The sequence below is a fragment of the Aptenodytes patagonicus genome, chromosome Z (genome assembly GCF_965638725.1).
Source record: "Aptenodytes patagonicus chromosome Z, bAptPat1.pri.cur, whole genome shotgun sequence".
Lineage (NCBI taxonomy): Eukaryota > Metazoa > Chordata > Aves > Sphenisciformes > Spheniscidae > Aptenodytes > Aptenodytes patagonicus.
In genome coordinates, this window is record NC_134982.1 from 26,679,641 (window position 1) to 26,781,183 (window position 101,543).

Sequence of the window (101,543 nt, forward strand, 5' to 3'; positions counted from 1 at the left end):
CCATTACCGTTACGTGTCTTTGTAAGCGATTGGAGGTGGAGGCTTGCTCCCTCCGTGTAATGGCATTGCCCCTAGCTAGCTCTGAAAGGGTAGAGGGGTGTAATAAGGGAGCCAAGCTCTTAATATCTCTGGGTTTAAATTTTTACCCTTTTTCATGGAGTGTTTTCGTCTTTTGATTAAGAGATGGAAAGTGTGTGTGATTTGTATTTAAGCACAACTATCCTGCATTATTTAAAAGCAAGATTCCTCTATTATACCTAAATTGTTTATGTGACTTAGTTTACAAAGATGTTGCCCAAATATAATTATTCCCTGCTGCAACATAGCTTAGGCACAACCGTCTGCCAGTAAGCAATGACAGGCAGCTGGAGGAGTTATAAAAGAGTAACAAGGGAAACCTAAATGAACTAGATACAATTTTTTTTTTTTTTTTGTGAGAACCAAACTGTACTATATTCAAAGTTAAAACCAGACAGTGGTCAAATAAATATCCTTTAATAAAGAAAAAAGGAATCATTTTAAAGCACCAAAACTGTGAGTATGATGTTACATCGCATGTACAAGAAAGTAAGTGCAGTACTTTGTGTACAGGTTTAAACTTCTGAGTCATGATAATAAAAAACTTGAAATACACAGCAATAAACTTGCATTGCAGAAAAGCTGCACTAAAGAAAAAAGAGCAAAAAGCAGACAGTTAAAACTTTTTTAGTTTTTAGGTATTGCTAGAAATTTTGTTTAGTTTTTTACCTTTTTTTAAACATACTTGTTGCTTAATACTTTGTAACATTGAGCGTTTTTAGGCATAGTAAATTTGCAGAGTCGTTTACAATAAAATATACATTTAATATGTCCTTTTGAATATAATGGAGTTAAAAACTTTCTTAAAGCCAAGCACAATGTGCTAGTAGTGTTTGAGTCTACCGATAATATTGCACAAAGCTAGTGAATGGCAAATCGGTTTTCTTTTGATTATTTCTTATTTATTCAACAGGCTTAACAAAGAAGTTAGTTTCATTAAACTGCACTGGCTTCATTCATGCAAGACAACCTGCAGCCATCTGTATTTCTTAAGCTTTCATCTTACGATGATGTATTTGCATATATTTAAGATGAAATTCAAGACATATAGCAACCACAGTAACACACTGGGAGATGTTAAGTGAGTATCCCTAATCCCCAACACCTATTTCCCAATTCAGAAATAAAAAATATGTTTCTAAATCTGAAAATCAAGCCAGTCTACGGCAAACTAATTAACGGATAGGTGACAGTCTCTGGAATAAAACCTCTGCAGCGTTTGGACTTAACTCACCAAAACGGCCATCATCCTTTTTTCTTGTTCCAAATGGACATGCTACTGGTTAATCGCCTTAGATATCAGCTGTAAATAATACTCCACATTAACATTAGAAACTCAGCAGAGTAAAATTCGTTGCGTGGTCATTTTCCATATTAGAGGTACATCAGAGCATTCACATTTGAGAATGGAAAGATGACCTTTTCTGTCAAATTCTGAAGCTCTGGGCCACAGAATATAGAAGACCTGAATCACAATAAAAATACATAAATGTCAGGTTGCAGATTCACCACAGTCAGAGCTGGGAGTTCTGGATTAACAGTCAAACTGAACGGGAAGTGCAAAGAACCGCATATACAACAGCCCCTCCCAAAAATACACTGGCATGCCCACCCACCCTTGACCCTCCTAAAAATTCTGATTTTCAGTATTTATGTATTAGGCAGCAATTAAATATAAATTCTTTTTGTAGGAAAAATTTACATTACAGTATATTTATAGGTTAAAAATAGCCATAGCTGCACTTTCTACAGCATTGATAGCAGTATGTCAATGTGCTTATTACACCAAAGAACAATCTGCAGTCAAGTTTAGGATGACCTACTGTCTGTCAGCTCCAGTAGCACTGAAGTCATGCAACGCGCTCTCCCAGTAAGGTGCTTCTTTTTACTCCTTTTCTTTGCAAGAAGCTTCGCTTGTTCTTAACATTAATTCTGTAGTGCTAAACATAACATCATATTGTCCATGCTTATGGAATCACTACCAGAAATATATCCAGGTAATTTAATTACATAAGCATTACAATGGAAATAAAATCTGATTACACATGTGAGCAAACTTGATTTACAAGTTACAGTCTTGAAATTCAGTGCCACAAACGGAATAAGCATAATATTAACCAATAAACATTTCTGCCTCCTCAACAAGTTGCATCTTCAATAATGCACCTGTCATTACTTTAATATTAAACATTACAGAATATAGTGCTTATACTCAAAATGATTCTTTACAAATAATGTAGTGAAGTATGTTGAGTTCTATCCCTGATGCAGCCACAAAAGAACACAATATGTAATCATACTAATGTATTTTACAGGTGCCTGGTGTAGGATGCAGACTGTCAGATTTAAAAAAAAAAAACCCAAACTTAAAAGTCATGTTTAAGAAAAATAAAAAAGCCTTCATCTACCCTAGACAGGTGACTTAACTAACATATGAAAACAGTAAAGTGAATAAAATAAGACTATTGGTCATTTGTAAAGGATCTGGAACCTCTGTGAATGAGAGCATGAAATTCATGTTGATGCAAATTCCATTTCTGATCAAGACTATTGCTGTTTACCTTACATTTTGGTTATTTTAGTAGAAATTTGAGTATTTTGTTTCTTGTTCCCACTCATGAAAGATTTTCCAGTCCTCACATAAGCATTTGTACAATAAACATTATGCATTCCAACTCTACCTCACTGGATCAGTTACACTATACTAAAACAGTTTTAATCTGAACAAAGAAAAGAAGTTTCTGAAAATGGAAGAAGCCTGAAAGCTGACAAACTGCTTAAGATAAATGACTAGCAACGGAACAACGCAGCCACAACGAGGTCCAGCCAGAAATGAAAAACACCAATAACAGGTAGAAAGGTATTTCTACAGAGGCTCTCCTTCCTTGCATATGTTTAAGTGTTTTTTCTGTAGTGATGCTTGCTAAGATTTCTAAAGGGCCAACACAATTATTAGAGCTTTTCTCAGCTATGGAGGAACCAATCTCGACGCAGGACTGTCATAATTTCCCTAAGTTTCTTGTGAGTATACTTAAACTTTCCACGTTTGCTGCTGTAGCCATGCCACTGCAAAAGTTCACATTACAGAGGATGGGAAGTTTTACGCATTAGCCTGTACACTACATATGCACCATTTTTATATCAAAGTGGAGAATTGTGACATCTAGTGACTCGTGGAGGATTAAAATCCAGCTGGGTTTTTTTTTTAGCAGTATGTGGAAAAAAACCCATTTACTTTCCACATTGAAGTCGGCAGTTTTGAACTGATATAAACTGCTATGCTCAGCATAACAACTACTTTTTGTGTGCGCATAAAATACATGTCCGTATGAGAACTCCATTTCTGTATACTAAGCTATTACAGGAATCTACGATTTCAGCTAAATACAAAACAGATTAAGGGCAGTTATTTTTCTCAATCATGCACACACTTTTCAAGGCAAGGATGACAGATCACATGGCAAACAAATCTGAAAACTGTAGTACAGTACAGCGTGGAGTTATTTAGATAAACCACAACACACCGGTAAACTGTAGACATAAATGTTGTGCAAGTGGACCATTGCACCTATACTTTAAAATTACACTATTTTTCCTTGGCTTGGAATTTAGCTAGTGTCCCCTATGCATACTCTAAGGCTGCAGGCTGGAAAACGGGAAAAAATGGACACAAAAGTTGCTCAATCACCACTATTAATTTAGCACTAAGTGTCAGATGAACTGTATAATCTGAATTACCGTTCTACATCATAGTTCTGCTTTGTGCTACAGCCAAAAATTTATTTGATTACCTTGGTTTTAACGTGTGGTGTGACTGGAAGTACAGACAAACGCAGAGCAAAAATACACCATAGCTTACAGTACAGGCAATGTCAAATGATTGTGATGAACTTTGAAACTGCTGTTATTGCTGCATGAACACAGTATTAGACAGCTTACAGCCACACCATGTAACTCAGGGTTCAGAGAAACGGTTTAAGACAAAAAACATTGTGAGGTTTTAGGTCCTTGGAAAGCCAGTATCAAGTGTTTCACAGAGCTGATCTCGGGACAGAAGAATATAGACCTGACGACTAATACAGCAAAATCGATACAACTCTACAGTAACGCTGCTCACAGGTGCTTTGAAAATGAACGTTCACTAACTATAAATAAGGCAACAAGGTTAAGAAAATGCCTGTTGATAGCAAGGGTAAAGTGACATCCTTTTGGGACGTTTGACAGAGCTTGAATTTCAGGACAGCCACAGCAAAACAACTGAAGGGTCCAACAGCTGAGGTTCCTTTAGTTACATAGCCTATTGCTACGGTAAGTTCTCCTGTTCCTCTTTATATAAGTAAATGGCAAGACGTGAAATCTCCTGTTATAAACGTCAACACAGTACACGTTCCATTACACGACAGCAGCAATGCAGAACTCCACTTAAAAAAAACCAAATCCACACAGGAGTTTGTCTGTCACGAGAGGAACAGTAAATGCAACACAGTACACAAAGGACAAGGACTGTGTATTTCTCAAACACAGTGTATGTCATGCTAGTAAAAATAAAATGCTAGTGAAAATTCAGTTTTCTTAGAATTGTAACAGGCTGACTTTAATATCACATGGGAGTTTCTAGATGGTACAAGGCTACTTGTATCTCTGGACTGACATACCTCTTAGTACTGTGGTATTGTAAGAGTAGCTACCTGCAGCCATCAGTCATGAAGCTTAGGATTACTTCTAAGTATTCACCGCAGAGGAAGTTGTAACTGTCCTTTAAAAAAAATAGTCAGGACCAAAGGGGAACTTTTTTTTTTCAGCCAGTAGGCTTTTGGGTATGAAATGCAAACATTTTTGCAGCCACTAAAGAGAGTAATAAAAACCAGCAAGAGAAGCACGATTTTCACAACTTAGTTATCAGTATGTTTAAGTGCTTTGATCTTTTTTAAAGAAGGCTGCTTGGAGTAATCAAAAGCCATTTTAAACCAAAAGAGAAAAATAATTTTAAGTATGAAATTACAAAATATTGCTTCTTATAACAAATGATAAAAGTATAACTTGGTTCAGCGTAGCTAAATATTATTTTAAAAAAGCCTGAAAACGTCTACTTTAAAAAGGTGTAAGACTACAAATGACCTTCTAAAAAGGCGCTGCAGTATGTCTTGCTGAATGCACCATGTTGGAAAGAAACACATTCTTGAGTATGTACTGAATTAAACTCCTGTTTCTCATTGTGCTGTGGTCACTTGTTACTTTTTATACTGACATACACTTCTTCAAACTAAGAAGAAAAGTCGTAGTTGCACGTTACTGAATTTCAGCTACTGTAGTGCAGCCAGGAATTCTGCTCTTTCTGGAATATCACACTGCTACATAGCAAGCTTCTCTGCAAGGAGCTATTTAATTGGATTTTCAAGCAGAGGATATATTCAGTGCAGCGAAGGGGAGGTTTTATAGCTGGTTTGATGTCTCGGCAGAATCCCAAAGTTACTCTAAAAGCAAGTATTCTCCCAACTCAAAATGCCCCCCTCACTTAACTGGCCACGCATTACTAACACAAATATAAAAAGTGCTTAAGAATCGGGCATTCTTGATTATATAAAATGCACATCTAAACAACTTAGCTTTCTGCCCAAACCATAATTTTTGGAACAAATTAAAGAAAAAAGTGACCCAAAAATTAACATTTCAGGCCATTTTTTCCATATACTGAATCATTTGCCAAAGAAAGACTTATTTCTTTGCCAAAGAAAGCCTCCTGTGGAATTGATGGTCATAAGTGCTGGCTCTGAATTTTCAGAAATGAAGAGGAAAAGTAATCTTCAACTGGGGTTTCTTTTCTTACGTCAGTGGCTGTGAATCACCTGTTTGGGGGGAAAAAAAAAAGGAACATCTGAAAAGCTAAACAGCTGTACAAATACTCTCTGATCAACGTGTTAGGCAATTCCAACATGCAATACTGAGCAGCGTCTTCAAAAGCCTTGGTTCTCTTTGCTCCCAGGGTAATCACACACTAACTCTGGAGCCAGGACACACAGAGTATGACCAGGTCTTTTTTTGCCTTCTGGTATTATTGGCAATGAACACATTAGAGTTTGAAGAGGCCCAAAATACAGTGCATTAGAAGATTATGGAGAGCAAAAGCTCACTTCTTATCCATTATTTTGTCCGTCACTCCCAGGAACCCAGGTTTTGCATTACCTATAGTACTTTTAATGTACTATAGTGATTTATGTGTACCATTACGTACATACACACACAGACAGGCTTGGGATACTTTTGATAACCAGTAATCTTCTGACTTTTCATACAGAAGCTACTGCATCTTTATACTACTTGTTCAGCTGTACTTCCAATACACAGAATGCCTCAACATTTTTGTATGTGGTTTAGAGTGCCCGTAAGGAAGGAACTGCTCTTAAAAAAGTTAGTCATAACTTTATGTAGAAGTTAACTCATAAAGCAGATAATACAAGAGATGACTAGATCTCCTGCAGGAATTAGTTACTGTTAGTTTGTGTTCAGACTTCAATAATTAATGAAACCACTTCAGTGGGCATTGTTAATACTCCTTGCACATATGTGCAAGACATTTTTTGGCACTTGATAAACATACATCATTACATCAGATTCAGGCCTCACTGCTAAGGCAAATAATAGCATTAAATTTAGACTATAAGGATGTACGTGTATTAAGCATAGTTCATACATATGTGCCAATATACTTTTGTATAACTGTTTTCGGCCTAAAATCTCTATGCAACTGTTTTTTGTATGTGCAGAGCTTACAGTTAAAATTCAGTAGGTCCATCTTAAAGCATGGTATTAAATGGATAGCCTTATAGTAGAAAATACTATTCTGCTATTTCTACAACGACTTTCATTAGATTTTACTCTTGTGTAATAAATTCTGGGTAACCAGCCTGTATGTTCAAGCAAGCACACTCATCTATGTGAAAAGTATTTATTCAGCTGAATTTTACAAGGGCTTTGTCTCAATCTCTGTTCTCCCAGATTATTTCACGTGTTTCCATAGCAGGGGCCTGTCTTTCCTTTCTGAGCTGTTAGCTATTTTGTACAACCATTTTTCAACCAAATCTGTACTATCTGTCAAATAGTCTCACCTCATGAAAACAGGATTGTTTTCATAATAAAATACGATATTGGTAAGAGAAAGCAGGTTCCAGATGTGTGAAGAACTCCAAGGAGCACACACTCAGAATTCTGATATTGCATCCTGCTTTAGGTCCAAGTGATTTCATGGGACCTCTGCATTTGACAGGAGTGCATCCTTAAAAGGGGAAGCTACCGTAACTGTAGACTGGTAAAAAGGAGACATGGCATGGCGCTTGCATGCCAGTGCACTACAAGTACTGCACGGCAGTGATTTTCAACCCGCACTGTGAACTGCTTCTATGGGGCTGCAAAAGACAGCAGAGGAAAACGTGTATTTATATTATGTGTACACTGCCATACAAGACTTCTAAGAGGACACACTTCCACTGGAAAATGTTTAGGAGGTCCACCAACTAGATTAAAAAAATTCGAAGTCACTCTTGGATAAATTCCTCCCCTCCCCCCCCTTTTTTTTTTAAATGACCTATAGTATTGAAGAGTATTCTTGCTAAAAAATGCAAACAAGATCCCAAAGAATAAGTTAGATTTACTAAAATCATAAAGTCAAATCACAAAGTTTAAATTTTCTCAGTTATCTAGGAAATGAAGAGAGAATAATTGCACTGAGAAAGCCAATTCAATTCCAAGGCATGTCTTTTCTTACAGCTGTCACTTGATTTCTGAAGGGCTGTTGGTAGTGGGAGTTTTCATTATGCAAGTAGTAGAAAAAAGTTACATCAAAGCAAAATTATTTTCACTTTGAGTTTCAGCAAGAGTTAAGTACACCTCCACTCCTGGATTTTCAACTCCAAAACTAGCAGTACATTTGGTATGGAATAGAAGGAGCATGTCATAATTAAACAGTATTAAATCATTAGTGTGGGTAATGGCTAGTTCATGAGGAAATAAAGGCAACATTTATTTTCCTTTTTCAAAATTTTAAACATTATTATTTGAAAATGGAACAGTTTGAGACATAGTATTTCATAATCACAACAACATTCAGCAGGATGATGTGCTAAGTCACCATCACTTTTTAAACAGTTGTAGCACTTTATCAATAGTAACTCTCCAGCTATGGTAATAACTAACCAGGGTATAAATGCCTGATTGTAAACATCCAAAAAGGTTATCTTTTTCCTACTGCTAGCTGTGTTGCAAGGATTATAAATATCTTCCATACTCTTGAAATAGCCTTTGATTTCTAAACAGATTTTTAAATTCTTTACAGATTGTCATACCTCTCTTTTCTCCAAATTTTAAGTTTAGTGGGAGCTTTCATTGAGATTTATGTTCATTCACATGCCAGTAGCAGAAAAGAACCACCACAGAAGAATAGTGCTGCATGCTGTTTGTGCTACTGATGCGGCCATAGTTTTGAAAACTAATCTCTTGACAATTTCTGGTTTGTTCTGAAATCATTAACTTCATCTGCTGAAGTCTAGTATCTGTACTTTCAGGCACTGTAGCTTAGTATAATGCAAGTTCATGGGATTCATATGAGTAGCAGAAGTATAAATTATATTTGTATATTTACTGTTTATAGTCTGGAAATTCAATTAAGTGAGAGAGTTTACAGATTGAAACCAAGCTATCATAGAGTCAGTCACACAGGGTAACCAATGAGATTTCAATGTGTTCAGCAGTCAAATCGAATTGACCTTCACTTGGAGCTATTCAGTCCGAAGTGATAAACATGCTAAATTTTTACAAGGCCAGAAGTAATTAGAAAATACGTACAAGGTGTGTCCAAGAGTGATTGTGCTGCTTTGTTACTTAAAAGCTTTTTAAAGCTTTTTGGTAAGCTGCAAACAGTCCCTTCAAATTTACTAAATAAAATAGAGCTTTTTATAGGAGCAGTCCTGTCAATATTCAGCAAAAGTATTCAAACAATAAAAGGCTAAGATGTTGCCTAAAAAAAGTTTTCCTTACTATAAACCTTAAATTCTTTGAAAAGTCAGTGATACTAAATTCATATGTGCATGTTTTACCATGTTGGATGTCAGACAGTTTAGTCACATTCATACTAAGTCTCCTAGAATGCACAACCTGAGGCTTAGCTGCTATTGTTATACAAAAGTGTTGAAGAAATATTTTTTTTAAAATGTAGGTTAATTACAGGTTAATTTTCCCAGTCTGTGCAAGGCAAACTCTCCTCTTCATCCTCCGATTCAGGTGATGCTTCCTTAATTCGTCGCAATGCTTCATGGATGCTCCTTGTCAGAGGGTCAGTATCAGGCAGAATTGTAAAGGATTCTCTCAAAACATCTTTCTGCACTTTCTTCAGTTTCACCCCTTTCCTGATCTGTGCCAAGATGTTATTGCTATCATCTTCATCAGGAAAAGGAGGGAGACTTCTCTGCTCAACTTTTCTTAAGTGAAAGCTGCCACGTTTCAAGGAAGCCAGCACTTCATCCATCGGGGAGCTCACTGCAGTAAATCAAAAGACCTTCAGTATTATTTTTACTACATTTTATGAGTCTTCATTTGTATTTCCTACAGACCAAGAAGTAGCCGCATACTATTAATGTGATAGTCCCATACCATAAGTATAATGGTAGCTCCACTATTGTTTTAGCCTCCAAATTTATCTTCCCTATTACCAGGTCAAAACTGGTTTATACAGACAATTATATTTTCTGGAACCACTTAACCTCCTATCAGGCAGGTAGTAAAACTTTTTGAACCAGATGGCTTTCCTGTTTGCAGTCAGGAAAATCAAAACAGCTGCAATAAATCCAACACAATGAAAGCGTTTATTACCTTATCTTTCTTGACTTTGAAACTCAGGTAATGAGTACGTATTTTAAGTATTGGATTGTGTAGTCCATTCTCAGCACTTGCATTTTGTGGCTCATTTTACCTACTGCATGACTATTACTACATGGGAGTGAGGGAAGCAGCAGTATAGTCAACTGCAACAGCATGCATTTTCCTGCTTCTCTGGATTCATGTATTAGCACCAAGTCACAGTGTGCCTATATAAATTCCTTTGTAATTAATGAAAACAGAGAAGTAAGAGTTAAGACTTTATGACAAATCCTTCCTTTGTCACCAATTTGAAACCAGTTCTCTGCAGAAATAAAAGTCAGGCTTTGGCTTTTTGAAGAGCTACAAGTAGGTAAGATCTCTATCCCAGAGAATGCATTATAATAAAGTACAACAGTTTGAAATAGCTTGCATACACTCGTACATACAATGTGCAGCACATATCAATCAATAGATGAATATCCATATCCAGTTCTTTTTTGTATATTGTAGAATACATTTTTAAAACCAGGTTTGCATTTATGAGTGGGCTTTGTCCATCAGACTAATGGCCCAGACAGTTGGAACAGACACGAGGGAAAGAGAAATAAAAGAAGAATACAGGGCTGCACATTTGAAGGAGGAAGGAAGGAAGGATTGTAAAACACTCGTCTGTCATACAGAGACAAATTTCTGAAGCCACTTAGAGACTTGGAACATCTCAGGAAATAGAGAGCAGCAGGTAGAGTGCTGCTGCAGACATTAACAACACTCTTAAGAGGGACGATATAATTTGATTTTATATGTCATTTTATGATGCATATCAAATTGCACACACAATACATGCTTTATGTAAGATTGCAAGATAAAACAGGTGTCAGAGAAATAAACACTAGGACTACAGAAAAAGAAAAATGGAGCACAGCAGCATCAAAACTGATAATGAACTTAAGACACTGTACTTGCGACTTGCAAGACTCGTAAGAGCTTAAGAGTTCTGTAACTATGCAGTTGCTTCAAGGGTTTTCAGTCATCTAAGGACAATTCTAAAGGAAACAGTCTTGTTTCTGTCTGATTATGAAGACAGTTATAATTTTGATTTTATCTGGATGAGGGAAAATGTCAATGGAGGGATATTTTCTGTAGTTGTAATTGCCAGAGCCAGATAGAATTTTTAATAAAATCTTATTAAAGCCATATTACAGCAGTGTGAATCAGGGCCCACTCAAGGTACTTTTTCTCAGTGACTTCCAGTAAAACAGTTCAGCTGAGAGCTTTTGAAAATCCCATCTCTGATTTTCAAATAAAAACTTAGCTCCAATATAGCATGTTTCACTGAAACACCAGGATTATTTGATGTTATAAACCATTATAAACATGGCTGCCATTCTCTCCATTTTATATATGGGATAAAGGATAAACCATTAAAAACAAGTAGCACAGAATCAACAAGAACCAACAGATCTCCCAGCTCAGCCCTGTGCTCTATTCATTCTCAGTTTCCAAAGAAGTTTTTAATCTTTTAATTATTTATTAACATGCTTTGCTGAATAATTACAGATTTCATTTCCAATTGTAGTTAAACGTATATATTCTTACTCAGCTCTCAAGGGTACTTGAGGGTTTGTGGATTTTTGTATGAAAATTTGAAGAAACCTTGAAGATAGCATTCTCAAGGTTTCCTATGTCCCAAGACAAGTATTCATTTTACTAGGTCATAAATTATGGAAAATTCTGTTTGTTATTAAAAAAAACACTGCACCCTCAGGTGAAGCATATAGTATTTGCAGTGCTGCTGTAAACTAGATAGGAAAAGATTCTTTTAGGCAACATTTAGCTCCATTTTCTAGCTAGTCTAATATGGTATATCGTAAAATCAGTTTCACAAGTGTTTTTTGTCTAACTGAACAAGTATACCGCACGCTGTCGTAAAGGTCCTAACATTTGTTTGAGTTGCCGGCATTTGTCAACTGAAAAGGATTTAACAACTTTCCCATTAATAATTATAAATGAATCACAGCATAAACTTTTCTATAGAGCAATTCAAAAGAGGAACTGATGTGCATTACAATTAAATACACAGAAATGAAAATATTACCTCTCCTCCTCTGTAAACCCTCTAGATCACCAGTCTTCTTAAGCTTCTTCTTGGCACTGACTAGCTGACTGCTATCAAACAGATGTGCTGGTGGGACACCAGAAGAGTGCTGGACTCCTTTCTCCTCACTCTGACGTTTAACAAAGCCATCACTTTTCTCTAAGGATTTGGTGGCATCTTCCTTGGAGGGCAAAGGTGGAGGCGGAGGTGGAGGTGGTGGAGGCAAAGGGGGTGGAAGCGGTACTACAGTAACAGTGTCTGGTTGAAGCTCGTTACCGGTGAGTGGAGAAGTACTAACATAAGGCAGTTCAGAGGTAACACCATTGGGAGGTAACGAGATATCTTGAAGTTGTTCTAAGCTTGTGGATTCCTGCACTTGCAAAGGCTGAACTGCATTTTCCAATTCCACCTCTTCGCTTTTCTCTTGGATTTGTATGGTTGCTGGCAAAGATTGAGGCTGATTGACACAGGACACTGAGCTGGCTGCACATTTTCTTCTTGCATGAGCCAGCCGTAGTCTGGTTGATTTAAGTATTACTTGCCCAGGGTACCGCTAAAGTGAATAAGTTATTGACAATTAGGTAAGTACATGCAACGCACTATTCTAGATACTAAGTACCTGTTATTAGGGTTTGCCTTTCTGACAAGTAGAATTCATCTGCTATTTTCATTCCTTTTGCTCTGGATGTAAAAACAAAGCAAATATATCCTCACCTTTATGCAAAAATGATCCGTTTTCTTAATTTTTATTCTTGGTTAAGCCACAATTTACATGTGATTGGTCTAGTCAGGGATATACATGGGTTAGAATTAGGATTTCACTAAGAACCAGACTGTACATTCAAAACTGTTTTTTCTGAAAACTAAAATTCAAAATTCCCTCTTGCTTTCCTTTTCTAAAACTGGTCAATGGCTCCCTCTGCAACAAAGTCCTCTCTGATCTAATACACTGGCCTTAGATGTGAGTCATACTGCTTAAAAAGGTATCTCTTGAAAACATCAAACATTTTGAGACTTTCTGAAGTATTTTTAATTTAGTTCTTAAATTTTCTGCCTCAGTATCTGTCTTTCCATATTAGATTCATCCATAGCCATTTTTATGCAAAAATTTGAACTCCTTCTGAAAGACTGGTCTAATACATTTTACACAACTGTGGCAGGCCTAAAGCAATAGAGATCATAACAATAGAAACATGCTTATACATCAAGTCAGCTCATTAACAGTTGCTGGTTAAAATAAGTAAATTTGCTTTAATTTACAGAAGCTATGCAATTCAAAAACCTTGCAAACAATAAGGATATGAAGAGTGTAGTGCTGAGCTAGACAGCTTTCCAGTAAAGAAACTTCTCATACCTATATTTTTTAATGTATTCAGCAAAACCAGAAAAAGTCTTCACCAATTAATACAGTCTCTGTTTTCTTGCACTTTCACCCCTTTCCTTATTCTCTCCCCTTCATTCCACCTTCTACCCATTTTCTGATATTTACGTTGTAATAGGAAGGGGCAGGTATTGGCAGGTGTTCTAGCATCAGTGGTAATGGGGGTATGCCAGATGGTAATGCTCTTTGTGGGAAATACCATTTAGATTGTACTTCTTTTAGGAACGTTTGCTAAGTGTCTTGTCACAAGGTGTAGATGTAAGAGTGAACAGAAGCTTATTATGGCACTGGGAATGTAATGGCCAAAGGAATTCTTTACCACCAATGCCATATTTTGTTGTAAATTTTCCAAAGAACAGTTAATTATATAATGAAAGAGAATAGCTAATAGCATAGTATAGTCCTGGAATGAGTGAAAATTTCTTTTGCAAAAGAAACTGGTGGAAAAGAACAACTCTTCTTCTGTTACCTGTTTAAATGTGCGAAGTCTGTCCAGTGTTTTCTGTCGTTCCTGACTAACCCAGGAGCTCTTTCTTTCCTCTTCATCTTGTAATTGATCTCGCTTCTGAGAAAATACATGGAAAACATGTAAATATTGCATCCAATGCTACTTTTAGCATCATGAAAAAAACTGAATTAACAGAACTCTTCTACTAATTGTTAGGAATTACCTAACAATCTACTTCTCAAATAAACACATTTCTGAACTTCAAAACTTGGCCTTTGTCTTCCCCTTAAAAAATATTATGCATTTCATGTTTTATAATCTCAAAGAAACGCAAAGCTCAGTAAAGAAAGATTTCAATCTGAAATTGGAACACTTGAAGACTTGTGTTGAAAGATGAGAAATAACTAGAGACGTGACAGAATATTAGACTGAAAAAAGCCCCCTTTAATTAAAAATGGTATAAATTAGCCAGATAGCAAACCAGTATCCATTTCTCTCATTTCATGAACAAAATGACAGTCCAAATTGAAAGGTTGCCTATTTAAAACAATTCATATTAGTATTTTCACAGTGCAAGAAATCACAGAACTCAGTGCCACAAAATTTTGAATCCGATACTGAGCAAATTAAGTGAACATTTTCATTCTAATTTATAACAATAAATGAAAGTTTTGTATTTAATTAACTTAAGCTGTCATTATTTAATCCAGCTTGATTTTCTGTAATCTTACTTCAATAAAGGTTTGAAGCTCTTCCTTGCAGCTAAGACAGTTGTATTTTTTCTTGTTTGGGGATCTTACCTCAGTGAAAACACACATTTAGATCCACCTCCTTTAACTAGTCACCCATTTTCAGAAAACTTCAGCAAAGTTACTGCATCTTTGAAACAAAACACTACTCTTCAGCCAAATTTATTAGAAGTAGATGCTAGTTATCAGGTGGCAAAAGTCTTTGTACAAAAGTTAAGAAGTTATCAGAAGTGACAGAACAGGTGACCATAAAGAAAAAATGCTAAGCAGAAACAGCAGCTTTAATTCTTAAAAGACTCAGAGCATTAAGTATTACTTTTAACAGCCCATCTTTGTCATCACAATTAAAAATTCTGATCACTTCTGTGAACTTTTATTGTCAGTCAACACAAAAGCAGTGTCTGCCTGCCTGCCGTTTTCAGAAATCAGCTAGTGGCCTGGTGTCCTTCATAAAGAGCCCACTCCTGTGATTTGGAAGGAGGTTAAGTATAGATGCATTAGGGAGAGGAAGAAGAGAACATGTCTGAAAAATAGTAAGGACAGGAAACAGGAAAAGGTGAAGAGGAATAGAAGCATGTGATGAAAAGAAAATAACAGACTTCTTTTCCCAGGGGCAAAGAAGTTAAAAGAGATGCATAAAGAAAATATTATAGCATGAAGAAAGGACAGTTCTACCACCACAACTGCATGTTACATACGCAATCAGGTCAAACTTTTCCTGAAGCAGTCTCAAACTCAAGGGTTTTTTTGTTTGTTTTGTTTTGTTTCTAAATAAGAATAGTGAAATCGCAATTCTTATTTGGTTTCAGGTGTGGACACCCTTGAGGTTATCTTTTCAAAATTCTTTATGAAAACCAGTGGCTGAAAACCTATTTTACAGTAATAGTATAAATTTTCAGTCACATTATTAACAGAAAAAAGACCAAAAAAATTAGCATAAGGTTCTTTATATAATGCAAGTGGGCAACTCCATGAAATAAATAACGAAAAAGCCCTGTAGTGTTTGACAGACAAGAAAGTCCTTCAGCTTTGTCGTCTTATTTTTAAGAGTGATAAATGGACTACAATCCACACAGCAAATTCCTTTGCCTTATTGTAAGAACTGAAAAAAGATAATATTTTTCTAAGTTCCTGAAAGAGTATGCCAATATGTACTGTCTTTCACAAGTAGCCTTTGCATAAAATAAATTATGCAGCTGACTTCCTGAACAAATGTATCAATGTTAAAAATGTATAAGGATGAAATAGAATCACTTTCACTAATCTAACTGAAGCCTGAGTTAGAGACTTGGATTTCAATGCATCTTTGTCAGTGATCTTTATTAAATATTGATACTATATCAGCTCCCAAGAACTAGCCCATAATTTGAATATTCTTTAACATAAAGTCTATTGTATTCAGCACAAGAGTCAGACTAGCTACCCTATTCTCTGTGATAAGACTGTGCAGAGAATTGTGGAGCATACAGCTGGAGCTACATCTTTATACAACAAAATTCAAGTGATTTCTTTTGCAGAAAGAAGAAAAATAACAAACAAGCTTACTAAGATTTAAGAATAAATGTGTACGGTTTCCTTACTCATTTCAGCATATCTGACGCTGTACTCATAGACAGGTCTGGAATCATCTATGTGCACGTGATAACAAACTGCATGCAGCCTAACCCTAGCAGTAATCACTTAGACTGTGAACCTAGCATTAAAGAACTGTTTTATTTGCTTGGGTTCAATGTCATCCTAACACAGCTATATACTCCCCTTTACCAGCATAATATGATACAAAAATTCACGGTGCAAAGGTCAGGGATATACACCATCTTTTTAGAACAACTATCTGAATACTCTCCTAATTAAAGTATAATGAGGAATGCAAGTTATTAACTAAAGGCTAAACTCAACAGCAGAAAACTCAAACTTACTAGCTGAACGGTATGGTGCATTTTGTATTCTTCCTCACTCTGGTGACGCTGTTGGATCTTTTCATTATGCTTTGCGATACAGATCTCCTGTAGAGACATAAAATGTTATCTATAAAATATGAATTTCAAATATCTATTTACAGGGTATAATGTCATACTTGCCGAATAGCACTAAGAATTCAAAAAATAAAAATTACAAAGCCTATCTTAGACGAGCTAATTTAACCAAGCTAATTTAATTTATGATAAAACGATAAAATGGAAACAAAACAAAGATAGACAAACTCAAACATATTAGTTTTAACTGTCAAAAGAATATACACAAGTAACAGCTGCTTGAAAAGTCTGTTTTACAATACCAGTACAAAAGTGGCAACAAACACCAATTTGTCAAATACTTCATAAAACCCTTGTGTAACTCCATGTATTTGTATACATGGATAATAACTACCTCTCAAGTATACTACGTATTTCTGTTTATGCAACTAGGCAACTTCCCATTTACAAGTGTCAGTTCATCTTTTGCATGTACAATCTGCAAGCACAAACATTAATAAAGTTGTTACAATTTTATGCATGCACAAGCAGGTTCACTTATTATACCGAGTTCACGCCTGTAACATCTGGTTTAAAAACAGGCATTTATTACATTGCCTGCAGATAAGAACAGGTTAAAAAAAAACAAAAACCAAGAGGCCGTTACAGTAGATGACAAGAAACAGGATGACACTCAAACTTCAGGTAGATAATATAAAAAGAACAGAATTAAGCATCCGTTACAAAGAAAAGGCATGTGCAGGAATTTAGAGTAGCGACAAGACAGGTAAGTTCATAGGACAATACTGAGGGCCAGGAAATCGGACAGTATGGGCAATGAAATTAGGCCCGGTACAAGCACCACACAGAACTAGAACAAAGTCGGATGTGTAGTTAGAAACAGATCTCATGGAGTGTTAGGAAGCAGTTTGGAGCGTGACTGCCACTAGAAGAATACCAAAGCGATGGGCTTCCCAGGTATCAGTCACCTTGACTTACTGGGTGGAGCCAGACAGGAGCTTTGCCACTGAAAGCATTGCTTGGGGCAGCTGATGGAGTAATCAGCCATGACGCAAGATACTACAGTAGTGGCAGAAAGACACAAAAACAAGGAGGAGAAGGGTAAAAAAAGCCCACAATTTTGGACACTTGGAAATGCAGAAAAAGCTACGTTCTCCTACAAGCTATGAATATACTGTGATCACATAAAAAGGTAGCCATTGTTCCTGCAAATACCATGCTGTCTTGAATGTGTCTAAACAGTAAGACCATCACTGTTGCTACCGTATACAGGTGACACTGACAAGAGCATAAGTTTCTGCAGGAATACTGTCCCAGCTTCATCAGAGGTGTATATACATAGCTAAACACTGCTGGGTTTTATGTTTGTTTGTTTGTGGAGTTTTTTTTGCCCTGATGAAAAGAGTTGAATTAATACAGCTGGAAAAGTTAATCCATTTAATTTGTATTTAATTTGCAAAAGTACAAACTACCTCATTTCTACATTTCAAAGACACAGCAATAGCTTCAGAATATTATTAGAGAATCTGAAAGACTTTTTGTACTACTACTAGTAATTTACCTTTATAGTTCATTCTCTATTTATGTGTTAAGTTTGACTAAAGGTCTTCTAAAATAATGAGGGATGTATGTTATGAGATATAAAAAAGTATTATAAAATAATGAGAAAACATGTTAGGTTTGGTTTGGGTTTTTTGACATGTCTCATAGATACTTAGGGGGCACGCTTTCATGAAACATTTTCTCTTTAGCATCAGTATTTAAATCTTTCTGATTAAGAGCAATAATGAAAGATATTTTAAGCATGTAAAGACGATAAACCAGACCAAAACATATTTGGTACTGACTTTGCACTAATAAACAACCTACTTTAATGTAATTAGATCCCTCTATGACTAGGTGGGGATGAAAACATGTTGCAGCACAGGATTAGAAATCTGAATCATCTTAACTAATTACAGAAATGGTCAAAAAAAAAAAAGAAAGGTTGCAGTTTCATAGGGACAAATGCAGGGTTCTACTTGTAGACAAGATTAAGTGACTGCAAACAAAGGAGGAAGAAAAAAAACAGCGAGGTGGCAGCATTAAAGAAAGTGATCTGGATGATTATGGCAGATGACAAACTCTGGCAAAAAAAGAAAATTTCGTAATTGGGTGTATGAGCAGGAATACAGCCTGCTGCACATGTGAAGTAGTCCTTCCTTCTCAGCACTGGGAAAGCAGGAGCATTATGTCCAGTGAAAGCCACACGTCAAGAAAGACGTTGACCAACTGTATGGAGCTGAGAGAGCATCAAGAAGTAATGTTCATTTCTCTTTTAATCACCTGACTGATTTCACAGTATCAAATTGTTCTTCTATTAAAGAGACAAAAAGGGAGAGCTGAGGAACCATTTCAACCCTTGTCACTGGATAAGCTACCATGTTTAAGACTAGTAACATGTAATATATGTAAAAGAGTTCTGCATTAGTATTATATTTAACTAGTTCCAGTGAGCCTTGCTTTCAGATTGAAAAGCAACCCAATTAAAAGGTTAGCTTCTCATTTAGTAAGCTCAGTATGTGCAGAAACCATATTTTACTGTAAGTGTTCTGTGTAGTTACACCCTTATGTTGTTGTTGTTGTTGTAGTAGTAGTAGTAGTAGTAATAATAATAATAATAATAATTATGCATACCAAGTAACCCTATGCCAGCTGTCACTGCATCTACATGACATCTGTTTTGGCATGGGATATGCTTTAAACTGTGGGCTTGCAAAGTAGTAAAGGTGTCCTATTAAATGGACACAACAGCATGTGAGGAAGCTTCCTAGGTCAAAGCACACATTATGAACATACCCCAAACAGCTTCACCAACCAGTTGCTTCTCCCAGTCTGCTCATGATGAGGAATACTCTTCCTGGATGTAAAATAATTCAGTTTCCTCACAACTCTGTTTTTCCAAAGATATTTTTCTAGACGCTTTCTACACCATCTTTTTTACCTTGACTCTTTGCTATAAATCTAGCTCCCTAATAAAACAGCTGCTTGTTCCATATGATAACCTAATTAATACTACTGTGCAGCCAGCAGGGGGTAGACTGGGATAACAACAGCAATACCCTTAATGAAAAATCCATATCTAGCTTTCAAGAAATAAGAAAAATAATGAGACCGCTATTAAAATCTTATTTTTTAATAACTAACTCACTGTCAACAACACAAAGGAACATCAGGAAATGATTGCTTAACAAATGCAAATAGGTTTGTATAAAAAAAAAAGAGAATAAAGAGTTTATACTCATGGTAGTACAGTGAAAGAACATCAACCTCTGTAAAACCATAAATTTAAAAAATGCTGTGTCAGTTATTCAAAATCACAACTGAATGAAGGTTCTAACAAACCTTTAGCAAAAGTTTCTAAATAAAAGTTTGGTATAATTATTTGACAACCTCATTAAAAAATAAAAGCATCAACTGCAAAAACGGGGAAGGAATTTCTGAAAAACAAAATGGTGACTATAGTCACAGAAGTTTACATTTATATTACATATAGTCTTATTCTACACAGACTAATATATTCCCTTTCACTGCTTTATCTCCTCAACAGAAAAGATTTTCAAATACCTGGATGATGAAACGACCTCCTCTGAAAAATAAAAGCTAATGATAGAGAATAATTTCCTATTGTTTTCTTAATCATGATATCTGCTTCTAGAAAGGAGGCATTCTCCTAAGGAAATCTTCAGTTGCCAAAAACCTAATAATAAGCAAGGACTGCAATTTCTAAATATATCACAGGCTGTGATATACACCACTTAATGCACACCTTGCTTTTTGTTTTCAACTACAGAACTGACAAGGTAAAAAAAAAATAGAAGAAAAAGAAAAAACCCCACCAAAACCTCACCAACCCAATCCAAACCAGAACACTTGTTTACAGTTCTAAGATACTTTGCTGAAACAAGCATGGTCAGGAACACAATCTGAAAAGCATTAAGTAGACTCTCAGTTCAACAATAAACGTTTCTTAATTGAGAGAGACAGACTTTGAGAAAGAGATTTACCACATAGTATGTACTTTCCAAATGCACCCTCAAAAACTCATTCTCTTCTCCACATAGCATTCGGTCATCGCTGTGCTCATTCTCACCATCTAGAGTCTGCTTTTGCATCCCATCTGTATCTTTGTTCTGCATGCTTAACTTAAACTGCTAACTCTTCAGAGCAAGAACCCTTTTTTCCTCCCAGTTTTGTAAAGTAAAACTACCCGCATCAGGCACTGTAATTAGTGTTCATTAACAATGTTTTGCAATATCACTAGAATGGTCACTCAAGATACAAAGCTTGTTTATGTTTGAATCAAAGCCACAAGAGTTTTGATTTTCAGGTAATTACTATTAAGCTTAGTAGGGCTCTGCGTTATTCAGCAGTAATAAGACCAGCTACAGTAAATACCTCTAACATAAATATCCATCAAAATGGCTATGTCCTTTTCTGCCCAGCAAGTGCTGCAAAAAGGCACACAACAACTGATCCTGCCTATTCTTTTTGCTCAAATAAAAATCTTTGATTTCCCCTGAAAGTTTAAATACATGTTACTCTAACCTGTGATTGCTTTAGAAGCTGAAAGCTAAGTATCTCACACTGCAGGACCCAAATGCAGATAATGCTACGCTGGGCAACGAAATCAGTAGAAAGCTGGAACTAGTTCTGAGAGCGCTGTGATGTCCGCGCTGTGATGTCCAGCAGTGAAGTTCCACATGGAGACATTACGTTAGGTCCTGAAAGCAGTATAGCCACATTCTTCCAGCACAATGTTGAGCAGACATGACTATATTACTCCCGCAAGCAGACCCAGATGAGCAATACTACCATATACAGCTCTGCATCCTGTCTCAGTGCACAAGTAGGCATCCTGCAACTACTGTTGCAGCCTAGAACTAATTCCTTCAGCTTAAACAAGGTATTTTATCATAGCATAACCTTGAAACAAATGAGCCAATTGAAGGTGACTAGTTCATTATGCAGATAAGAAGGCATGCTAAAATATCTCTGCTCTTGCTTCAGGGTTGCTTCTCGACTTGTTCACTTGCATAAGTTAAGTAAGGAACAGCAACCAGGCTGCCGCTTTTATACAGGTTTGTGTACTCTGTAAGATGCCAGCAGTGTCTTTTCAGGAGAAAATAGCGTGACTAGTATAATGTAGCCTATATTAATCAGCATAAGATGACAGATAGGATCTATTCCTTAAAGTACTAAAAAGCCCAGCTTCTTGATACTTTTTCTTTTTACAAACTCACATAAAACAAGCTCAATGACTCTGAGCAAACTCATTTCCATAACTGGCTAACAAGAGACATTTCTTTTATAAAAATTTATTTGCAGTCTTCTCCATATTGTGTTAATCAGAGACAGGACAGTGACTGAAGAAATATAAAAAATCCAAAATATAAACTGGATGAACTACTGTTTTGTTTGCTCTGTTATGCTTCAGATTCAGGTACAGAAATAGATATATTAGTTATGAAGGGGAGGCAAGACCTGAAGGCTTTACCCTCAATCTGCTAGAACTGTTTATATAAAGGGGTCATCTCCCACATCAAGGGACATGACTGGGAACATACAACCACACCAACCCCCGATCCCAGTCTAGAACGACATCTCAACTGAGACTTCTGCATAGCCTTATAGTATATAATATGGGTTAGAAACCTATTTTATAACAGCTATTACAATGGTCTCTCAGAACTTTGATCTGTTCTACTCATTAAGCTATCTTGCTTGTTAATAATGCCTATTCATGTAACTGCAAACTGCTAGGGAACAATAAACAATTTCCAGTCATTCTGGAAAAAAGGAATGAACATATTTACATACACTTGATACACAGTTTCAAAACACTAGCTATATTAAAACAATTTTCTGCACAACTTCCCAATCATGTAACGCATGAAAAAGGAAAGAGGCCCTAAATAGCACATCTAGTTTTACAAATTAAGAATATATACTGGATTTCATATGTATCTGCTGAATACAGAGTATCAATGACACATGACATAAGTTTAAAAGGATGAGGTAAGAGAATGAAAATAGAACTCATTAGTGAGAAAACACTCTTGAAAATTCTCTTCTGCAAGTATATAAAACTACTCTCTGTAAAAACATGCATTCTAGCATGTACTTTCTACATGGAAGTATTCTGATTAGTTAATATAAACAAGTTTATTTGTTGACGTCAAAGTGATTAAAGGTTCCTTTAAAGCTAAAAGGTAAATTGAATCTTAACTATATCAATTTAATAATACATGCTATTGTATTTGGTACTCTGTAAAACAACTTTTAGTAAGTAGTAAATATAATCCACAAAAATTCTGGGAGACTCAGAACTCGTATCAGAAAGGAAACCTTTTGAAGTTTTATTAAATTTGCTAATTATGCTAGAAATTTGCAATTTAATAATACCTTCTTATTTCTGAGGTAGGCTTTCTTGGCTGAAATACGTCCACGCCTTGCTTCCAGCTGGCGGATTTTTTGCTGTAACTTTTGCAGCTCCTCTTTTTGCAAGTGTATAGATGTTGCTGTATCCTCTTTTTCAAGCATGGCTTCCATACTTTCGTAAGTGTCATAATATACCACCTCATCTCTCTTCTCTGTTTTAAAAATGTCAGCAATGAAAAAGTCAAATCAATAGTTTGTATTTGATTAACATTTTGTTCTGTTCAACAACAACCCCCCCACTGAGTTGCAAGATTTAATGTAGAAGAATGCTATAGCCCTTTCAGAGGACTATCAAAAAGCAAAAGGTCAGAGGAAAAGCACTGAACAGCAAAGCACTGTAGGGCTTTAAAGTTTAAATGAAGAACAGAAGTCAGTACCAACGAAGCACAGCCTAGTATTCAGGTAAGCTCAGAGCATTAAAGAACAAATGCAACTGTAAATGTACGCTTGTGTCTGTAGCCCATCTTGATCACAATGTCCACGCATGTCTTTGGGTGTCTTAAGGGACCCACAATGTGCAGTAATATCCTCTGGTCTTCACTACGAAGTTCAGGATACACACACTTTCTGAAATCTTTGACATGAGATGCTTCTGCCACAACCTACTATTAATTTCATGAAAGGGGAATCAGACAACAAAACACCAAATATCCTCTCTTAGGAGGTTTCTGACCTCCCAGTTACTGCTTCTGCTCAGAGGCAGCAGAGGGCGGTTAACTTCAAGGCAATCCTTCAAAGCATTACAGGCCTGAAAAGGAGGTCATTACTAATAGTTTTATCAACACTCATGATTTTTAGCCTCCTGAGTGAAGCATTCAGTATAACATTGAGCTCATCTTTGAATGCTGCCTTCTCATCTCTTGCCAAGAAGAAAAGAGTGATGATTATAAATCCTTGCAGAATGCTGGGATGAAGAAGCAGCAAAGGCCTCTTGTTCCTTATTTCACTGGCATACCAAGTATGATATTTTTGTAATACACCAAGAGGGATATGCATTACTACTGGCTGAAACAGGCAGATACAGTTGCCATGACTGTCAAGCGTCTACTCTGCAGCACCACCAAACCTTCTCATTTCAACTTCATTAACTACTTTCAGCAAGACCATAACCTCCTCCTCCTACTGCTACTAGATTGTTTGGGGAGAGGAGCAGGGTTTTCTTCAGTACACTGTCCATTTTAAAAGCCATTGTCACTTCATGTTATTTGTGTACAGTCTCTGCTGCAACCAAAATTCTGATTGTCATGCTAATTTCAGCTCAGCAGAAGACATGGCAGGACCAGAAAAGAAAGCACAGCACTATACTAACCTTAAAATAAAAACTGGTAAAATCAGACCTACTAGATTCTTTTCTTTAGTGCTCAGTTAAAAAACCCCAACACATAAAGTTTCATTCATACGTAAAACTGCCAAGTCACTAGAACCCACTTTGAGACATCAGTGAGTAAAAATAAGACTCATGGCTAACAACAATTATATTTTGCCATGCACTTATAAAATGGGAGAATTTACATGTAAATGTTGTTTTAGAACACTTTCATGCAGAGTTAAAGACAGAAATTTACAAGTGAAACCCCAATAGCTCAGCTGCAAACCAGTCAAATCTACCAGTTCTAAAACATAATGTTAAATTATGTTTTACTGTTTGAAAAAAAAAACCAACCTTGACAACTCTATTGCAACCTCCATCAAACATTCCAAGAGTTTCCTACAAACAGCTTTTAAGCTTTTGAAATGTCTATAAATTTGGTAAGTGCTTAAGCTTCTAATGACTCAACCACTTAAAATAAAACCATTAGAATTATTCCTCTTTAGATACGATCCACACCATTCGCACTCGTTCAACCCACCCTCCAACCAAAGCAGGAACCTACTATGACATCCTCTGTTGACAGCAATGCGTCCACCACAAAACCATCTTACAAGGATATACAAATAGCTGTATGGATAGGATAAGACCCTTTAAAATTCTAACCTAATAAATTCACGTTTTGTGACTTTCAGTGCAGGTATTTGGTTAATGACAGTAAAAAACTACTACTGTTGTTTATAATATGACAATCTATTATCATTTGATACTTTTCAGATCCAATGTGCTGAATTTGCAAAAGAAAATGTTTTTCTTCTAGATTACAACCAACTGGCAGTCAAATCAAATCACGCTCTCAAAAAATTCTGTTGGGACTTCATTAGCAGTACTGCTGAGGTCCCTCAAATCAAAACAGAATCCAAAACTCTGAAATATCTCTACAGAGCCAATACAGTCAGAGTAAAGAATAGCAACAGCCTCTACAAGTCACTAATATGCATGTATTTCAAATCATACAGATGTGCACTATTAAAAGGCTATTACTTTACTGACTATAAGTACACTTTAAAAAGGAAGCATAACGGAAGATGCAACAGACCATTCTTTTCTCTTTGACTGCATAGGAAACAACACATATTAAAAGACCACTATGTGTTTTAGATGCTTTCATTCAGATTAGGTGCTGAACAGTCTTGAAGGTATGTAGCCACTTCAGTGTCATATTCTTCACATTATTGTACTATCCCCTCCACCTAAGTAAAGTCCAAAAAGGTAATTTTATCCTTTGAACCAAATTCCCACACATTTAAGAACTGTATTTTTAACTTTCTGTCCTATGGGATATTAACTGAGACTTGTTAAAAAACAGTAATTCCTTCTAACACAGACAGCTGTCTTTAATTGAAAAAAGACACTTTTGAATTTTGTATTAAAGAATACTCTACAAATTTAAAACGGCAAAAGAAGCCAGAACAGTGAACTGTTTTGTTGCCCTGGGGGAAGGAGAGGGTTGGTTGTTTAGCTGACTGGTGGTTTTGTTTTATTTTGGGTCAGGTTGTGGGGTTGGGTTTTTTTTGGGGATTTCTGGAGAAAACATTAGTGACAAGTTGTAATGACCTACGATGTTTTTATAGCAGACTTAACCTCTGAGGGCCCCTAGGTTTTACTATCACTACATCAAAGAGAAAGGATTTTGATACACAATCCTTCTCAGCCTCCCATTCAAGGGATTTCCTTTAGTCTGCAGGTAAGCAAACCATACCGTGCATTTAGTACCAAAATTAAATGTCTGATTTCCCAAGTACAAAAACTATCTATCTCTAAAGCACTAACTAGCTCTCCACAGAGGCACCCAGTCAAAGCTGCCACATTTCTTTAAGTCATTTACAGAGTTTTCAATCCTCATCTTCCATACATGCAGTTACAGTTGTTGCCATCAGAAGCCTAAAAAGAGGAGATTCACGTAACAGTGAGAAGAATCTGTGATACCTATGTTTTCTCTTTTTCCAGAGGCAACTCACAATACAATCCAGCTTCAACTCTCTCTTAAGTGACTTTTCTATCCATAATGAAATTTGCTATGCAAGCCCTATGCACTAAACAATAAAACAAAGCTTGTGTGAATAAAAACATTAACTATAGAAAGGTCCAAAGGGAAGAACTGGATTCCAAAACACTGTATGATTTACCTTACGATTTCCATAGTTTGTAAGTACACAAGGTATAGTAGGTTCTGGAAACATAAGGTTTGCATCACTGCTCTAAATCAGTGAGATGGCAATACAACAAGCTTCAAAGTTTAGCTGAAGTGCTCTTGATTTGCAGGAATACCTTTTGAAAACCAATCACTTCAAAGAAATGAGTAATACCAATGCAAATTTTTAATGAGACAAGTCCAGTAATTAAGACATTTGCTCCTCCCTGAATTTAGTTTTCCAAAAGTTACATAGTATCTTATACGCTTATTCCCGAACACAGGCAAGGAGAACCAGAGCAAAACTTCTGTATGTGTATGTATATGCCTTATGAACAGGTGTAAATTTTAATTTAACAGTACTTAGGTTAGAAGATCCACCTCTTTACATGGTGAAGAATCTGTTCTCATTTCATTCCCACAGGCTTTACTAGACTCTTAGGAAGAGAATTATCTTTTACAGATTACGTCTTAATTAAAATGCATAAAGCACCTGACATCAGTCTTCTGATGCTTTCAAGTTGTGCTGTCAGCAGCAGCTCTTCACATTTCAAGATCTCAAACTGCACTTCATATAATTGAAGCTGTAGATCATAATAATCAGCTTCTAACTGGTCCAAATGGGCTATGGCTTCTGTACCACCTTTCAGGCTCTGCATCTAAATGGAAAGAGAAAAAAAAAAAACAAACACATGGCTCCAGGATAATGAGGAGAACAAACCCACAGACTTTACGATTACAGCTAGATAGAGTCTGGTACACTAAGTGTAACATGTTAAAATTGAACACATCAAGAGGAGTAGACAGGTTTTGATCAGCCACACACTTGCTCACATCTTTAATATGTGACATTTTTTCTATATGGCAATAAAATAATCCATGGCATCGGATTACTCTTCGTGACTTTCAAAGTGTCAAGTCATATAGTATACAGTGTGAAACATCCCTACCACTCTTTTACTCTATTTGATTCTCTGAAGATACATGATCAAATTAGTATTTTCTCATCTTCAGTCCAAAAAGTCTAAAAGCTGTTTTGCTAACGGCATCTAGAAAACTGCAGTTTAAACTGTCATTAAAGCTGAACTGAGGGGAAAAAGTGAAAGGTGGTGGAAACAGGGATAATTACATGCACTGATCCTCTTGTAATGACAACTTAACTAAAGAGTTTCTGGAGTACTTCACAGGAGAAAAAAAAGATCTAGATTAAAGTATTTATATATATTTTTGCGCTTATTTGTGTTATATGTTTGGCATAGAAAAGTGACACAAAACACAACCAAAGTGAACTCAAATAATCCTCTTTCATTCAGCCACACAAGATTTAATTGCTCAATACAGTATTCAGACTGTATTTAAGAAATACTGACAGGCAAGGGAATCTTATGCGCTGTCTCACCTTGGAGGGAATTCAAAGCCATGAAGCTCTACAACCTGCATGCAGGAGAGTTAGGGCCACATCCAAGTTCTCTACCTGCTCAAAAAAATGTATCTCTGATAGTTTCTCCCAGATAATCAATGAAAGTAATTCTGAATTTTACTGAAGATTTGTGATCTATCTACCTTACTATTCTGATGAAATGTGGTCCAGTTTCTGTATTACAGACATTCAATCATTAAAAAGGGATGCCTACCAAGCAAAAATACAGGACCTAGCAAACTATACATTTTAAAAAATATTTGCTAGTATGTTTTTACATTATGGTGGTTTCTTCAAGGTGTAAAACTTAATCTGCAATTTAGCCAGAAACGGGTTTCCCCAATTTCATTTATCATACATGTTTAAATATAACTATACTAAAACAGAAAGGTATCTATAGTGAATTAAACCAAAGATCCATCTTACTCAATATCCTGTCTCGGACAAAGGTTAACCGCAAATATCCAGGAAGACAAAACATAGTAGGCAGTGCAGTGATACCTCCCTAAAATGTTTCACCAGCCTCTAGCACAACTTGGAGCACAGCTTAAGCCACAGCACTGCCTTTTATACAAAATAGACTTACCGGATTTTACTTCATAAATTTGTCCTATCTCTTTTTTTATAGCATGTATGCTTTTAGCACCTGCATCATTTTCCATTCACAGGGATTTCACAGCTCAGTTAAACACTAAGGAAACAGTTCTGTATATTACGCTTCTTTCCATATAAGACTGACAGACAGAAGACCTGTGAATCAATTCTTGTAACGTCTATTTTAAAATTTTTTTCTATTATATTGTATATTTACTGAATGCATTCTTTGTATATCAACTATTAGCCTGAAAGGCTCAATAAGTCCATAAGTGAGTATCAATTAACCTTACAATCAATTATATATAATTTATATGTTTCAGTCCAGTGTGACAACACAATGTCTTGTTATGCCATTCTATTACTCTGCTTCCATATTAAGTTACTAATTGTGACCAGAACAGTGAATGACATAATGATGGCATATTTGGAGTGAATTAGAGGCTAGTTTTCAAGACAAAAGGACTGATTCTCTTGAACCTTCCAGGTTTTCCTTATAAAAGGGATAATGTTAATTGGTCAGGCAGGGTATCCTGGGTTTTGGCATTTTCAAAGGATTTTCTCATTGTAAAAAAAATATACCATAGCAACAAAATGTGGTGGGGTTTTTTTGGTTTGTTTTTTGGTTGTCGTGTGTCATATGTGTCCTGTCCCGTCCCCACCCCTTTAAGACAATGTCATTCAAACTTCTACCGTAAGTAAGAACTTTTGCTTTGTCAGAGAACTGAGAAATGCACTCGAACTTACATATTTTTTTTCTTTAAAAAAAGATGTTCCCAAATTTAAGTCCACAGACTTTGTATAAAGACTGCATAGAGACATAAATGGGCCATCTTCAAAAGTATCAGCTAATCAAGTTATAGCAGCTCAGTATTTCATTCAGCTGCAGTGGTGTCTGCCTGATAAAGGACCTGTCTGACAACCAAATCTTAGCCCTACAACCATACATTACAGATGCTGCCAGCTACCTGGTCTGTTTTAGGGGTACAACACCACTATATTCAGTTTCCAGGTGCAACAGCAATGGGAAATTAATATTGTTGTATGGCTCTCAGGCAGACATCCTAGCTACATAACAGCCCCTCATGAAAAAGAAAAATGGGGACCTTTAATTTCAACGATTTATGTTAAAACTTTATGTGAGATACTATATATGTGTGATAATTCAAAACAATATCATCACTCTTGGGAAAATTTCAGCATTTTTTGTTAAAAATCGGAGTGGTTCCATTCTTAATGTTATAAATTGCCATCTAATCTGTACTAGTAATTTGCTGCATCCTTGGTAGGTCTCAGGCTGATCAACGTGGTGAAAGAAACATGAAGAACTTTAAAGTGAGAATGTTAGAGGAAAGAAACATTTTGCAGTTGGTCAAAGAGCTAGAATTGAGGAGATCCAAGTTCAATTTCCTGCTATGCCACAACCTCCTGCATTAACTGAAGCAAATAATTTAATCCCTCTGGCCCTAACTCAATTAACAGTGTTTACAGTCTTTGTTGTCTCATTCATACTAAGTGAACTTAAGCAGGAACTTAGGTTTCTAAATAGTTCTAGGGCAGAAATATACATCTGTAAACCCACACACTGGTAATAAAGATATAACGGGTTAAAACAGAAAGCCTCTGACAAGAACAATGAACAGACATACTAAATGGATAGATGACAAAATTAATAGAAAAATAGCCAAACATGGTATACAGAAGTGAGGGCCATCAAATCCAGCTTTCCACCACCATGGAATGCTTTCAGACAAATCTAAAATCAACTGCTTTCATAAACTGAGTTCTTAAAATAATTTCCATGTTGTTATTGTTGTTCTTATTCTGCTTTTGTAAAAACAAAAACAAAACAAAAAGCTTCCACAAAACTCTGTGTTTGTTACTCCTATTGGAAGTCTGTTCCAGATACTCCCTCCTAACTGCCAGAAAACTTGTTCCATATTTCCAGTGTATTCATAATCAGATATCATTTGTTCTTGCGCCAGTACTGAACAGCAACACACACTGCTCTTGACTAATATTTATTCCCATTAGTATTTTTCATAGAATCATGGAATAGTTTCGGTTGGAAGGGATCTTTAAAGGTCATCTAGTCCAACCCCCTGCAATGAGCAGGGACATCTTCAACTAGACCAGGTTGCTCAGAGCCCCATCCAACCTGTCCTTGAATGTTTCCAGGGATGGGGCATCCACCACCTCTCTGGGCAACCTGTTCCAATGCTTCACCACCCTCAGCATAAAAAATGTCTTCCTTATATCTCGTCTGAATCTACTCTCTTTTAGTTTAAAACCATTACCCCTTGTCCTATCGCAACAGGCCCTGCAGTTGGGCGACTAAGCCCAACTCCCCTATTTTTGTGGAGAGCAATTTTGCATCATCTCAGCCTTCATTTTATTTGTCAAAACAACTTCAACTCTTCTTGTAAAATAGACTCGCTGTTCCTGGCATCATTGTGGTAGCCCTCCCTGCAACCACTCCAGTTAGAACTAATCCTTCTTGGGTGATTAGAAATGCGTGGAAGATAAGTGTAGAAGAAATCTTACAAGTCTCTATGCAGTGACACTAACACTTTTCCCATTGCTGGAAATACCTGATTTGACAGACTGGAGAGCACCTGCTGCTGTACCACCCTATTGCACTGGTGGCTCAGCTGCGTTGCTACCAGGTTATAAGACCATGGTCGTTCTCATCTGCTGTCATTTAAAAAGTAATTAACCTGCAGTTCACGGTACAAATTTGTATTACTTTTCCCTAGCAATACATATTAATAGCTATTATTAAATTTCTATTATCCAGCCTTTTAAGTAACCTGTTACTGTTCAACTAGAATACAAAGTCATGTTTCAATCCACCCCATGTAAGTCCTTAATGTTCTCTAGTTCAAGTATTCATTTTAATTCATCGCTATTGCTGCCTGAGAAATCTCAGAAGAAGGGACTAAAATACAGAAAAAAAACTCAGGTCTTTAAGTGTGAATATGGAAGCTCATCCTCAAAACCAACAGAAAATCATTTTAAAGAATTTCTAAATTATTTTAAGGGAAACACGGAGCACTCTGACCACTGATAAAAGGCAGGCTCTCACTCATACCTAGCAACTTACGAACAGAAGTATTCCTCCGACCAATTAAGTGTCAGGAGTCAACTATAGTCAGGCCATGATACTACAGGATACACATAATAAGAAAATAAGGTTAAGATGAACACTCACAAATAGTATCCTGGGCAATCAGAAAAATTTCAGACACTAAAAGAAACATATTTTCCTCGTGAAAAGGGTGTACCACTGTTTTTATAAACTTGTTTCTTTTCCAAGACTAAATGTTCAAAAATTCATAGACAACCTGCTGAAGACCGTGTCCTCATAAACACTCAGATCTGGTCTTTGCTCTGAATTGTCATTATTTCTGTCTTAATCCTCAACTCAAACCCTCCTAAATTAGTTTCTCAAGCACTTTAATCTTTTTAAAGGAATATCCTGTTTTTATCTTCTATGCCTAGAAAACAGTAGCTAAATGGTTTGCCAGAGAAAGTATTTCAGTTCTGATTTTCTAACACTGCAGCGAGACCGTTTTAAGTGACCATAAATACTTGATCTTTTTCTTTCTCTCAGCAAATGAGAACTAAATGTCAGTGATGCACAAAATCCTTCAAACAAAAAAAGTCTCTTCAAATGCTTGGTTTTGTCCTTTTTAATACTCTTTAAAATAGATTACCCAGTCATTCTCCGGGGGGAAAAAAGTATAAAAATAAATTATGTTCCAATAATGGTATTTCAAAAGAACTTATGTGGCTTTTTGATAGCTATTAAGTCCAAAGTAGGTTATCATTGTTAATGAGTAATTTTCTAATAATGTCTCACTGCATTATTAAAAGCCTAACTATGACTGCAAGTTTTGTCTATAGAATGCACCCTGTTACTTCACCTGGGGTGCTTAAAGCTTTCTGCTTTCTATTTTCTTTAAACACAATGACCACTTAAAATGGTTTTTATTTCTAAGTCTTTTTGAACTTTTGATTGAACCAGAGAATATTACACAAATATTTCATGTAAGATTAAAGAAAAAACATAAAATCATCATTTTTACTACCAATTTTAGTTTGCCAATTTGAACACTGAAAGTGAAGAAAGCAAAAGCATTCCTAATCTGTTATTAAAAATAATAATTCAAATATGTTTAAAAAAATCTTCAAAGATTTTCCAATTTTAGCTTCTTACTTAGCCTTTCCAAAAAGCTGTCACAGAAATAAAGTTTAAAAAAGATACAATGAAAGCTACCAAGGTGAAACATACTTTTCTGAAAAATATTATGTTGCATCTGTACCAAAATCACTGTCCATTTCTCACAGAAAGAAGATGAATTTTCCAGAAATAGCTATTCATGCCATCTTGAATAGAATCCTTAAATAAAATTCGTATTTTTGCTGATGCATCCAACTCAGGCAAAAGTAAAATGACAGTCTTGAAATGCAAGATATTCTTAAATACTCAAAGTCATTGGAAGCAAATATATCTTTGATTCAGGCTCAATGTACAGTAAAGAAAGTACTCTTAGAATTATGAAACAATGAAAAACATTAGCAAAAGAAAAAGCAGTACTTTGTTGGAATATGATTTTGTTTATGAAAATATCACAGAAGATTTATCATGTAAATTAAAAATTGGTTTTGAAGTGCATCTTTAGAACTGAACTGTACACTTCTAAAAGGAAAAAAGAGAAGACTAGTTACTGAATCCTATATACGCAAGATGGGACTTGTTGGAATTTAAGTCTCCAGTCACTCACTTCCATTTGTCCAAACTATTTAACATACTTAGAGAATTACAAAGGATTCTCACTCTGATTTAATGTTTGTTTACTGTCATGAGGACAAGACTTGGCAATCAGTCCACGAAAGCAGACTCTGGTCTACCTCAAAAGGAAAATTTTCATCATTCCCCTCAAACAAAATTCAGAACAACAGATGGAACTTAAGAGGTACAAATCAGGAAAATGAAAAAGTGCAATATGTAATTTGTGTAGAGTTATTCTTTCAATTTTTTCAAAAACACAGATAATCATAGGGCTAACGTTTTCAGCTGTCAAATAAAAAAAAAATTATAACCAACCTAATCACCAACTAGGTGATTTTCAGATCATGATAACTTGGAAAATGTAGTAGCTTTCTAGATTTTTACAGTATCAACACATTTTAGGAAACAAAAAAGTGCTCGATTAATACGAAATGAAAACTACAGAAACAAGGACATTTTTACTGTCCCTCTTAAAAATCAATGACCAGGGTCGGTTTAGATTTGGAGAAGAGGGAATTAAGTGCAAGAGAAACAAGTATATTATTTCCCATGTGTCTCCTTTTCCTACTCAGTGAGAGCAAATTTATGTATCTAAGCACAGCAGGAAGGTCTTCACTACTTAAGCCTAAAGGAGAAAATGTATCACGTTTTCACTTTTTTTGTTGTTGTTGGTTTTTGTTACTGTCATCTCTTGCAAATACACCAGCTAACATAATCACCAAATATTTTCTTTATGGTAAGACTGCAACCCTTCTTCTCCAATATGGGATTCCCAGTCACGTTTGTCACACCCAACTTTGCATATTTAGGGCTATTACATTCTCAAAGCAGAAAAAGATGTTTCAGAACAGAAGTTGGTCCTCATATCTCCCCATCACCATGTTTTGACCCAGAGCTCTCTATACCTTGTAATACACCATCCCGAAGCACCATGCCCATGCATACCCATCAGATGTTCCTCATTTCTCTGGCCCCAAAAGCCCTAGACTCTCAGTTCAGTGCCCTTCACCCCCCAGTATACTGCAACGAACCTCTCCTTTTCCTGTGCAGTCCCTAATGCTTTGGCACATCAAAACAATCAATCAGTCATTTACCAGACTGAGATCTCATTCAACAAAAATTCAGGGAAGGTCTCCACTGGGAGAAAAATAAGATGTGCTATGGAAAAGACAATGCATGGCTGCCCTAAATATGTGAACGTATTAAATATAGTGTTTCCAATTAGTACTGCTAGATTCTCTCATCAACTCTCAGCGAAGGATGGCAGCAGCCTGATAAACTCAGGTTTCCAGACAACTCTTGGCTTTCTAAATATAAAGGCCGTTGAAATAGAGCAAACTTTTTATTTTCGTGCTCTGGGTCTTGCATGTACTCTCTCTCCTTGCAGATCAAGCTGTCTTCTACAGAAGCTGCTAAAATACGCACATAGTCTATCATGCTTAAAAACCTACCAATCTATACAGTGCTAAAGTCGTGAGTTCTCTGGATAACCTTTTCATAACAGAGCCACCAGTTTAGTCAAATTTTGCTGAAACATTTGAAAAGTGCTCTAAAAACAAACATTCTATCCAATCAGTTGCAAATTAACATTGCTATGCCAGAAAGTTCTTAGCACTGAATATCCATATGATAGCAAATTTTAAAAGAGGATTCGTAGCATTTTTGCTTTTGAGGTGGTGTCATAAAACCCAGTAAATGCGTTTTTTTTCTGCTAAGACATTTAAACACAGTTTAATGCATGCACTCTTTCCTCAGGAAAGCTGTAGCTAGCACAACCGCCTCTGGAAGACTGCCTTAATAATTAGGGTAAACAGAGACAAAGAGTGCAGTACAACAGGCTAGTCATCTGTATTTTTACTGATGTTCAGACACCTTCCATGTGGAATGTTAGAACTATTCCAAAAAGGTGGTCATGCCTCTGAGAGCTAAAGTGTGGAGATTACATCACAGCAGATTTCTGTCCTATCCTTTCTCTTCATGTTATTCATCTCAGTGGATAGCTGTAAACATTAACAGTAAAAACTGTCTTCCTGGTTGACTAACCAGGAAAAGGTGAACAGAAAACTTAAGTAAGTGGCACAAACCCCACCACACCTATGTTGCAACTCCATTTGTCTAACATGGTAGAGTGTAGTAAAAGTTTAAATACAAACTTTTGTTATTAAAAGCAGAAAAATAATGACTTTCAAGTCTGGGGTTTTTTGGGTTTGTTTGGGTTTTTTTAAGTACATTAACAATCATTAACATTTGGGGTTTTTCTGCATGTTTTATTTTTCTATTTATTGGTATGAAAAATTACCTCCTCTTTCAGTGCATGTTTCTTCTGCTCCAAACAGATTTCTTTAGCACGCATCAACTGCAGTGTCTCCTTAGAAACCGCATACTGAAGCTTTTCCATACGTTCCACTGCTGCTGCCCATGCTGCCTTACCAAATTTTTTCTGGTCTGCTCGCATTCGATCGTACACAGCTACAGAAGGGAAGAAAACGCACACAGCTTACCAGTCTACTCTTCAGATCACTAGTGATTCTACTGCAGAGACAATGCACACATTTGTATCCAAAAGCGTATGAAGTTCTCTTAGCAGGAAGCAGTCATTCTACGGAGTACTAACCTTCAAATCCAGGATGTCAATACTCTTAGGATTCATGTAAATATGCAATTAGCTCTCTGTTGATCATTTTATCATTATAATTCCAATTTTTGTTATCCACAGAGGGATCATTCTGAATACACAGTACCTGAACACTTGAACCACTGGTTCAGAATTCTTGGCTTAATAAACATATCTCATTAATGCTCCCATGTGGTTTTAAACTGCATCCCAAATTTTCCCTACTTCTAAAAGCCCCAATTATCAGCTACTAAAGTCTCCAGTTTCCCTTGATAATTTCTATAGTGCAGTCATAAATTTAAACAAATCTGCAGAGTGAAAAAAAATTACAAATTTAAAACAAAAATTTCAGCTTGACCTCAACTGCAATTGTGTAAGAATACTGAATTAAAGTAACATCTATCTTTTAACTCAAAATGCAGGTTGCTTCACAAAATTAATTCAAATTAACTGAACAAATTATAATCTGATCTTAATATGGAGCGATGAATGAGAGTCTTTTCAGGAAGACTTCAGAGTAGCAGGAATCCCTTGCCTGATTCAGATTTCGTATTCTTGAGCCCCAGACATCTAGGCTGACACACATAAGGTTGTCACCATTTTTAATATATAGAACAACCACATGATACTGTACACTTAGCTTTGCAAAGCAAAAGCCACGAAAGCCACACAATCAAAGGGATAGCATTCAGTCCCCAGCTGCTAGAAGATATTACATGCTGTTGTTAGGTAATAAAAAATACCTTTATGTTTTCATGTGTTTTTCCTCTGCCATCTGTAAGTATTTTGGTATGTAAGACCACCCTGTGATCAGCAGGAGGCCAAAAAAACCCAAAACATAACAAAACAGGCAAGCAACCTGTACACCAAAGGTCTATGGTTGTAAACGGTCTCCAGGCATTTCATTTCCCAGTGTTTTTCCCCACAATCCTGACTGCTGTACATAAAAAAAGCATGTAAACAAAACAGAAAGAAAGTAACTGTAAATATACGTTCTTTATCAACTAATGGGGTATTTTATTTGCTGCCTTTGTCATACTAGAAAAGGAACCAAACTGATTAAATACATTTAGAATTTGCTCTAATTAAATTCATTCCAACATGCTTGAACTGGTTTAGTCACTTTTTCAAAATAAGGTGGAGTTTCATGTTATACTTAACTTGGGTTGTCACCGAAAGGAATAATTTTGCAGTGACTGCTTCTCTTAAGGCAGATCTAGCAGTCATGCAGGGAGATGACAGGACACCTACCCATCAAAAAAGATTTTCTCCCAGGGGTAGAGCTTATTTATCTGGTTGCACAATCACTATTACTAAGGCAAAGAAACACGAACCTGCAGTCAGGCAGGGAAGACAGTGGGACATAAACTGTCAGGGGTAGCCCACAGTCAAATTAAAAGAGGTGACATGAAACCACATCCTCAGTTGTGTTTGCCCTAATAAACTGATTATTTAAGTTAAAATGGTACAAGGATGAGAGCACAGATGTACATGGCAAGTCATATGACCTGGTTTTACTGCATCAACTCTTTACTAAAACTGCTGCATTCTTCAAGCATAGAAATGTCAAGATTATATCCGTGAAGATTTCCGAACAACAGAGCAGCTTTCACCAAGTAGTTAAACCGAGCTGTTGCTTAATATTTAGAGCCATGAAAAAAATTACTGAAAGGCAGGGGAGACAGGAAAAGGAAATAAATTGAAAGGTAATAAACACTTACTATGGTGGTCTGCCATATCCAGTACAGAAGACAGAATCCATCAGGGACTCTATGCTCCCTAAATCCTTTGCAGATGTACAGTGCAGCTAATACAATCACATTGAGAAAGTCGTTATGAAACCTTTATCTAAAATTTCTATTCTGCTCACTTCTGATGATGTTCTGAAAAGGCTTATGGGTGAAAGATTCAAATAGACACAGAAGAAAAAACAAGTGGGAATGACAACTGCGTTTTCCTCATGGAGGATTGATGGGGGGGGGGGGGGGGGGAAAAATCACAGTACAATACAGAACATGGTAAACATTAAATAAATTTTAAAAGATCTTTTATTTGACGGATAGTAGAAAATAACTACCTTTCTGTGTTTTAGCTGTTATTTCAAAGTATTTAACTGTAAGATCTTGAATAGACAGCACAGCCATGTGGGCTTTTCTCTGCCAATCGGCATCTTCTTTTTGAAGACTCTCAATCCTTCTGGGGCCTAGGTAGTCATTCTCTATCGAGATCTGAAAATAAATCAGTCCATAATTAACAATACAATTAATTGTTGCTTTTTTGCCAACAGCAACCAGTTTCAGGGTGGCTAAGAAATTAAAACAAAAAGGAGAGAAAACTACCAGCAGATCACCATGGCTTCTATTCTAACATTTTCTCAAACTCACTTTTTGTTCTGGAAGTTCCTCATTTGGACTAAAAGTTCTGGAGAAAGTGTGGTCTAACAGAAAAACCTCTCATCTCACAACTAGATCACATAGCCAAATCTACAGTTTCTTTTCTAGTAATCACTTTCTCAAAAAAAAAAAAATTCCAGCTATTCTTCCTAAAAAAACTATATTCTCTTTGAGAAGAATCCAAACCTCATGGTAAAATTGGCTAAGATAATTTTTTTTTCCTGATAATGAAACTTGCTTTTGAAGACTTTCATGTTTTCCAAGCTTTACTTCAGATAATGCTTTGAAACTAAGACAATTATGACAGCTTTCACAAAAGTGGTTGTTGGAAAGCACGCAAGAGGAAGAAACAGCAGAAACCATTAACTTCAACACATCATGTAAACACCTATTTCCATCAGCTATTGCTTCAGAGTAAGAGAACACAAAAGAACACATTTCTACACCGTATGCATATGTTTCTGAAGGAAAACAAATCAGTTCTTCAGAGGAAACAAACTGAAAGGAGGTCCCTAATCTACCCTGTGAGCAAGTGAGAATGAATCAGAAAGGCAAGACTCTCCTACTGGAAACATTCTTCTCTGGAAAAGTTCACAGATTGTCGTTGAGTTTTGAAGAGAGTAAAGTTTATTGTGAGAAGATGAGAAACAAGCCCGCAACTACAGGATTCTGTTAAGTTTTATATAGTATACATCTCCTAAATAAAGAAATAGTCCTCAAGGATATTTACTACTTGCCAGGTTCTTTCTGAAGACAGCTGGGACAAGAATGGACAAGACTGACAGAAATAGACTTAGGCCAGGTCACATTATAGCTTAGGCAGGGATCTGTCACGTCTCTCCAACTCCCTTCGTTATCCTTCTCCTAGACAGACTTGTAATAGGCAGAAAAGGAGAAACGCACGAGATGTAACAACAGCAAGTTGATTGATTAAGAACGAAAAAAAGTAAGTTGAGGGAGCACTACAGATGGCAGAGGCAATATACAAAAAGGAAACCGCTTCATACATAAAGGAGAGTTTCAGCTCTAACACTCAGCTACCTTCCTTCGACACATTCCAGGAGGCTAACCAACCAGTTGCAACCAGACTGCTGGATATATTAGCAATAATGCATGCATTTCAGCTTCATCATCCATAACTTCTCAAAGTTAGTCTTACAGGTTTTAATTTAACTATGCTCCCAGCTGGTAACACAAATCCAGCACTATTTCCCAAAATATGTTGTAAGTCCATACGTACAGCCCCAAATATATTAAGTGAAAGCACTCAGCTGTAAAAAGGGCTTTACAGTTTTACTGGTTTTATCCTAACGAATCCTGACATGGACTTTAATGTTAATACACGCAAACTAACTTAGATTGGATGGTCTAGATTCCTTAAAATAACTGGACCCTGGGACTAGTAATACAAACTACAGGGGTTTTGATTATCTTAATCAAGACATAGGAGAACAACATACTCAATTCAATAAAGACTGTAAAGGAAGTAACAAACTAAAAAGCAAACAAGATGTTAGGACATACAGAAAGAAGACTAAACAATAATGTCATTATACTGCAAAGTGCAGTGGTGAATGTTTTTTCCAGAACTATGGAGAATGCTGAAAAATTAAGAAGTATTCAGAAGAGAAAAATCATAGAAGATTAAGGTTATGGCAAGAGTAAGAGGAATGACTGCGATTATTCAACTGTTTTTTTCCCCAGACACATAACAGTGTATATAAAGGAGCATCAAAACCACTAAGTTGAATTATTTTGTATTGGCAATTGACAGAATTAAGGCTAAATTGTGCATCCTAAGTTATGCCTTCCTTATTTATCCACGTGTATATCATAAAACCTTCATTTACATTTCAGCTTCATTGACTGAGCTCCAGGCTTAAAAAAAAAAATTCACCTTCAAAAAGAAAGCTTTATTTAAAAGAAAAAAAACTTTTTTAGTAAGACATATTCTACTAGTTATTTGAAAACTTTGTTTAAGCAAGTGAGCTCAAGTATTAAAGCAAATGGGCTTGAGTGTTTCCAAATATTCTAGATTCCTTTTGTGGATGAAAAGGATTGGATGGATTTTTAAATCTTCAGTTAAAAAAAGCTCAATATATCCAATAGACAAAATATTAAGCACGTCCCTCAAGAATTCATCAAAATATGATTGAAAATTTTTATATACAGATACACCAAAAAAAGGAAAATAAGGACACAAGTATTAGACACGAAGAAATCAGATTAAACACATACAAATACCCATGAATAGGGATACTGAAAATAACTGTAACAACCGCACATGAAGTCCTACAAGATCCACTATAAAGTCAGTGAATATCATGGAAGCTTACAAAAATTGTTTTCTCAGAGCACTACTGAAAAAAATCTTCTAGATTTCAATCTATTTAGAGATTTAGGTAAGCATGGACTTGAAAAATTCACACTCTCATGATCAAGTTTTTCTGTCTTTGAAGACCTTAAGCACCCTTTCCTTGCCCTCATAGCCTGCATAACGTTACACCAAAGTCTCTTCCTTCTTTCTTTCTCCTTCCCTATCTCCAACACTGCAATAGAAAAAATCATACATCTCCAGTTTTCACCCTCCTTTACTCTAATCATAGAATCATTAATGTTGGAAAAGACCTCTAAGATCATCGAGTCCAACCGTCAACCCAACACCACCATGCCCACTAAACCATGTCCCTAAGCGCCTCATCTACACATTTTTTAAATACTTCCAGGGATGGTGACTCAACCACTTCCCTGGGCAGCCTGTTCCAATGTTTAACCACTCTTTCACTAAAGAAATTTTTCCTCATGTCCAATCTAAACCTCCCCTGGCAAAACTCGAGGTCGTTTCTTCTTGTCCTATCACTTGTTACTTGGGTGAAGAGACCAACACCCACCTCGCTACAACCTCCTTTCAGGTAGTTGTAGAGAGCAATGAGGTCTCCCCTCAGCCTCCTTTTCTCCAGGCTAAACAGTCCCAGTTCCCTCAGCCGCTCCTCATAAGACTTGTTCTCCAGACCCCTCACCAGCCTCGTTGCCCTTCTCTGGACACGCTCCAGCACCTCGATGTCCTTCTTGTAGTGAGGGGCCCAAAACTGAACACAGTATTCGAGGTGCGGCCTCACCAGTGCCGAGTACAGGGGCACGATCACTTCCCTACTCCTGCTGGCCACACTATTGCTGATACAGGCCAGGATGCCATTGGCCTTCTTGGCCACCTGGGCACACTGCCGGCTCATGTTCAGCCGGCTGTCGACCAGCACACCCAGGTCCTTTTCCGACAGGCAGCTTTCCAGCCACTCTTCCCCAAGCCTGTACCGCTGCATGGGGTTGTTGTGGCCGAAGTGCAGGACCCAGCACTTGGCCTTGTTGAATCTCATACAGTTGGCCTCGGCCCATCGATCCAGCCTGTCCAGGTCCCTCTGCAGAGCCTTCCTACCCTCAAGGAGATCAACACTCCCGCCCAACTTGGTGTCGTCTGCAAACTTACTGAGGGTGCACTCAATCCCCTCATCCAGATCATCGATAAAGATATTAAACAAGACCGGCCCCAAAACTGAGCCCTGGGGAACACCGCTCGTGACCGGCCGCCAACTGGATGTAACTCCATTCACCACCACTCTCTGGGCCCGGCCGTCCAGCCAGTTTTTGACCCAGCGCAGAGTACACCTGTCTAAGCCGTGAGCCGCCAGCTTCTCGAGGAGAATGCTGTGGGAGACAGTGTCAAAGGCTTTACTGAAGTCCAGGTAGACCAAATCCACAGCCTTTCCCTCATCCACTAGGCGGGTCACCTGGTCATAGAAGGAGATCAGGTTGGTCAAGCAGGACCTGCCTTTCATGAACCCGTGCTGGCTGGGCCTGATCCCCTGGTTGTCCCACTCATGCCTTGTGAGCGCCCTCAAGATGAACTGCTCCATAATGTTCCCCAGACATAATCTTCCCTTCCTTGCAGGGACACACAATTTAGTATTTTCTGCATGTTTAACATACTTTCAGAATTTCATCAAGATGGATTTTTGAATGGACCCTCTGATTCTACATCTTTTCACACCATTTTCCCCCATAACCTAATCTTAGGTCAGATCCAAGGCTGTCCTGGCCCTTGCTTCCAACTGTAATTATTACTAGCACTTGGAGAAAAAAAAAATAAGCCAGGAGGTATGGACACATTGATAACTCCCAAGTTCTGTTACTAAATAGCTTAGAGGCTTCCTGAGCTGATGGCTAATCTGAATCACTGTTAATAGACACTGATGGGTCTGTCTCTTTCTGGAACACATATATACTTAGTGTCCATAGTTAAACTGGGGAAATTATTGCCACAGAGCATGAAAGGTGTGTTTAATAAGAGTTTAATTGTTTTTCCTTTATTTGCAGGCTGTTTTAAAGCACCACGAGTTCATTGAAGGGTTCCTATTTTTTTTAGTATGAGGAAGACTGAAAGAAATTTTCTTCCCCTTATCATTCATGATTTATAGATATCTTTCTTATCTTACATGAATCACATGCTTTCCAAACTAAGGCAATCTGATTAATTTACTCTGTCCTTGCACTGAGGCTGTTTGCAGGGAAATACCCTTACTATCCTCACTGCCATCCTGTTAACTATTCTGATCCTACAGTATGTTTTTGAGAGGGAGAAACTAAAACAGCAGCATTCAAGCTACAAGTATACCATGGACATATACAAAGGTGTGATGTTGTTTTGTATTTTGTTTTGCCCCCCCCCCCAAATACAAAACCTTTCTTTCCTCTTTCAAAATGCTGAATGGCAAGCTATTTTCAGATAACTCCTCAAGATAATTCTCATACCTTTCTCCTCAGGAGTAATAGTTAATTAAGTGCATACAAACGTGCATGTATACTTTTGGAGGTTATAATCACCCTTCTGCACATGCATTACTTTTTATTTATTGACAATTTCACCTACCATTTCATTATCCAGCCAAGCCTTTTGTAAGGGAACTTTTATTTAAAAAGAAAAAAAACCAAACCTCAAACCTTTTGGCATTCAAACATTATCAGATTTTTCTACAAGTCTTATTAAGCAGTTTACAGTTGAACATCCAGAGCAGTTTTGTACTCTATTCACCTTGCAGACAGGCAGATTTAAGTGATCATATACATGCCACAGTTTTGTAGTCAGCAACCTCATACCAAGAGTTCAGTTTCCTCACTGATTCAGACTACCAGCCTGCCTTCCATCAGATCGCCTGTTCAGAGCATTATTTTTTCAGAAAGCCCATAAAACCCTCATTTTAAGTCAGCAAAATGTTTTGCTGTGAGTTCATATAATAATCTAGAGGATTTTCAGTTCAGAATGTAAACAGAGACTGGCATATAACCCTTCTGAAACAGACTCTGAGACTATAAAGACTATCACAGCATAATTCAGCATATTACACCAGTTTCTCAAACAAGAAAGCAGTATTTTCAACAAAGTTTATGACCTTCATTTGCAAATCCAGCCATTTTGCATAAACCTAGATTACCGTTTCTTCCCTACTCTACAGGTTTTTCAAAAGCCAAGTTTATTTGATTGGTGACGATTTCTGATTATGTGAGGACACATCTTCAACTACAGAGACACTAAAAGAGACTTAAGAATTCTTTGAAGTGTTTCAGTCCACTGAGTACTACCTTAGTTTTTTCACCAGACATTTTTCATCAACTTCTTGTCAGCCAGTCACTACTCTGTAACTACTGGAGGATGTGGTTCACAAACTGATAGGAATGAAATTGAGCTGATTGCCATGCAAGTAATTGTACATTTTAATCAGTGCTGCTTTAGTGTCCTCCAATGTGCCTTGTGTAGCTTTGCATTCATGTTTTTCACTGCAAGACCACCACACCCTCAAAAACATTATATGAGGCTTAAAAAAAAGTAAAATGCACAAGTTCAAAAACCAGCTCACTAAGACATCAGTTATTCAAGAGCCAATGATAAAAACATGGATTTAGTAATATAGAACTCATCCATTTGATGTATGGGAGCAACACTGCAAATTAAAAGTATGAAGCATTGACATCCACTCCCTTCCACAGAACATCTTCAATTGACTGTGAGACTTTTTTTAACGTATTCTCTAAGTATTTTTTTTAAGTAATTCTATTTTGCTATCCTTATCATTAAACTTATATTCTCCTTTGAACTTGTTTCATACTTTGTGAAAATATTTTTTTTAACCAAAAGTTAAAATGTTCAGTGCAACATAATTTATTTCTAAGTATTTCATTTTACACAAATCAAAGTCAAATTAGTTATAAGGTTCACTATTGCAATTCACCATCAAGTATTAAACCAACAAATAAATCCGCATACGGCTGAGCCAGAGTTACATTTTCAACTATATCAGTATCTGCTTAAAGGAGCTTGAAAGGGAAGCATAACATAGACTAATAAAGCATTCTACAATTTAAAAAAAAACTGAATTTGATGAATTATCAAGCTATATGCTGCTCTAATCTCTTATTTCCAGTGCTAGACCTCAACATTAATGTATTTAAAGTCTTTACAAACCCCTCACATTCAAGTGAATTAACATGTCAGTGAAAATAATGATTATGTATGCAATGAAATTAAAAGTGCTTTTAAATATGTTTAATATATAATTACATTTTAATGTTCTTATTTCCTGGAGATTAATTGAGAGGTAATGACTGTAGGCTTTCACCCGTACCAAGATATTATCAGATCTCAGTTAAGCAAATCCAGTCCAACTCAGACCTTGAACAGACTCAAGAACACTTGTGTCAAAGTTTTGCTGGCATCTACATGTAGGTTTTGAAACAATTTATCTTACATTTTATCTTTAGTCTAATACCAAGCACATAAAAAAAAAAAGGAAAAAAAAAGCATGAAAAAAGAAAGCCTCGCACTGATTTCACCTGAGGTTTGATCAAACACAGTGCCTACTCAACATGATTGTAACGTACTGTCCACAGTTGTAAGACCATAAAAATTCAAAGTAGCAAGGTAGTTTGTTTCTCTCTATGAAGGCCAGTGAACACAAGTGCACATACATAAAAGACTTTGGGTTTTTGCCCATTAAGTTATTCTTTTGAAAGATGGGGGGGGGGGGTTAAATAACCAGATTTGGTACCCTGTATCAAAGAACACTTTGTATCTTAGAGGGCTTAAAGCTTGATCATATTAACCTTTTAGTAAGTTCTATAGCCAAATATCAACCACTAACTGGTCCCTCCCCTCCACACTTTCAGAGGAAGACTGTACTATATATGGAAGATGTCACAAAATTAAGATTTCACTATCTGAAATGAAAGGGACCAGAGCGCAGGTATCTACTCTGCCTTTTCCAAATTTCAGGAGAATTATTTCACCTTCAGGCTTCCAGCCTGATGCCTACTACTTCCCACTTTTCTGCTATGGCAATGTGTATTCTTAACGTACAAGGAGTTTGTTAAATTTTCACAGGGAAATGATCCATTTTGATAAATAAAAACTTGTGGGTATAAATGTGAAACATTTTTAGGATCAGAAATATTACAGCTTTTTTTAGGTCATTAGAAGTCTGATTTCTAGCAGAAGAGCATCTTGAAATCCATTTAGAATTCAAAATTAATGCTAGATAAAATAATTTATAAATTATTTAGTCCCAAACACTGCTGTGCTTGCAGTGTCCAATTTTTTCAAGAATGCATGGTACCCGGTAAGCATTTTGCCATGCTTAGAAAGAGGTCCCCATGAATTTGAACAACACTTACAAATATTAAGCATTTCTACGAACAAAACTAGGTTTCTGAAGCTGGGAGCCCAAAAAATGAGAAACATATCACTACTGAACACATTGTTCTAGGGTCAGATGACTAGTCCATAATTAAATAGAAATTTTGGCAGAAGTCAGTTTTCCAGAGTGACATTTCATTTCATAATAAGCCATACTTTTCTCCTTCCATAACCTTCTACCTTTTTCATTATGTTTTCCGAATTCAGCAATATTTAAGTGCTTCACAGTACAGCTTTCATTCTGCACCCATACTAAATGATCCATCCTTCACAATAAATGAGGCAAAATACACCTGAAAAACTAGCATACAATCAAGTTAAAATATAAAAACAAAACAAAAAAGACTTCTATCATGTCTATCATGGACAACACTAATCTTTATTTTCAAGCTTCTAAATGTTTTAACTTTGTTATGAACTTTTGTTCTCAGTTGTTTTGTTTTGTTGTGGTTTTTTTCCCTCCCAAAAATGAAATCTGCAGAGAATACAGCTGTTCTACTCTAATAAGCCTCTGCTGAGCGGACAGAATTTCATATCTGTTTCTCCCTTCCCTCCTGTATACTTGTCTCTTGCTAAAAGTTTCACAGCAACAGCAGAAATTTAACACCCATGATGTATCTTCCAATTTTTATGTCGTGCTCCAAAAGGAGAAGACACTAAACACTCTTCTCAAAGATTATAGGCAAAGTAATTTCCTCCTAAACTCATTCTGAAAACTGACAAAATGAAACTGATTAAAATACTTATTAAAACCCCCAGATTCTTAAAAAACAAACTTCCCCACAAATCAAAACCAGATACCTAATAAAGGTCTAAAAATGTTAAATAGAGTAATTACAGAAGGCATATGCAGTCTTGACTAAATACTGATATTTGTATTCAAGCTTCATTATCCTTGTAACTTATTTTTTCGTTTTCATAACACACTCTGCAGGTTATTCCTTCCTTACCCTGCCCTACATACAAACTTTATCTTCCTCATTGTCACTCTCTGTATGTAAACAGTACTATATGTTCTCCGCTCCCATTTCACTGAGGTACTAAGCATCAGAAATACTTCTGTTATGCATGGAACTAATGGAACTAACCCCAGCCATAAGGGTTTATAGAAACCTAAGGATCTTTGTTCCATTATTAAGCCTGCCAGAAAAAACATATGCAGCAAGTTAACACAAACCATTACATGCACAAGTTCTATTTATAAAGCAATTCTTCTACCCTAGCTACCCAGTGTAATATATATTTTGTCATCATAGATACAAGTGCTGCTTTCTCTCAAACAATGAAATGAAAAACAAGAGATGGCATCTTTCTCTACCACATAATACAGATGACCAAGTTTTATAACTCAAAAATTGCCAAGTTAGGAAGAGAACTTAATGTACATTAGATGCAACTATGTACAACTAAAATAATCAACCACAGAACACGCCCCTGAAGTTTACCAAGGTTATTCTTTCAGGAAGAATAGAAAATGAGGTATTTTAAAACTGGAATTCAAGAGATCATTGAGGTTAAAAAACCAAACTAACAAAAAAAAACCCCAAGCCACAAAACACAACTCTTAATTCATATTCCCTACTCAATATGATATTTATCTTTTCTTGTTTGACAAAAGAAGAAAAAAATCATCTTTTCCTCTGCTACAAAATCAAATAAAATGGGAACTACTTCATCATGCTTTGAAGAAGGCTTTTTATTAAATGTAGTGTTCATAATATTCAACCATATAATACACCTGAAAAAAATATTCATCCCAATTCTCTATGTAGAAACATAAAAAAAAGCACTTTTGGTTCAAATATCATCACGTTATCTCACTGACTTAGTTTCAGATTGCTGAACTTTCTGAAAAATTACTTTATGGACACAGCAATAGCTCAAAATAAAACTAGTTTTGGAGTCGTAAATCCTCTTGCCTGCCTCCCTCATTCTATAATCAAAACCAGAGAAAAAAACTGTATTTGTAAATTAAAACCAGTAAAAACAACGTTGGCTAATTGAACAAGGTGCCAAGCTGAAATAAATTCACATTTGCAATACAGATTAAATGAAACAAACCCATTTTAGCTTCTATGTTACAACACATACATTAGAAGAATCAGAAGGCTACAGTCTTAATGATCTGCATAGGAACTAATGATTTTATCAAAAGCATTTCTGAGATGCAATAAAGATGACATTTGTTATTTTTGGTTAAGTATTTAAAATTATTTTTAAATAAACAAACATATGCATTATAAAACAGTTCTACCAAAATGTAGTATTCTTCAGTTGGCTATACTTTTTTAGGTCTTAGGAAAATATACTTTTAAAGTGTTATAACAAATTATATACTTCTAATGCCCTTCCATGTTTAAGGGTTTCACAACATTAGATGGGAAGCTACTGACTTCTCATGGTTTATCAGATTATCTCAGAAAACTAAAATAAAAACTAACTTCCTGTCTAATCTTTTAAAAGAATTAACGTTAGCATAGATACTGTACATATGTCTCTTTCTATTTTACATATTAGTCAGTATTCCCAGTAATCACAAAATTGTAAGTTTCACCTATTAAATTCAGCAATTAATTCGAACACTCAACACAGTAAGTTAAACAGGTGATGGTTAGCTACATATGTCAGAGACCTTCTCACTCTTCAAAAGCACTCCAAGTGGAGGAACCAGAAAAATCGGGTCAACCTCTAGTGGAGAGGTTGCATATACTGCATAATAAAAGTAATAAATAGTAAATAGTAACTAAAAAGCATGATTTACCCATTAATAAGAAGTTCAGTTACTTTTACCATACCTTTATCTGCTGTCTTCTAAGCATTGCAAGTTCCCTCATATCTCGGAATGGTTGTAGTAAGTACTGGTAGAGCTCCGTGGTAGCTTCTGCAAGACTACTGTAGGCTTCATCTTCCATTTGATACAGTTCAAGCAGCTCTACCATGCTTTCCGTGTTCTTATGTTTTTCTAGAAGCTGCAGAAAAAGTGCCATTTTAGTGAGCATGTTCAAACATTCCTGTTAAACATGACAGTAATTTAAAAAACATTTTTTAACCTATCCTCTTGTATTCTCTTTCCTCTCCCACAAAATCATCACAAACAAACAAACAATCTTAATCCCCACCCACATCTTGAATTTAGCCAGTCAAGTATGACCACGTCTCTGACAACCTTAACTCAAAATGTGCAGAACTCCTATTGATTTTTTGTTTCCAAAAAGGTATGGAAGGTAATGAATATAAAAAAACAACTTAGTACAAGAACCTATAACATAGTAATCAGATATGCTACGTCACACATTTCCCACTTTCAGGTGTCGGGCGGGGGAAGGAGTGATAGGAAAGGAGACAAAAGAAGAGAAGTCACATTTTGATCTTTCTAGGTTTTTGGGGGGGGGGGGATTGTTGTTTTTTTGGCCTATCTGTACTTTGGACCCACACAGCCCCGTTATATCAGTGCAGCTCCAGACACAGACAAGAATCTGTATGAAACAAAACAATGATCTGCATTTCTCATAATTTGGCCTTCCGGTTTATGATTTTAGCCTAAATAGTTCAGGCATGAAATTTCAAATGCACGAAGTTTCCATTAGATTTTTTTTTTTTTAAAAAAGGAAATTATCTAAATATTTTAAGCTTTAAAAAAAATACTTAAAATAATTTGTTTTAATCCATATAAGAAAACACAATATCAAAGTCTGTCCTTTCCTTCCTTTAGTTCTTATGAAACTGACAATTCATCTGTTTGTACAAATTTGCTACAATGTATGTTTTTAATTTATATGCTTGTTTTGCATTTATTTTGGGCATTTGCCTGGGCAGACCTCATATGCTGCTGGAAATCTTTCACCATTTCTAAAAAAATATTCAACTGTTTAACAAAAACTAATCTCATACAGACATGTGGAATATTTGATGTATTTACAAAGACAAGATTATCTGAAATTAATTCCCCTCTTATGTAATTTTCAAAGTCAGTGTCTTGTTCTTTATATTATCATCTCAAAAGCGTATATTCACAATCCAGGTTTATTTAAACTTAACATAGATTAGGAACGCTATGGAGTAAACACATCGTATTTTCTACCTGTTCATTCAAGTTGGATGCCAAGCCTACATAAAATATTCTCAGTATACTCAACTGCATCAAGTATTATAACTGGAAGACAAAATAGAGGGAACTGCAGATTAAAAATTGAAGCTTTGGTCAACAGTCCTTTGGTGTCTGGTCCGTTTATATCCCAGGAGAGTCAAGAGAAGTCTTGATTACCATACTGTCTACTCAGTTTGCTCCATTACATTTATATTACTATGCTGTTTCAGTTACCTGACCGGATAAGAAAAATTTTCTTTCTTCATAATGTAAAGTTTGCTTCTGAAGATCCCCCTAACCTCACCTGGGCTTCTTTTGAAGCACTTAAAGATCGGCCAAGATTAGAGAGAGGATGCAGAGCAGAATGCAGAAAGGCTCATAGTAGCTTTATTTACATGTTCAGCATTAAAATGATGGTCAGATGACAAACCAGGAAGAGCTCTCCCTCCGGAAGGCTTAGCAGAGACGAAAGGTTTGGGAGAGATGGTGTAGAACAGATGTGACATTCCTCATCAGCGTGAGGCAATTTGTTGTATTACCTAAACAATTTCACCTAGGAAATTGTTCCTATTGCAAGGTCATTTGCTACGCCCTTCTGCTCTCTTCCAACAGCACGTAATTTTGTGGCATTTGAGTTCTCACTGAGAGTACTGGGTAATGGTTTCTGGCTTGCAGTCTGTAAAACTGACATTTTATGAACTTTCAGGGTTAAACACACATAACCTGACCTGCAATTATAGGTACAGAAGTCACCCCAAGATGCTCTTGGGTTTGAGTCCTAAGTCCTTATGGATTTCATGCATTATTCCAGCCCACTAGCTGTTTTAACCATCTAGTCCATAAAGCCACCTTCTTCCTCAGCTCCTCTTGCTTGTTGCTAGTACCTAAAAACAGAGCTGCCATACTCAAGCCTCCTCCTACTTCCCCCTGGCACTATCAAAAAACCCTCTTGCAGTCCCAAAGCTGTAATTATGCCTCTGTCAAGGTAGTGGAAAACCAAACCTTTCTTCTCAAGCCACCCATTGCAAGAAGGGTCTCTATTATTAGCAGCAGCTCTACAGCACACCGTAATGTTAATTTCCTTTTAGTTGCTTAGGCTATTAGTATCTTCTTATTAAATAAATTTACACTTTTTTTTTTTATTGTGAAACCCTACTATTCTACTAGGATACAAGCCCTAGAGGGCAACAAAAAAGTGACAAAAATTAGAGAAAGCTTATCACCATTTAAAGGACAATCTTAAGTAATCTCATTCCAGGAACAGAACAATACAATGCAGGGGTTTTTTTCCCTTTACAGACCATTCTCAAGGCCTATTTAATAGTTCTGATATTCTGGAAGACAGTCACAACTTTGCAGAAGTGCCAGAAAATGAAGGACCATTTCAATTTTATGACCATCAGTATAGTACAAAGACATCTTAAGGACACTAAAAGCAAGTATCTACTTCTCCTGATTTCAGCTGGGACAGAGTTAATTTTCTTCTTAGCAGCTGGTACAGTGCTGTGTTTTGGATTTAGTAGGAGAATAACACTGATAACACACTGATGTTTTAGTTGTTGCTAAGTAGTGCTTACACTAGTCAAGGACTTTTCAGCTTCTCATGCCCTGCCAGCAAGAAGCTGGGAGGGGGCACAGCCAGGACAGCTGACCCAAACTGGCCAAAGGGATATTCCATACCATGTGACGTCATGCTCAGTACATCAACTGGGGGGAGTTGGCCGGGGGGCGGTGACCGCTGCTCGGGAACTGGCTGGGCATTGGTCGGCGGGTGGTGAGCAACTGCATTGTGCATCACTTATTTTGTATATTCTTTTATCATCATCATCGTTGTTATTATTATTATTATTATTACCCTTTCCTTTTCTGTCCTATTAAATCGTCTTTATCTCAACCCACGAATTTTACTTTTTTTATTCCCCCAATTCTCTCCCTCATCCCACTGCGGGGGGGTGTGGGGGGTGTGAGCAAAAGGCTGTGTGGTGTTTAGCTGCCTGCCAGGTTAAACCACAACACTACTTATAATTAGTTGGTTGTTCAGTGAAAATCATGTCCATCACTGAAAACAGTATGGATAAAGTAATGAATTATCATTACATTCCTGCACATACAGAAGAGAAGCAAATGGGCATTGTTTCAAGGTCTTGTCCAGGTCCAGTTCTACTTGGTCTGCTGCTGGGGTTACCCCAATCCTAAACCTAATCCTCAACTCCTTCAGAAATACCAAATCCCCAGTAAAAAAATACAAGTGAGGGCAGGTTATTCATACAGAACATATATATTCTTAAATTATTAACACAGGGTAAGCAACCATTCTTCCTTCCTAAGGCAATGATGCACACAGACTCCATTTCCTGTGCCTAATGAAGACCTTTCTGTATGAAAATGGTGATAAAATTTCATTTCAACTACAGTTGCCAGAAAAGACGTAACAAAACATGAAAATTGATTTGAAAACCAAAGAGTATCACCTTATTTGGTTTGGAGCAAAGGCCAAAGAGCTATTGAATAGGGATATTCTTCAGAACAGGTAGGAAGGTTACCAACCTGGAAGCACTGGTTACATACAGCCTCATTACACCCATCCATCTATTAACATGTTCTTCTACAGGTTCATTCAGACAGTGTTTTCGGGAAAAACATCCGAACATTAACCTTTTCTACAAAGGTTGTAAAACAGCTCGAAAGCACACTGTAATTATTTTGTCCTGTCAGATCACCACCATAAAATTGCTGCCTCAGATTTCACTTGGGTTAGAAGTTACATGACAGAAAGAATAAAACCGAAGAAGTATGAAAAAATCCGGTTTTGAAAAAGAAAAACAACACAAAGAAATTATGACATGCGTTTGAAATTATAGTTATGATACATGACCAGGTGGCCAAGAAGGCCAACAGCATCCTGGCCTGTATCAGAAATAGTGTGGCCAGCAGGAGCAGGGAAGTGATTGTCCCTCTGTACTTGGCACTGGTGAGGCCGCACCTCGAATACTGTGTTCAGTTTTGGGCCCCTCACTACAAGAAGGACGTCGAGGTGTTAGAGCATGTCCAGAGAAGGGCAACGAGGCTGGTGAAGGGTCTAGAACACAAGTCTATGAGGAGCGGCTGAGGGAACTGGGGTTGTTTAGCCTGGAGAAAAGGAGGCTGAGGGGAGGCCTTATCACGCTCTACAGCTACCTGAAAGGAGGTTGTAGCGAGGTGGATGTTGGTCTCTTCTCCCAAGTAACAAGTGATAGGACAAGAGGAAATGTCTTCAAGCTGCACCAGGGGAGGTTTAGATTGGATATTAGGAAAAATTACTTCACCAACAGGGTTGTCAAGCATTGGAACAGGCTGCCCAGGGAAGTGGTTGAGTCACCATCCCTGGAGGTATTTAAAAAACATGTAGATGTGGTGCTTAGGGACATGGTTTAGTGGTGGACTGAGCAGTGTTGGGTTTGTGGTTGGACTCGATGATCTTAAGGGTCTTTTCCAACCTAAATGATTCTACAATTCTATATACATGGCTTAAAGGAATACAGAAGATCAGACTATTCTCTCTCACTTTTTGGAACGGATGTGATTACCAATCACCAAGCCTTCACCAATATGGTGTGATATGAACAGAAGACTGATAGCTTTTGATTCTGCGTCTAGACAGAGCCTTGTAAGCCTGATGAAGAGTCCAGGCTGCTTTACTGCCACCAGTCCTAAAGGGGCACTGACATAGGAGACAGATGGTGCTAAGCTGGCTGTGTAGAGGACCTCTTCCACTTTGTTCTGTAAAGCAGACCAATGGAAGCTTTCCTGTTCTGGATCAAATTCAGCTGAAGCATTTTTTTAGCTGGCTGCCATCCAGACAGTATTCAGACTATCGGATAATGGTATCGCTGGGTCTAGTACAGAATCCACCCAATTAATAATGTCATAAGGCAAACCAGGCCCTCCACAGACTCACAGGTAGTTTAACTGTGTATGTTCCAATTTTCACACAGGCAGTACGTAGACGATACACTATATTAGAAACATGAAAATTCAGCTAATACCTTTTAGTAAGATGGAGACATTGGTTAAGCTGGCCGAATGCCTAAACCAACCTGGAACCTTAAAACCATGCAGTTTTCAAGGTGTTAGCATAAAATACATTAACAATTTTTTCGCATGTTTTATGCCCCACTCATGATTAATTCTCAGCACAGACATTCAGTGTTACTGTCCATTTACTTCAACAGTCTCGGTATGAGTTTTTGACTTTCACAATTTTTTAATTGTATCATTTAAAGAAGTGGGTGGAGGCGGGTAGAGTAATATCCTGTACAGGCCTGAGTAGCGCTATACCCATTGAATACTGCATTCATTTTAAGATTCATGTTTCATAGATGTTACATTGTTCACAACTAAATGAATCCATGTATTTTAGGCAACTATTATGCACATAGACTCTAACCAGCAGGAAACACGTTTTTTCCAATTTAACAGCACATATATTTGAACTATATAACAAAGATTATTTCTGTCTTCAGTATTTTTTAAAAAATTATTTTGTCCATAAAGCTTTAAAAGCATTACAGCAGACGGTGCAATTATGTGCAAGTTGACCTCAGTCGGGAGCATAACCCAGAATTTGATTTAATCAGTGAAGAGTTAAGTCTTACATTTCCTTTGCTATTATTCCCAAAACTTCCCCTGTTAATCCTATTTTACTTTGCGTATTTTATAAAAACATTGCAACATGACACATATCCAATTTTCACTAAAACAGGCCATAATGATATTTTTCAGTCTCTTCCAAAGCTTCCTCATATTTTTGGAATAATAGTAATTACAGAATACCCTATTTTCCTATGAATTTAGATTCTCGGAAGCCTGATAGTATTACTTGCCATTTCCAGGATGATTTCTAAAGATTTTTTAATTGAAACAGCATATTTAAGATCACAGGTAAAACTAAGGATAGTTGTTTTCAGAGAGAAGTACAGTACTGCAGATACAGTAGATTTTAGATACTCTATCCTTTCCACTGAACAGGAGTCCTAAGAGTAAAATACCAAATCCTCCTGCTGATACACTTGCAATAGTCTGCAATGAGCTCCAAACAGTGAGTTCCAAAGAAGTAAAGGTCCAGAGTACATAAAATTTGGATGCAAAATTGTAGCAACTGAACTTAGACTGCAATTTCTTATATCAGAACATGCTTAAAATTGTTTCTATTCTCTCTCTTTTTAGGCTATCTTGAAACAAACAAACAAAAATCTTGTTAAAAGCAAACACACTCCCACATGTCCTGGTAATGAGCAGGAATCTCAACTACAAGAAAGCTGTACTATAGGCAAACTGCTTTTCTCTCTCTTACACGCATGGTCCTGTATTTAAATGTTACCTGTTGTGGTTAAAAGATCAAGTCTTGCCAGGACATTTAGCTTTCTGTTTGCATGATTGCATTGCCATCAACAATCCCTACCCTTGTCGTATAAAAAGACCATTTGCATTACTGTAGCAGGTGAATGCCCCAGTAACAAACCAAAGCCTGACCCTCCAATACAGATCTAAAATATATTTTACTGCTGGGGCAGAAATCATCTAAGAGAATGCAAAAGATGCATACAGAGTTGATATAGCACAAACAAATAAGGTAATAGTGCCCACCATGAGAAGTTAGACAGCACTACATCTGTCTAACCTCTTAAGATTAAAAGAAGATACAAACGAGTGAGTTCCATATTAAACTTATTTGGAAACCACACCATTTATAATTGGTACATAAAGCAATCATCCACCTACTGAGTGGACAAAAAAGTCCAATTTTTTCAACCAGGCTTCTGAAGATAGGGAATTGGAAGTGTATGCCGATGCATGGCAAAGGTTATTGTCTGGATATTGAGGGGATTTTCTGAAGGAAAAGAAGATGTTTACAGAAAATTAATTAACTTAATTACAGATTAATTAAAATAATCAAACCAAATGCACACATAAAACACACATAACAAACATGTTCAAAGTTTGCAGTTATTCTAAGAAACAAACAGCAAACACACATGCACACAAAACAAAACCCAAAAAAGATACTGGGAAGTAAAACACAGGGTGTTTAAAACACAAGAAATAAAAAGGAACACTTCTATAATATGTGTCTTCTAGGCCTCTGAAGAGCTGCTCATATCAAGCGAGCCACGTTATTCCTCTTTAAACCCTGTTTACAACAGTCTTTTGTCTGCATGCAGAGAGCCTATGTACCTCAGTACATTTGTGCAGAGATGCATTGGGTGTAGATGGCAAGGTTTTTGTAGCAGGGATCTACAGGGGTGCCTTCTGTGAGAAGATGCCAGAATCTTCCCCCACGTCCAACAGAGCCAATGCCAGCTGGCTCCAAGATGGACCCGCCGCTGGCCAAGGCCGAGCCCATCAGCCCATCAGGTAGCATCTCTGTGATAACATGTTTACAAAAGTGTAAAAACTGCTGCACGACAGCAGCCGGAAGAGAGAAGTGAGAATATATGAGAGAACCAACTCTACAGACACCAAGGTCTGTGAGGAAGGAGGGGGAGGAGGTGCTCCAGGTGCTGGAGCAGAGATTCCCCTGCAGCCCGTGGTGAGGACCATGGTGACACAGGTTGTCCCCCTGCAGCCCATGGAGGTCCACGGTGGAGCAGATATCCACCTGCAGCCCACGGAAGAACCCACACCAGAGCAGGTGGATGTGCCCAAAGGAGGCTGTGACCCCGTGGGAAGCCCACACTGGAGCAGGCTCCTGGCAGGACCTGCAACCCCGTGGAGAGAGAGGAGCCCACGCTGAGGCAAGTTTGCTGGCAGGACCTGTGACGCCGTGGGGGGCCCATGCTGAAGCAGTCTGTTCCTGAAGGACTGCACCCTCTTGAAAGGACCCACGTTGGAGAAGTTTGTGGAGGTCTGTCTCCTGTGGGTGGGACCCCACACTAGAGCAGGGGAAGAGCGTGAGGAGGAAGGAGCGGCAGAAACATGTAATGAACTGACCACAACCCCCATTCCCCGTCCCCCTGCGCTGCTCGGGGGGAGGAGGCAGAGAAATGGGGAGTGAAGTTGAGCCTGGGAAGAAGGGAGGGGTAGGAGGGAGGTGCCTTTAGATTTGTTCTTATTTCTCATTATCCTACTCTGATTTGATTGGCAATAATTTAAATTAATTTCCCCAAGTCAGTCTGGTTTGCCTGTGATGGTAATTGCTGTCCTTGTCCTCATCCCAACCCATAAGCCTTTTGTCATATTTTCTTTCCCCCCTGTCCAGCTGAGGAGGGGGAGTGATAGAGCGGCTTGGTAGATACCTGGCAGCCAAGGTCAACCCAGTACAAGAGAGCACACCAGAAGGCTAAGACCACACACTGCAGATTCCTGACCGCTTTTCACTCCTATCAGTTATCTTTGTTAACACTTAGGTTAACAGCTCTTAGGACAGTAACAATTACTTTTGTCAAGTTCATTTACACTGCCTGCCAAAATGCACCTCATTTCAATACACTACCTGTAACACAAGTCCATAGAAAAGGAAAAGAACTGAACTGGGTAAGAAAAATTGTAGTATTTTAACGTAGCCAAATGAGCCAAAACATTATTTCCATGTATGCATCATTACTGAACAATGCAATTTCTCTCCTCCCACCTGAAATTCTAAATAGAAATCTCAGCAGAACTGTATGTATATATATAACTTGTTGGAATATTACAAGGCTCAGGCTTAAAGCTGCCAACTCTGACAACAATGTATGGCACACCAGATCTCTTCTGAAAGCTCAAGAGGGAGATGTCAGCAATAAAAACTATGCAACTCCTTTCCTGTAAACAAGACAAATGTATGTGTAACATCATGGTAAAGTTGTTTTTATTTTAAGATGGTACTTGTCTGATCACCTTACCTTACTGCGTGATGTGGCTGTACCACTCCTGACTTGCACTATCATGCCAAATGAGTGCCTATAAAAACCAGGTATTTGTTTGAATTTAGCATATTACTGAGAATAGCACAGCCACAAAAAAGCTACAGAAATCATAGCAAATGGGCTAATTGCATAGGAGTGCTCATTGTACAGGAGTGCTAGGCTTTTTTCTGCTGTTAATAACACAGAAATAAGTATTTACATTGTAATGTAATTTGATGAATAAAATATATTTGTTTATCGTATTTCAAAGTTATTATGGCACTCTGGGACTCCTTCCCTTTGGAAAGGGGCAAAATAACTAAAAGATAAAGTCACTAATGAATCACTGATCAGTTGGAACATGGTAACAATGAACAAAAAGACTTCTAGGCAACACCTCACCCTGAAGGCTTGGCAAAGAGCTTATTTTACACGTCCTAATGAGTTCTAAGTAAATTTTTTCTGCAGGAATCCTATCGAAAAGAAACCCCACAGCCAGAAGACCGAGAACATATATTACATAAGTGTTCATGCTGTGCCATAAAATACATTAACTTTTGGTCCACAGACCCTCTTCTTCTGTGCTTCTGAACTATGCTATTAGTCAGGAAAACATATTCAAGAGCCTCAAAACTGACAATTGCCTAAGCAAACTAATATTTGCATACAATGAATACATTTACTTAGCAGGTATTACAATGCTACTCTTAAAACCCTTCTTTGTGTAAGGTTTGCAATGTCAGGACACAGGCCTAGCCAAACACCCACCAAAGAGCAAATGTTCTTTTATGAAAACAAAAGTGAAAACTTGATGGGAAGAAAAAAAAATTAAGAGGTATAATCAATTTCACTCTAAAGTCAGCTCATGGGAATCATAGCAGCAGCACTGAATTAGTACTCTTACCAGTTTTACAATGCATTTGGCATGGTAGCAGATATTCTCAGATGTCTCATAAATCTAATGTTAGACTTTTAAAAATCTAATTCAAAACGGGTAAAGCATTATGACAATACCACATTCAAAGCACTGGTACAGGTGAATTTACTTTTTAAAGCTGAGCTGAGCTAATGACTTGCTCCTATCGAAAGGAGATCCCACTTCCCATTCTGTCTTCTTTCTCTTCTTCCAATTCCACCCCAGTTCCTTGTTCCTTCTGCTCTCAGGTGCGCTCTTACTCCACTGCACTGGCTTTGGTATTTCTCAGACCCTTCAACAAACTAACTGAGCTTCTGGCATAAAGCTATTTCTGTATTTTCTCTTGGATTAATTTACTGAGTTGAATCAGCACACCACAAGGACAGAGAAGCACAACAACAAAGGAGGAAGGAAGGAACACAAAGCTGAAGGGGGGAGGACAGAAGCGGTAGGATCCGCCCCTTTCAGCACTAGCAAGCTGATGATCCAGTTCTTCAGCTCCCTTCAACAAGGTGGCTGATGAACCACCTTTAAACCCTGGGCGACAGCTGACAGTTAACTCAAATGGCCCTCTGTGTGATTTCTCAAGGCTGGTATAGTTCAACACTGTTTCAACCTTTACAGTACCTTATACAATGGTGAAACCATGGAAAGGCAGTTCTAAGAAGAAAACAGCATTACGCATTACTAAATGCAATTTTTAACGTTTCTAAGCTAAAATAATGGGGTTTTTTATTTAAAAGTTCAATACAACATCCAAAAAAGCCCAACAGAAAGAACACATTTACCACTCACTAATAAAAGGCTAAATAAGATGTCAAGAAACTCCTGAAATCCCACATCACACACACTATTTTTCCTCTAACAGCAAGTATCATGTAAATAACAAGCTATTAAATCACTTTCATAACAGCACAACATTTCAGACAAAAGCAATTTATATTAGTATCAGGTGACCACAGACTTGTATTCTATGGTGTTACCCATTTGGGTTGGTTTTGTTCCTGTTTTCATGGAGAAATGAAGAGGAAAGGATACACAGTTTAAATGTTATGGAGAAATAAAATCCACGCGTGATAAAGCAGCATGATAAAACACAGTTGAAATAATACATACCATTTACCTATTAATTCAGCTCTTCCAGAACAGCTCCAATATTGCAAGTAGTTTGGGATTTTTTAGCTCCTCCCACATATGGATTTTTTTGCTGTATTATACTGAAGTGACAAATGGTACAATTTAAAATTCTGGCATCTGACGATTATAAACAAGTATCACATTACTGAAGGCTGAAGAATTTGGGCTCTGAAGCCACAGTGCAATTTGTAGAAAAATTATAAAATTTCTGAAACTTCTGAAACTGATCTACAGATTTTCTCCCTCAAAAGTTTCACAACTGAATTAATACATTGGTTTCTTTTTGTTTTGGTTTTTTTTTTTAATTTCCTTAAAACAGATATAAAGAACACAGTGTTATTTAACGTTCGGGTTTTTGTTTTTAAAAGAGCCCTAATCAAAATTAGTTCTATTTTAAGCACAGGGTTCAACTAGAAAACCCAGAGAGGTTCCTTCTAACATAATAATCTATGATTCTAAGTTATTGAAAAATCTTTTACAATACCCTCTCCCTAAAGTAGCTCAAAACAAGTCATGATGCAATGCTGTTATGCAAAAAATTGTGCTACTACTAATTTTAGATGACCCACATAAATTGTCTGCAAGTCATCACAAACAAATGCTAATTGATTATTTAAACAATATTTTTCAAAGAAAAAAAACCATCCAGTTCCCTCACACCAATACCATAGCATTTTTTCCAAAAGAAGGTCATATAAACATTTGTCTACAAATGCATTTTGGAAAGTACTACAACAGTAGCATAAAGCAAACAAAAATTTCCATTACCATTTAAGAAAGCAGAGGTACACAATTTACTTTCAGAAAAAATAATAAAGGTTGCTGAATGACTGAAAGTGTTTTATATCACCTTTCCAGGAGCAACTCGTTGACAAAAAAAGTCCACGAAACATTCAAATTTTTCTGAATGTTTGTCTGCCCCATATGTAACAAAAAAAAAAATCCATACATTTGCTAACTTTTACAATATAAATACCACAAACAGAAAAGAATAGATAGACAGGAAACCCAGAGATAGGGTCTTGCCAGTAAAAGGTTTTTAACTGAAAACCACCTCTGCCAAAATGTTTGCAACTGGTGAGCGGAGTCATAGGCAGATACACCACTAGCATTTTATTTACATCTATTCTGAACGGCTCCAGATGATGATTTTCAAAAACTAGCTTACCAGAGAAGCTCTCTGCGCATTGGAACACCTTTCTGCCTATGACCAGAAGAGTTAATCCAAAAGTAAAATGAGCCTCTAATAAGGTTACTAATAATAATGGACACAGTTGACAAGCAAGAGCTAGTAAACAAGGAGACATTTGTGGAGACGTTTCAAGTTAGCATCTACCACTGTGTGTTAAAATTCTTCATGAAGTTTTCAGACAAACTAATAATGGTTTGGTTTATATTTCAGGCCCAAATTCTTCAGAAAATGGAAATTGGGCAAGTTTCAACAACAAACTAATTAAAACAAAACCACATTTCCCTTATTAATTTATACAGCTTATGACTGGAAGATACTATGAGATCATCCAATGTCCTGCCCAACAAATCTGGACTATTTGCTTTGTTTTTATAATCCTGTTTCAAGTTATGCAAGGGCTTCAACAATTATTCTTAAAGTATTCTAGCAAATAGCACCACCAGATTTGTAATGAGATCATACTATTACTTCCTGCAAGGGCACAACAATTCTTTTTTCACCATTCTTAAAACATTCTTGCATGTTTGCTGTTAAACAGCACTGCACTTAAAGCAGGGATTTTCAGTGCACTATCCAAGATCTTTGTTCAGAATGGTTACAGTGATGTTAGTACTATGCAAGATGTATGAGTAATGCAAATAAATTGTTCCAATATATATTAACTTTGGCTCCCTTCCTCAAAAACTCTCAATCTTCTAATCTAGATCAGTACATACTACATAGTTAAACCTACAGCTGCTGTTAGCCTCACAGGCCCCTTCCCCAGAGCACTATCATGCTGAATACCAGTAGCAGGACAGAATTTCTGGACACTCAATTTTTAACACAGGGAAATGTTTGCAACAACAGAATATCTCATTTACAAGCTTTTACTACATAGTAAATTAACAATAACTTGTGGCATATTTTAAAAATAAAGTTAATTTATTTTAACTAGGGTTTTTTGTTTGTTTGTTTTCGGGGAAAAATAGAAGAAACAATGTAACTGTTTTATTAGTGGCAACTCCTGAGTACTCCAGTTGCCCAAAATCGCAAAATACGTTTTAAGTACAGGTTCCTCTGTAGAGTTCAATTCATGTTCATTTGCCTCTGTTGCTTTTGTATGCTACTAAAAAAATATATTGTGGCATTATAGATTCACCCACAGTAGAAATATAGTATCACCAAATGTTAATAGTTGATTCTTCTCTGGAGAAAATAAAGGAGGAAAAGGATTGAGGCAATTTAGAAGATTCTCTCAACTGCTGAAGCAACAGGCTCAACATCCCACAATCACACCTTATTCTACTGCCAACCCCTATTTAGCAGGGGTTATTCAGTCTGAGCAACAGCCAACAGCTCAGACATATATACATAACATCACTGACTTAGTCAATATGTATCTTAAGAATATCATCATTCTCTTTCCCTCTCCTCCTATTCTATCTTCCTTCTTTCCCTACCATATTGCCTATGGCTAAGTTTTCATCTCTTGAAAAGATAAAAAAGTTTTGCAGATGTCTCTTTAGCTGGAGTGAGTCCCCACTTTGACTGAAGTTCTTGCCAATAATAGCAATTTCCTGGTGGACTGCAATGGTATGTTTCTACTAATATAAAAAAAGGGATCCTTAAAAGCACCTCCCCAAAGAGGAAAAATGGTAGCTGCAGCCATTTCTGAAAAACTCTGCTTTTCAGTGCCTTCTTCAGCTCTGTGGTAGCAATATTTACACATATAAAGAACAACATAAACATCACTGATCATCTGTAAGCAGTGCCTTGTCATATGGTGAATGATAGAGTTGGTGAATCATCATGGTGAATGGAGTTCAATCCAGTTGGCGGCCGGTCACGAGCGGTGTTCCCCAGGGCTCAGTACTGGGGCCGGTCTTGTTTAATATCTTTATCAATGATCTGGATGAGGGGATTGAGTGCACCTTCAGTAAGTTTGCAGACGACACCAAGTTGGGCGGGAGTGTTGATCTCCTTGAGGGTAGGAAGGCTCTCCAAGAGGGACCTGGACAGGCTCGATCAATGGGCCGAGGCCAACTGTATGAGATTCAACAAGGCCAAGTGTCGGGTCCTGCATTTGGGTCACAACAACCCCATGCAGCGCTACAGGCTTGGGGAAGAGTGGCTGGAAAGCTGCCCAGCAGAGAAGGACCTGGGGGTGTTGGTCGACAGCCGGCTGAACATGAGCCGGCAGTGTGCCCAGGCGGCCAAGAAGGCCAATGGCATCCTGGCCTGTTTCAGAAATAGTGTGGCCAGCAGGAGTAGGGAAGTGATCGTGCCCCTGTACTCGGCACTGGTGAGGCCCCACCTCAAATACTGTGTTCAGTTTTGGGCCCCTCACTACAAGAAGGACGTTGAGGTGCTGGAGCGTGTCCAGAGAAGGGCAACGAGGCTGGTGAGGGGTCTGGAGAACAAGTCTTATGAGGAGCGGCTGAGGGAACTGGGGTTGTTTAGCCTGGAGAAAAGGAGGCTGAGGGGAGACCTTATCGCTCTCTACAACTCCCTGAAAGGAGGTTGTAGCGAGGTGGGTGTCGGTCTCTTCTCCCAAGTAACTAGCGATAAGGATAAGAGGAAATGGCCTCAAGCTGCGCCAGGGGAGGTTTAGATTGGACGTGAGGAAAAATTTCTTTAGTGAAAGAGTGGTTAAACATTGGAACAGGCTGCCCAGGGAAGTGGTGGAGTCCCCATCCCTGGAGGTATTTAAAAGACGTGTAGATGAGGCACTTAGGGACATGGTTTAGTGGGCACGGTGGTGTTGGGTTGACGGTTGGACTCGATGATCTTAGAGGTCTTTTCCAACCTCAATGATTCTATGATTCTATGATTCTATATTATAGCAAGAAACATGAAAGATGAAACTATTAGAAAGAATCTGCTTTCAAATTCTAAACCTGCCTGTGTAATACTATCTCAGCCAGAAACAGAAGAGGGAAAAAAGTTACTGGATTAAGAAAGCGGCTTTAAAAGGCATCGACTTGAAGGTAGGACATTCAATTGAAGAGAAAGAAAATAATGCTGGAAAAATTGAGAAAAAATATGCAAGAAGAAAAAGGTAAACATGAAGAAAAGGCAACCCAACACCACCTCTAAAAGCTAAGAAATCAAGTGAGCTGTGAATCCCGAGGAGCATAATGGATTACTGAGTGTTTATTACATAGGTGGTACACACCTCTTTAAAATATTCTGGCATATGAAAATGCTGCAACTGTATATCATCTAGAACAACTTTAAAAAAAAAATAGAGGAAAGCCTATCTCTACATCTAGGGAAACAAAACAATTCAAATTTTGAAGGGGATTATCAAACAAAATAATCTCATCAGTAGAATACTCCCCTAACTACAAGACACAAATGATTCCCCAATCCCAGTTCAGACAGTTAAACAGAGGATATATTGCACTTTATTTCTTTTTTTTCCTCCCAGGTACTTGGATAAGGAAATGAACTATGAGACTGGCAAGCTGCTGTCTTCAGTTTCTAAAAATGAAGTCTAAGCTTACTGACTAAGGGTCATACTGAACAGTATTGCTATATTCTACAGAATGTACTCTTATTTTTCATGCAAGACTTAAGTTCTGTCAAGGAAGACCTGATTTTTCAAGCAGATGTCCTTTTCTTTGTGTACATACCATTTGTACATGTTTTGAAGAAATGTACATTATTTTAAGCATTCTGCTGTTTTCAGATAAAGCAGTAGTATTCATCATCTTCAGCTAGATCTTTTCAAACTTAACAAGGCATTAATAAAACAATGCATGAAGTCTGTCTACATATATATGCCGTAAGTGCACTGTAGAAAGGGGAAAAAAAGAAAAAAAAAACAAACAAACCAACTTCAAATCCAAAACAAGTATTCTACTGGGACTGGAAAAGAGACAACACAAAAAGATTGACAAACATGAAAAGAAAAAAAAAAACTGATTAACATATGATCACAAGTCTATAAACCTCTGAAACAATTTACTGCTACCTATAAAAGAGAAGTAAAAGGGAAGGGCAGTAGAAAAAAAATAAACATTTACTCAAGAAGATATCAAATGAAAGAAGGATAAAAGGTAAGATTTTTTCAGTTAAAAGGTAAATTGTTATTTTGCTTAGGACTTAGAAGGTTTTAATACACAGACTAAAGAGAAAAGCAAATACTATGGTAATACGGTCTAATGTCCTTTAAGTACGGGATTCCTAGAAGCCGTTTTAAAGCATGTATTTTAAAATGGTATGTAATCACATCTTTGGCTTTCAGCAACTTTGAGTCTACCATATGATTAAGCTGTCAAGTATTTAATTATACTTGCTACAATAAGGGTCCAAGAATCTCAAGTGATACAGCCCTCTCTACCCTACTTCCACATCTTCCAGTAACGTCAGATGTCATCATCAAGTGTTTAACTTGTAACGTGGATTTACATATACAGAACACATTTCAGAAACTCACTGAAACACTGAAAATAAAATATCCAGGTAACTTAGATTTTTATTACTTGCAGAAAAGGGGAAGTGGGGAACCATCCCACGTTTAATTCTGCTTATCTGAAAATGTATTGCAGTATCCTTGCTATTGGGTTTGATGCTTGCAGAATGAGTCAGGTGTGAACTTCCAACACCTAAAATGCCAAGCCTTTAAAATACTTATTAACTTAGGACTAGCTTGTAACAACCAGAAATAACTGCTAATGACTGCAGCTGCAAATTAAATAAAAAGATGATGGCTGACAAGGAAGAAAGTATCTTTGGTTGGACAGTGTCGTGATTTAACCCCAGCTGCCAACTAAGCACCACACAGCTGCTCACTCAGTCCCCACCCCCGGTGGGATGGGGGAGAGAATTAGAAGAGTAAAAGTGAGAAAAGTTGTGGGTTGAGTTAAAGACAGTTTTAGAGGTAAAGCAAAAGCCATGCATGCAAGCAAAGCAAAACAAGGAACTCATTCACTACTTCCCATCGGCAGGCAGGTGTTCAGCCATCTCCAGGAAAGCAGGGCTCCATCATGCGAAACAGCTACTTGGAAAGACAAACACCATCATTCCGAACGTCCCCCCCTCCCTTCTCCTTCCCCCAGCTTTATACACTGAGCATGACGCCATATGGTATGGAATATCCCTGTGGTCAGCTGGGGTCAGCTGTCCCGGCTGTGTCCCCTCCCAACTTCTTGTGCACCCCCAGCCTACTCGCTGGTGGAGTGGGGTGAGAAGCAGAAAAGGCCTTGACTCTGTGTAAGCACTGCTCAGCAATAACGAAAACATCCCTGTGTTATCAACACTGTTTCCAGCACAAATCCAAAACAGAGCCCCATACTAGCTACTGTGAAGAAAATTAACTCTACCCCAGCCAAAACCAGCACAGACAGCAACACAAGTACTAGCCAGAGTACTATTACCATGTGTCTCCTAATAACCTGGAGTCTACTTCCCTGTCCTACAGAGCATGCCGTACAGCTGCTGACATACTATATTTTGGTTAGTACTAACTTATAGTACTGGTAGAGTACTTAAATAGCCTATTTACAAAGTGTTTAGAAGTGAATCAAAACAGTTTTACTGGAAACAACTAGTTTTACTGGAAACAACTGTTAACACTACAAATAATGAGTACGTAAAAAGAAGCTTTCAAACAAAAATAGGCTGGATTTCCAGAATGCTCAGCATTAGTCTTAACTAACATGAACATGCTCTGTTCATGTCAATAGGAAAAAAAAATTCACAGCATATCTTATTTTAATCCTCTCTGCTCCCAAAGTTAAATCTGAATCAGTGTTCTCTCCGAGACACCTTACATATCTTGTAAATCTAGCTATTGCAGTAAACATACAGGATGCAGTTTTCTTTGCTTCTTGCATAGTTGGTTTTGCATTGGTTTTGATGGAACACTACTGCTAGCATTTATTTTTTGTATTACTGAAACACCAAATACTTTTTTGTAGAGTTTAGTACTATTTACTTTTGCATTGTTTACAAGTTTGATGTTCAAGTCTCTCTTCAAATCACACTATGCCTAGCAGTAGATCATTGAATAGAAACAGGTCACCTTACCTCTGGAAGACTTGCATTTTTGGTACAGCGCCCCACTACCTACCATATACACATTCACTTTAGAACTGAATGCATATAGTCAAAAGCAAGGAAATAAAATTCACCTAGTTACTGAGATGATTCTAAATATTAATTTTCTCTAAAATATCAGAACAGGTTCAACAAAGCAAAAGAACAACCTACGGATATTACTTAGCTTTTTTGATGTAAACAGAAATATGTGACAGCACCCTTGGAAAGCAACAAATGTGAAATTCCATGATTTCTAACCAAATCAATTACTTACCAATTTGTGTGATTTGACAATCATATTTCATTCAGTGAAAACAAAAAAATACTTCCCTACTGAAGCTGTGCAAGTCATTTTAAAAAATTGTATACATACTGATTTAAGAAGAAAACATTTCTGTAAAAAAACCTACATTTTCTTCTCATACAACTTGTCACTGTAACAAAATAGATAAAAAATGTTTATGTTAATTTTTCTTAACCTTTCTAGCCCTTCGAACCGAAAGAAAATTAAGCCAACCAACATAAGATAGAAGTTCCCAGGGCTCTTCTGGTGCTTACTACAATATTCTACTATACAGGAGAAGGAGATTAAAAATATCAGTAGGTCCTCACTCCCAATGCAGTCTGAGGTTAGCCACAGAAAATAAGATGCTTGCAGAACTTCTTCAGAATTTAATCACCACTAAAACATGTTTCTGAACTTTTCTATTAAAGCAATCCAAAAGAACACACACAGAACAGAGATGCAAAATGGTCTTTAACAGTCTGCCTGCAGATACTACAATTCATAGATTTTACAGAGCAACAACAAAAAGAAAGCAAGTCTCTGACTAGGTATAAAGCTGGCATTCAAGATCCTATAGGCTATCATCTGCCAAATTTCAGACTGCCATGGCAATTAAGAGATTGCCATGGAAGGCAATGGAAGGTAATTCCAATAAGGAACAGAGAGATTCACAGGTACCATTAATTCAAAGATGCTGAAGTAGGCTTCCCAAAATCACAACTCACTATGCAAGAGCAAGTAAAAGGATAAGCATACAATGGAACATGTTTGTTGGTGTGACTAAACCACCAAACCCTTTTAATCATAGTTTATACTAACACCACTTTTTATTCAGCAAAATTGTGACTACATTCAACCTTTTGCCAACACAGCATTGACAAGGAGGTATGACACCATCTTTGATATTACTATACTCACAAAAATTTACAAGCATGTACACTTAGCCTAGAAAAACTCCTCCCATGTTATATGGGGAGGAACACAGACAGGAAACTGGCAGGAACAAGAGTACAGAGGAGAACTTTTTCTGCCTTCTAGACACAAAGTTTAAGATTTTGGAAATACTGGCCAAGAAGCTGGAATCCCAAATAAGGATTCAGTGTCATCCTCTCTGTTGAAATAACAACTTTTTGTCTGGTCATTAACTGATTCTGTATCATGTCTCCATTTGGGAGCTCAGACCTCTAGCTGAGCACCTGAGGAATTTTTTAAACAGGCATAAACTTAATGAACAAGGGCTCCAAACAAGTGTTTATTCATTTTCAAAAATGAGGTAGAATAATGTTTACTCCTTTAGATACAAGTTTTTACTTTAACATAAATTAAATTTCTAAGCTATTCCAGAATTAATAGTTTTATTTGAAAAAATAAAAGATGTGCTATTTCAAAACTGCAAATTATGCAGAAGAAATTAATTCCAGGTCATACACTTTCTCTGCAACTATTTTTCTTCCTCATCTTGGATCTGTTTCTACTTGCAACATTCTTCTGGCTTATTAAACGTTTACAATGGAGACAGAGATAAAAATGCCTATTACAAAGAGCAACAATTATCAACTGCTGTGAAAATAAACTGGCTTGTGTGTAACTTATGGAAAGCAACAGATGGCCAAGTAGGGGATGCTGAAACAATGAACATGAGAGGTTTTGTTGCTCACTTTGCTTCTCCACCCCAAAGAATATAATCAACAGAAACTGCAAGCATTTCTCAAGTAATATCTAACTGCACAAAGGAACTTGTCCTGGAAAAAAGAGATACATGAAATAATTATAAACCGCAGAGGCATATTTTAAAATGTTAAGCCAAAGTCTTGGAGTTCTAAACCTGTTTTTTGCACAATTTTACATTAATGAAGACCCTCCACATTCATTATGCTTCTTGATAGCATTTTGGTTGCCAATCCTGCTCAATCCCTTCCCTTTTCCTTAGTTCTCCTAAGAGGTAAAATCGTTTAAAAATGCAAGAATCTGACATTCCTGCAGTCAGCTAACAGGCAGACTTCAGGCACAGACGGAAAAATAAATTAAAGTGAGAGATGAAACATTGACTCAGTAGGTTCTCTTAAAACTACGAAAAACCTTTACTTCAGAAATACTGAGCAGTACCTATCATCCATTGCTTCATTTGCTTAGAATTGCAATGACAAACAATACCATTATTTGCTTAAAAGAAAGACATTTCCTGTGGACCAAGTAAACCACTAACAGGTAAAGAAAAGAGAAACCCGAGAGTCAAAAGGGAAAGAGCAGGTCATTCTATTGGTTTCTTTTCTTAAACATGAACTACCTTTAATTAAAAAAGGATCAATTTACACAACTGACAGTGACAGAACTACAGCTGTACTGACTTTAGGTACACTACTGTATGGGTTACCATGGGAAAGGAAGATTGTATTGTAGTCAAATACACAAATAGGCTCTGCCATTTTGTCTGCACCAAATTCTGAACATTAACAGAGAATAAGATGTAGTTTAGAGATCTTCATGGATAAAGCTTGCATTGCCTATTGATAACCGATTTATTTTTTGCCGACAGTACTGGGGCTAACAAAACAGAAGTTGAGATTCTCCAAGAAACAAATAGTTCTTGCACAGTAATTCTGAATTAGTGTTTCATGAAAAACACCACACGCTTTGAGTTAGGCACCCAGCTCCCAAACTCTACACATGTAACAGGAACCTATTTTGTCCTGCTCAGCTCCTTATAAAAACTGCTGAGCTGAAGGCTAAGTGAATCTAAGCACACGCTCCCAAGCATTCATGCAGTCGAAGAGAAAAAGTGGAAGACAATACGCTTTCATATATTCTGGACTAAAACTACTGCAGAATACTATTAGACTAAGTACCAGTTGTATACTAAAATTAACGAGGATGAATTCAGCCGTTTAAATAGCCATGAAAAAAAAAAAAGAAAAATCACAATGATATATCCTAACACAACAGTTTGGAAGTAAACTTGTACCTGACAATGCTACACTTGGATGCCCTTATCATGATTTCATCATTGATAAAAAAATTTTCTCACACTCTGTAACTCCAGTCACTAAGGAAAAGCTCAGCCTGAATCCTACAAAGACTCAAAACTATGCCATCAAAACAGACAGCAAGCAGATATGCTCACACTCCATCAAGGAACAAACAGAACACACAACATGGGTAGGATATATGTGGGCAGCTGAAGCAGCCAAACTTGACCTATTTCCATACAACAGAATTTAGATGGTGTTTGCAAAAAAAAAAAATTCCATAACCTGATTCATACACATAGTCGCACCTACGTAGATCCTGGTACATCTGGATCAAGGCCACCAAAACATAAAAACAAGTGTAAAATTCTCCTTTTTCACTGGAAAAGTCTGGATCCTTATACACCTCAGTCCACAAAGATGTGAAAAAATTCTCACACACTGATGCTAGAAGTTAGCAGAACCTCCTCAACTACTTTCATCTAAATAGCATGGTATGAGAAAGAGAGATGGAGTGTCCTGAAACATCCAAGTCTTGTCAGACACTAGCAATGGCAACACAGTAAATACTCGATAGGACCAGACAGCCTGCTTTTTAAAATCCCTACTCTAAGAACTTACCAGCTGAACAAAAGTTGTAGTTAGTCCAATTCCACTGGAAAACATCATCTCACTTGAAACACCAGATTCAGCACCCAGAGCCTGTAAGAACCTAAAATTTTTTGGCTTCGAGTGCCTAAATTGTACTGTCAAAATAAACACCACATGTTGCTGCTCCCATTAAACAGAAAAATTCAGCCTCCAACACATCGTGGTGCAAAGTAATGCAAGAACAAAAATCTGGGAGCGAGACCTTGCCAAATCCATCAGATCCTTGTTCACAAACATCTACATTCGATTGCACAGAAAAAAGTACTGAGCCACACTTAGACGACTAGGGAAATCTGCACCTTCTTAAATCCTGGCCCTAGAGACCTTGGAAAGGTTAAGCCTCATTTTCTTAGATTTTCAAAGCTTTTTTTTTTTTTCTAACTAGACAGTTTTCCTGTACTTTTTTTTGTCTCATGGATCAATCGATTCTGCAAAGGTAGAGGGGAGCAGCTGGAGAGAACGACTAAAGAAGATGTCACAGAGTAAAGAAAAGGTAACACTAAGGTAGAGATATCGGGACCATGCTGTAGACTCACCTCCTGGATTCGCCTGCGGGCCCGCTGCAGCACCTCCTCGTACCCCTTCTGTCGCAGCTCACTCAGGCTCTCATAATACTCTTCGGGATCGTCAGTCTCAGTGAAGAGTACCTGCGAAAGGATCTTCCAGCCGCAGGTATCCAAGCTGTGGACCAAGTAAACTTGCAGTTTGTAGCAGAGAGCGTCCATCTCCTGCTCGGATAGCTCCGGGGCTCCGAACAGCACCGTCCACATGCCCGAGGGCTCCTCGGGGAAGGCAGGCAGGTAGGGCTCCAGCTCCGAGTTCACCGAGCACAGCTGTTGGTGCACAGCCCGCAAGTCTTGGAAGGAGAACAGGCCGGCCCAGCTGCACTCCTCCCCTGCGGGCTCCGCGTCGAGAGCGGCCGGCTCGGCTGCCTGCAGCGGCGAGGGCGGCAGCGGCAGCGCAGCGGCCGCCTCCTCCTTCCCTAGCTCCAGCACTTCTATCTCTTCGGCGGCACCTGCCGCCTGCGGGCCCCGCTGCGGCCTCCGGGCCGGGCTGCTCTTAGCGCGCAGCGGGCTCTTCGGCAGCGCCTCGGCCGCCGCGCCCCGCTCGGAACCCCGCGGCGCCGCCTCGGCGCGGGGATGCGAGGAGCCCCGCGGCAGGCCGGAATCCGTGCCCCAGGCCGGGCCCCTGCGCACCGTGGGGCTGCCGGCCTTGGGGGCGGCTCTGGCCTCGGGGCTGGCGGGGCCGGCGCGGCGGACCTCGCGGGAGCCGCTGCGCTGGCGCTGCGCCGTGCGGTTGTGGCAGGTGATGGCGAACTTGCCCTCGATCTCGTTCCACGCCACGATGAAGACGAACTTGTGCTTCTCCCGCTCCTGGAAGGCGTGAGGCCTCACGGCCACCCAGTCGGCCTCCAGCGTTTCCTCCAGGGCGAAGGCGGACATGGCGCTGCGCGGCTTCCCACAGACGCACACCCCCCCACCCTCCCCGCTCCCGTCCCGTCAGCCGCCCCCGCCTGCCTCGCCGCGCGCCGGCCGGCAACGGCTCCCCGCAGCCCCGCGCGCCGCCTCACTGCCCACCATCAGCCATCTTAGCGGCGGGGGGACGGGGAAGGCGCCGAGGGGGGCAGGATGCGCTGGATCCCCACCGGAGCGGCGAGGGAGGTGGGGGGTGGGGAGGGAGGCACCAGATCAAATTCCTCTCTGCTCGGAGCCCGCCGCCGAGGAATCCCGCCGCCGCCGCTGGTCATCGACCCGCCGCCGCGGCGGACAATGCCCGGTGCCCCCGCACAGGTACTTCACGCGCGTCACGTGGGGCAGGATCTGTTTACAAGCGGCGGTGGCGCTGCGGCAACTCGGTGCCGGCCCCGCCCCGCGGCCTCCCGAAGCCCCGCCCCCCACCCGGCGGAGCGGCTTCCCCATTGGCTGTCGCCGTGGTTTCCCCGGCGGAGGAAGATGGGCGGAGCCTCACGCCCTACCCCGCCCCTTCTCCGCCGGCCACGCTCGCGGTCTCCCGCCCTCCCTCCTCGCGCTCCCGTGGTGGGCGGGGGAGGGCAACGCCCCGCCCCTTCCCTCGGACGTACGACGCGGCCGTTCAGGCGCCGCGCGCTGTATGCTGGGAAGGGCACGTGGTGGGCCGCGGCTTTAAGGGGTGGGGCCGGGCCGGGCCGCCCGGAGCGAGGTGCGTCACCCCTCCCACGTCTGCACCGTGGCTGCCGGGGGCAGGCTGGGGGGCGACGGCCTCTCCTCCGGGCAGCTTCTGCGGCAGCGCTGGCTTTGCCCGCCGCGGCTGTGGCCTTGCTGTTAACTCCCTGCCAGCCCGGTGGGGCACACCGGCCGCCGCCGTCCTGCACTGCAGCTCTCCTGCCCGCTCTCCACGAGCCTGCAGCTAGTTTGCTCTCCAGGGCCTCTGTCCCCGTGCCGGCAGAAGGTTTTCAAGTACGGAGGTCCATCCAGGCGACAGATCCTCCCACAGGGAAATGGTATCTGCGGAGGATTTGTTTCTGCTTTTCCTGTAAAGTGGCTTTCTGCATGGTTACATGCTTCAGCTGCTTGTTTTAGTTGTATGGCTTAACTCTGACAAGAGGTTGAACCAAAATACTTCAAAGATCGGTTACCAAGAGCGCCTAACGGCGTGCTGTGCAGCAGAAGTTTGCATTTGTAGTTAGGCTGCAAAGGAGCGCAGCCTCTGTGACAGGATCTGGAGAGAAGGGTATGCTCTGAAATAGCTGTCTTGGGCAATTGTGTACTTTGATAACGGAAGATAACTGCACTCAGACACAGCATCTTACGCTCATGTTGGCCAGTCCTACTTAAGAATTGGCAGTGCCTGCAGTGCTGTCTGAGGCTTCCAAGTGTAGTGCAGAGTAAGTTAAAGTAAGCCAGCACAGACAACTCTCATAAGCATGTCTGAAGGGAATGATTAATCACCTGTGATTCCAAGGCCAAGGGCCAGTTTACTGGTGCCCTTCGGGATATTCCATTTCTCCACTTGTATAAAGGAAAAAAAAAATACTTCTTACTATAACAATCCCAAAATACCTGCATCAAAAATAAGATCAGTAGACAATATGTATTGGCCCATCTGTGATATTGTTGTCCTGCTCCAAATTAGAGGAAGCACTGGGGAAATAAAACATTCTCAACTGAGTTTGCCAGAGAAGCAAGAGTGAGTCACAGCTTTTTTCTAAAGTTACTGTATTGACTAGCATCCTGTTCTTGGAGGCTAAAGTATTTGAGGAGGGCCTCTGGCAAGCCCAACATTCTCTGGTCATTAACAAAGCAACCTCGTATATGCAGGAGAATCAAGGTTATGTCTCGAATACCCAAAGTCACAGCTGTTAGAAAAAAGGAGGAAATTATGGCTTGGCAGGCAGGGGAAGGACCATATCTGCATTCTAAAGCTAAGGGTGATGTGTGCTGTACGTCTCGGAGAGCAGCATTCTTTTCTGTTACTGTAAATTTAGGCACCAGATCAAAGCACCTGTGAAATGATCTGGAAGATTTTATTATACCCCATATGAAGTGGCCAAGCAAGCAAGCAAAGAATACATCGGTGGAGGAAATGCAGTCTCCTATTAAGTATTCAGAAACAAATTTTCAGTAGATGAATGTAAGCAGCAATCCAATTTCTATTTAGTAATGCATGAAAGAAAAATTAAAACAATGAAGATGCAACAGTATATGTGTATCTGTATCTTCAGGCTTAAGAGAATTAAACACGGATTCAAAATCTCTCATCAGCCAAAGGATCAGAGTCTTAGTATTTCAGGTACCTTACTGTAGAGGCTGAGGTCTGTGAAGCAGTATTAGCCTGGCTGTTCTCAGATAGCAAGGGGCAAGCCGGTATGATTTAAAGCAGATACTGGATAAAAGTAACATTTCGGAGCTGGCTGAAAACTAGTCTGAAAATCACTCAGCTACAATCAAGTTTCTGACAGGCCTCTTTTCATGCAGCAGAAAAGCTGTGCCATCAGCTCTCGAGCTATTGTATTTTGCCAAAATTGTACCCTTACAGAAAAACCTAGAAAGAAATAGCAATTTTTCAAAATCACATTATCAAGGAGCACTGAGTAGCCTTCATAGTAACTTCTGTACTGGGGGACATGCATAACTCGTCATTCATGAAAATACAAAGCGGGGGGGGGGGTTCAGATGTTGGTGAATTGTTCTTAAGGGTGGTTAAAGGAAATACATCACTGATTTCTACCAAATAAACCAGCAAAAAATTAAAATTACATTTTTAAAGGCCTAAATTGCCTTCTGAACAGGGCTTGTGGTGGGGTGTACTCTTCATCACTAAGCAGAAGTGGGTTAGGTAGCATCCAATCAGCCTGACCTGCAGTTGATTCCCACACTTTAAAAAGGTGGCAAGTTTGCGGCAACTGAAAGAACTACTGGGGACTGTCTCTGAAGAAAACCTGAGCTTTCTGGAGAGAAGGGAACTGCTGCCACGCTGCTGCCAAGGACATGGCACTTGAGCACATGAGAATCCCATTGCTATCATGGAAACTGCAAACGTGAGAGGCCTAGTTAACCTTATCAACAGGGCTGTTGGAAGTAGCAGTTACCTGGCTCACAAGCTGGATTAAAAGAGCCAAGGCTTTTTGAGAGCCACAAGCATCCTGTTGCTAGTGAGCTGAAATGTAAGGTTAGGAATTCAATTGATGTCCTATTTTTTTTTGTAAGAACTGGGTCAAGCACCTTTTTGAGGCAGGGAGTACTTTGAGTCATTGCTATCCCTGGGCAGTCTCCAAGCAGTGATATTTAATAAGATCTTGAATTAGTAAGCCAGTGAAGAGTAGGTTTGCAAACTTCCAGGAGTTACTCTGTGATTTTTCTGCCTTGCAATATCATTTCCCTGAGCCTGTATCTGCTGGTTCTCAGACATGATCTCAGTTCAGGTTGGTGTTGGGAGAACAAAGAAACTACAGAATCCAAATACAGCACAAAAGGTAGCCTGCCTAGGCAGATGCGTACATAATAAATGCAGAACCGAGCTGGAGATGGGATGCAACCCTATGGAACTATACATACGTACTTACTTGCACATGTGTGGGGTGGATTAGTAATTACCGGGCGTAAAAGGTTGGGTCCTCTGTGGATTGAATAACCTGAACCACTGCAAAGTGATCTCACCCAGTGCTGCCTAAATTGTCTTCTGCATGCTGATGTTGTGAACAAGAAAGAAATACTCCTCTAAGCGTTTGTGCAAACATTCCAGCACCTAGTGTGTGACTCCTACAGCATGCTGCAGGCTGAACTGAAGTTACACCCTTCTGGATCTGAATCTCTGAACACCTTGGATAAACTAGCTTTAGTACAAAGCGTTTTTGAGAAAACCAGGTCTCATATGGGTAGTCTGATTTAAAGTTTGATCAATTCCAAATGACTGCTGTTGCAAGATGATTTCTGTCCAAATACAAGACTATTGTATTCTCAGTTAACCAGCTGCGCAATTCCTTACAGTAGTCGAGATGAAGGGGGGAGGATATTCAATAGCATGCTTCAAAGTACCATAGCATCGGGAGTATTTTTAGGTGTCCTGAAATTGCTATTAACTCTTGTGCTAAACACAGCTATGCTGGACAAGCATTTTTAATAGGTTTTTATTGATAGTATGATTCAAATTTTAATGTGGGCAAGCCAAATAGCAATGTCTGTTTGTTGTTAGTGGGAGTCTTGTTTCTGGCAAAAGTTTTAAGAGTGTTTTTGAGAGTATGTCTGTGTGAAGTGAGACAAGAAGCTGGCTGCATTAAAGCACTGTTGACTTTGTGATGGCTTAGTAGCAATGAAACATCTACCCAAAAGCATACTTTCTAGTAATAGTTGTGTCCACACTTGAAATTCTGGAAGTGCCTACCCTTAACAGCTTCGATATAAGACATTTGGGGTAGTTTCCAAGGACAAGGAATTGCATTGTACAGCAGAACCAGTATAGCTGTAGTGCATGTGATAGCCCATCCATTTTATGGAGGAAAACTGTATACTTTGGATATTTATGCTGGCTCTAAACTGAAGAATTTTCTGCAACTAAATATTATTGCAGTTGTAGAACATGTGGAGTTAGTACTGTGTGGTAAGCTTTACAAATGTCTGATAAACTGAACATGTAATGTAATCTCTTGCTTACTGCTGCAAGGACCCAGTAGTTTAAATATAAATCAATCTTTCCTTGAAAGGAATCATTCATAAAAGTTAATCTTCTCCCTTTTAGCCAAACAAGTACACTGGCAAAGTTAGTTTGCCTGTTTAAGTGAAAGGCAGAAGGAACTTAATGGAGTAAAAATTATATTGAGTTGGTCATAGTCAAGAATCCCTCTTTGAAAGCTCAGATGATACAAAAAACTGTTTCCAATTTAAACTTACCGTTGTAGTGGGTAAATTCTAAGTTTAACTAATAAGAATTTTACTAAATTGCATGAAAGTTATCAGTCTCTGTGGTAGATAAAAAACAGTTTGCAACAAGAGAGACAACTGGAGCAGTCCTGTCTTGCAGGCTGGATGAGTTGGGAGTGATGGTGCTTGCAGCTCTCTTTAGTGGTTTACAAAGCAATGCGTCAACTTGTTTGTTTACAGAAACCATATTCTTACGTGCTCCACCCAAGTACATGGGGATAGGGAAAATGATCCTGATGACAGAAAGAACAATTTGTAGCTTTGAGAAATACAAAGTTTTTTAGAAGTACTTGATTTTTGTCTTAAGTGCAAAAATGAAAGAAATATTTCTAACGTAAAAAAAAATACTTTTTGTCATGCTTAATATCTCATAATTAAAGATAATTTTATCAAACAGTTCCCCAAAAGTTGTATTTTCTTTGAGGACAAGAGTGAACAACTCCAGTCATAATAGTTTGAGATTCCTTAAAATAGTGATCTATAAAGAAAATGCCTACTTGGCTCTGAATACAGTGTACTGAGCTGTGCAGCAATATCAAGACTGTAGTGGAGCATTGGAAGCTATTATTCAAGCAAAGAGGAAGCAATATGTCTAGCCACATCCACAATTCAACTCAATCAAGAACATTTGTAACTAGGCGGGGAAGCCACAAACCACAGGACAAGCATTGAGTTAGATGAAATACCTACATGAATCTAAAAAAAGGAACTTACAGTTCCTGTGGTAGTGAATACAGTCTGCCTTCTCATTAATCAGTGGAACAATAAAACAGCTGGGATGTTTTTAAGTAGTCTTAGAGGTTCCATCCTCTCTGTCCCTGATACACTGATGGAAAGATCGATAGCCTGACAATCCTGGTCTGTCTGCAAGATCACAGCAGGCCTATACTAAAACAATTTGAATGTATGGAAGAAGGTTTATTTGAAGAAATCTGGATTACCTTTTGGGTGAAAAGAGTGGGTTGAAGACTACTTAGCTTTCAACCACTGTATTGGATTTATGTGGGTTTTCGTAGCAGGGGGGTGGCAGGGGTGGCATCTGTGAGAAGATGCCAGAATCTTCCCCCACGTCCAACAGAGCCAATGCCAGCTGGCTCCAAGATGGACCCGCCGCTGGCCAAGGCCGAGCCCATCAGCCCATCAGGTAGCATCTCTGTGATAACATGTTTACAAAAGTGTAAAAACTGCTGCACGACAGCAGCCGGAAGAGAGAAGTGAGAATATGTGAGAGAACCAACTCTACAGACACCAAGGTCTGTGAGGAAGGAGGGGGAGGAGGTGCTCCAGGTGCTGGAGCAGAGATTCCCCTGCAGCCCGTGGTGAGGACCATGGTGACACAGGTTGTCCCCCTGCAGCCCATGGAGGTCCACGGTGGAGCAGATATCCACCTGCAGCCCACGGAAGAACCCACACCAGAGCAGGTGGATGTGCCCAAAGGAGGCTGTGACCCCGTGGGAAGCCCACACTGGAGCAGGCTCCTGGCAGGACCTGCAACCCCGTGGAGAGAGAGGAGCCCACGCTGAGGCAAGTTTGCTGGCAGGACCTGTGACGCCGTGGGGGGCCCACGCTGAAGCAGTCTGTTCCTGAAGGACTGCACCCTCTTGAAAGGACCCACGTTGGAGAAGTTTGTGGAGGTCTGTCTCCTGTGGGTGGGACCCCACACTAGAGCAGGGGAAGAGCGTGAGGAGGAAGGAGCGGCAGAAACATGTAATGAACTGACCACAACCCCCATTCCCCGTCCCCCTGCGCTGCTCGGGGGGAGGAGGCAGAGAAATGGGGAGTGAAGTTGAGCCTGGGAAGAAGGGAGGGGTAGGAGGGAGGTGCCTTTAGATTTGTTCTTATTTCTCATTATCCTACTCTGATTTGATTGGCAATAATTTAAATTAATTTCCCCAAGTCAGTCTGGTTTGCCTGTGATGGTAATTGCTGTCCTTGTCCTCATCCCAACCCATAAGCCTTTTGTCATATTTTCTTTCCCCCCTGTCCAGCTGAGGAGGGGGAGTGATAGAGCGGCTTGGTAGATACCTGGCAGCCAAGGTCAAGCCACCGCAACCACTTACCTTTTTAGTATGTGATCCTGGCATCTCCCATAAAAATGTAAGCTGTTCTTCCTTTGGTCTGAGGGAGGAAAACTTTGAATGCTGGATGAGTCATTCATATTTCCAGTACATTTCCAGGCCATCTGACCCCTGCAAGATTCTGCAGGGCTTATGTCACTGCATTATATGCTGGCTGAGATGAGCATAACAGACTATTGTAAGCACAGCCAATACTGTCCTTGGGTCAGAATTTGGATGGTAAAATTTCTAAATACATTCTCTTAAAAGGCTAAGAATAGATTGAATAATGGATCTAAATTACTCAATTATGTGATTAAGGGGTAAGTGTGCCATTTCTAGCCAATACTCAAGAGGTCTTAGCTCGAATCTGATAAATTTAATCTATTAAGGTGACAAAAATCTGCACTCGGCCAAGAAAACATCAGGATTTGTTTGCATTGTTTGTGACTTTCAAAGCTGTCTTACCAGACAAGGAATTTGATCTCCAATCAAGACAACATCTTCAGGGAGTGACGGGAAATTTGTCATGCTGTCCAATTAATCCTCATTGCTTTCTCTGTATTGCTTAAGATTCTAAGCATGATCAGTTATCAGATTAAGTATCTCTGATTTATAAAATCACAAGAACACTGTCATTTATTTTTTTTTCACCAAAATATTCAGATGTTTATCATTCTGCCCTTCATTCATACAGGTCAGGGAAGCCCATGGATACTTACTGATTTTCTTTATTATTCGCTCACAGTGCATTTTGAGTCACTTGCTAGCCTCGCCACAGAAACTAGTGTATCTACAGCCTGTATGTAATCTCCTTGCTATTTCAGCTACACTCTTCTAAATACCCAACCTGCTTATGTAAAGCTGCCTTGTATACATTTCTGCCAGATTCAGTCACAGCTCTGGCTGCAGTGTAGACATACATAAAGCCTTTGAAGAGGACCATCTTAGAAAATTCATTTTTTGTTAGCACAACAGCAACAGAGTATGCTAAGATAGAGGCAGAGGTGGGACAGAAGCTAAAACACAGGGCAGACTAACACCAGTATTAACAGACTTTGGAACATAAAAAATACTAGACTTGTATGATGTTTAGTAAGCACAGAGTATTTTCCTAGGCATTTTGAAATTCTGTCTCCTAATAAAGTGCAAGTCAGCAGGCTAGAGCGAAGTTTAAAGTCTTACTAGCTTTTGAGCAGAAATAACTACTGATAGCAGCAACAGTTTGGCAGATATGTGTTCCAGCATTTTGGGATCCAATGAGATTGGAGACAATTCAAGACAGAGGACAGCCTGCTGCGTAAAGAAATGCACACCAGTGATAAAGTCTTGCAACAAAATTCTCCAGAGCGCTATGGGAATACTCCACACAGGGGCACAAACTTTCACGGAGTGAAAGGTCACAATAATGCTGCTGATGGTACAGGCAAGCCTTCATCCTGAGCGTTCATATCAAAGCACGTCAGGATGAGACCCCTACATCTAGGAGATCTGAGGTGTTCTCCTCTACACATCAGTAGAAGGCCTGACATTTCGCTTCACTTACGAAGGAAGTTTTCATCCTGATTAAACTGTTCTGGAGAAATCCTGGATAGCATCAGCTTCTGTCTGTAGACATAGCTACACCCAAAGCTGCTACATACTTGAGTCTGATCCAGTTACTCAGTACAGGAGAAACAGATGGTATCTTCATCTGGTTCCATCTTCAGCTGAATTGCCATGTGATCCCAGTGCCAGCACCAAGGAAGGGAAACAGTCCTGGTAAAAAGAAGTCCAAATCTTCTGTTGAGGGGCCTCCATGCTTCCCAGCGGATGGATAAAATCCCTCCTTAAATCTAGCTGGTCAGATTTTGAAGAGTAGCAAAGTCCAAGAGAGATCATACGGAGCTATAATTTGTAGTTTAAAAGAGAGTGATGAAGGGGAGATGAATTTTGTTTCTTTTTGTAATGTCACTGGGCATTACTGTTTGGCAAGCCCCTAAGTAGGCATTCTGCAGTGAAGCAGCAAGGTTCAAGGATGTGGGATGGGAGAGGGCGTAGTGTTACAAATAATACACGTTTCTGTATCCAAGTAAATGTTCAGCATTTGTAGAAAGCGGTTGTTTCTCTGATTCTTTATTACTGTCACGTGATTGCTGATGAATAGCTGGGCTGAAAGAAAATCAGGCTTGTAAAAAAGAACAGCTTTTATTTTTAGAAATAAATATTTTTCCTCTCAAGCAGTATCTCAAACTCCTTGCACAAAAATTCACCTTCTGATTGTAGGCCCTTCAGAATAGAAACAACGTCTGTATCATTACTGTATAAAGTTGTTCGTAGGCAGAAACATGGCCTTTTTAACTGAATTTAGAAGGTTACCTGTGTCAGATTTTTATGCTACTATTCTGTAGCACATTTAATGAGTCTTATTGTTTTCAGTTCTTACATTTATGCCTCAGGCAAACAATTTATTCTGTGAGCAATAGATTATTCAAAACTATTTTCTTACAGATTTATGTTCTATATCCTCAATTCAATGCCCTAACTCACCATGCATTCTCTACCCCCAAGGTGCCACCCCATCTGGGTAAGCATCAGTATGTGCTATGACTCATCTAAAGCTATGTTAATACAGGTATGTGTGTCTTAGTTGGTCAGTCAGCTGATAGAAAGCATAAGCTGTGTGTATGTGTGTATGTTAATGGCAGATTTTTTTGAAACTTGTAAAAACTGCATTTACCCATTGACACTTCAGTTGAACCAGATGACCTCTTGAGGCCTCATCCAATCTGAATAATTTTGTGATTCAACATTGTTAAAATTAATTTACCTTTGGATACTTGCAGTTGGACTCATCCAACCTGAATTATTTTGCAATTCAGTGCAAAAATTGGCCAGCACATTCAAATATTATTAGGTGTGGAGTGGTAGGGACACGGACTGATGGGTGGCGATTGTGTAAGCCTTGTTTTCTCAGAAGATCAGACTAATGTAGCATACCCAGCAGTGGGCTCTGAGACTAGCACTTCGGTGTTGCTAGCTCAGGCTTTGCTTCTCATATTACCAAGGTTTACTTTCAGCATCTGTTCAACAAATTTGCTCCATACCTGACATTACTGAAATTAAACCTAATGACGCTATAAGCTATTATCATATATTTTAACAATCACCTATTTAGTTTTAGCATAATATAGCATACGTAGGACAAAGCAGTTTTTATTATGGTATTGTATATTTGCTTTAAGGTTGTGGTCTTGTTTTCTTTTGCAGAGAAGCTGGTCATCCGTAGGAATAGTTTTTATTAATGATTTCTCATGTGCTTGTCATTAATTACCAGCTGACACCTTTTCCAGCCAGTCTTTATTCCTAGAATTGCATCATATGACAAACACAACATCCTTTGCTGTTGATGCAAGATCTAAAGAATTCCGAGTTGTTATTCAAGTTTCTGTTGGTAATTTCTTGACATCATACTGTGGCAGATCCTTTCTGTTTAATTGTATCAAAGCTATATTCTGCATGTTTACTCCTTTTGGAGATATTCAGGTTGTCATAAGCATAGTTATAAAAAATATGAGACTAACAATGTTTAAAATAAGGGAGAGATGTCTTTTGTTAGACAAATATAGTTGGGGAAAAACGTGCTTTTCTTTAAATATTTTTAATTGATACTATCAGTAGCTGTTAAATTCTATTATTTTTCCTTTACACTGTTTACAGGATCCTTTTTGGTTGTATAAGGTTTGTTTTCTTAATGATTATGTTATTTTCTATTTGTTGAAGACTGAAAGATGGCCCTGTTTCTTTTGCTTGGTAGTTCCTTGTTTGTTTACCAACACAGAAAACTCATTTATGCATTAATCACACTGTTTCTGCTTATTTAAAATATCACTGGTTCTTCTGTAATTAACAACTGCATTCTTTTTAGTGGCTTCCTGTTTTCTAGAAGACTTGACGGACTTTAACCTATTCGGTCTTTTGATCATTTTCAGCCAAAGTTTTGAATATGTCTGCTGACAGAAACAGATCTACTGGAGATCTTCACCTGTTGCAACTAATTCAAGCCAGCTGCAATGTATTCTGATTTTGTTGGATATGTCAGAGGAGTTCAACATCTTGAATGAAAAATTTCTATCGCCTCATCTCTTGTTTGCCTTTGCGCCAGTGAGATGCTGATCATTTCCTTCTGGGAATGGACATTTCACTGGTGACCTTGTTAGTAACAGGAGACTCCCCATCTGGTGCCTTTGTTTAGCATCCCTTCATTTTAATTTTACAAATTGCATTTGGAATTTTCCTGAGGATTCTGAGTGGTACCAAATGTATTTTATATGACAATGAAAATTATTTTTTACTGCAGGACCTTATTTTTAATTTGTAGAACGGCAAAAGCTTCAATGCCGTTTCAGTCATCAAAACTATTACTTCAATGTAGTTGATTTGTAATTCCTTATTACAGCTATCTGAATGTCAGTCTCCACAGTCCCTCAAATCTGCATTGTTATTACACGAATATTTTACAGGCATGTATGTGCTTAATTTTACTATCCTGAATTGTCTCACTAACTTGAAAGGAACATCTTCCATTCCAAGTAGTATGGCAAGTATTTCACATAAGCTGTTTCTCTTGACGTGTTTGCAGTCAGAGCAGGCACTAAGAAGCAGGGGAAGGGATCTTGGAAAAGGCTGGTATAAAAAGGGCAATCTGCAATGGGGCTATAGGTGGTGGCAACATACTTCTTTTGTTAAACAATTAGCAAGAATCATAGAATCATAGAATCATTAAGGTTGGAAAAGACCTCTAAGATCATCGAGTCCAACCGTCAACCCAACACCACCATGCCCACTAAACCATCTCCCTAAGCACCACATCTACACATCTTTTAAATACCTCCAGGGATGGTGACTCAACCACTTCCCTGGGCAGCCTGTTCCAATGTTTAACCACTCTTTCAGTAAAGAAGTTTTTCCTCACGTCCAATCTAAACCTCCCCTGGTGCAACTTGAGGCCATTTCCTCTCATCCTATCGCTTGTTACTTGGGAGAAGAGACCGACACCCACCTCACTACAACCTCCTTTCAGGTAGTTGTAGAGCGTGATAAGGTCTTCCCAGAGCCTCCTTTTCTCCAGACTAAACAACCCCAGTTCCCTCAGCCGCTCCTCATAAGACTTGCTCTCCAGACCCCTCACCAGCCTCGTTGCCCTTCTCTGGACACGCTCCAGCACCTCAACATCCTTCTTGTAGTGAGGGGCCCAAAACTGAACACAGTATTTGAGGTGGGGCCTCACCAGTGCCGAGTACAGGGGCACGATCACTTCCCTACTCCTGCTGGCCACACTATTTCTGGCTGGCTTCAGTGTAATTTCAGAGCCTGGCTTCAGTGTAATTTGATCACAGCTTTTAAGTGGCTGCTTGAACAGAACCCGGGGTAGGCTTACCTGGCTTAGGTGGAGTCAGATATTGCTACTTTTATTAAAGAATCAGGAACTATGTCTGGGAAGGACTTCAACAGATCAGGCAGAACATCCATCCTCCCAGAACATAATCCACTGGAGGTAACCCATTCCTGCCAGATGTCCCTGCCATCTCTTCTGATGTGTCCAACAACAGAGATTCCTCAGTCTTGCTAGGCAAACTATTATACTTCCAAGTTTTCTTTGTGATGGGAAGATGTTTCCTTGTGTCTAACTTATTTACCTTCTGCAGATTCAATACTGGGTGAAGTCCTTTGGCTAGAATATGTGATATTAGCAGGGAATAATAAATTGGGAGAGGATGGATGCCTAGGAGTCTGGCATGCATATTGAGTCTTTCCAAGGAAAGTGGCTACACAGAAGACAGTGTGGAATGATGCTGTGGGAAGAAATAGAGATGCTGCAGTGGCTGCCGAGGCCAGAAGGGAGGGGTAAGCTGCAATGGGGTAACAAATTACACCATAGTTGTAGGCCATAATCTTGAAGGCAAGAATATGAATGATCTGAACTATAAAAAGGCACTCATCTCAACATTGTCGTTAAGAACTGTGTTTTCTCAGGTTTATGTAACCAAAAGTAAAGACTCTTGAGTTCTAGCATAAAGGACTGCCTTTCACTTCAGTAAAGGATATCAGGGTAAGAGCAGCTCTTTCCTGGGGAGGGCAGAGATGGTTGGGGCTCCTAAGTCAAGTAAGGATGGGGGAGTAACCCAAGGAATGGCAGCTAAGCAGTGAGAGGAAGAGCACTGGGAAGAAAAAAATAATGAAGAAACAATGGCAGTGTTTTATAGAGTCATCTGTGAGGGTTGGAGAGACAATAGTGGCATCCTGTATTAATTAGAAGCTTTAAACCTGTTCCACTGACACAAATGAGTCAGGAGGGTCAGAGCTATTTATGACCCACTGTACAATACTGAATAGTTAAAGTCTGGCCATTCAGGACACCCAAATGCCCTTCAACAAACACCCATATCTAAAAAAATACCAACCCAGAAGTTTAAATCTTTATTACCCACAAAGAAAAGAAAAAAGCAGGGAAAGCAGTTGAGGGAGATTTTAACCACACCAATTACTTCCTTTCTTCATAGCTGCAGTAGTGGTGGTTGTTTTTGTTTTGTATCTTATAATAAAGGAAACTGTTGTATTTGGCAGCCTTTTAGGTGGTATTAAAGATGGTAATAACTGTTCTTTTTGGGTGAAGAAGAAGTTAAGATGATGAGCCAGAGCTGCTGTTGTTACTGTTGTGGTAAAAGCCTGAATCTTCCTCCTAAATGATAAATTTAAGACAAGCACACACAAAAGGGGAAAGGAAAAAAAAAAGCCAAGTTAGAAAATGCACCTTCTGTTTCTGCTCCTGACCTTAATTTACAGCATTGTTGCTAGAGGAGACTGAGCGTAGCACATGGTGACTCCAAGATTCGGCTTTTACGAGCATTGAGCTGTTTAAAGGCATTGCTTTACTCTGCCTCCCTGTTTTCGACTTGCATCAGTGCTGCCAAAAAGAGTGGTCTAGCCAGCTAAGACATAAGCTGAAGGTACAGGAAGAGGAGCAGAAAGAAGAAAATGTTGGGGAAGAACAGGGGCACAAGTGAAAAGATGCGATGGCAGGAATGCAAGTTGTCTTCCAGCAGCTGCATTTGCTTAAGCTGGAGGAAGAGGCAGAATCATGCACACAGTCCTCTAGGCATTGCTCTAGTCAGGGTGTTTCTTAGGACTGAGGAAAGGAGACCCAGAGGGGTCACCGTGGATCTACTTGTTTGCCACACAAACTTTTCATGGTCCTTGGATGGGTACCCGGAGACCTTTCTAGCTTTAATCTTTTCTGACTTGAATAGATAATACTGTTTTACAGCCTGCTACCTCTGCTCAACACTGATGTTTCCTGGCTGTCTTTTCCCTGTCTGAGCTTCTCTCAGGGCATGTGCCTTTGAATATCAGATAATCAGATAATCTGAGCTGCTATTATAGTTTGAGAGCCATGCATAACTCTTCAAATACCATGATTTACCATGTTACTGACTGTGTTTTCTTTAAAGAACCATTACACTTTCTTAGAGCTGGAATGGATACAGGGTAAACATCAGCTAGCCCTCATTAACCATTTTCATCCTTACCTTGGGAGGAAAACCTAATTTTATAGGACAATCATAGAATGGTTTGGGTTGGAAGGGACCTCTAAAGACCATCTAGTCCAACTCCCCTGCCATGGGTAGGGACGCCTTCCACTAGACAAGGTTGCTCAGAGCCCCATCCAACCTGGCCTTGAACACTTCCAGTGATGGGGCATCCACAACTTCTCTGGGCAACCTGTTCCAGTGTCTCACCACCCTCATCATAAAAAATTTCATGAAAGTTTATTTTATGTTTATTTTGCTGCATCTCTTTTAGGACCAAATGACCTCTCTACCTTTCTTTGTTCCCTGATGTTCAAAACAGTTGGTCTGGCTGGGCTTCCACACGGGAGCCCAAGCCCTGTGTTTCTCTTCAGCCAGCAGCAAATGTTCTCTTAACCTACATTTAATGGTATTTCCCATCCTACAGTCTACTTAGTAGTTCCCATCTTTACCGCACAATTTCGGATTAACTGCATGTCTTCTTCATACCGACTAAGCTGGACTGTTGTACTTTGGACAACTTGGGACATGAGTTTCTGCCCCTCAGGCCAGGGCCTTGGTGGGAGGCCACGCCCCTTCAGTCCCTTGGGCTTGTAGGCAAAACCAGATGGTTCTGTATGAACAGATTTGAAGAAAACCAAAGACTTTTTTCAATTTTGTTCAAATTTCTTCTTCACTTTGACTGGAAATAAAAACTATTTCAGTGACATTAGATAGAAATGCAAAGAAAATTGTTTTATTTTTTTGTTTTCCTTCTCAAAGGTCAGAGGAAAACATTTTTATTTCATTATGAAAATGAAATTTTGGGAATCTTTTAAATAATATAAGCATTTTCCTTGTGAAATACTGAGTAGTTTCAAATTTATTTTGCTGGAATACTGTGGCTTGTAAAGGGCGGAGAAGCAATAGGAGCCATTGTGCCTTCAGCCTACAAGACAAAAGGGTTTGAGGGCCCGGGAGGAATTGATTGGTGCCTGAATAAGGGCTAAGGGCTGTTTTGTAATTAGATCTTCTACTGCCCTGAAAGAAGCAGGTTCTCCAATTTAGACACATGAATACATTTTACCACCTATGAACTCTGTCAATGAGAGGAGCTGCAGCCTGGAGGGAAATGGAAGGTGTGCCTGTAGAGGGGCAGGAAACTGCTGGGTGGGAGTCTGCAGTGATGAGTTTGTTGGAGACAGACTGATGGCTCAGAAATGCACGCTTAAGTAATTTTAATGGACTGTAGTCAATGGTGGAGGTGTGAAGCAAGTCAAGAAAAAGGAAGGTTGAAAAAATGCAGGATATGCTGTGATGTATATGCATTTTCATGGTGATGCATCTCTACAGTTGTGAAACAGATCCTTGGGGAGGACACAGTGAGCGTGAAAGAGAAGTGAAACAGAAAAGCTTTCAGTGCACTGCAGCAAGAGGTAAGCAGTTTGTTTCACTCTCTCCTCCTGTTCTGCTTTCCCTGCTTTTGTTTTCTTCCTGATTTGGTTGTTGTTTGCCTCTTTCCTCTCTAATGCCATCTTGTTGCTTGGCCTTCTTTGGGTGCCCCGATTGAAATCTAACTACACTTTTGGATTAAAAAAGGGATTTTCTCTACTACATTTTCCTTCAACAATGTAATTTGACTTACAATGTTTTGGTGTATGACCAAATTGAATTGAAATTTTGACCCTATAATATTTTTTAAAATTCCAAGTTGTTTTCTCCCTTGCTCATGAGTATATACATTATCAAGATAAAGATATTTTATTTTCTTAGCTTTTTCCTTCAAAAATCACTAAAATTTAAATCAAAGTAATAGTCTTTGTGCCTTCATCTTTGACCACCTCTTCTCGGCATACTTTTTACTTCCATTTTCTTTCATTTTGCAATTGGCACAGCCAATTGCAGAGGTTATTTCTGATTTCTAGCTACAACTCCCAGTTCCTGTGGGACATTTTGTAGCCTTTTGATTTCAGTGTGGATTCATCTCTATGAAAGGGACATAATTTACAATCCCTTGTAAGCTCTTGCAATAACAACAGGGAGGAGAATAATATTTTAAGTATATTCCAGTGTTCAGCAAGTATATGGGTTTGTACCTCAACCAAAGCAGTGTCTGGAGCAGCACAGATACCTGAAATACAGTGTAATATATGGGTCTGGTTAAATCACTGCATTGTTTCTTCTTTTTAACTTTTTTTTTTTAAATTAAAGGAAATCAAGCAAACTAATTAATTTGTAATATATATATGGTATATTTTCTTTTCCAATATAGTGATTTCAGTCAGTAACAACTTCTACTGTTCTCACTAATGCTGTTTGTATGTGCATTTAGTTTGCTTCCTGATAGACAGGCAAGACAAGGAAGGAGCAGGCGAGCCTGAGATGGCAGACTGCATTCTGGGGGTAGCAGTTTGGCCGCTAGAGAAGGCACTAAGGAGGTCCGTTTGCATCAAAACTGAATTCCAACCTAGGTTTTTTTTTTTTGTCAACAGTTTTATATAGACATAAAGTACACACATAGCATGGTGCAACTTTCATAAATCAAGTAGTTGAAGACATTCCTTATTTCAATTTCAAAAGCATGCACCCAAACCCCAGAAATTAAACTAGTTGCAAATACATTCCAGATAATCTTCTGCTTTTAGATTTTAGTTCCAGTTCCTGTACAGCTTCCCAATTTTTCTACCTTAATATTGTTTCTCCATTTTGGCATGAATAATTCATCAGTTTGGAAGGAATCGCAGGGTATTTCCAGTAAAAGAAGAAAATTAAGAGATGCAGTTAGGTATTTTATAATGCAATCCAAGGCTTTTAGAGAGGCTGAGCATATTTCTGTGAGTATATTTGAATTCAAGTAACAGGAGCAAGTTTCTCTGTTCTCCGTTCCAAACCTTTTTCAGCACAGACAGCCCAAAAGCTGCTTTAGTTTTGTTCATGGTCGTGTTGCTGCCGCTGTTTCACTGGTCGTGTCTTGCTTTTTTTGCCGACTTGTTTGTCTGCATCTGCAGAGCTTCTCTCCACTGCTCTGTTTTTTAAAAACGTATACATATGAATGCCTACACGCACACACAGACACACACACAGACACACACACACACTGTTCCGCATTCAGATCAGTCACATACGTCTGCGCTATTTCCCACGCTTGGGGAGAACCCATGGGACCCTACAGCTCAGCTGTTGCCCCACCCTTAGCGTGGCTTAGTCCTTGTGTGACTGCTTTGCTGCAATTTTAGCCATTGCTGAACAAAGGGGTCCCTCTAAATTGTTTCCTGAAATAGGCTGAGTGGAAGATAATTATCATGCCAGCGACTTCAGCGAAGTGCTGCAATTGGCCACAGATCAAAGACTCACTGGGAACTTAGCTGATGGAGAACTACAGAATATTCTTTACAGCTCTATCATAGGAAACTGAGTAAAACACGGGGGTTTAGTTCTACTTCTGGAATTGCTCTTCAGGGAGCACTGGGTTGTCTAAATGCCCCATATTTTAATGACATTTTTTAGGCAAAATTTCAGGTCAACTTTCCTAGTTTTTCTTTTCCCATTGGGTGTCTAGTGAATTTGATCATTATTTTCATTATTTAAGTCTGAAGTTTTTATTGAAGTGCAGACAGATAGTGCCTAAAGATAGAATTTAGGGCCCAGACTGCCAATGTGTTATTAGTTTTCAGAGATACACGGATGGTTATGGTGTGTGGAGACCGAAGTGCAGCATTACCTTGAAGTTTGCTACAGGTAGTCCTGCTTTGGCAGACTCTTCCCATTGTTTGAAGTTTCAAAAGTCCAAAATACCTTTGTTAATTTTTAAATTTTGTTTTCTGCTGCAATTTTAAATTTAAAAGGGATGTCCTGTAGGTTCTCCTCTGCTGGATCCCATATCTGCCAGCCTTTATTTGTGACACACATTTGAAATGTATGTAGAGAGTTTTCCTTCCCTGGCACAGAACCCTCCTCGTGGCTGGGTTTACCTTTTCCTCTGGGTCTCAGATGAAGAAGCATTTTTGTCAGTGCAACTTATCAGCTAGCTTGAAACTGCTTAGAGAAGCAGTCATTTAAACAATTTTATTTCCAGAGATTTAGCAATAAATATAAAATGCATATTGATCCTTGGAGCAAGTATTACTTCTTCTTGATGAAGAGCTCTATTTAATTTATACCAGTAAAATCATCTGTTCCCTTGTGATGTTCCTTACCATGAAACAGGCAAAGTTATACTTTCTATGCAATGATATTATCTCTCACAGTTAGGGACCTTGTACATTATGTACTTACTCACTTATTTTTATAGAATTTACATTTTAGCTTTCTGCAAAGTAATGAACAGGCAATTTTTAGATTTTAGGTTGGATGTGCCTTTGTTATATATGTTCTTTTATCTTGTTTCTTTCTAGGTTCTGTCTTTGAATGCCACTGAAAAAGGTATTCCAGAGTATTGCTACCAAAGCCAGAAGCCTCTGAGCCAGTGAGGGATTTGTTTCATGCCCTGTGTCACAATTTTATGTTGTCATTGTTAATATGACAACATGACAATATGAGATTTAGATTGGATATTAGGGAAAATTTCTTCACCGACCGGGTTCTCAGGCAGGGGAACAGGCTGCCCAGGGAAGCGGTTGAGTCACCATCCCTGGAGGTATTTAAAAGATGTGTAGATGTGGTGCTTAGGGACATGGTTTAGTGGTGGACTTGGCAGTGTTAGGTTTATGGTTGGACTTGATGATCTTAAGGGTCTTTTCCAACCTAAATGATTCTGTGATTTCCAGGCTGTGTTTGTATAGATTGTGATTTAGGAAAAGACTGGTCTGGCCTACTTGTGTGTGTGGGAAATGCAAAAGGGTTTTGGATGCCTTCTTTGAGCAGCCAGTTGTTGCTACCAGTAGAGTGCGTAAAGCATGGAGTGTAAGCAGATGCAGGTGACAGTAGCGGAGGGGACAAAGCTACTACTATAACCTACTGCAGAGCTCCTGTATGGTCACTGCTTTCTATTACAAGCTGCTCTTCTCCTGAGAGAGGTGGGCCAGGTGGTGCTTGAGTGTTAGCTCTACCCTGGTTAGGTGCCAGACTATGGAGCAGTAAAGTGGCTTACTTGCAAGAATACTTTTTCTTTCCCAGAGTAGTGCAAGGAAGTTAAAGGGAAGAATCAGAGGACTATGGATCTCTGATGATGTGGTTCCCAGCCTGTTGGTGGGAATAACAGCTACGTACTGCTCCAATTGTGTAGGTTGTGTCAGGGTCAGAAGTGTTTTGCTTCTTGGGGAAAAAAAAAATCAGAAACTGAGATGAAAAGGGACTTTTCCCAACAGTAAGAGAAATTTTCCAATGGTGGCATCTGGTTCATGCTTTCTTAGCAAAGTAAACTGTGCTCTGCACAAATCTTGGCTACTTTGATCTGAGGCATCCAGGGATTTGACCCATCCCCAACAGAGAAGGGCAGCATTTATATGTTTCTGAAGTATTTCAGCTATCAGCTGTCCTTCGGTCTGTTCCACCTCTCACTGTGGCATAGCCATTGCATCCTTTCTGTCCTTTCACTAGGAGTGAGGATGAGGATGAGATGGGTCACTATGGCAGCCCTTTACTGACTGATTTCTATACAGGGAAAATTATTTCTGTAAAAGGTGATTCTTCCTAGAACTACGCAAACCCAGATATTGTAGTGGCAGAGAAACATATGCTACTGAGGAATGAGATGGCACTGTGGATTATCATAATTTGCTTTCCCACTAGTGCTCTCAAAAAGAAAGATATTAAATGCTGAAATACAAGAGAGAATACAATGGAGAACTAGGATATTATTGGCAGCTGGCTCTACAGTCATCGTACTGTGGAATGGAAGGATGCAGGGGTGTGAGGACAAATGACTAAGGAACAAAATTTCCTAGCTGAATTACGGTACTTTCTTGTAGGGAGTATTGTCTGGTTCTCCCACCAACATGGGGGATCCAAAATTATTTCCATCATTCCAAGTGCAGAACGATTTAAGTGTTGAGAAGTCCCCAAATGGATCATCCTGACGGGATGCTTCAGCTGATAGAGATGGCTGAGGATATATTCAGTTTCCTAAAATAAAATCTTAGGCATGTAAGCTTTCAGTGGAAAGTTTGAATACATCCTCCTGTTCTTAGCACAACCAACATAAAAAAATAAAATAATCTAAGTCTTTATTTTCAGCCTTTTCTGCAGTATTTGAAAATACATTTGCTACATTTTCTGCAGATTTTTAAGTCTCCAGTCAGGATCAGTAACAAAAGATATCAAAACAGCCCTGAATTCAGACTGAACTCCCAATGCTGCAAGGCCTTTTGTACAGGCAGACATTTGTGCCAGCAGTAACATTCTTGCAGGACTGTGTCCTTAGACAAGAAGTAATATATCAAATAGAATAAAAGAAAGGAACCAGTGAAATATAAATGGTCTTACCATACATTTGTTTCTATTGTTACTATAGATAGATGAAGATTTTCATGGAATCTAAAGGACTACATTTTTGGCTACAGCACGACAAGCTGTTTTATGTATGAGCTGTATGTAATTATATTGAAAACAAACTTTGCTTCAAGAACATTTTTGGCTCCACTGTGCAATAACACAAAGAGCCTTTGTTATGCTCTCAGCAGAGTTATTTATGGATTGCAAAGGACTTAGTAAAGGACAGTTTCATCTGATGGTATTCATCCACTAACTCAAATTTAAATGTAGTGACTTATGTTCATACAAATCATAATTACTAATATGATCAACCAGACAAAGATTTCTGAAACTAGAAATGGGATTGCTTTGCAGATTCAGACCTGGAACAGCAGTAAAGAGTGGGGTTTCAGATCCAGGTCTTTGAATGAGCCAGAATGGAAAATGCAACAAAAGGCTTTGCATAATTCACATCAATTATAATCATCTTCAGTTGAATTGAAAATGAGGCTCTTGGTCTCTTAAATGGAAAAAAAAAGTCACAGAGAGCAGAGGGAGCTAACTGGCTGTTGGGAAGAAAGGAATCCCAGGGCAAAGTGGGTTTGCAAACATCTGCCAGAAGCTCCTACAGGACCTTATGAAGCTAGATAAGGGGACTGTGCTTTCCTCTGGCTCACCTAAAACTGCCATTACATTAAAGGATTACTTTCAGAAATCCTGCTTTCCCCAGATTTTTCCTGCCTGACCTGTGGGACTTGGGAAGCATCCAACGTCAACTTTCTATTCTACTTCAAACTCAGCATGACCATGGACAAGCTCTTTAGGGCCATATTCAGACCACTTGCTATCAGTACAAACCTTTGGTTTCACAACTGCTTGGCATCTAGGTTTAAGAGTGTGCCACTCAGCAATTCAGAGAACTGTTTATACAAGACTGGAAGACCCAACTTCCATATGGCACCAGTGGAGGAGGTATTTATGATAGTGCGGTTAACTTGAACCGGTCTGAATGTAGCTGCTGTTCGTTCTTTTGCTTTGGCTTCCTAGCTGTAAAATAGATGGTCAGTAGTTATTTACCTGGGTTATTTACCTGGGTTCCTGTAAAATTACACACTTTAAAAGACTATGAAGCATTGAGATATTGCAAGAAGGGAGGTTATATAAATGTAATCCAATTATATAAGCTTCTTCAGATGAATTGCACTTTCATTACCATAACCACCTGCTACGTCCTTGTTGTTTATTCATGCTATTAGTAGCTGCAGAGACTAGATGTTATTTAAGATGAGGAATCCCAGTCTTATTTTCTTCACTCAGTGAAGAATTTTGTTTTGGTCATGCAAACTGCTTGCAGGTCACATTGGCTCCAGCCGTAGTTGCAAACACTGAATGCTTTTAACCATTGGGTCCAGTTTTCTGAAGAATTTCATAATTTCTTTACTATAGCATCTCCCTCCTTGCCATTTCCAGGATCCACTATGACCTATAGCTACCATCGAACTCAAAGTTCGCTGTGACCCTATGGGAAATGACAACAAACACTGTTTGGATGGAAGGAGGTACATATAGTAGGCTCAGGAAGTAAGTAGACCAACTTGGCATCATCAACAGTTCACTGCTTACAAACTATTCCTTGACATCGTGCTGTTCTTTAGATATTAACCAAATAATTAACTGCAATAATTAGCTGTTAATTTATTAACCAAAAGGACCGGATTCTAAGCAGGTTCTTATTGTTCTGAGTGATCGATGGAGTTGTTCTGTTGTTTCCTTTAGAAACCGCTGAGGGGCAGCACGTTTTCACATGGAAGATATTACTGTCTTGTGTAAGGAAATCTTGAGCTGTGAGTATGACACATTTTATTACTCTAATTAATTCCATGTATCAAGTCACTGAAGATTGTAACAAAAATGTCACTGTGTGCTCCTGTAAATGAATGTGATTTTTGCTGGTTTATGGAAGCTTGATGTGTGTGTTCTCTATGAGTAGAAAAAAACTGAAGAATGTCCTGCCAGATGTCTGCAAAGCACCTTTTATAGCTGTAGGGTGCCCGTAGGATTAAATTCATAAGTAAGTCTATCATATGCACAACACACATTTAGGCACTGCTGTTAGAAATGAGGCCAGGGTATTAGGGCAAACGAATGAGAAGAGCTTTGATTTATTAGCTACAACTAGCTAGCCGAGTAATGGAATAGGCTATGTTACTCAGAAATCTCTACGCTTCAGATAAATAACTGTTTGTTAACCAGACACCCTATTAAAACAGATCCTGTTCTAGCCAGACTATTAAACAGAGCCATGAACAGTAAAGACATACCCAATAGTGAATGCAGTCCATCCTTACTTTTAGTGCCTCTGCTGCAGTTAGCTACACTGTGTGACTGTCTATTTGCCTTGATCCTGGCTACTCAGCTACGCTGCAGGGAAGCACACCAGCCCAGAGGTCTGGAGTGAAGCACTTTGGTCTGTCAGTATTGAATGCTCACCTGTGCGATATGCCCGACTGTTAATAACCCAAGGGAATACTGATTTAGATCCATGATTTTCTGCATATATTAGTGAGAACAGAATAGCTAATCAGGTTTGCAGAGGATTTCTGCATGGTTTATGCACAAAGCTTTGAACTAAGGGCCAAATCCTTGTTTGGCCAAACAATTTTCTGCGTATGATTTGAAAAGTGCTGGCAGTTACCATTTGGACATACTCCTATCTCCTTTCTATCCTCAGCTGAGGACAACTTCCTGACACAGCTTTTCAGTAACACCTCAGGGTACTCTAAGCTAAATATTCCGGTAAAAATTACAAGTAAAAATCAAAGGTCTGAGTTGCTACGCTATTACACCTTGGGCAGGTCGTAACAATTCTGTTCAGCATAAATGTAAAGCATGAATAGACCGTAATTCTTTACTTTTGTACTCCTATGCAGCCTTCCTTCCACAGGCTTACATGACAAAACTGATGAACTATTTTAATTTTCTAGCCAAAGGCAACTGGAGTGTGAGCTGTCCTGGCCATGCTCTCACACCTTTGCAATGTTCCATATTCCCACATGTGGGAAGAAGCTAGTGGGTAAGAGTCAGGCGTATCATCTTTATGCCACCCAAGGATTGCTTCATTTCCAGGCAAACACAGCTAATCCAGTTTCTGTCCCTTTGTGCTGCTGTATCAGTGTGAATAGAATGGAGCACATAAGGCTTCAGGTCCAAAACAAAAAATGCAAATCGTCTTTCAGGTCAATGGTGCAAATACTAATTATCTTTAAGAGTCCTGTCTGCCTAGCAGAACCAGCAGAACCAGTCACATTAAACATGTGTAGCAGTATGAAAGTAGGGTGGAATAACAATGATTTGTCTGAGACAGGAATTCTCATATGAATAAAAGCATCAGGAAAGGCAGTAGAAGGTTTAAAGAATACAGCCTCAATTTGCTGTTCAGTTATGGGGCAGTCTTGCCAGGATAGCAGACAGAAACCTGGCAAGGTCTAGCCTGCAGAAAGCAGCGGCTACAGTGGATGCAGCACCGCATGCCTGTCAGATCAGCTAAATTCTGCCCTATTGTGTGGTAGATGCAGTGTTGTACGGCATTTAATATTACACACAGTGTCTCTTTACCTCTGTATTATTCACTGTGTAGGACAAACATACAATTAGGCAGATGTAAGTACGTCTGGTTAAATTCTTAACTACTAAGAATTAAACTTCGGAAATTCTGCATTCTAATAATGTCGGGACTTTGGAGTAGTGTTAGAAGGGAGGCAAGGAGAAGGTAGTGTTTAGCTATATTTTAAGTTTTACATTTGTTAACTACCTTCCAACTTTTTTCTCCACTGACCTGTTCCTTATAATTTAAAATCTGTTTGTCTACATTGTATACTATGTAATTTTTTAAAATAAGAGCTGACCTGGCCATATTCAAAGAAAAACTTCAGTCCAGCCCTTTTATTTTGGCAGTAAAATAAGACTGAAACATTGCACAACTGGAGACTTCATTAGCTTTGACAGTTCTTGTAAAGAAAACACTTCCTTGTTAAGTAACAAATACAGGTGTAATTAAGTCTGTTCTGAAATTACATAGTAATTAATTGCTCTTCTGATTTCTGTCTGTGTATGCAAACCTGAGGAGCCATTTGACGTTCCACCTTCCCCCGTCCTGTAGCCATATAGAGAGTCGCCAGGAGGCAGTATTTGCACAGATTGCTACAAGCCCGTGTAGCAAAAGTACAATTTGATGGGATTTCATCATACAGAAACAGTCTGAGCAGAAATTATATAGTGAGAAACAAGATTTTTAAAACGCTTTTGCCTTAATAGGACACATCTTTGATTTTCCATGAAGCTGTAGTACTGTGATACTACTGAGAAATGCCTTTTTACAGAAAGCGTTTTTAGGAAGAGCCAGCAGGATCTTCCAGCAAGCCAGCTGACGTAATTGAAAAGAACATGCAAACTTTCCTGCATATAAGCCTTTCCTTTTACAGGAAAAGACTTTCCTTCTAAATGTGGCAGAAGAACACTGCTGCTTGACCCAAAGAATAGTACAATCTTTTTATTCTTGCTTTTTCTTGGGTGGAACTACCCTACTTTTTTTTGTTTGATTGGAAATAAAAATTGATCAAGGGATTTTGCATAACACCTACTATAAAGCTTGCTACCCTGTCTGCCAAAAGGCAAAGAACAGCCTACTGGGCTGAACAAGTTTGGCCTCTTTCTAGCACTCCTGTCATTTGCAAAAAGGTAAATTGCAAAGCCGGGCTTATTTGCTTTTGACCATTTCCCTCCCATGTTTCAGTTGTCACTTGATCTCTTTCTTCAATTGCACTGAAACAATGACATGCAAATTTTTGCAAATGAATGCTACAAAACACTCTTGAACCACCCATCGATAACTGGTAATGCTTGTAAAGCATTTTTTGATCAATACATGTTTGCTGTTGCTTTGTTAGTCTTGAGATAGAATCATGCTTCTTCTCCCTATTCCAAACATACATTTCTTCAATCTGCTTTGAAATTAATTTCTTAGCAACCACCCTCCATTCTGATTGCATCAAGTCCTGTTACCCAAATTTGCTTTTCTTTTCAGATTTACAACTTTACTGGACACAGAAGCTCCGAGGTGAAGTTGACCAAAATATATGGGAAGTCCATCTTCCAATTCCTAAAGTTGGGATGTAATTGATTGCTGCCTGTCTCAGGAGTTGTGTATATACAGAGATATACATCGTTGATGAAATTTAGTATCATAATTCCATGAAATTGGACGTAGTGGAGGTTGATGTCTCATATAAAACTTAATGCCAGATACCATCTCTCTCAATAAAGTGGAACATAAAGAAAAGGTAATAAATTTTTGTAATAAAGCAAGATGCTGAAATAATATATTTTATGATAATACTCTGCCCATCCCATTTCAATGGTGTCTATACTTAAAATAATTTAACGCATTGCAGAATGAAATGAGATTAGTTTATATTCAATATTTTATAAAGTCAATGGACTAGAACAAGACAGATACATGAATCCACTTCTTTCAATGCTTAGGTTAAAAAATGTCACTGAACCTGCCACTGCATCTGTGTATAGAGTTGAAAAAGAAAGCATGAGCTACAAACTGCTTTAGGAAGAAACTTGTGGTACACGGAGATTTCAGATTTGGTAGGATTCCTAGAAAACTCTCTTTCCAAAAGAACGGGGAAAAACTGGGTTTTCTGTGATTTTGTACCTTACTCCAAAATTTCCTTCATTACAAAAAACCCCTCCTTGCTTTCCTGCTGTTTACAGGTAAATCAGGCCAACACCTGACCATTAAACAGCAGGGTTTTAGGCCCTTTTTTGCATGGGGTTCTGGAAAGCTTTGGAGCCGATTAAAAATGTAGCCATCTTCTCACGTGCAGCAGAGAGAGCTTGTAGTTTCTGAAGTTTATGGTTTGTTCAGATCCCTCTGACATTCAGCCTCGTGACTAAAGGTTTATTCTTTATATAGCAAAGACTTTGGATTTTCTCTCCTGGATCTGAACTTCCAAGGTTCAGATCACTTCACTGCTGCTTCCAGGTAAAAAAAAAAAACATAGAGGTAGGAAGCTCTAGGAAAAGATCTGATGGAGGTGATGTCTGGGTTTATGATGAATCACAGACTTGGGGGCCACAGGGAAAGAATGAATGAACAGGGTCTGTGCAATTGAGAGATAAGCAAGGAATGTATGTAAATCTTCAAATGTATAAAAGACTTCAGCAAAGACAAAGGGAATAAATTCTTCACGTCTGTAATGAGCTGGAAAGAAATAATAGATTTAAATTCCATCAAGGAATATTCAAATTAGGAAAAATTTGTTAAGAAGAGTGAAGCAACCAGACAGCCGGGGGTTGGCACAGAAGCTCCATCATTAGGTGTGTTTCCAAACAGGTTAAACAAATGTCTTCTCCTGTGAATAGCTGATCCTGCCTTAGGGTACTAAATACAGGAGTTGACCTTCTAAAGCCCCTTTCGCTTCCTATCTAATTTTCAGACAGGCTTTCTAAGGAAACAAATTTCCTAGGATTGTGCTGCCAGCCTGCCTCATTTCCTTAACAAGTCATGTAATAAACCATTAGAAAGCTTTAAGAAATCTAACAGTTCCCTTACCCCTCACTAAGATGTTACGCAGAAAGAAATGGGAAATAAAGCTTTGTTGGCTTTGCTGCTCGGGGTCTTTTTTTGTTTTTTTGAGGGGGGGGTGTTGGGGTTTTTTTTGATCGTTTGGGGTTCTGTAGTGATCAATAAAGCACGCTGTCAACTTGTTTTCATCTCACTGTCAATTCCTTTCTAAGCCCAGCCTGTGATATGAATCAAACAGGGATTGTAAAGCTTCCCCCTTGGGTCAGCTCTCATTTTGAATGCTCCAAATAGCCTTTTAAATATTTCTCGTCATTGTTAGTGTCTGTTAAAATTCGTCCTTTTTAAACTGGGTATCTAAAAATAAATGCTTAAAATCGCACTTTATCATCTTCTTAAATACCATGGTTCTTCAATATTCTGTGTTGTGAACTCATTCACTTCAGTACAAATTTTTGCATATTTGGACAGTTTCAAAAAAATCAGTCCAGCTGCTTGTATAGAGTATGATGGTGAAGCTGCATCCTTTGCCACAGGAAGTCCCTAAACTGGTAATGATTGTTTGAAACACTTCTTTATCAATTGTAGCTTGTATTTTAAGCCACTTTATCATGCATATGTTATTAATGCTGCATGCATTTTGGTGATGGTTAAAGATCTGGCCTTTTTGTTTTACAGATTTTGCATTATTCCACTTCCTGCAGGGGGAACATCCAGAAGGGTTTAGGAAGGAAAGGAGTTTAATGTAGTGCATATAATACTTACATGGATGCTTTCCAAATAATCTAAATTTTAAAATATCCACTTTCTTGATTTGTCTACTTTTGGCTTTCATGCAAAATTTCCACCTAGTAACTATTTCAATCTGTTACAAGCTTGGTGAAGGCAGATGGCTTTTTCTAAAATCTGTCTGCCAATAACAGTCTGAAAAGGATACTTGAAGTTTTCCATTGAAGTGTTGCATATTTAAATGTTTCCTGAACTGCAGAATATCAACATGGATAGAAGTAATGAAATAAGCTTATACATGAAAAGTAGTCCCAACAAAAGCTTTCAACACTAACTTTGAGAATGATCTTTTCATAAAGGCAGTGGCTTTAATGTAGAATGGGTGGGAATGAGATTCTAGAAAGAAATCTATGTTGTATGGTATTTCACAAAAATAAACTATGGAAATGTATCCTTTATGGGTTCCAAGTGTAGTGATACCCTTCCTAAGGAAACCCTTCACAACAAATTCAGTGTACAAATGTCCATGGGTTTTCTTAACTTAGGTGGATCGATCTATTTCCTAACAG

General features: G+C 38.6%; 1 protein-coding gene across 2 annotated transcripts; it reads right to left on the reverse strand.

The window, feature by feature from the left end:
• Positions 1-476: 476 nt before the first annotated feature.
• Positions 477-72,687, reverse strand: JMY (junction mediating and regulatory protein, p53 cofactor). Of its 2 annotated transcripts, none has more exons than XR_012997327.1 (11): positions 71,780-72,687; positions 48,912-49,085; positions 38,060-38,210; positions 35,668-35,837; positions 27,053-27,218; positions 23,021-23,208; positions 16,520-16,606; positions 13,873-13,968; positions 12,023-12,575; positions 8,418-9,606; positions 477-5,924 (listed from the first exon to the last, which is right to left on the reverse strand). XR_012997327.1 is itself a non-coding variant. In XM_076361617.1 (11 exons), exons 1-10 carry the CDS (start codon positions 72,683-72,685, stop codon positions 9,299-9,301), a joined length of 2,799 nt encoding a protein of 932 aa, XP_076217732.1. In that variant the 5' UTR covers positions 72,686-72,687; the 3' UTR covers positions 477-5,924; positions 9,296-9,298. The 2 variants fall into 2 exon arrangements, 1 of the variants encoding a protein (XP_076217732.1); XM_076361617.1 differs by having other exon boundaries at positions 9,296-9,606.
• Positions 72,688-101,543: the final 28,856 nt, after the last annotated feature.

Coding starts and splice junctions, on each gene's coding strand:
- JMY (XM_076361617.1), bottom strand. CDS start 72,685: ATGTCCGCCTTCGCCCTGGAGGAAACGCTGGAGGCCGACTGGGTGGCC. Junction 49,086..71,779: donor CCCGCAGGCGAATCCAGGAG/GTGAGTCTACAG, acceptor CTTTTTCTGCAG/CTTCTAGAAAAACATAAGAA. Junction 16,607..23,020: donor CCTACCTCAGAAATAAGAAG/GTATTATTAAAT, acceptor ATGTCTCTACAG/GAGATCTGTATCGCAAAGCA.